The 144,179-nt window shown below is 40.6% G+C and overlaps 1 protein-coding gene and 1 long non-coding RNA gene across 2 annotated transcripts; one reads left to right on the top strand and one right to left on the bottom strand.

Annotated features, from left to right (window-relative positions):
- Window positions 1–30,108: 30,108 nt before the first annotated feature.
- On the bottom strand, window positions 30,109–93,128 carry klf7b (Kruppel-like factor 7b). Its single transcript, XM_040034826.1, has 4 exons — window positions 92,577–93,128; window positions 52,304–52,955; window positions 41,866–41,989; window positions 30,109–35,206 (listed from the first exon to the last, which is right to left on the bottom strand). The coding sequence occupies exons 1-4, from the start codon at window positions 92,676–92,678 to the stop codon at window positions 35,155–35,157; spliced, it is 930 nt and encodes a 309-aa protein (XP_039890760.1). The 5' UTR covers window positions 92,679–93,128; the 3' UTR covers window positions 30,109–35,154.
- Window positions 93,129–93,374: 246 nt separating this feature from the next.
- Window positions 93,375–93,988, top strand: LOC120735438. Its single transcript, XR_005696247.1, has 2 exons — window positions 93,375–93,453; window positions 93,563–93,988. It is a non-coding gene; the product is annotated as an uncharacterized LOC120735438 (long non-coding RNA).
- The last annotated feature ends 50,191 nt before the right edge of the window (window positions 93,989–144,179 follow it).

Below are 144,179 nucleotides of genomic sequence, written 5' to 3'. Positions count from 1 at the left end.
CTGTGCAGTTTTCTGTGGGCTAAACAGGTTAGTTTGCAGTACTGTGGCAAGTTTGCACTGATGCACTATGTTGTACTGGTGCAGAGTGGCTGTGGTGTTCATGGTCAATGTTAGCTTACATGAAGGGTATCAGACATCAGTCTGAATATAAAGTGATGATACTGATTAGACTTACTCAGTGAATTCCATGGTGATACTAGCATTACTGTTTAACACAGCGGTCCCCAACCCGTGGGCCACGGACTCGTTTGGTACCGGGCCACGAGAGTTGAGGCTTGGGTGTGAAATGTATGGTTTTCAGGGATTTTATCGTTAGCTCAGTTTCCCTGGGTCTTTTCCCGTGTTGTAGTTGTGTGTCTTATTTTGAAAGAAATATTTATGCGTTACCATAGCGACCAAGTTACACAGTTACACAGTGGAATCGCGTTTATTATTACATTTACAAAATACCATAGTTTTTGTCTTGATCGTATCATTTTATTTTGTTGTATTTATCCGCAACACCTTAATGGCGGGGGGGTTGATCACTGCCGTTACACAAGGAAACACTAGGGCACACAAGAGCAATAATTCTAAGCAATTCTTTTCCCAACACTGCACCAATAGAGTTTCCCCCACTATATTCCACTATAACCCCTATATTCCACTATACTCAGTTTTCTGTTTAGGTGTGAAGGCAACGTTACCCATCTACAATGCAGGGAACAGAAACGTATTGCTTGTTTTATTTGCCTTTGTTTTTGTCTTGTGTTCTACATCATTTTGGATTTCTCCGTTTCAAAAATTAATAGTATATTTTCTTCATTTAAACGATTGGATTCTCTTTGTCATTCACATATGTGTTTGTTGAAGGTATGTCCATAATAAAAACAGTCTTAAAGAGACATACATTTTGCCCAATCATCTCTGATCCTCCTTTTTATCCCCACTGCATTAAAGTATGTTCAACTTCACTCTAACCTGGTGCATATAAATTCACTGATTTACATAAACTTTATCAATCCCATTAAATTCCATCTGTATTCACACTTCCACAGTCCTTTAACCAAGTTTCATTATATTGTGCCAAAAACAGCATAAACAGCATTAATGGTTAATTAGTCCACTGCATAAATTAGAATAAGGCCACAGTCTGAGGATAACATGTAAGAAAATTTATTGCGTAGTGATAATGTTACGTAAAGCAAAGACACACACACACACACAATTATCCATAATCAGTACTGACAATTCCACAGCCCTCTGATTCTTGTTCAGTCCTGTGTGTGTGTGTGAGTCTGTGTATGTGTGACTGGAATAGCAGGTGACTTGTTTTGGTGCTGAGCCCCATATGTGCCACGTAGAAAGGACTACATATGCGTGTGTGTCTGCGTGTGTGTGTTTGTCTAGCTAATCATGTGTGGCTGAGTGCACTCAACAACAACAACACCCCATCACCAGACAGACAGGCTGGCCGGCAGGGACCCCTGTCCACCATCTGTGTGTGTATGTGTGTGTAAATGACACACACATACACACACAATCACACACAGACTGGTGGTAGAGATGGTCTGGTCTCCACCTGTCCCCCCTGTCATTACCCAGGAGGTGATAGAGGGGAACAGAGTGAGAGAGAGAGATATGAGGAGGGAGGAGGAAGAAGGGGGAGGGAAGGTGGAATGGGGGAAAAATGGAGGAGGTGGAAGAAGGAAGAAAGAGGAGAGATAAACAGAAAAAGAAAAGAGACAGAAAGAGCAGAGAACTCAATGTGACAGAGTCGCAGGTGAAAAAAAGCAGATAGAGATGTTGAGAGACTGCAGAGCTGAGCTGATGTGGCAGAGACAGAGAGACGTGATGAGGATGGACAGACTGAGATGTGGATTGTGAGGGAAAGGATAGATCAGAAAGGAATGGTGAGGAGAGAAGGACTCAAATATATAAAGAGGCCCAACAGTCTGTTTAAGTGAAAAATATAAACCAGAGCAATAAAATCACCAGTGTTCAAACAGACTGAGAACAAAGGATGTGAAATTAAGATACGCTGCAAATGAGTATGATAGGAAGAAAATGAACGGATATTCTGCATTTTGTTCCTCCTAATTCAAATATTGCTCAGGGTACTTCTATTAGTGATTAAGTCACTGATTAAGTGCGTTAATTGACGGTGGCCCTGAGAGGTCAAATGCAAATTGAAAAAAAAAAGCTGCAAAAGCACAGAAAACACAAAGGAGGTTGAATGAAACAGAGTGTAGGTAGAAAAACCAGAAACTCACAAGACACAGGAATCTTTGGCAGCATTCTGATGTTTTCTAGCTAAACAGAGAGCAAATGCTTTTGGGGACACAATAATGTGACGGAACATCAGCGAAACCAAAACATGCAGAACACTAAAAACACTGTTGCATCACATTATTGTCTCCCCCAAAACACTTGTGTTGTGTTTTCTGACTTGAATCTGCAGGATGATTCATTCAAACTGAAAGTATCCCTGAATGGAGCCTGATAACAAAGTTAGCGAATCTAATTTCACTGTTTACTTTTCATCTCTAAAATAAACATTTTAACATGATTTATGTAAAAATCACATTTTTACCTTCACTACAACGGTTCTGTGATTGACTTGGTTTGTTTGTCTGGCTGCAAGCAGGATTACCCAAAAAAGTTAAGACATGAAAAATGTGCCTGAGGTGGAGCTTAATCCCACACAGAAGTGATTAAACTGTGGAGTCATTTTGTATCCGGATCTGGATCCAAGAGATTTTGGAAGGATTCTTTACAATTGCAAAATCTAACATTTGCTCTTTAAACAGATTCAAAGCGAATGGAAATAAATAAATAATGAAAAACAAAAACTAGGGGCTGTTTTCTCACAAACTAGTCCAGATCCACACACCCATTTGCATCTTGGGACTTCATTTGTGCGGTATGTGGAGGGAATTTTCAACCTTGTGGTGCAGTATGATGCAGCCAGTGGCTTGTTACCCAAACATATACATTGTTTTTCTTTTTGTTTCTCCAGGTCTCTGCTATACAATAGCCCGATTAATGGGACCTAGACCAGATTAAAATAAACTAGAAATCTACTTTGTCTACGAGGCTGACCATGGTTGGTTAATGCGCTCTAATAAGATGACGTGACACTAATCTAGATTTAATAGTGTTTTCTCTGGATGTTACTGTCGTTAAACTCTAAAACATCTTTGGTAAAAGAAACACATTGCAGTAGTGAATATGGTTCCTGCATACTGGGGTGATGAAGCAGTTCATTGTCCATCTGTCTTCTGTTTAACTCGCTCCATCTGGTACAGCTAAGCAGCTACAGAGCAGCTGATTCATTGTTTCCTGTTATTCAGTGTTTCTTCACTGTTGGATATTTTTATTTTCATTTTTTATCAAAAAATGGAAAAAGACATTTTTAAACTGATGTAACACCAAAACTGTTTACCAATCACTGTTCAGACTTTGATCACGGAGCTTTGTGGGTAAGAACATGATCCTGGCCACTGCAGGTGTTACACTTTGTGCCTTTAGAAACAATCCCAACATGATCCATCACTTTGGGGAAGATAAAAGGCATCTCTGTGCGCTATCATCTTGGCACTTATTATAATCATCACTAAGGGCGTTAAGCAGGTGGATCAAAATCAGTGTTTGCACACAAATGAGCACTTTTGCTGCTTTTATGTGCTCTGCTTTGGGTAACCTTTAGGTTTACATAACAGCTTATGAAAGTGAGAATTAACCTTGAACTCATCCAGCAATAAGCCACACACGCAGTCACACACACACACACACACATATGCACACAAATTTCCAGGACTCCTCCCATCCCTCCAGCTCACCCCAGCTCAGATGTCATATGTGTGTTCTCCCTGGATCAAAGGGTGGTCATGTTAATTAGCGAATTTCACACTTCTTTGCCAGCACGCACGCACACACACACACACACACACACACACACACACACACACACACACACACACACACGCACACGCATGCTCCACTGTCACACAGACATATTAATTAAAGACTTTAGAGCACAGCAGTGAGAGCTAATCATTTCCCATAGTCCAGAGTAACACGTCTGTTGTATGATGAGTTGTATACGATGAAGTAGAGTCTGACTGCCAGGTGTGACTTAACCTGATGTTTCCCTCAGCTGATTCTTCTTTCCCTAGTTAGCAACAATCATCTGTGTCGGCATCCACAGATATTTTTTTCCTTGTTGTTTCTTATAGAACAATAGAGAAGTGGAGAAACAAAGATTACATATATGAAGTCTTGCAGCGCTGTAATAAAGCTTATTCCTAGTTATTAACAGGCAAATTATGGTTGCTGGTGTTATCCTTGCGCTGGATTGGGTGTGCCAAAAATGAGGCCCAAACTTTGGGCGCGTGTTGTTTCGCCTTGTTGGCAACGTCCTGATTTCTGTAACCTGGGGTTAAGGTCTCTGTAGGCACCCATGACCAATCAGTGAAGGAGGATAGAGATGGACAGCTGGAAACTGCTGCAAGAGGAAAAAACTTTCTGCAAATAAGCCCTTTACAAACCCCTCTGTGATCGCTTTGTTTCCAGTTTTAACTTCTTCTGTCCCACCTGTGAAGTTTTTTTTTCTTTTTTCTGGGCAGCAACATCTGTGGTTGGAAGACTGTAGAGAGGCAGAGCCCAGGTGTAAGTATAACTGGTTACTGGCACTGTGAAGACATGACTGTGCATGGAATGACCAATGTGACCATAACCTCAACATAAATGTTTTTTTTTTTTAAATGTTTGACTGAAAATTAAATTGAGGTATTTGTATAATACCCTGATAATCATGGGTGTTCAGTTTAAACCTGGTTATGTCTGTGGCCTGTCAGGTTCAGTGTATTGTAGAGGCATATATTGAAAACATCATCCTAATGGAAATATATTTTACTGATATTCACTGAATGCCAAAGAAGTTATTGATATATATAAAAAAATATGCAGAAATATATCTACATAGGGTTAACAACTGCTACAGAAAACTGCAACACCATGAAGTTAAAACCACCAGATCTGACAAATCTCAGTTTTCCAAATTCCCTCCCAAACAAAAGAGTTTGAAACCAATATGTGTTTTCAGAAACCGATTCAGATTAAAAACAAGAGTTTTGGAAACCTTCCCTCAGAACATTTAACTGTTGTTTTCACATAAACTTCTTTTGTCATCTAAAACTTTTTCAATTAAGGCAGAGTTTTTTAAAAAGTATGAAAAATAATAAAAAATATGGCAGACAGTTTGCATGCCTGCTGCATGATGCTGTTTACACATGTGCATATGAAAGACTCTGGAGACTCTGGCCATCTGTGCATTTGTTGTGTCTCTGCAGGATCCACACCTGGTAAACACTAAACCCCCCCCTCTCTCTCTTACACACATTCACCTGCATGCATAAGGAAACAAAGACATGTCGAACATAGATATGCGCGCTCACTAAAATCAGGATTTTCTCTGTTTTACGTTACATTTCCAATATTTCATGTGAGATTTTGCTCGCACACAAAATCTCACATCACCTACACGGTCCAGTTCTCTGAAAGCGTGAGTGGAATCAAGTCAAAATATTTGCCCTTTCACCATTACTAAAGTGTGGCCTCATTTCTACAATATACTGAATCGTGGTTTTATTTCTTTAGGTTTATCAAAACTCCAGAAAAGTATCTGGTTTTCCTTCTGAACACATTTCATAGTAGCTGTTTAAAATTTGAACATCTCAAGGCAGAGAGATATTTAAAGAACACTTGGCCACTGATGAGGTGTGTGACGTCGCCAATATAAACTAAGGCCTCAGGCGTATATACTTGAGAGAGGGGTTTCAAGTGTGGGCCTGTGTAGGACTGTGAGTTAAATCCAAACGGTTTGTGAATTGCATAAAAAAGCAGAGACAAAAGAAAAATGGTTCTGCACTCCAATTACTTTCTTTCTTAAAATATGTTTGCCTTCTGATTCATTTTATGATTAAATAAATTATTTAACCATTTGAAAAATGAAGAGTCATCTTTGGTTGGACTGCTTACAGCTTATAGATAAATGTGACCTACAATCAGGCGATATAAGTACACTTTACTATCTATGTATCGACACAACAAACCAGTGTCTTCTCCCATAATACTAACATTGCTATGAAGAAAAAAATTAAACCACACATAAGTAATGACTCTTAATGCTGCAGCTATACTCTGAGCTCTAAATCTGTAGCATGTTAGCTTGCTGACATTAGAATTTATCTGAAAGCATCACCTTGGCAAAATACAGGCAAACCTAGAGCTAGCAAATCTATAAAAAGACTTTAAATGAGTCTTATTACCTAACATATGGTGCTTTACATGCGGTGTGGATTTTGTGCTATGAGCACACTTGTTGGCAAATGCAGTGGTCTGACTGCTCAGATCTAATTATTCAAATGCGAAAAATCTGACAAAATGAGCCTGATTTGAAAAATAAATGCTGCAAATTTATCTTGTACAATTACTCGGTCGGTGTGAATGGATTCATTAAGAACAGGTCAGTCCCCAAAATATTTTTAATACACATAATATTTGTACGGATGTGTAAAGGCCTTTACAATTAAATGCTTCAGTTTTGCTCACATTTCTGCAAACTTTCTATTTTTTGTCTTGCATTAAAACTGCATCAGTAAGCTGGGCCTTCAGTCCTGATTATCTGTGGTACCACAAGAATCTACAGTCTGTGTGAGAAGCACAGTCAAAATGAATTTTTCACCAAAGCTAATATATTTTAACTCGTGCAAATGTGGATTCCCCTCTATTTGTGTTGTGTGGTGCAAATTCTTGTCAAATCACCTCAATGCATAGACTCTGTATGTAAGTGTGCCCTGCAAAACATCCCTTTGCATTATGTAAAAACACAGAAAACAAATTAAAGTTGAACCTTTTATGTCCTTTCATCTTCTGTTTGTCTGTGCAAAGTTTAGAACTTAGAAAATTTTCCCTCAATATTCATATAAATATTGGCTTAAGCTGTCTGTCAGACACATGGCTTTGTTTAACAATGAAATAAAGCACTAAACAATATTTATCAGTACTGAAAGCTTCATCACTAAATACAAAATTGTTCTGTGACTATAAAAGCTCACCATGCTTTCTGTATGAAGATGAAGCACTGCAGCTAAATTCCAGACATGTTCCCTCATTGATCCTGCCAGCTCTTCTCTGCGGTGTCTTCACTCATTTTGCCGTGTTAAATTGAGTGCTGTAACATAAAGGTCAGAGGTCAAACCCTCAGGATGCTAAACAGCCTCATGCAGCTGCTGCTCCCTTCGACCCGGGGACCCTGATGAAAAGGCCCAGAGGATGGAGACCAAAAAGGGGGACAACAAAGCACGGAGAGAGCAGAGAGGAGTGACTGCAATGCGTGTTCAAACACAAAAAAACATAAAACATTGTGATCATGTACACAATAACACAGATGCGCTTTAAAATGATCGTTTTCTCTCCAGTTAGGCCTCCAATCATCGCTCAGTGTGCAGAAGGTACCCCGAGCTTTTCAAAAAAGCTCCTCTTGAACAGATGTACCCTGCCTCTCAATGGAGACCAAAACAGTTTTTTAATGCATGTTCATATCACATGAGAGGAGTGGATTATAAAGTACAAAGCAAAAACTGAATAGGGTTTAATATGTTTTTAATATATATTTGCAGTACTGTGCCTACAGCCATCTGTAAAACACAATAGAGGTGCCATTTTTCAGCTTGACAATGACAAACACAGTGACAATGCAGGTAAGAGCTTTCCTTATTAGCAAAAAAACACACAATAGAACACTATCAGTCATGGATTGGCCTCCACAGAGCCTGAACCCCAACATTATTGAAGCAGTGTGGCATCATCTTGACAGAAAACTGAATATAAAGGAGCCAACATCCAAAGAAGAGCTTTGAATGTCCTTCAAGAAGTCAAACGAACTATTGCTCAAGACTACTCAAAGACATTACAAGTTTGTTAGAATTGTGACTCTGTTTTTGCCTCATATACTGCATCACCATGTATGTTTGCATTTTTCAATAAACTGCTTCACCTGTTTTCCATTTTCCAAGCAAAATATAAATAAAAGAGGGATAGTTCAAGGCGTTCACTCAGTACTGTGTCTATTCAAAGTGTCCTTGTGCCTCAATACAGTTACAAGTAACCATTGGTAACAGGATACTGAGAGGCAGGGATAAATCAATCGTACTCTGGAGCAGACCAACAGCTATATATGCAGCAGATGTGCGGGGAAACATAAGTCACAGAGAAAGGTGGAGACACACCGAGGACATCTGCTGGACAGGTGGAGAATGGTGTCTAGTTACACCATGATAACTTCTGGCAGCAGGTATTTCTCCAGTCATGAAAGGTATATACCAGCAGGTTATTGAAACAAAAGTCAGTCTTAGGAGAAGACTAATCCTAGACTGGAATCAAACTTGGAGCTGGGACAACAGACCTGTGTGGCTGTGCAGACCCATAAGTAAGTATTTGATCTGTTTGTTATCTGGACCATTTTCTACAAGGGCAAAACACGAGTAATAGGTCTGCTCCTCATTCAAAGATACAAGGATAAGCATTGATCTGATCATATCAAACTTGTCTCTAATAAACTCTTATTACTGGAAGTGAAGGAAATGCGGATTTGACATCATACGTTTGGAAGAAAGGCATAAAGTGTGGACGGGATGGAGAATTTCTCTTTCCAGCTGATTAAAATTAGTCTTTTCATAACAAAAGAACATCATGCTACGTTGCTTTTTCGACAGCTGCATGTCTGAAATGCTAACACCAACGCATCTGTGAGAGGAGCCCTCTCCAGACTGTCAGAGAAGGATTTTCTGCTAAAAGTCTCCTACGTTAGAGCAGCTCCACCACATGTAAGTGAGTGATGCCGGCATCAATCTGCATCATCCATGCCTTAAAACTTAACCGAGTACAGTGACTGGCATTAATCATGCTTTAGCTGCCAGAAACAAATATTCTATGGAATATAAATGGCACACTGTATATTGTCCGTCAGCATTTACGGATATGTTGCTATGAAGATTTTGAAACTTTGCACATTTTCTGATTATATTGATTATATAAAAAAACCCGTTCAGGCAGCATCATCACTTCTTGCAAACTAAGAGCATAGAGATGTAATTTCCATAAAACAGAGCTGACAACAGTGGAGCAGAGACATGAATGCACAGCTCAAATAAGGACACAATATAATAATGCAGTCTAAATGATATTAAAGTAATTGATTTTAGTGTCCAGATTTCCTGTTGTAGTGCTTTATATTCTTAAATAAGAAAAACACAAACACTTAGAAAAATCTGGGCTCAAGGCTTCAAGTCCCACTGTTGCCTTCTTTGTTGATTTTAGCCAAAAACAAAATGCATGAACATCCTAGAAGCTTTGGTTTAAAGCCCTTGTAGCTCTGACGATACAGCAAACGTTAATGGAGCAGTTTAAAGAGAGAAGTTTCTTCATCTCTTCTTAACCTCTCATCCAACACAGGGCTATACTGGAGCTGGAGCCTAGCTCAGCTGACTTGCTATGAAACGCTTTGCCAGCAGTGCTAACCACTGCACCTCTGTGTCTCCTCTGTCCCTATCAGATTACATAACATTTTTCTCTGCTACCATGGTTACTGCATCAGATTATTAGGGGTGCAACAATACTCGTATCGATATTGAACCGTTCGATACAGTGCTTTCGGTTCGGTACGCATATGTATCGAACAATACAAAATTTTAAATTTATTTTATCAATTTTTCTTCTGACGATGCTGTCTGTGTTGAGAGCTCAGTGGATCTGCGTTCGACTTCTCCGTCCGCCTAGGCTGCACTGTCGAGCGCAGATCCACTGAGCGCAGCACAAGCTAGCGAGACAGAAGTTAAGCTCGTTGCAACATGGCAAATTGAACCTCCCCCACCCTCATTCAGATCTGGCCTTTGGAACTATTTTGGTCTTCATGTGAAGTATGACCCTGAAGGTAAGCGTGTCATGGACAAAAGTAAAACAGTATGTCGGATGTGCCACGCAATGCTCAATTACATGGGTGGAAACTACTGCGTTAGCGCAGTTAGCTCGTTAACGTGTTGACGCCGTCCAGCCCCACGCACGGGGCGATCCGCGGTAGCTCGTTAACGGAGATTTGCCGTGTTGTGGCTTTAACGTCATTTCAGATTAACGCTGACAGCACTAGTGGGAACACAACAAATATGACTGCACATTTACTCCGACATCATCCTAAAGACAAGTGGAAGCAGACAAAAACAACAAGCACGCATGCTACAAACTTTACCCGAGTCATTTAGACAGCCGTTAGCACATGATTCTCCTTATGGGGACCTGATATGTTTAATATGCTGCTGAGAGTATAGCTCAGAAGAAGTGTATAGTATAGCTTTTATTTTGGAAAGAACCATTTCTCTGTAATAAACTCTCTTTTCCAAAGATGAGTGATTTCTCGATCAGATAGATTTATTTTTTTATTACTTTGTTGTTTCAGCAACATTAAGTTTAAAAACTGTACGTTTGAGTTAAAATATATATTTATAATTTTAATAAATGACAAATGAAAAAAGCATGAAAATTTTTTTGTATCAAAAAAATATCGAACCGTGACACCAAAGTATCGAACCGAACCAAACCTTGAATTTTGTATATCGTTGCACCTCTACAGATTATGTGATTTTAGGGACATTTAATGTTGCTTTTTTGACTGACAGGCATGACATATTCTTCATTGTTCTCCTATCAACCATATGGAGTGCTATAAGTCGTGGATTGGCCTCCCCACAGTCTGAACCTTAACATTATTGTGGGATCTTCTTGACAGAGAACAGTACAGAGTGTCGCCCAAGACGCCCAGATAACTATTTTGTGGAAACTACTTGAAGAAATATTGACTTTCAAGCTCGTTAGAATTGTATAAAGTGTATAAATTGTATAAATTGTCTTGTATACTTGATTATAACACATATTTTAATACATTTCTACACCTATTTCCCATTTTCCAAGCAAAATGTGGTGTAGCTCAAGACTTTTGCACATTTTAGTTTTGTATAGCAGTGAACTTGTGTGAGTGGCTTCAGCTGACCTGTATCTATTTCCCTTTAATTTACTCATATCTTTCAGCCCGACACTTGAGGCCAAGCAGCTTGTCAGGCCACCAGTCTGGGCCCCAATGACCAGTCTGCTTTTAAATCTAACAACAGTTGACATGGTGTTTGCACTTGTTGCTCTACTCTGAATTAATGTGCGTGCTCATCCGTGACTTCAGTACCCGATTAAAGCTATAGGAATGCTTCACAGCTTTATATGTACCTTTCAAACTGCAGTCCTCACCCAGCAGAGGAAGGCATGGAGTCAGAACAAGGTTACTGAGCTGCAGGAGCATCAGACTGGTAATTACTGAGGCAGCTACACAAATACACACACATTCAGACACACACATTCAGACACACACATTCAGACACACACACACACACACACACACACACATACACACACACACACACACACACACACACACACACACAGGCATCCGACATCTGCAGGCAACTGGTGCCATGGCAGCTAGGAGCTAATTGGATCATTGTCTGCAAAGGAGAGAGGAGGAGCGAGGATGAGGGAGGAAAAAAAAGGAAAAAAAAGAGTGGAAAGCAGGCAGGGGAGAGAAAACGAGATTAATGAGACCAACAGCTCTCAGAAGACTGCTGGGCAAGGTGAAACTCACCAGGGATAACAAGTGCTGTGGATTCATCTGTTTTCTACCAGTTATACGAATTTTTTTTTATATATGATAGCCACACACATCATCTGGTTTTCTGCTAAATATATGCGACATTTAATCATTCCGCTTGGTTTGATCCCCGAGCTAAAATACAACGAGATTACTGGCTGAGCGAAGAAATATGAGAATTTCACATGAAAAAATATGCAAATGCACCGTTACTTAAAAACTCCACTAATCAATATTTTTCAGTGAATCGAGCAAAAGTAGCGATCAGATAATCCCACAGCTCAGCGTAGCTGTTCGGGCCTCTTTTGGCGAGTGCTTTAGGTTTTATGACACATTTACTGCTTCAGTCTCATAACGCTCGTCAACATTGTTTACGGCAACAGCAGGCAACTCTTTTCAGCAAACAAGCTCTGTTAAGCCCACTACTTTCTGTCCAGCGCCAAACAAACAAACAAATAAAAGCCTATTGAATGGCCATCGCATTCGTGTACATACTGCCATATCATCCACCAACCAGCAGGCTCAGTGGGCAGTTATTACCTCATAAAATGGGTAGTGAGAAAAGCAAGAGGAGAAAAAAAGAGGACAGGGAGGGGAAAGCAAGATAGTGGAGAGTGGAGCAGATAATAACAAATAAATACAATACTAAATGCTTTTAGTCCAACCTTACCTGTGAGAGAGACACTTGGATAAAGTTAAATTTGAATAAATTAATTCCTTAGTTGACTTTGTTTAGCATTAGTTAACTCAGATAGTTTGTCCAGCTCTTCTGACCATGACTGATTTTAATGTTCACAGCTGAGAGTCAGAGTTGGGGCACCAACACTCAACCTGCTAGTTAGCTAGCTACAGTATTAACACTTCATCGCCAGCCAACTTGGTGTTGGGTGTTATAATTCAATTCAATTCAAGCGCCAAATTGCAACAACAGCTGCCTCAATGTGCTTCATATTCTAAGTTAAAGACTCTACAATAACACAGAGAAATCCCCAACAATCAGACAACAGCGTCAAGGAAAAACTCCCTTTTAAACAGGAAGAAACCTCCAGCAGAACCAGGCTCAAGGAGGGGCGGCCATAGACTAAACATGGCCTCTGCCATTTATAGAGTAACATTTTCATTGTTGTTATTTTTGTTGCTTGTCAGATTGTTTATAACATGATGGTGATTAGAGCACATCAGGGAGTGCCCCCTGGAGTTTTTGTACGGTACTGACACTGTATAAGTGCTATTGGGTTAGGGTTAGGGTATAAACCTTCATTTAAACGCTACACTGATTATAAATATTTCCCAGCCAGACTTCACTAACAAAACTTCAAATGAGTCATTTTATAATCTTTCTGCTAAAAAAAAATCAAATCTAATAAAATATGAATGACATATTGAAATACACTCACCAGACAATTTATTTAAATTGGATTGAGATGTGGTGACCTTGGAGGACATTTGAGCAAACTCATTGTCATGTCCTAGAACCCAGTTTGACATGATCTGAGAGCAGTGACATGCTGTGTTATCCTGCTGGAAGCACATGGATACACTGTGGTTGTAAAGGAACGGCCATATTGCTACCAACAATACTCAGGTAGGCTGTGAAAATTAAACAATACTCAGTTTGTACAGAGGGGCCCAAAGCTTGCCCCCACACAATCACCCTACCAGCATCAGCCTGAGCCACTGATACAAGGCATTATGGATTCATGCTTTCATGCTGTTTACACCCAATTCTGACCCTGTAATCCAAATGTTTGAGCCGAAATTGAGGCTTATCAGACCAGGCCACATTTTTCCAAACTTCTGTGGTCCAGTGTGAGTCAGTGCAAACTATAACATCAGTTTCCTGACAGTGGCGGTGCTGTACTCCTTCTGCTTCAGGGGTTGACTTGTTGTGCATTCAGAGATGCTCTTCAGCATATCTGGATTGTAATAAGTGGTTAAATTAGTTACTATTTCTTTTCTATTAGCTTAAAACGATCTGATCATCCTTTTCTGATTTCTGGCATCAGCCAGCAGAACTGCTGCTCATTGGATAGTTTCTCTTTTTTGTCCACTTCTATGTAAATCCTGGAGATGGGCAGGAAAATCTGAGTAGAACAGCAATTTCTGACATTCTCAGATCTTTCTTCCTCATTCTGATGCTCGGTTTGAACACCGGCAGGTTGTCTACACGCCTTATTGCACTGATGAGCAGTTGAATATTCCTACCGGACGAAATGACTGGTGAGTTTCTATTAAGGAGACAACTTTGGAGTTTCTGAAAGGTTTATACGAGCTACACTAGCATCTTCATATTGTGTCCCTGTGTGTGTTCTCTTTTTGAACTGTCTGACATCCACAGGAGTCACCTTTGAGCAAGTAGTGTTCATCATTAAAACCATTAAAATCGTAAAGCAATAAGCCACAAACACGATGGCTATCATATTTTCTAGTCTCATGATGCTGTTGTTTCTGACAGTAAGAGGAACCAGTTTCACAGAAACTGTGGAAAGGGAAGCAGACAAAAATCGAATTTTGACAAGTGAGGAGGAAATACCCAGTGCAAGAGGAAATCATGCCCTTGCATGCCGCCTGTAAAGAGCTTATTTTGACTACAAGTGTTGATCTTTATTGTTAGTGAAAATAAGGGAAAAATTAGTGTATGTGTTTTTTTCTGGGAGCTGTAGGGGCAGCGTGACTCATATGGATCGTCTAGTGAGACAATGAGGCCCGCTGGAAGCTCCATTTGTGTGTGTGTGTATGTACTTGTGTGTTGCAGTGCTGATTGAGGGAATGTCACAGAGCACTGAGAAGGAACCAGGCCAACTGCCACCAGAGTGCTGGCGGTCAGCTTTGGACGGACTGTCACAGAGGCCCGCTTCTCTTCCACATTGCCTCCTTCTCCCTGTTGCTCTCCAAGCGCTAACAGCAAACTGTCTGGATGATCGGTGTGTAAGTGTGTGCACGTGTGCGTGTGTGTGTATGTGTGTTCACTGGCCTATATTTGACATCGGTATAGCCTTATAGCCAGATGGTAATGATGCCCCACTGGCCTCCATGTGGAAAAGAAACGCTGACACGTTGTGAGCGCTGTGGATGTGAAGCAACTATGAGCAGTGACAGGTCCAAAGCTTCTGCTGTCACCGCTGGACACAGCAAGGACAGACGGACACATGCACCAACAGCACACACACTGACCGAACAATTAAACCGATATGTGTTTATTACTGTTGAAACTCCATTAAACTCATTTTGTTAAAAAAACAAAACAAAACAAAAACACAATATGTAAATCAAGTAAATGTCTAGAAACTAAAAGCCTTGCTGCAAAGCTGTGTCTCTGGTTCACAGGCCAGACATGAATCAAGATGATTCGCTTTCAGTTCCTGAAATGCTGGCCTTAAAAAGGAAATGATGTTTAAACGTTTTCCCTTTAAAGTTGTGTCGCTCTGTTCTTGTAGTTTCTCGTGAATTCTCTGCTCTGAGGTCGCACGAGGTCAGAAGCCTGACAGTCTTTGCTTTTAAATTCGGAGTCAACTTTAGAGAGTTAAAGGGCCACACTGACATTTGCTATGTTTTGGAAATATAAATGGAGGAAGTTCCATTACCTTACATCTGAATATGCATTTTGTATGTATTGCCCAGTGTATGGTTAGTAGTTCATAAATCATTTGCACTGAAGCAAAATTTATATTTGTGCACATTTTTGCATTTGGGGTTCTTTATTGTGTTGCTGTAAGTGATTGAAGCAGGAATTCAGAACTGTATACACGTTATTGGCATTATAAACTCTGATAATACTTCTCTTCTTTCTTGAAGTCTTGAAAATTACTTGTGTGCTCAACTTATATGTCATATCAGTAGGACTAATCTCTTCCTGTTGGTCTCTTGAGCAGACCGTGGGACAAGTGCACAGTATTTTGCTGAAATAACAGTCTAGCAAAATAAAAAAGAACTCATTTGTTGAGTTAGTCCAGCTAAAGAGGATTCTTTAAGATTTCACTTTTTTGAGTACCTTGCATCAACCTTGATTATTGTGATGGAAAACAGTTGTGTAGGGGAGATTTGTGTTGTTGTGCGCTTTGTTGCAGTTCTATCAGAGCAGATCCTCCATCGCTGACCTGAGACTCAGAAGCAGAGGATCATGTATGCAGGTGAACTGAATTGCTCTGTGCGTTTGTGTGGTGGAGCATGCTTCCTCTTCCTTTTCCTCTTCAGTGAGGGCCGACACACAGGAAGCACCAGGTGCAGAAAACAGACAAATGGACTCGCTCTTGTGCTCTCTCTCTCTCTCGCTCTCTCTTTCTCACACACACACACACACACACACACACACACACACACACACACACACACACACACACACACACACACACACGCACACACACACACAAAAGAAATCTGAACAAATATCAAACGGTTCGTCTTCCTTGAGTTTCCTTGTTAGACCAAAGAGCGGCTCCTTCTCCAGATTAACAGACCTGTCCCCCCGCCGAGCTGGTCCTCCCTCTGTTGAGTCCTTTATCTGAGATCTCGCCACATCGACTCACCTGCCTGCTCACCCTCCTACGACTCTGTTCACCAGACTCAATCAGAGCAGCGGTCCCCTTCTAAGAGTCCTCCTCCGATCGATCAATTAAGCAATCGCACATGCCTCAGACACGACACACAAAATCTGGAACATTCTTGTAGACCGCTTGTCTGTAGACTCACTTAGATTACCTTAACTTCTCTCTGTCAGTGACACCAGTCCCTGTAAACCAAACTGTCCTCTGGAATCCTGTTGTCCTGTTGCTGTTGTTAATAAATCATCTGAACCTTGACTTGGTCTGCTTTGCATTTTGCTTTTGAGTCCACTTTGCTAACTACCCTTTGACACATGACATCCTCTGCAGCTAGAAAATGTTGGCATGATGAGCTTCTAAAGCTCAAGCTTGTGAAGCCAACTTTGGCTAGAAAGAAATACCTGTTTCCCTTCAACCATTTTCCTGTGAGGAGAAACTGGTTCTTCAATAGCTCTTTGGTTTCCTCTTTTTTTTTTTTTACACTGTTTCAAGTTTGATGATTACAGACTGACAGAAGAGACACAAAGAGCTCGAGGCTTTTAACTGCACAGACAGGAGGAATTCACAGTGCTCTTTCAGGTCTTTTATCAAAGGCTAGAGTCTGATGAGAATCATTACCTTTTTGATTAAAGGAAAATTCCCGTGTTTCTTTAGAACCTACAGGCTCTAACCTCTGCAACAGCGCTAGCACCGAGTCCATTAGGGAAAGTAAAGCAAGCTGAGAATCGACAAGTCTTAAAGAAATCCTGGCCTTGGTGAAGAAGACTCTTCCCTTCAAAGCCCCACCATCATTAAAGTGATGTCCAGTGTTGTGTACACTGTGGCTACAGAGTGAGAGAGTTTCATTTCCATGATGGACCACAAGCTTCTGCTCAAATACAGTTATCGATTCAGCCGAAAGTACCACAGGGCACAGAACACTTTACAATATAGCTCGTAAGTTTCTCGAATACAGTTTGGTGCTTATAGCAGAACAGGCAGTACCTTGTAAGTTTAGCTTGTTTTTGCTTTTTCAAGCAAAAAATAGGCTTGTCTGTAGACAAATTTCAATGATCTGCTGTGCAATGACTTCTATGTTTACACCAAATGTTAGCTGAACACAGTGCTTGCTCCACATGAACGTACATGTTAAGTAAATTAGTGGCTATGAATTAGCAGCAGGAGTGAATGTAAGCCCGTTTGTCCACGTCAGCCCTGTGATGAAATCAGTGGTTGGACAGATTATAATAAAACTTGCTAAAGAACACTATATATTAGCAATTATAACTAATAATAATAATAATAATGTTACAGTTTTTACTTATTTATATCCAGTTAATCGTTAGATGGTTTACAACTCAGTTATAAACTAGCTACTACACATTATTAGTTATGATTGAATTGTTTTTTGACAATAAGCTGGGAATTAAGTAATAAGGCTCTCTTCCTCAGCATATCTCCAAAAGTTGAATCTGTTCATCTGGACGTAACGTTTTTTTGGGGTTTTTTTTTTGTGGGACAAAAAAACGCTACATCCAGATGAACAGATTCAACTTTCGGAGATTTACTTTCCTGGATGATTGAGAATGCATCAGGACGCTCCTCAGCATATCTTCGTATTGTCATCCTCTCCTCACTCCAACTGCTCCCAACAGATGGCTGCCCCTCCTTGAGCCTGGTTCTTGACATTTCTTCTTCTTAAAAGGGAGTCTTTCCTTCTCATTGTCACCAAAGTGCTTGCTTTAAGGGGGTCATATGACTGTTGTGGTTTTCTATGTTTTCTTTGTATTATTGTAGGGTCTTACCTTACAATGTAAAGTGCCTCGAGGCAATTTTATAAATAAAACTGAATTGAATTGAATGTTTAATGTGCTTTTAATTTCCGATGGTTGTTATGTGTTACTGCAGTTTATATCTCTGCAGTGGTCTAAATGTCGATGGTCTGGAACACTTGGAAAACAGGAATCAGAACACTTTATTAATCCCTGAAGAAAATAAGTTTTCTTGTCCATTGGTAGGTTTGCAATGACGCTTTGATCTCAATGCCAGTCCATAAGAAAGCATTATGGATTGCATTACAGTCATTAAAGTTCTGATAAGCGTGTATGGACTAGATAATCCACAGCTGTTGAGTAAAGTTACCACTTCTGCTGGCTACGGATTCATCTCCACAGAAAGACAAGGAATAAGAAACCACCCAGAAGACAGGAGAGAAGAGGAAGGAGGACAGGGCTTATTCTGGTAAACACTGTCTGAACTGATGTGCAGCGAGACGGAAGAGGAGAAAATAGAGGCTGTTGTTGAAGACAGCACCTCGCCCTCTTCCCCCTCTCTCTCTCTCTCTCTCTCTCTGGATCTTGGCATGCACTGAATAATTTAAAGCTTTACAGTACAGCCGGTGATAAAGTCAATCAAACAGCAGCAGCTCTGACTGAGACAGAGAAATGGAGGTAGAAACATCACTGCTCGATATTTGACTCTCTGTGATAAGCAGAACATGTCGCGCTCATCGTCTGCACAAAGAGGACAATTTCCAAGATTACTGTTCTCGATAAACCAGTAATGGCACCATATCAAATCTCAATTTTACCTTGTCATTTTTGGGAGCCTTATTTGAGCTGTGTGTCTGCTTCTGGGTGTTTGTCCTGTGCAAGGTGGAGTGAGAAGAGTATGACAATACTGTGCAAATACAAAAATGAAATCTTCATATTTGATATTGATATTATATTTAAATGTGGAAAGAATTTTTTTGCTGTCACTGATGATGACTATAATTTTTAACTAATGTGGTTAATATGTTTCCTGCACAGAAGACTGAGACCCTTTCAGACTGATGCTCTGGTGAGAGCAGACACTCTGCAGTGAAAGAGTCCACAGGTTATCCTTTTTTTTCTTATTAAAAATATTTTACTGTGGAAACCTTTAAGTTTCAGATAAAACTGAGGTCCCTTTGCCGTGCACATGAAAAATCCTCAGGTTGAAAGCTGCTTGCATTAACAGAAAACCTGTGAATTTAACTGAAAGAAATCAGAAATTATTATTATTATTTTTTTTTTTAAAGATTGTTTTGCAGGAAACCAAAGAAAAACTGGCTTTTTGAATGACATTCACGCACCACGTATGTGCGTGTGTTTAGGTGTGTGTCTCTGCAAGAGAGTGTGAGAGAGCTATTGAAGTGGAGTGAGGAGGAAGAAGAGACTGACAGGGAGACAGAGATTAGCAGTGATAGCAGGCTAATGTGTGTTTGACCTCCTGAGTGGCTGTAAGCAGCAGATAAGGTAAAGACTTGATTGCCTGTAGACCTCTGCAGACACTCACTGTAATTAGTTCATCTATCTGAACATGTAAAGACAGAATTTACACAGACCACTTCTCTCTGCTCCAGTGGCCCACGGGAGTACACACTCCTGACCTTTGACCTCTGCATAGTTAGCCGCTAAAGTCTCAGAGAAGTTGTTTGACCCTTCTTTCCTCCCACTGTTAGCATCCTTATTATGCAGGCACGCTTCCATATGTATAAAAAGAATAAATGGTGTTGGAAAAATCTAGAGAACACTTTTGTTTCAGAGTATAATGACTGGGCAAAACTCAAACCAAGAGACGAGCAGTTAGATGCTGTCAACCTTGACTTCTTCTCCAAGCTTGTGTTTAAAACTTAGGAAGACAGAGTCACAGCTAATCAGAGTTCCCACCTTCAGAAGCTGGCAGGTGCTGTATTGAGTCTGGCAGCAAGAGATGAACCAGAGCACCAGGAGCCCAATAGCAGAGAAACACACCTGTCCAAGGGCAACACAGTGGGAGCTCTGGGTTCATTTATTGACTGCAAACACTTTACAAGGGCAAGATACTCCTCTGCAGGCCAAAGGAGTATTTTATTAAACAAACTGTTAGTATAGCTTAGAAAAAATTGGGTGGACTCGACCTTTAAAGTTTAAAGGTCAAACTGACCTTCAAGCTACAGAGCATCTGGTCAAAAGATTTTACTAATGTTTCACATTATTTTTAACTATTAACTTTTAAAACTGTAAATGGACCGATATCACTCACTGCCCATTACTGCCCACAACCCAGCTGTTTGTTTTTGCAGTTGATTCCATCTGCTCGCCAGTTGTTAATCTGTGAAGAGTTAGTATCATCACATATTTCCAACGGTTTTGAAGAAAAAGCTAGAGCCCACAGAAACTTAAGCACTATTTAAAAAGTTGTGGTCAGTTCATCCTTTGCTTTTCGTGCCCCATAAAGACAACATTTGATGACCTCGCCTGTACTCGTACCTATACCAGTACATATCAACATAGATGTGGTTTAATAACCATTTGAATAGTTTCTGGTTTTTGCAGATGTAGCTGCTAGCAGAGTCCACCATCACTAACTTCTGATGCACACTCAGTTATTTTGTTCTATACGCAGGCTCGAAATGTGACAGAAAGCACTCAAGGGCTTCAAGGGTTTCTCCTTAAGTTAAGGTAAGTTAAGCTGTCTTTGGATTGGTTGCCCCTCCCAAAAAGAAGGTTTGAAGAGCAGGTGGGTGGGTCTGCTGTTCTCACAAGCAGAGCTGTGTTCCAGTGATTAGGGATGTCCACTTCCTTTTGACGTCATTCCGATGCTTTTAAGATTTTTAAGATGTCGATGACTTTCAAATTATAAACGAGAGTACCTGATAAATGGTACTCTGGTTTGCAGGGTTACACAGCTGACCCAACATGTTTGTGCTTTAGTTCTGGTGAATATAATTCTAGTATTTTATCTGTATTTTGTGTTGCTACCACCTGTTTCTGTGTGATGCACCTCAGTGTATGGATAAAAGTTACTAATCAACCTTTACCTGCTACAAGTGAGAGACATGAATAATTATGCTTAACTGACTGATTTCTGATTTCTGTGGCTTAGCAAAGAAAGCTGATAACCACAGTTCTGAGACCAAATATCTCGAAGTGGGTTTTTAGGTTTTATCAAGCTTAATGCAGGGAAACTCTGGCTATGTCAAACTTGCTTTGTAGTAGAGTCTCTTACTTGTGGCCTATTTGTGGTTCCTGGGATATTTAAAAGTATTTTACATTTTTCTTCTTCACTCAGTTGTTTTTGCTGTCTATATGTTTAATGCATTGAATCATTAGTTATTATTAATCTCTGGCTCTCTTCCACAGTGTGTCTTTTGTCCCGTCCATATTGTACAATATCTGTACAACACATGTACGATCCTCTTGCATCAGTCCTACTAATAGGGTTGTTGGTATTTGTTTACTGAATGCAGCTGGACACAGTGGCAGAATGCACTGATTCCTGATCCTAAACAACATCCACATGTTATAAAGATCAGATTTAGCCACTGTGACATCACCCACTGGTTTCATACACAGCCAGAAGTGATCACATTTCCACGAGAGGGTGGGCGATAAGTTACCAGCCAACAAGTTATACAAGTACAATACAAAAACACAAAGCTATTTTCGGCTGCTCCCTTATTTACAAGGAGTCGCTAACACATGCAGCTTTGCACATTTGATTTACACTAAAACCCCAAGACATTTGTGTCTCCTCCTCACACCAGAGATCTTTTGAACTGCAGCAGAAACTTCTTGGGCCGATGGTACCTTGAAATAAGCCCCAGTATTTGTCAGATAAGCCTATTAAAATGCTCCAAAGGCACCGACAGCACAAACAGCTTCAGAGACTCCAATTAGTGGAAGTGGGGCCTAGTAGACGCCAACAGGCTACAGCTGAATGTGCTGGGACACCTTCCAATCAAGTCAACCCCCCCCCAGGTTGTAAACATGCTTTATAATATGAAGTTCGATATGGACTGACTTGCAGACTTATGTCATTTGCGCTACAGTTTTTGGCATAGGCAGTTACTCTGACATGCCACGTGAAAAAAAGATGATCGGTTGAGGGTACATTCATTACAGCAGTCCCTTTGTGTGCTTTCTTTTTATGCTACAAGCTAGGCTAACAAGTCTCGGACCTGTGAGCCGAGCACACAGAAATTACATTTGTGCTGATATATTTTCATCAAATTCGTAGGAAAAGCTTACTTCAAAAATTTACAGCATGTTTCCTTTTTGTTGAGCAATCAGAATTCACTTTCTCGTGTCACCAAGGCCGGTTTCTGTATAAACAAATTATAACGAATGTCGTGCTTCTTACTGCAGCGCCCATAATATGCAGTAACACACTTACTCTGTCAAATTTCACAGCAGGCTGACTCCTTTCTATTAGACTCCAGCTCTGAGACAAAGAGCTGAGAAACGCTGCAAAGCTTCAGTGCTAACATATTATTTAAGAAGACAAGCATGCAGCGTGGTAGAGAACTGTAACTACTGTCTGTCACTAAAAGTCCATAATTAACTCAATTTGCAAACATTAACTGTATGAACATCTTTGAAATCACAGCCACAGTCTTCGAGACACAGTTTTGACCTTTGAACCAGTTAGATGCCCATCATGGCTACAAATTAAATTGAACTTTATTATATTAATATTATTGAAATAAATATTATAAATTCCCTGCATCTCAGTCATTGCTTAGTTGGAATGGAGCAGATATGAGGTGCAAGAAGACGGCACATTTTGAGTTTGACTAAAGGATTTGTGCAAGTTCAGTAGACTCGTATCTTTCCATTGCCTAACTTCACTAATCCGAACAACTGCAATCACTCTAAGTGGTGTCATGGCGGTCTTTATCAAGTCATTAAGAAAATGAAGGGTTTCTAAATCATGTAAAAAAAAAGCCATTGGGTCTATATGACCAATCATAAAGGCTGACAAGCGTACATGCTTCATCTCTCTTCATTCTTTACTATCATTGCACAGTCACACTGTACATCAGAAGCTGGGGTATTGTCCCACATCAGTGCAAGCAAATGACAATAATTAAATACCATATATACAGAGTGGTTCATAGTCATGTCAATATCTCTGCCCTAACATTATCATCATAATTACAAGTCTGTTTGACAGTGAGACAGTTCATACTTTCACTTGCAAGCCAGGCAACATTCATCGGTCTAAGAGTTATAAACAGTAAATCAAGTAAAAGTAGGTAAAAGTAAATAAAAAATAGTGATTCACATTCGTAAGTAAGGAAAAAAACGTATGTTCAAAGTTCAAAACATGCTTTGAGATGTTGCTAGATCTCCTACTGCCTACAGTTAGTTGTGAAGTAAAGCCAAAGGTGTGTGTATAGCTTTGTACACCACAATTACACCACAATCCTTGGATCTTTGTGAATTATGGTGCCTTTTTCCAAAAAAATCAAACAACCAAACAAACAGCAAAACCCTGGCAGGTCAGTAGGCAGTGCTTTCATACAACCTGGCGTAATGTCGCAGATTTAACATGTTTTGGAACAGGGTGGGACCTGGTCTAATTACACTGGCTCTTTATATAAAGAACAAAAAAACACATATACATCAGATATTTCTGCCTGTTATGATTTAAGTTCTGTGTCATTACAGGAAGTGATGACACACTGATTTTACTTGAAGTGGGAGCTAAAAAGAAGGGTGTGGCTATCTAAGGCTGCAGATGGTGTAGTGTTTCTTCCACATTCTCTAAAGTGTTTCAGTTGCCTCGTCCTCACAGTATAACAGTAATAACAGCTACTCCTTGTTGCTGAACCTCTCATTTTCAATCTAAATACTTACATAGCAGTGTTGCTTGCCAGATCTTCTTTCTGCTGCACTAAAGTGGCCAGAAGTTGGACAGCAATAGCTGGTCTGTCAGTACTAGACAGTGTATAAAGTTAGCATTTGAGCAGTGGTGAAACACAACATTGAAAGTAAACTAAAGGTTTTGGATAATTGTGCAATGCTGAGTGACGTTCTTAAGCATGTTGAGTTACTTAAACTCACCATGCTTTTTTTTTTTTTAAATAAAAAATGCACTAGCATTCATACTATTTCAGCTTGTTTTCCCACCATCATGAATAATTTTAAATCTGCTGCTGTTGTTCTGTGCAGAGCTGTTGTGATGATTTCCTCTTTTAGTACAGAGCAGCATTATACTGGGTGGCTGCTGGTGGGCAGTTGGGTCTAAGAGTCACTTAAATGAGCTGACACGGGCCTTCTGGGAGATAAGTATAGAGCGTGCTATGGGGCAATTCACCACATTTCTGTTTATTTCTGCTGTTAAGAAAGGCTGATGGTTGCTGTTTCTGTAAACACTACACCAACACTACACGGGCTAATGCTGCTGAATAAGATTATAAACAGCTCGCTCGCCTCCCTTCCCCACCTCTGACAAGAAGTGAATAAGCTTGCAAAACTTCAAAATGCCCACACTAATCAGCATTGTGAATTCCCATTTTCTAGCCAACACAGCCCACTGCTGAGAAATGATAATAATCCTCCGTGTTGGCTCCGCTGAGATGTCTTCATCGTCAGTGCTCTGTAAGCAAAGAAAACATGGGCAAATGTAGAAGTGCCAAGTCTGTATTTACAGTAAAAGACCTGTTAAGATGATTTAAATCCAAGGAATGAGCGTCAAGTCTGTCTTGCCAGGAAAATACAATCACACTTTGGTCCCTTTTAATTAGTTAACTGGCATTTTCTATGTAAGAGGACAAACTAACAGAGCAGATATGCTTTCTATGAGCACCGTATCTTCTGCTTAATTGATCCCCAGTTAGCCATTAATTATTTGATTACCTCATTCAGTCCGCATGACATGGGTTTGTGTCAGCTCAGTCACTGACAACTTAGCTCTAATTAAAAACCATGAAGCCATTTACCAGGAGGGGCGCAATAGATATTCATGAGATTGTTTTAATTTGTAATAAAGAGCGAAATTATCACCAGTGTTGAGACTATGAGCTGTTCTGTCGCAGCTACGTGCCATTGTCCCTCCATACGTCTGTGCTCTCGCCTGCGGCCTGACAGGATGTGTCCATCTGCCTTAAATGGCCATTACGCAGGAGTAATGTGCTACCATGTTACTCATAATTACATCTGGCTGGCCACACCGGGGTGATTTCAGTCATTCTGTAGAAGATTTTTTCTTTTTTGCCTGTCTTGTCAAAGTGCTCTGGAACCGAACCCTTTAACAGAAGAAGATTTCGCTGGTTTTTACAGCTGCATTGAGCTTTATGGGGTACATAATTTGGAAATCTCAAGAGTTATATTGGAGAGATGATGTTTATGTAGAAATTCAAAGCAAAAGGAAATCGTCCCACACCTGCACTGTAAATGTGAAAGCCAGATTCAGACTCTGAAAAAAGGTGACTGAAATCAAACAGACCCAGAGCGGCCCAAGGGCATCCTGTACCAGGGGGATTTTATATTTCCTGCAAGCTAAAATTAAATAAGAAACGTCTCTTTGATTCTCTTAAGGATGGATGGATGTCTGTTGTTTCCTCGGTCGGCTCGTTGTAATCTGCTGCTGAAACGTCACAGACTGAAAGTGTTTCCGGAGAGAAAAATTATTATTCATAAACGTTTCTGACATGATCAAGGAACAGCTTTTCTGCACTCTGGTACATTGTGTTGGATTTTCCTTCAACTGATCGGGAAAAACGAAGTTTAAACTGTGATGAAATATTTTTTTGTTTTCTCCCATTTCATGGATCCTAAAATGAAATCGGAAGATAAATCTGTAATGTAAACAAACAATAGTTTTTTCTTGTATCTCAACAGGAAAAATAAGTCCTGCTGTTTGTTGTTGAGACAAATCTTTTATTCGCTTTTTCTTCTTCTCTCAGCTACACTAGCCTAACATAAATCCCTTTTTGTGTGTGTGAATCACAAAGTGCACAGTAAAAATGTCATTTTGACACCCACAGCAAGCAAAATGTGTGCGTTATATGCAGGGACAGGGGCACAGTACAGAATTCGGGGCCCCATACATAAGCAGTCTCTGCGGGCCCCCTTACTTTCTCGATCTCTCAAACATCGTTAGACTGCTTTTGAACAAATAATTGAACCAACAACTCAATTATACCTTGTAATATAAAGCGTCTTAAGGTGACTGCTGTTGTGATTTGGTGCTATACAAATAAAACTGAACTGAACTGAGCCGGCTGGCACATCACCTGCTGCTACTAGCTCTCTCTGGCTGTTACTGAAATTAAGGCATTTCATGGTGCTAAGTTGTGTTGTTAACATTTGGCTTCCCTCAGTTTACTTCCCCTTGTTGCCCTTTCTTTCCTTTCATTTTTGATTGTATTCCATCAGCCCTCAGGCTGTTTTCACAGAGTGTGGGTTAACCTAAACCATTTAGCCTCTGTAAGGAGTAAAAAGGCCATCAGTAAAAAGGCCAATCACTACTTTTTTGTTTGGTCACCCAACCAATTTATTCAAGAAATTTAATCGTGGCATTAATTGCTTAGAAATAAAAAGTTGTAAAACAAACTTTTCATTCCAGGAGTTAGGACTGAATTATCAGCTCATAACACCATCTGTCCTTCAGCACATAAATGCATTCCTGTTTTCAGTACCATATCAGTATCAGATTGTGCAAAATAAATAACTAAATAAAAAACTGGAATTTTATGTTGATGTCATTGGTGATTCAGTTTGGGTCACAATGTTCAGCTTTTAATAGGAACAACCAAAAGAATATTAAAGAAAAGATTGTTCAGTATATTTGTCATTACAACAATAATAACCACTGTAATTAAACAGCAACATTAATGTGTATTCATGCTGAATCACTGTGTATCACTGTGTTTGTCTTTTAACCAGGTGTGTTGGGAGATGACCAAACATTTCCAGGCAGCGGTAACAGCATGCAAATAACGTGATAAATTTTAGTTACCATATTTTTCATTTTAATTTGAACTTCACCAGATGGGATCACTTTGTGCTTTGAATCGTCTTCATTAATGTTAAACGCTTATGTGAGGTTTGACTGAACAAAACCGAAAAGAGCCAAAAGCAGATTCTACCATTTATTACACATATTACATTCTTAAATAAAAATGCTCCACTTAACAGTTCTTGCATAGATATCTTACAATACCAATTTAGAAAAGAATTATGAAACAGACCAGTAACAAAAATAAATTTTCTTCTTCCTTAATAAAGAACATTACCGTACTAACATCATATAATACAAATAATATTTTAAACACTTTGTACAGCAAAAAATCGTAAGTAAAACAAGAGAACGGAAAAGAAACTCAACTCAACAGAGGTGACAGTGAGAGAAGAGAGGAGGGCGGGGTGGAGTGAAGGGTCATGGATCCAAGGTTGATATGAACGGAGTTACAGAGCCCTTGCAGGGCAGGTGAGAAGGATGTCGTGATGGTGAAAACACATCTGCTTGTCTTAATTCACTTTTCTACATGTCCATTCATCCCAGAAAATATATAAGTGGGATCCCTCAACAGCTGTGGTTTGAGTACACACAGTGGGCCATACAAAGGTACTGAAATACCACTCACAGTTAATACACATATTGGATTGGCCACACAATATGTGGCATAAGGATTGGAACCAAATAAACTTTCTGTTAGCGTGGACGGTAATACTTGAAAAGTGCATGTCATTTCTACCATGTTACTTACAACAAAAGGCATATAAATACACAGTCACTTTGAACAAGTAAGATCTTTTCTGAAAGCTAAGGTTAAACCTAAATTACATAAGTGTTCTGTCTGAAAGATTTTAGGTTGCCTGGCAGCATGATTGCATCATTTTAACAGTTACGTTATATTTCCTTCAAAATCATTTTGCTGTACTATTTCAGAAATGTAATCTCTAAGGAATACGGTTGATAGCCTGCTAAAGCTATAGACTTTTGTAGACTGAAATGTTGATGGGAAGTCTTCAAAAGTGACTGTAACTAAAATAAAGATTGTATAGATTGCATATGATTGCATAAAATTGTCATAAAATCACACATAAAAAAATGTTTAAACAGACAATAGCCATTCTGGACTGAACATTTTGATACCCTAAAAAAATAATGTGCCAAAAATCAAATATTTCAATGCAAACTTGTTAGTCAGTGAAACAAATATTACCTTGGCTGTGACAGGGCACTATTTCCCATAACAATATAGCACAGAGAAACCTAATTCTTTGGTACCAATCCTTTTGCCACATACATACTGACAGAACAGGATAGACTCCAAGAAGGAGTCTGTTAACTCAAAGCATCAGGCATCAGGCCAACTGAGCAGATTAACTGACAGAGTGTGTAAAGCACCTACAAGGATGGGTCATTTGAAAAAAAAAAAAAAACTGTACCCAGTGAGGACATTAAGCTGGTAAAGTTGAAAAGTTATTGCAGTCTCACCAAAGAACTGCTTGGGGATCCCAAGCTGCATAGCTCTCGAGAATACTTCTCAGAACAGCTGGATATCTATGAGCGTGTTGGGTCCCAGAGGGCTCTGATGGTCGTGGTTTTGGTAGAGAGGGTTTGGTGTAGGTGAAGTGAAACATACAGACACAAGGAGAAGGGTTAAGATCTGTGAATCTCTTATATACTGACACATCAAGCATGGACAAACACAGTAGTTACAGACAGTGTCACTCTGGGATGCCACTGATACCAAGAAAGTTCAACCAAGTCACAGCATGACTGAGTGTTTTCAGAGTACGACATATTCCTCCAGAGAAAGAGTGATGAAAAAGGCATTTAACTGGAGTTTTAAGCAGATATGTCAGTCTGATCTGCTGCAAGGTGACCTGTGGAAAATAGTTCTTGGTGGCCATGTGCATCCTGGTCATGTAACAAATGTTAAGTGGATATTTGACAGAGTGCTCCAACAGACTATGCTAGCAGTGCGCGCACATGAAGAGTGCAATAGCTAAGTATGATCATGTAGTGCAATGTTTGCAAGAACTAAAGCAGATCTATAGAAACGCTGAAATGTCTGAGCGATGCTGTTCGCCACATATGGTTAATTACAGACAGAGCGGTCTGCATGAAAGATCTCACGCTATTTACAAAAGCTGCCAGAAGTGACAATCCTTCATCAGGACGATATGGTGGAAAACTGTGAAAACTGAAGCCTTATCCATCAAAGGACTGTGTCTAAACAACTAACTGTGGCCACAGAGAATGTCTGAAGGTCGTTTTCACACTGGGTTTGATGCCTTTTTCTCTGGTCTGCTTTTATGCTTTTACACTTGTACATAATCAGTGCTCGCAAGCTAGTTCTCTAGCTACATATGTTTTTATATAGCTAGTGCTTTTTGGTGTAAAAGCACTATTATACATAGCTAGTGCTAGCTAGCTATTTAGCTAGCGAATACTAGCTATATACATAGCTATTGCTCTCTTACTGAAAAAGCTTACACTTAATTTAAACAGCATTAACAGGCTAATCATCTAAAACTGAATTTCAGGTCACTAAATTTAGAATTAGTAAGTTTTCTTTGTCAGAGAAAAGGTTTATTCCCATTAACATAACCAAGGCTTTTAGAGAGCTAACAAGATTCAGACTCTTCCTTCAGTGTGAAACCACCTTCAGCAAATTCTCCAGATTCTCCCTAAACTCTATCCATTTAATGAAAGGGAATGGAAAACCTGTCTGAAGTTGCTTATATAATGGTTAAACATTCCCAAAGACTCAAGCCCACCTTGACTTTGAAATGAGACTTGACAGTGCTATCTGCAGTGTGCTAAGAAGCTAACTTAAACTAAAGCTACTTCACTCCTGCTTAAGCTGCTAGCGCCACTATACCAGGCACCCTATAAGACCATGAAAACGTTATTTTACATTTGTGAACAATGAGTTCGGCTCCAGCTGACAGTAGACGAGAGGACCGAGAATGTTATGAAGCATGAAGCGTTGGAGCATACCAGTAATTACGCTTTAACAGGAACGGTTATGTAAGATCAACAGTCCCTCTCCTCCCACCGTCCATCCACCACTCCTTTTCTGCACCTCTGCATCTCAGCTCTTTCCACTACATCTACTACATTCACAGCAGTTAACTTGCAGATATGCAAATCTTTGGGCAAAACGTGTAAAGTGTGCATTCAGCATTCCCGCAGCTGATAGTGCATGGACAACTGCTGTGGACAGAAAGGGAGAGATGGGGTGAGGATGGAGGGAGAGAGGAAAATTAGAATGGCACTAACTGTGAACCACGGGGGAGGATCGGGGGACGTGGAGTGGATTAAATATCTGTTGGGACTTTGCAGATAAATGGTAATTTATTTTATCTGTAATCCATGAGATAAAATGCAATGGCTGATTTAATGATCTGGATATTCATGTAGGTAAATGATTTTTTTTTATTTGTTTTTTTTCCATGAAAGTTCAGCCTCTTCAGTGAGTATCTCACCGTCTCCTGATATTTCTCTGCGCTAACAGGACTTTCTGTTTGTTCTACATCAAATGTGTCCACTGGGTGTAAGTCGGGCTCAAGGTCCCTGTTGTTGTTTTTTTTTTTTTTCTCTTTCTCCAGACCACTAAATTTCCCTGTGACCCAGAGCTATCTCATTAGCTGAACTGCAACTTGAGAAGAGGACCGAGAGTTAATGCTAATCAGAGCTGTGGGACGGCAGCTAGCCGGGCCTGGAGGAGCCTGAGAGACGACAGGAGACCCGGGCAACACTGTGACAGAAAACCTGCTTTGACAGGCTCAGACGTGAAGGGAATGAAATGTGAATTTGTATCTGAAGTGACTTTGCGATCTGTCGAATGTCAAGAGGGGTTATCATTTACGAGGAGATGAACTGTGAGTTGCAATCGCTTCATGCTGGCAAGCACTACAATCTTTAATTTTGTTTTTGTAACAAACAATTTAGCTTTTTTGCCTGTGTGGCGAGTGGCACAACTGCTCAAAACCAACACAGAAATGTGCTCAAAGCGACAAATCTTCTTAGAGAATCCTTTAAGCACAATGTTTTTGCTTTTTAGCATTTTTTAATTCAAAGTTTGTGAAAGATTAATTTAAGTCAAGTTTAAATTAGTATGAATGCAAAATGCTGCTTCCTATTTTTTATAAATAGGCACAAAAACCACTAATTGATTTTTTTTTTTTAGTTTTTTTATAGTTACATATAAACATATAAACGACAGCCGTCTTCCAAATAATTTGAACCGAATGCCAACTAATCTGTCAGGCAGTCTGATTTTACATGGTTTAAGATAAACCTGTGTAGTGCAAGGCATGAATTAGCATCTCTTTATTGCAATGCAAGTCATCATGCTCAATGACTTGTATGCATGGATGAATGAATAATTGGAGGGTCAAAAGGAAAGAAAAAGAAAAAAACCCCTAATAAACACATTGTCAGCCATTGCTTTGACCAAAGACTAAAATCCAACAGCAAATGCATCGACCAGTTCTTCCCTCACACAGCCGCACACTTGTTTACCAGTTTAAAAAGTCAGTTATAAACCTCTTTGCTGAATGACTGCTTCCCATCACAGTATGCCTAACAGGGACACATACATGCACACATAAACACATTCATGCCATCAAAAGCCTCACAAAAGTGCTACAATCCTGATCCCTCTATGATTGTACGTTGTATGGGAGGGCCTCTTTGCATGCCTCGACGCCGACGGCATGACTTTGCATTATCCAATAACGACGAACACGACCATCGACACAGCTTCTGTAACGGAAACCAGCAAACGGGGCAAATGAAATCAAAAGTGAAACACTGGATTCGCCTCCCACACGGGCTGCTTTGTCATATTTAGAAAGAGAGAGAGTTAATAGTGAAAGCTGCCACTAGATACACTGAATTCATACGGAGGCGGTCTCCCACTGATCTCTCCTGAGTGGTGAGACTCTGCCCGTGGCTGAAGGGCAGTTCCACGCTGGAGGTTTTTGGTATCGATTGTTCGAAGCTGCACCATAACCCCCCCCCAACATTCCCCATCGGAGGGGAATGTTTTCGCTGTTTCACCTAATGAAGGCTGGCGAAGCCAACTGGCACGATGACTGGGTACACTGGGATGTGAAAACCTCCTGCGAGCTTCAGGAACCTGCACCCTCACCCCAACTGCACCCAGTCAGTAGCAGTGAATAATGGACTGTTTGCACGTGCTGCGGGGCATATGCAGTGGGTGGTGGTGGGCGGATGCAGCGGTAGCGTCTGTTGGTGCCGAGTGCCCCGATTGCAAGGCGAGTGCATTTTTTTTTTAATTTAATTTTTTTTCCCCATCAACTATTGAGCAAAGAAAGCAGGCAGTGTGGACACACGTTTACCTCAGTTTTCTCAGATCCATCTTTTTTTCTTTTCTGTTTTTTTACATTAAAATTGTTGCTGATTACTTTCAGGGCACAGATAAAAGTCAGTGTTTTCATTGCACATTATGAACCTCAGGTGATTCAACCTTACTGCGTGTGTTAAATCAGTCAAATAGCATGAAAAGGACGCATCTATATGGTTGTGGGTGCTGAGTATTTTGTCAAAAATAACATAGTTTTTACACAGCACCATCAAGTTGGAAAATAAATTTGATTTGCCAGATCAAAACCAGAGCTGGAATTTCTACACAGCAAGCTTTGACATCCCCCAACAGTCTAGCTAACAGCTTCAATTTTCAGGCTACATCAGGGGTTATCCTGAACGTTTCAGGCAATTTTGTCATCTTGAAGCACTTTTTCCCACGAGCATAAACCATCTTTAATAATAATACTACACGCCTGCTGCTGGTTTAATGTTTCAGATCTGCCGCAGCTGCTTTCTTATGATTATTTCCGATGAAAACATTGACCACTGACTCAACTGTAACCAACAACGTAACCAAAGTCTCTGAAGTAAAAAAAAACGACCAAAAACCAGAAAAAACGCTGATTAAATGAGAGGCACAAGCTGTAGTGAGGGATATGTGGGTGATTGTTGGAACTGAGAACAAGCTGATTTCTCACTTCAAAGGATTTGGAATCATTTGTTACCTCCAGCCGAGAGCTAAGATACTCTTCTGCTAAACAACAGTTGCTAAATTCCTACTGTGAAAAAAGATTTGGGAGCAGAACATATAATTCCAGGAAGAGTGTGCGTGCGTGCATGTGTGTTCATGAGCAAGTGTGTGCGTTTGCAACAAAGCCTGCCATGCAGTGTGTGTTGTTTCCCCCAACTCTGTTCATTAGTTTAATAATTATTTTCCTAAATCTTATTAGTCTTATCTCAAGAGGAGCCGTGAGCGTAAGAACTGCAGTGTAAGTGTGTGTGTGTGTTGACGGAGCATGTGTGCTTGTTCTGTATGCAGCGTGTAGAGTGAGACAGAATTGTTTTTGTGTTGTTTTTTTTCCAAGTCTTTTATGATTTTTTTTTCCTTTGTGTTCCTTTTATCCTTATTTTTTCGCCGTAGAAAAAGGAAAAAGCACAGATAACATTGGAAAGAATTAAAAAGAAAAGTCAGTGCAGTCAGTGGATATGAAACAAGCAAAATTGACGGGTCGATGTGACCGTGTCTATTCAGAGCCACCACACAAAGGTCGGCTGGCATCTTTAGTTCCACGTGAATAACCAAAAAGCAGCTCTTGAGCTTCCATTCTTGCCCCGCAGTGCTGCCAGGGAGATGAGATCTCAGAGTCCGTGAAAGCGCTCGAGGATGACTTTCAGAATCAGAATGAAAAAGAAAAAAAAAACAAAAACAAAAGAAAAACAAATAACCAAGAAACATATTCCCAGTTTTTAAGCAATCCTCTGCCCGGCTGCTGTAGAGTACGAGACCACAGAGGTCATAACAAGGTTTTGTTTTTCAGCTGCAGGGAGTCACAGGGCAGAAAGAGCAGCACACAAATGAAGACCTCTCTACTTTCTGTTTTTTATTTTAGTCCAAAAAAAAAGCACAGACACAAACCCCTTTTCTGAGAGTCTGTGTGATTCTGTTGTTTGTTCATCCACTGATTTCTTGCAGTCTGCAGATGCAGTCGGTGCACATGGGGATTATAAAGACCAACAACGCTCTCCTCCTCATCCCACACATTCTGTTAAAGTCTTCTTAGATTTTTTTTTTTTAGTTTTTTTTTTTGTAGTTTTTTTCTTCTCAAACACATTGCTGTGAGTTTTAAGACATCTTTTCCTCACAGAGAGAAAAAAAGTGTCATTCTTTTTTTTTTTTTAAATAACAATAAGAAGAAGAATTATCGTCCTCTAAGTAGAAAAAAGGGAAGAAAGTGTCGCTGCGCATTTCTGTCAGATGGCCTGCGGAGGCGGCAGGCATCTCGGTGAAGGTGAGAGATGCAAAACACCCACTGGAGGAGAGCCTGAGAGCTGCAGCGGCACCCGCTGACCGAGGCCCTGTGGGCGCACCAGCGGTGTCCCGGGCCGTGGGTTCGATTGTCACCCGTGCTGGGAGTCAATCCGTACAGTCTCTCTCCTGCAGATTTGGCATTGTTGTTTTCTTCACAATGAGTACTGGAGCTGACTGCGGCAGGTGACGGTTTGTGTGTTCCGTGTATGAGAAACGTCGATAAGAAAAGAGCAAGAAAGCTGAAAAAGAAAAAACAGTCGAATATCTGATTTCAAAAGCCGGTAAAGCACTAACAGCTGACTACATGGATATTTAAAAGTTTCTGCTCATCCAAAGTGACTCGATAAGTTTAACACACTGACTACGGAGAAAGTCTCAAAAAAAAAGAAAAAAAGAAAGAAGGCGAGAAAATGTTTTGTCAAGCAAGTTGAGTACATGTTGATCTGGCAGTGTCCAAGCCCCCAGAGCTGTCCGGGGTTCACCGGGGTGATGCATTCAAAGACAGGTGTGTGTGAAGTGTTTACTATTGCAAGCGTGATGTGTAATTTTAAAGAAAAACAACAATCTAGCTACTCCTCGCTTTTTCCTCCTGCCCAACTTCCCCCCCGATGGCTGTTTGAGCCTACTGGTGTTTGGATTGGGGGAGGGGCGGCGGGGGGGATATGACGCAGGCAGTCGATAGCATGGCTGCCCATCCTTCTGTCCTCCTATCTCTCCTCCTATTTCTCCTTCTGCTCCTCCTCTTCCTCCTCGTGCTCCTCCTGCTCCTTTTCTTTTCTTCTTGTCCTTCAGATGTGCCTCTTCATGTGCAAGGCCAGGTGATCCGACCTGGAGAAACACCTGTGGAGAAACATAGAAATGTTCCTTTTAATATCCAAAGAAAAGCATGAAATATGCATGTGAAATGAGAGCTTGGGCAAAGCAGGAGATGAATTTTTAAAAATGAATAAAAAAACCAGTTATATAAATGACAAATGTGCAGCTGTGCAAAGGCTCAATTAGCCCTCTTTCGTTGTATATTCGCACTAAAATAAGCACAATGCATCAGGTTGGCAAGTGTTGCTAATTGATGCCACCGGCTCTGTTTATTATCTGAGAATAAGCCACAGTCCCAGGGCCCTGAAATACCCACCAGCTCTGTGTAATTTTTGGAAAATCCCTATAATCACAGGCTCCTTGAACTTCCCACCGGCAATGTGTACTTGCTGGAAACTCTCCACACTTTTCGCACCCTGATGATAACCCCCACTATGCTAATGTCTCTGCTAGCTTCTCCTCCTTAGGTTACAGCTTCTCCCAAAAAGGATAAGGAGGGGAGAGAGAGAGGGGGGAGGAAGAACACACTTATTTCTGTTCTCTAAGACGCCTCTGTGCTGCTTGTCTCCATGACATGCATTTAAGAGTTTGGAAGTTTCTTCAATGATGGCAGAGGGGATGTGAGGACATCAAATGAAAAGCATCAAGTCTACAGACCTCAAAATCCACTAAAATACTTTTCTGTGTATTTACAAGGAATACTTGAAACCCAAACTGGCAGAACTGCCCAGCCTCTACTGTGTTATCCTGTGTTTTTCTACTGTGCAGTATTAGAACTTCAGTCCTACGTGACCAATGATGCAAAGTACCAAGTTACCTTTATTACTATGACTAGCCAGGCCTGCGGCACTTTTTCCAGATGTATGAATATACAATAGCAATGGAATTAGTTATCAGTGTTCCACCACTGAGGGAAATAATTTTATCAGTAGAACAACTATGATGATCACACATAATTTTTATTTCAAAATACGTGAATTTTCCGTTATTCTAAGTTGTAAAATTCTCGTCCTTTTCTTTTTTTTTTCAACAACAAATCAGCATCAGCTTTCTCCGACATTGAAGTAATCATTTCTTCTTTTCTTTTCTTTACCAACTGTTGTGCAAATGTTAGCATTTAACACTTACAATACTCTTGACCAGTGTTATTGCAGTTTATCCAAGTCTGTTTAAGGTGATGGAGAAACATGTACCCAAGAAGGAATTACCTCTGGAACAGGCCCCAGTCCCAATGACCCTGAACTGGATAAGAGGAATGAACGAATATTGGTTTCATGTACAGTTCTAAACACTGAATTTCAAACTATTCATTTTGCAGTCTATAGGATAAATTCAAGTAGATACTTTCTTAAAATATGGTTTTGACACCTCCAAAAGCTCTTTGTAGAGAGTCACATCTGAATTAGAGGTAAGAGTAAGATTCCAACATGCAACCAGAGAGAGACAGACTAAGAGAAGAAGAAAGAGAGCTAGATTATCTACAAGTAGAGAAGCACAGTACCTCATTTCAACACCACGGTGAATTTAAGTGCTCTCGCTTCACCGGGTCACACCAGTGAAACCGTGATGTAAAGATGAATAGAGGCCAGGCCAGCCTCGGTGATTTCCTAAATGCGACTCAAACACCGCCATAAATCACAGCCAGACCCCTGAAGCTGAAGTCAGTCCTCCAGCTCAGAGTAAAACAGTACTGTAGAAACTAATTAGATATGCACCGTGAACATGGACACTAATGCAGACAGGCTGGCAGTGCTTTCTGATGCCGGACCATTTAACTCAGTACTGGCTGCACCTGATGCAAGAGAGGGACACAAAACCAGGTGCTGGCGATACATAATATTAAACTGACAGCGTCACAAGTATTTTCATTTTATTGCCAGTACTTTATTAATTGCGAGGACATTAAAGTTGAACATCCAGTATAAAACAAATCACAAACGATATGACTAAAGGAAAGGCAAAACAAAATGTGGGCGAGACTTAAATGAGAAAATTAAAAATTCAATTTGCCAGAGGCTTTATTCATTATTAATTAGTCAAGCTTATTCTTTGTGCGAGCGTGTGCACGCGTGTGTTGTGTGTATAGGTAGGTTGTTGTTCGTTCCAGATAGAGACAACCAGACACAGCCAAACACCCAAATCGTTAAACTGCAGCACGACCTGCTTCTGCTGAGATTTATTCTCTGAATTTCAGCCTTTCGATTCTACAGAAAACCTCATTTGAAGGACGCTAAGTTGTGTGCTGCCTTGAGCTGGGTAAGCTGCTAGAAAACCAGATGAAAATAGCAAAAAAAAAAGAAGATCCCAATATGAAGTGAAAGCCAATCAGCTCAAAGCAAAATAAGTGATCAGACACTTTCACTAAGGGGCGAGTGATGGTTCTCTGATACATATATTACTGTTTGCTCATACAAACCTCTGCTCCCCAGCGCTAATAAAATAATAATCTCTACTTCAAGGTTTGACAGTAAAAACAACAAAAAAAATAAGAAAATAAGAGAAACACTGTTCCATGAAGCAACAGTGTTTGACGCAGAGAGACGCCAACAACAGGTTGACTAGGATAAGATGCCAGCCGCATTCGCTAGAATCGTAAACGTGCCGCTTCCTACTGGGTGTCATTAAATCCCTCTGACGATTGTTTTGAGTCACACCATCTGTCAGCCACTTTTGCTTTTTCATCTCTGCTCCTGTGTGAGATCCTTCTAAGCTGATTTTAATAAAAGTCATTTTCTCTCTCTCTCTAGTTTTGGCCCTTCAGTCCACAGGATTCAATTTTGCTTGCAGACTTTACCAACGCACCAGTGCGCATTTAGTCAAGGTTGCTGGGATGCTGTTGAAACAAAACATGTACGTCTAAAAAAAGAAAAGAAAAGTCAGCTTTTAAACTCATGCCAGAAGAAGACGACTTCTTGTATTTTTTTCTTTTCTTTGGTTTTTTGTCTTTGCTGTAGGTTTTGTGTATACGTGGACCAGCTGTTAATTCACCTAAAATCTAGCGTGGAGTGAGGGTGCAGCTGAACTTTGCTCCTTGTTGCTTTGTGGTCTAGTGTTTCCCCTCAGCTCTAAGCTCGCCGTGTGGTACCTACTGTACACCTGCACCAGTCTCTGTGTGTGTGGCTGGACAGATGGCCATGTAAGTTACTTTGTCAATGTTGGGGGGGCGGAGTCTCAGGACCAGCTGGTAACCCCCCACTCCCTTGTTTCCTCCTCTACACTCTGCTTTCTCCCTTTCTCTCCCCCACCCGCACCTCCTCTGTCCAGCTCCAAGGAACCATCGGGGGGTCCCCACTTGATTAGGCGGGATTAATAACAGACCGCCGTGTGTCTGTGTGTCTGTTTCCCCAGGAGAAATTGTGTCAGATTGAACATTCTAGCTAATGTTAACCTCTCCATGCCTGCCACTTCTTGCCATTCTCATGGTAATATTTGCCTGGCTCCACCCACCACAGATGTGTGTGTCTGTGTCTGTGTGTGCATTTGTCCACTACTGTACAAATCAGCGTGCGCCCTCGCTATGTTAACTTTGTAATTTGAACACTAAAAAGCCAAAACGGGAGATGTGAAAACATGATTAAGACGAGTTGTTCTGAAAGGCAGTGTTTAAGATTAACAAAAAGAAAAGAGGAAAGTGTTGGACAAATTCAAACTTTTACCTAAAGATGGAAAAAATGCGCCTGCTGCACAAAGAGTCGGAATCCATGTCTGTAGTTATATTTAAAGGCAAGGACTTTTAATCAAAGCAGCTGCTATTTTTTCGATGTCGCCGTTCATGCTTTGCATTGATGACTCACTTTGGAGAGCCTCAGCAAACATCTGCGTCTGTGCGGATGAACGGCGCCCTTACCTCACGCACTGAAAGCCCTGCTTCAGGTAGAGCCTCAGCTGTGCTTACGACTGAATCGGCTTACGTCTGCGCCATTGTGTGTCAAAAGTGTTGCGTTTATACGCCCGGACATTTAATTATTCATGCAACTCGATATGACTTTGCATCTAAACATCTTTGCGCTCAATATACATGCGAGTGTGAGGTGTCTGCATACTGTGTTTGTGCATTTATGCATGTGCCAGAAAAGAGCTAATACAGTCCCAGCTCTCAGTCTGGATTATGAAGCTTTCCAGCAGGTTTCTGGGGGGTTTATGTCTAAAATCCTAACTAGAGAGAACCCACAACAGCCAATTACACTGTCTCTAGGGCAAAAGTTTGCGTGTGTGCGTGTGTTTCTTTCATTCGAAAGGTATTACAGGCGCATACACATTCAGAGAGAGTGAATGTTAAAGTGGAGCTGGCATCTGGTGCCACTCAATTAGCTGTAGCCTGCTTGCCAATAGCCAGAATCCATTTAACTGCCAGCACAGAAGCATGAGTAAGCACACACACTTTCAAACACACACTCTCTCTCCTCTAAGAAGCAAACACAAAACAGTGACAAGATGACTCTCAACAGACTCACAAACACATCCCTGGTTGTTTTCTAGCAGGAGACTTAGACTTTAGTTTAAAGCGTACGCCCCTTCATCTGCTTCTCTTTTGTTTTCCTCTGTCCACATCAGACATGAGTTGGTAAAGCAGGAGCAACACACACACAAAAAATACAATTTAATACATAACATGATCTACACATTAGTACTAACATGTATTCCCCTGGGAACTGATTTAATTTAGCATTATAGCATATTTCACCATTAAATTGACGATGCTATAAAATAAAGTCGTGAATCTTCATCCTGACACTTCATCCTGTTGTCACCTGAACTCCTCTTGCACACAGCTGCTCACGTTCCTTTAAAATCTCTTCTCAGCATTTAATATTTGTGCTTATTACCCCCATGTTTGTAATAAAAGAAGGTAAAATTTGTTAAAGTTTAGATCTACAGTAAATGCAGGAAAAACATGTTATTTATTAACTTTTTAAAAAATGACCTGACTTCCTACTATTTTGGATGTAACAGCCAACAATGTTCAGAGGTCATTTTACTAAAGCACTGTGATACTGTAGCCAACTTTTCCTGCATTTGACAGCGAGCATGAAAAGTAAAAAACTCATTAGCAGCTCTTGTCTTACCAGATGCAACTTTGATCATTTTCAGTGATTCTGATAAGATATCTCTGTGATATATTTAGCCTACATTCAATGTGCCAAATGGTCTCAGTTATACTTTTCGAATACGTGAATCCACCGAGGTCCACTCATGTCCAAATGATGTAAATTTCATCATCAGACGTGAGGGTCTGTTTTCTATATATACAATGCACCAAGTACTCATCCGCCCTCTGTGGAGGATTTTAAGCGAACTTCACAGAAGCATAACAGGAATCTCCAGCTATCTGTGTCTGTGCCCAAAATGGACTTTACATACTGGAAACATCTTTTTTGGAAACTATAGCAATTAAAAAAACAAACAAACAACAACAACAACAAAAGCTGATAGGAAGAACTAATATAAATGGTTCCATCACAGGCTAATGCTCAGACCTTAAACATGCCCTTAGGTACCAGCAAATATGGTTGGCTAGCAAACTGTTGAGGCTGGGAAAAATGGATCTCAAGAGTCAAGGTCCAAGCCTAGCTTAGTAGAGTATTAGTACTAAACCTTTAACCTACTAGTGAAAGACTAATACATTATCTTAGTTTTCATACACTTACATCAGTGATCTCACCTCTTCTGCGAGAAGGTTTATAGTGCCATTTTCCCAATGTTGATGGATGTGTACTAGATGGCTCTGACTCAAACTGATAAAGCTGTGCTTCAACTTGAAGAGCTATTCATTTGCAACTCTGCAAATGAATAGCTCTTCATCTAAGTTTTGGACTGCTTGAATATGCAACGAGGCCTATGGCGAACTGAGAACTTCCTACCGGGATAACGAACGAAGAGGTCTTTCAAAGAGCAGGCACCCGCCCTTTAGCCGATGTTGTCGCAGAAACGCGCTTCCACTTTGCGTGCCATATTCTACATCTTCCCCCTTATCGCCCGGCCAAGATTGCCATTACATGGTTCCCAACACTGGCAAGCGAAAGCGAGGCTGACCAAAGATCACATGGCTTCGAACATTTATGGATGATCTGAAAACTGTCGACATCGCCTGGGATGAAGCCGAAGCAGTAGCCGCTGACTGACGATGGAGATCGTTAGCTGCCCAATGCGCCGCTCAGCATAGGTGGAAGTTCTAAGTAAGTGAAAGTACGACTAACAATCAATGGATTTAGAGGTTTTTGGTGGAACCTAATGAGGGAAATAGTCTTTTTTTTCACTAGGCATCTTGACTTGTCCTGGCAGAAGAAGCCTTCAAGAATGGCAGGAATTACACTGAAACACTGAAGCAGCTCGATGGAATCACCATCTCTGATTTGGCTTTATGGAGGCAGAAGAGACCATATTTGGATAAGACAGTAGTGTGCAGTCAACTAAGGAAGCTAATTTGTTTTGCAGGGTGCATCAATTGACTGTATGGGTGGTTCGCACAGGAAGAGATACCTGCTAATTATACATAGAAATGTGTCACAGTGACCAAAAACAAACTGGAAATAATTAGCTGCAAACAAAACCTTACAGATACACAACTCTTTGGCTTGTATATTAAAAACTATTTTTTATCCTGGCCAGATAAAGGACATCAAAGTCCTCCAAATGTAAACTGCACTGCGTGTTTGCTGTGTTTGTGCCGCCTATCCGTTTACCTGTCGCAGTGGTTGCACTTGAATGGCTTCGCTCCGGTGTGTTTGCGGTAGTGTCGTGTCAACTCGTCACTGCGGGCAAAGCGCCATTCGCAGCCCTCCCATGAGCACTTGTAGGGCTTTTCACCTGCAAAGGAGAGACAGGGAGGAAGAGAGAGGGGGAAGGTGTCACATTTTATAATCATTTTTACATCTAATTTCACACGTCTAAACTACAGCTGTTCGCTAATGTACAGGTTACCACCCCTGGCTTTTTCCAAACACACACACACACACACACCCAGACAGCCCAGAGACCAGCCAGGCAGACAAGTTTTAACACAACAGCCATTTCAATGAGCCAACACACTCAATTAGCTGTAAATGAAGTCTTTCAGCACAGCGGCGTGTTAATTCATAATCCCAAATTCACCCTGAAATGAATCTCGTTTTGTTCCCTCTATTACCCCACAAACTCACCACCTCCATCCCACCACACACACACACACACACACACACACACACACACACACACACACACACACACACACACACACACATGAACACATATGCACACCCTGAGGTGGGTTGGGGTGGGTCTGAAATGTAAATGAAGTTTCATCCCCCGGTTCACCAGATGGGAGAAGAGATGGTCTATTGTTCTCAGCCTGTAGTTATCTCTCCATGATAGAAAGCCTTCCAGCTGTGCATGTGTGTATTACGCTGAGAGGTGTGTGTGTGGTGTGCAGGAGCAGACTGCCTTCAGATGGGACCTGAAGATGTCCGACTGTGTACATGCTTGTATGAGATTTCTCTCTCTCTGTGCGTCTGTGCGGGATGAGCAGATAAAGCAGCGAATCTGGGCCTTCTAACAAAATCCCCCTGCGCACTGCCACAAAAATAAATAAATAAATACCACAACTAATAATAAAATGAGTATTTAGCTATGTTACAACAGAGTTTCAGAAGTGTACATGAACAGCTCCTTTATTTATCTCCTTTGGACATGAATTCATACTTAGGCTCCTAATAGCATCAGTGCTAACGACCGGTTCTGGATTGCAGTAAATGTTGTTTTAGTATCTTTGTGTCGCTGTTCTGTATCTTATGCAGGCTGAACTCAGAAGTTTTCTTCTGGCATTACCCAAACCGTGAGTTCAGTTTGCACGGATTGCTCTTTCATTTCATCAGTGCCTTGGACTTGTAGCGGTGCTGGTTTAAAAACTAAAGTAGTTTGATAGCTGCTTACTAGTTATCTAATGTCCATATGCTGTGTTTTGTTGGAGGATTTTGGCTTGTGATAAAAGCTCAGCGAGGCTCATTATTTTTGCAGATGACCTTGAACTTTTATTTTGTTTCAGCGCTCCTCCTGCTTCAGTCCAGTATTTAAAGAAATGCGGGACAATGCTTTTAAATATAAACCAAACCTGGGTTTTCTCTACTGCACCCTGTGCAGAAGAGGAAAAAAAGACTGTCTGAATGTAATTGCAGACCCCCGGTGTGTGTGCGTGTGAACTGTGGGGTGGTAACTATAATTGGGGTCTTAATGACTCTTAATGGGAAGTAATACAGCAGCTTACAGTCAGTTAGCCAGATGTCCCTGCAGCCCCTCTACTCTCATCACAGCACACACCAATCTTCTTAAGGAGACAAACACAAACACGCACCAATTCAGAGCTAAGTGGAACTAACGTGGAGCCCGAGCGGTACACAACATGGACCTGAAAGTCAGCCGTCACTGCCATCAAAATTTAGAATTTTCAACCTGGAAAATCAGACTAGAAATACACAAAGCCAAGATGGAGAAACTAGTCTCATGCATATATTTAAAAGAAAAAGAAAAAAACCTGGTGCCAGACCCACCCACAACTTGGCTTTGTCAGTGATTCAAACAAGTCTGGTGTTACAAAAAAAATAAAAAAATAAAACCAATCAGAATTTTGTTGGCGGGATTCACTTTAATCATCATCATCCTCTTGTGTCAGAGCCAGAAAAATGATGAAAAGCTTGAGCAAGGTTGAGACAAAGTAACTGCTGGAGGAACAACAGATTCTGCCTTAACTGAAATGATGTTGGTGAGACGCTAAGTTGCTCGCTTCTGACGGGCCGAGGGATGAAGAATGCGTGCAGCATGAAAGACGACTAAATGGCTGCCCACTAAGGTACCATTTTAGGTGCCTAGCACAGAACTGCGTGAGTTGAAATGGCAATCTGGTTTGAAAATTAAGTCTGAGTAGTTGAAAGAAACATGAACATTTCAGACATTTTTACATATACAGCTTCCTTCCTTTCTCTCAGGTTATTTATCTTTTTTTGCTTTTTATGTCCGCAGTCTTACTGCAGGCCATAACGTCTCTGTCTTATAATTTTTTTATGAAGTTTAATTGTCTCAATTCATCACCTTGAATCATTGCAGCAGTATAGTACAACTACAAGAAAGTACACCTTCATGCGGACCAGGATGTGAGGTGGCGAGCCGCTCTGACAGCAAGGTGATGCAACGAGAAGTAAAAGATGATGTGCTACAGGAACATCCGACTGTGAATGATGCCCTTCTTCCCCTTTATTTCCCCACAGTTAGTGCGTCTCTTTGATCGGCTGCGTGTTTTCTCCGTAGACACAACATCACTGCAGTTTCAGTTGGACTAAATTAATTCCAGATCACGAGCTCTGCTCTCCAGGATTTGCATATTCAAATTCTCCAGTCAAATCTCATGCAGCCTGACGCAGATTCCCACAACAGGGATCTGGGTTTCGTTCCCGTCTCTCTGCTGTAAATTTTTAGCGACAGCTCTTCTTAACCACCGTAGTTTCTGATGTGTTGTGGATCACTGTGGACAGAGTGTCTCGGGGGGCTCAGAGCAGGGTAATCTCATCTCTCCAAACTTCTGCAGCTGCCATCTGTATTTCATTGTGTTTTATCATTAAGAGTTCACTATAATGCTGAGGTTTGTTTCCATAAGTGACACCACATGTCTTGAGACAGTACAGCTTGTTGGCTGGACCTAGTAGGCTTCACATAGCACATCTACCAATGGTACTGCTATAACTGGTCTATATGAAGATTTAAAGTTTTTTATGAATGAATCAGTGAAGTTTCTGATTTAGAAACTATGCTGATGGCTTTGGTGTAAAATTCATTTGATCATTTAGTCTGAGAAGTGGCGATGACTGAAGGTAGCATAAATAGTAGAAGGAGGTAAGAGCAGCTCATTTAAAATACAAGCTACTGCATTTCACTCCATGTAAATTAAACTCTCACCAGGGCACTTGAATAAATGCACAAGCACATATATCACAGGAAAGCAGCCCGTGAGCTGTGATGAAACAAAACCACGCTGAACATTTCCAGACCAGTTATGTCAGATGCCAAAAGTAAAACCAGGACTGGATCATAGCTATGAATAGATTTAGCGCGTTTGACTATCTGATTCAAAATGCCACCTAAACTGGACAGGTACTTTAAAATATGTGAGTAACACATAAAAAAGACTTTGTACCAACAAGGTAAAAATCAAAGGGCTATTAGCTGAAAACATGGCATATCTTTCCATGGTGTGCAGTGTGTCCTTAAAAGATTTGAGGGAGCTGGACAAGTGTAGGACAAAAGAAGCAGTGGAGGAACTAAAAAAAAAGAAAGAAGAAAGAAATCTATGGCAGATGTGTCATGTTCTGAGTAAGTGTCTGCTGTTTTTAGATGTTTTTTCGTGCTGGCTTGTTTCCAGACCTGCATCACCCATCTGTGATTCCATCAGAGGCAATCAGCAGGCCACCGCAGCCTTCTACTCATCGCCAGTCCGTCAGCTACTCCTATCATGGTAACTCAGCTCTTCTCTCTCTTGTTATTTGCCTCTTCGTATTTTAACTGCTGTTTCCTTGTGTCTCTACTTTGCTTTTGCTGTTCCTGGAACAATACTCAACTCCTCTGCAGTTCGCTTCAGTGGTCATCTGCCACTACTCACCTGCTCAGGCTGCATAACCTTTGCTGGCTGTCCGTCACAACTCATCCATTCAGGCTACATGCTTCAGCCACGTTCACCTCACCTCCCTGCCCTTCTGCCCGCCGCTTCTCTCTGGATCTCTGGAAATAAATGAATGGATAAACCAACTCTCTCATTCTGCTCCTCAACCCAACACTGACTCTGTGCTTCAAGTCATTCCTCCATTTACAGGCCAACTCTTTAGTTTGGTGTCGATGAAAACATGATCATTGGCCCCGGTCTTGTCCCCCTGTCGTGGTTTGGGAACAAGGGTGCACTGGGCACGATTCAGCTCTGGCGGAGTCTGCAGCACTTGTTCCCCAAATATCTTTATTGGGACTTTAGAGAAAAAAGTTGAGGGTCGGGGTCCCTCGATGAACTCTGACAGGCCAATAATCCTGATGTTGTTCCAGTGAGTATGTCCATCTAAGTCAATATTGTTGTTCTTGAGTTTAGCACAAGCTTGAATGATGCTTCGAGGCCTGGATGCGTTCTTCTGTTGAGCTGGCTTTGGTCTTCAGGTCAGTCAGTGTAGCTTGTCCGTGTCCAGTTTAGCTTTAAGAGAGGCAAGCACTGCTTTAATGTCGGAGGACATGGTCATTGATATGGACTGTTGGTGCTCCTCCAGTAAGCTGGCCAAGGCGGGCATGCTCATCTGGCTAGCTGAGGAAGGCGAGTCATTTCTTTTGTTGTCTTTTTATTTCGTCAGCCTGGTTCCAGAGGCCATGTAGCTTTTCAAATAAATACTGTTCATTTAAATAAGAAGCCGATCAAGTTTGGGACGAAAAAAAAAACGATGGTTTTCAGGTCAGTGCGGAAAAGCACAATATATGCGCCTACTCCATTCTTCACTCCACCAGAAGTCGATTGATCTCAACAAGGAGTATGGGATCATCTTGACTGAGAACAGAACAAAAAAACCCAACATATTCCTGAAGACTACCTACAGAAATTACAAGAAAGCTGCCTAATGCTTTGTTGAAGAGTAACGGTGGTCTTAAACAATCATATTTAATGTTAGAAGTGTACAAACTCTGTTTTTGTGTTATATGCTTTATTTCTATAATATATGTGTAACAGGTTTAAATACATTTCAATAGTGTTTCCTAGCAAATAATAAAGAAATAATGGGTTTCTCAATGCTTTTGCATAGCACTGTGTCTATATATATATATATATATATATGTATATATATATATATATATATATACACACCATTTACCAGTAAATATTTCTATTTCCCTCAGGGGTTCATAAGTCTTTGTTACAGCTCTGGTACAGCTGTAAAATATGTGAGTACATGTGATTCTACAGCAGATCACTTCAAGCTCTGCAAAGAACCAAAATACCACCCATGTTCAGCAGCAGTATCTGAATGTGTGAATCCTTCTACTTCACTCCTCAGAGTCCTCTGTGGTCTGACTATGGGACCAATATTTTCTACATAGAATAGAAAAGCACTTGGCAGCTTATCCTGTAGGCCTGTTGAAGAAATGTTACAATCTCAACCTACATGTATGTGCTTGAGTGTGTGTGTGTGATACGGGGTATGAGTGCGGGCCGCAGGTGCCAGACAGGCTGCCGTTTCACACTCGTTTTCTGTAATTGGCCCAAGCCCCTCGTCTTCCTTCAATAGGACCCCCCTCAAATACACACACACACACACACACACACACACACACACACACACACACACACACACACACACACACACACACACCATATCACGCACACAGTGTTAGAGGAATGAAGCAAGGCCAGCTTGGGCCTGACGCCACAGCAACCATGACGCCAGCCAATTATAGCACGGCAAGGCAAGGATGCATGATAAAGTCACCTAGCAACTGAGAGAAAGAGAGAAGAGAGGAGGGGGGTAGTGGTGTGTGTGTGTGTGTGTGTGTGTGTGTGTGTGTGTGTGTGTGTGTGTGAAAGAAAGAGAGAGAGAGAGAAAAAGAGAGAGTGAGAGAGCGACTCGGAGAGAGATTAACAGGCATGGACAATCCACCAGCCACCAACCAATTATGGAAGAGTGTGATGCAGTTGCTTGGCAACCCAAACTGAATAAGCAAAAGGGAGAGAGTGAGAGAGAGGGACAGGTTGGAGTTTTGATTCTATGGGGATGTCGAGAGGTTACAGCAGGGCTTCCCCTGACTCCACATGAGGTTGTGGTGTCACCTATATTGGGGGGGGGGGGGGTGGAGGTGGTGGTGGTGGTGGTGGTGGTGGGGGGGGGGGGAGTGGAGGTCTCGACTTAAACCGGAGTGACCAGTGTTTTAACCTGCATGACAGAACACAGACAGAATACACCTCACATCACGTAATATTGAGTCACACAATACAAGCATCATCATTATGAGGTTATGCAGATTTCATTGAACATGCACCTCATGTCCATGGAAAGCTTTACAAATGTTAATGCGGTCCCACTGCTCTCGAATGCAGTGACTCAAGCAAGCTACAACAGTATGCTAAAGAAGTTTCTGAACCACACAGACCCGAGTGGAAAATAACGCCTCTCCTTCACTACATGAAACTGTAACCTACTGATTTGTTGTTGAGGAACTGCTGCATGTGACATAGGACTGTTGAGGAGTGTCTGACTCTGCATTTACACACTGTCACCTACACCCGCCTGTGATGAACTTGAAAATGTTGACAAGTTCAGGACCCAGTCTGGGTGAAACGTGGCCAGCCGAAGTGTCACCCTGGTTAATTTTGTTCTGTAAAAAAAAAACTGATGGAGGTGAATTTTTATTTTATTTAAACAATTCTATTGCTTAATGTTTCCAAGAAATAACTAATTCTACAAACAACAAACAATCACAGGTAACTACATGCTTACCGAATCTTACGACATGAACTATACTATTGTACTATTTCAAAATAAAAAATGTTATCTTTGTAAAAATGCATAAAATTCTAATACTGTAAACAGTTCAGGATCACCACTATTGATACAGCTCACTTATAAAGGTATTTGTTGCATATTGTGGCTGGTGGTTGGTTGGCAGTGACATTCTGTGCTCTGGTTACACAGGTATAATAGAAAAGGTAAAATGCAATTTATATAATTCCTAATTTATTTACCATTCTATAATAATTGGTTATATACTCCCCCCTTTTAAGGTTACATACCGACTTTACGTTTTTTTGTCGTTCTCCTCTCCTCTTCAGTAAAAATACTTCCAGGAGCTACTTTATTGCACACTGAGTTTATCTGTACACTTTATAGCTGTAACAAGGCTGCTATTCATTTGCTTCATTAACTATTTCTGTTGCTGCAGCTGCATCGCTCGGATAACGTGAAAGGTTCAGTTAGCGCAACATACCTGCTAACTTGCACTAAATCACTCACACTGAGTGAGGTGCTGCAGACTGCTGAGAAATTCATTTTCACTTTAACTACCATTTTCTTTTCTCTTCCTCTCTTGCTGAACTTATGTGGCCTGTGGCTGACAAACGGGCGTTTCTGCAGTTTGACTACATCACTGCTGTTTGCATCTCTATTTTATACAACAACAAAAAAAGACACCAGTGATATATGCTTACACTGGTTCAGCCAATGTATCTTTTATTACTTTGTTTAATCAAACAGTGCATTAATAATTGTAACTAAATTAAGTTAGGAAGGATTTTGACTGATTGCCTGCAGAAGCTAGGCATAAGATGATAATGACAATCAACATTCCAGCGAGCTGCAAAGTAATGCATGCAAATCCTCATATTTTATTGCTCTTATGTATTTATTCATTTACTTTTTTGGCTGTAGAACAAAACTCCTCCACACTGAGCTCGTGCTCATTCAAAAATGTGCAGCAAAGACTTTTGAAAGGCAAAGCCTCTTTCCAAAACTGGCCAACTATCCCGCTAACTTGGCTGCCAAATATGTAGTTAAGTATATCATGTTGAAGCGCAAAGTGATACAATTAGCTGTGTACTGCTTTTAAAGATCCACCCACATCCAAGAAACTGAAAAGTAAAACAGTGGAGAACTAGACAAACCCTGGCTGCGACTCAGAACAGCGCCGGCTGGGCACTTTAGAGATTAAGTGAATTCATTTGCGTCTATCCGTTGCATCTATTAATGTTTCTGTTCACCCCTAATTGAACATTTCCGTATAAGAAAGGAAAAAAAAGGAGAAATTGTTTTCAGTATGAACGCTTTAATACGTTTTCTACAAAAAAAGGAAATGAAGCACACGTGCAGCATAGCCGCTGACAGACCTCAATATAATGATGTTTCTAATGGCCTCTGGTGTGCACTATGTGACAGTAAGTGTATTGACACTGTGCAGGCTTTCTACTGCTGCTCCTCCCTGTAGTTTCTGCTATGCTAATCCCTCCCTACATGTATGTTCAATGATTTATGGTTATAATAACCCAAAAAGAGGATTAAGCTAATTAAACCACAGCACTGCGCTTGTAATGAACACATCGGGAGGGAATACACTACCCCCACATTTATGCCACACACACGCGCGCGCACACACACATAGAGAGTGTGGAAGCTACTGTGTCTTCAGGGTGTCCTCTTCGTCTTTTTTCCCCACAGTGAATGATTCTGCTTTTAAAAGCTCATCGTTGGTTAGCATGACTCGTCTGTGGAATAATCAGAAGATTAAAGATACCCGAGCTCGCGTCAGGGCACCAGAAAACTAGCGGCTCCACTCTGGATTAGCTACAATAAAGCTACAGTGGTGGGTTCCCCCAGCTATGCCAGGTGCTGCCCTGGAATGTAATGCTATACTTAAAGCCATGCAATGGTTGCTGGGGATCATATAAGCCTGTAACATGCTGGATTTATGATGCCAAAGTTGCCGGTATTAATACAGACGAGGTCTTCAGGCTACGTACTGTGATCCTGGTGAAACTGCTAACACTGTATGATGACAACTGGAGGACATAAACCGCTACAGTAAATGATGGTGTGGTTAAAGCTAAAGTTGAATAATGCTACCTTCAGGTGGTACAAATCTGCACATCCCCTATGCTGCAGATAAATGATGGGTTCAGCCCGAGTCACTCAGGCAGAAGTTTTTAAATCCAGGAGGCTTTTTTTTGTTACCTCGAAACTGATGAGTGGATTTGTCAGAATGTGAAAATCAACCGTGCACTGGTTCCTGTCACTAAAACTAGAGATACACTATGCTGCCAAAAGTATTCACTCACCCATCCAAATCATTGAATTCATGTGTTCCAATTACTTCCCTGACCGGAGGTGTATAAAATCAAGCAACTGGGCATGCAGACCGCTTTTGCAAACATTTCTGAAAGAATGGGGGGCTCTCAGGAGCGCCAGCAACTCCGCCATGAAGTGTTCGGCCATGTAAAATCACAGAGTGGGGTTAGTGGATGCTGAGGTGCGGAGAGTTTTGTTGAATGGGTTTCTACCCTGGAGCTTAATGATCCAGGTATGAGTCAGGTATTTATAAGCCATAAATACCATATTTCGGTTATTTATCTGTTATTTGTTATGACTAATGATAAATGTCTTGGTAAAATGCGAAATCTTTTAAATCTGAATAACCTTCAGAAACATGGATCTGCTTCTCTGTCATAATTTACTTTGTGACCTATACAGATGGATTATTACAGAGTAAAATACAAGGAATATAAAGTTTATTCATCTTAGGCTACATCAGTCAAATCCATCTTTGATTATGAGTCTACTTCAACAAGCCAAAGCCTGTCTCCTCATGCTTTCACTACAGAAAACTCGCAGCTCCCTGCCCCTTCCTGGTCGCATTAGCCAGCATGTGTTCTGTTTGAGGGTCACAGATGGGGCAGCTGCAGTAAGCAGCTAAAGCTGCACGTCAGACCCAGTTGGACACGGCTGAATTCGCAAAGTAATTTACTACCAGTCTATCAATCATCAGGCAATTACTGAGGCAGGGCCTTTCTGGCACTGAGGTGATATCAAGAAGCAAATGAATAATTCTGGAGGATCATCTGAGAAGCACAAGAAGAAGAAAAGAGCTTTTAATCTCTTTTAAAAATCCATCAGATGTTTTCTTTGCAGATTTCTGCGGAAACTCAACCAAATCATAGTGTGAAACATCATAAAACAGCACGCTAAGCCGTACTCAAAGCTTCCAGCTCCAGGCTAGAGTCTTTAATTCAAAATCAGAAGCTTCTAACCCGCAGACATCATCAGACAACACCTCTTCCCTCCTTGCCAGTCAGAGTTGTACTTTTCTTCCGCTTCACTAACTGAGGTCAGTTAAACAGTCAGGCACGTTTGTCCGAAACTTCTTAGTTGCCACGTCTGTGTACTGCACTTTACTAAAATCATGGGGAGCATTTCACAGTGACAACTTTGAGCCCACTCTGTGCACTGATCAAAATGTTTTCAGTGTTGTGTTTTACAAGTTCTTGCATGCTTTCAAACTGCAGGAAAAAACGCCACGTGGAAAACTTTAAGTTCATCAGAAACACTAGTGGCATCGTGAATTGAATTCCTGGGAATGCAATTAAGGTTTTACCTGTGTGGGTCCTCTGATGTGCCTTCAGGTGGGAGCTCTTGGTGTAAACCTTCCTGCAACCATTAAACTGGCACCGGTGGACTCTCTTCTTGTTCTCTGGTACGTCTCCTGCCAGACTTCCCACCCCTCCCTGCTCGCTGTCACTGAGGGCTCCTCCTCGGCCTGGTGGGGATGGTAACGCTCGCGCTGCTACCAGCTTAGCCGCCCCTAATCCCACCTTCTTTGCCACCAGTTTGAGCGTTAATGTGCCGTCTGCTGTTGCAGTGAGCGTCTGTGTGGGCTTAATAAGGTGTCGGCCAAGCTCCGGTGATGATGGCGGTGTTAGGGAAGTGACAGCGGCACTAAGCTGAGCTGCACTGACTCCTCCGAGGACTTGCTCCTTGCCTGTGAGGGTTTCAGGCCCAGCTGCTGTCTGGTTCTTGTTGGGATTGGGAACGTGTAGAATTTTGGCCTGCACCTTGGGGAGGGTCACAAGTAGCGAAGGTGGACTGGGCTGGTCAGGGAGGCTCGGAAGGAGGGGGTCCATCAGGTCTTCATCACTGTCACCCCCCTGCATAAACGCTGGCGTTAAGAGGCAGTCCAGCTCATCGTCAAAGAGCTCTGAGAGTCGCTTGGGCTCGGTCTGTAGATACCGCTCCAACTCTAGACACGTCTGCAAGAGAAGCACAAACCGAGGGTCAATATTTGTATACCTTTAAAAAGAACAGTTGGCTATCACATTTTATCCAGGATTATAACACAAGCTTCCTATTTTACAAACGCTCTTTAAACGACTGTAACTGTTACCGTTAGTGCTAAAACTCAAAGGGTTTTGGAAAGAAGAGAGGAGCTTTACGGAGGTTCACGGTGTACCAAAGCAACACAGGGACAAGCAGACAGAAAAATCAGCCCCTCCGAAGTGCGCTTCACATGACTGTGACTCCTCAATCACTCTGGGCAAGAAATTCAAATGCTTTCCTAAAGATGAAAAATCATAAATAAGTCCTGCTGACCTCTATGACACTTGTGTGATTAAGAGTTTAAAAAAGTAAATTTTCTCGTGTCCACAACTGACCACCTTGAGATTTTTGCCTATCCTGGTACTTTTACTGCTGACATAAAGTAAGGACAGTTATTGTTTTCATGCATGAAAAAGTTTGGCGTCAAATATTTGAACAAACAGCCAACGCACTGCCTGGTGTGATTTTTTTGTTTGTTTTTTTGTACATTGCTATACTCAGTACGTTTCTCCAAACTGCAGACATTTCAGAGACCTTGTTTACCAGTCTGTTTAAGTTCAGGTACCTGCTGTAGGCTTAATATTTCTCTGCAGCTGTTGACCATGTTACCTGGCACACGGCCGTCCTGAGAGAGGAGGGATTTAGCCTGTGATTGATTGCTGCTGCCCGGCCAAGCTCTCTGGAGCCCTGAACTGTGGAAGCCTTTCCTGTTCCCACCCCCGCTCACCCAAATCAACCAACCATGGACGTTATATCGCAAGACAGGGAAAAGAAGGGAAGTCAGATGACAAGAGGACAAGTCCAAGAATGACACAGAGGAAGTAATGGAGACAAGGAGGGGAAAAAATAAGGAAAAATAAGCGAGTGATCCTAAAATTCTTTATTTATCAAGCAACAACAGAGACATCTGCACTTTTTTTAAAACCACTGTTCACTTGCTGTTGGCAGCATCACCACAGTTGTTGGTCTGCCAGCCTTCAGTGCCTCGGTCAAGGGCACCTGCCACATTATCTCAAGGGATCTGAGCCAAAAACCTTCCAGTCACTAACCTACTTTTACTACTGCGAGGCTGCACTTCTCCTTTGAAAACTTTTATGCTTTCTGTGATTCTTGTTTTGTCTCTGCTAAAAAACTACCTACTGCACTTTTCAGGTCTCAGAGAAGCTGTTCGATTGATCTTGTTGTTGCTTTGAACGTTCCGACCCACAACACAGCTTACTGCCGAAACCCCGCCTGCATGTTCAGGCATGAAAAAAAAGACATGTGTACCACCTATAGAGGTGCATGATCTAAAGAGATACAAGTAAAGCTCACACACCTGCTAATATGGGGGTTAGCTAAAAAAACAGCCTTCATTAAAGAGTAAAAAGAGGGTAAGAGGAGAAACACTGAGAAGTACATATTACTGAATACAGAAACGGATACAAACCAGATGTTAGACCACAGGAGTTCAAAGCAGCAGCTACATTTTTATGATGTCTTATCACATTCTTTCATGTTTACAATAATAAGGCACTTCTGGTTTGGAAATGTAATCCTGAAAATACTTAAGGATGGAGTTCGTGACTGCTCAAAGTCAAATCTGATCCTGTTTTCATGAGCAAATGTTTTTGCTCTCTGTATTTTCCTTTTTCATATTGGTGACACATCTTTCAATACACAACTTTAAACAACAGAAGCAAATTTGGACTAAATTGTAGCTTCCCTTCAGCTCAGACTCAATCATACTGCGGTAACAAGCAGTAAATTAACTAAATTAAATTAATGTGCATAATTTTGGAGGCACTGAGGACTTTTACTCTCTATAAAGACCTTTGACGTGAGGGGTTTGCATTTGCATGTCATGAGTTTGCCTTTCTTTTAGTCTTTCCATCTTAGTCTCTATTCTTTAACTTCTATTGGAATGATTTTCCTCATAACGGTGAAAAGTTTACGAACACCATCCACAAAATGGGACGCTTATCTCGGAAACAGTAAACACTGGATGCCCGGACGCTGGTATATGTAGAAGACCAGACTGTGATATGATAAATGCAGCTAGTTTTGTATCTCATCAGAATGTGTTTCATAGAAAATACAGTTGGAAAACCTGGCTTCAAACCATGTAGTAGACAGAAATATGTTTTCAATGTCTGTGTTGCTGTTCGGTCTCACAGGAACTAAACAAAATGTTTTGATCTTTTTTCTTTATGTCAAAAGTCCCCCACTCTGTCCACTCAGCACTTTCTGAAAGCTACCTGGCTGTGGCACTGTCTGTCCTGCTGCATGATGCATTTAATGTCTCCTCTTGGAAAATGAATTTCCTGCGTTTGGCCAACGGCCTTTGGCAGCCTCAAAGTTCTCATCCTGATCCTCTGGCTCCTTCCACCTCTGTCATTGAAGCAAATTACAGCTACTAGATAAATGTGTGTGTGTGTGTGTGTGTGTGTGTGTGTGTGTGTGTGTGTGTGTGTGTGTGTGTGTGTGTGTGTGTGTGTGTTTTAGCTGCAGCTGGTTGACTCCGTCCATTCAGACGGGCCGGCTCTGGAGCTTTACTTCGCTCAGCCTGAGTGATGAGACAAACCAACACATTTAGTCACAACATCTGTTGAGTGGTGATAAGCTGAACTTCCTCTCCGTCTTTCTTTTCCCTTTTTTTCCTTCTGTTTAAAAGAATGCCCTTTTCCCCCCTAAGGATGCACATTTGCATCTGAATAAAAATCAAAGATATTTCTTAGGGGGTGGGGTTGGGGGGGCTTCCATAAAGAAACTTGAAAATGATAAGCATGTTTGTACCGACATCTTGCAACAATGACTTTTGTAAAGCTACCAGTGCTGCAAGGAAAAAACCTTCTTGTTAGCCTTTTGTCCCGACAGTTGCTTTGTTTTGTTAGCATTTGTGTTCAACTCATTCATTGCTGTGTGCAACACAACAGAGCAGGGCATGCTAAAGGGTCTGTTATATCTCCGTTTAAAGATTAGGTACCGCTAATGGATCAGGAAGCAAATCGAAACTCAGGCTGCCAACTGTTTTATGGTGAGATAAAAGAGCCTCATGCCTGGATATTGGAATAATGATTACAACGATAGGAAGCTCTACAAGAAAAAAATAATGAAATGACACATTAGTCACCTTCAATGATTTGAAACTTAATGGAAGAGGTTATTTGAGATGGCTTTGGATCTTTGAGAAAGGATTTAATTTTTCAATTTCTACATAAAGACCAAACCAATAAATGTGGTAATTTAAACTTAATTTACCATTCTTGTTTTTTGTTGTTCTGATTGGATTCTGATTGAATTTAGTTGCTGAGATTTTAAGTTTTGCAACAGAATCTGGCAGGTGCTGGAGAACTTGGTGCAATCCTGGTTTAATCCTAATCCTGGCATGAGCGACTGGAAGAAACAATGACTTATTTTCAACAGTATGAAATGAGTTTAGAAATGCTTAAAAAAACCTTTTCCCTCCATCTCCACATGGATTTAACAAATGTGACAACGCAACATGTGATAAAAGCTGAATGGAGAGAGAATATTTTCATATTTTCATGACAGGTCCTACTTTTTAACCTTTTTTTCTGTGCTTTTGCTTCTTTATTAAAAACAAGTCTGTCTGAGTTGATTTTAATAACATTTTATAACTCAACGGGCTTAAGATGATATCGAGTTGTAAAGGTCATCTAAATGAGGAGCTCTGAATTTATGGGCTTCTTTGTTTGTGTGTTTGTTAATATTATTGGAGATTATGCCTTCATCCTGAGGGATTAGGCTCTTAAAGCTTGCAGAGTACATGGAAAGTATTACTAGAGATAAAAAGAAAAGTTTTGCAAGATTTTCACTAAAACACTGTTATCCTCTCCGGGTCTCAGCAGAATAAAGTTTGGCTGCTGTACTGTATGTGTTACATACATAATTCATCATCCTGGAACACAGCCGCCGAGCCATTAATATTAGCTTGCTTTGATACTGTAAATACAGCCTCTGTCAGTGATTTCTGAGAGCATGCTGTACTATTGTTTTATCTTGGACTAGAAATCAAAAATAGAAAGGTCTGCTTGTCTCCTGGTGGGGGCTGGACCGATGCTGACGATAGTGGGAGGTGGGTGGGGAGGACAGAGGGTAGAGGGAGCCCGAGGCTGTGCAAGAAGAGCGAGCGGCAATCAAACCCACGGCCAGCATTGAACGCGCCGCCTCTGACATCACACACATGACCTTCTCCTTCATCTGTCTCTCCTACACACCATGAATATCAGGTAACAATGACATGTTGGGCCTGCAGCATATTAGTGTGTGTGTGTGTGTGTATGACTGTGGATGCTGGCTAACAGCTCAGACTGATAGCATGTGCAGGGCTCACCTCCTGTTTCCCCGCTTAGTCCCACACCATATGGAGAAAGGTCACATCGAATAACACATACAAACACACACACACACATAGAAACATACACACACTCAAGCACAGCGTGGATTTTACAACAAAACTCTCCTTGTTGAATCATCAGTGCAAACAATGCAACACGGAGCAGAAGAAAATCTCGTTTACTGAGAAAAAAGGTTAAAAACAAGCAAACCTTTGCAGGACAAAACCAAAAAAACTCACTGTAGGATGGAGTTTCGGATCAGCAGCTAACATCCAGAAAAAATGAGCAGATGAATGAGAAACAAAGGTATTTTGACTTGCGAGCAGTTATTCCATTAAGATGCACAATACACGTCAAATTGCTTTACTTAAGTACAGCTGCAAGCAGCAAGGGCTTTGCAAACAAGTACGACAGGTAATAAACGTCACTGTAAATGTGCTAATGTGACAGCAGAGCTACAGATTGGCTTCTTATCATTAGCAAAGGAGCCTCAATAATTTACAAACATTGTTGAATGATTCAGGATCGTCAGGTATTTCTGTGAATTTGGAAGAAATACTTCCAGAAGCAGCAGCTCTGCTGTTCATTTTGCTTTTTTTAGTGTTCCTTCATTGAAGTAAATGAAGAAAGATTCAAAGTAGTCAAGTCAAACGAGGTTAGGGGCAAATATGGGGGGCGCCGCTGCCGTGAGCACGGAACAATTTATTTGAAAGCCATTCCGAGATTCTACAATTTATTTATCTGTAAAATCAACTGCAGTGCATTGGAGTGAGATCAGCGAATGGATGTGCTCCATGTGATCGAATGAAACAAAAACAATCAGGAAAAAAATAAAAATTCAATCTTTGTCCCCCTTGAATCCTCTATTTTCCCTTTGTATCTGAGTGCCTGATTTAACATCTCTTCTAAAAAAGCTAGCACTAATATGCAGGTCCTGCCTCTGTGTGTGTCCTCAGCCTGCTGAGGTCCATTAATAATGAATGCAGAAAGCAGAGGGCTTTGGATGGAAGCGCTAAGAGCTTTTGACAGACAAAGGATCATCGAGGACGCAGCTCAACAAACAGACTAAAGTGGATTCAGCAGGAGATGCTCCGTCTGTGTTTACATGCGCACGGTTATCTGACTATTACCAACATTTCCATTAGGACAATGGCGAGATGCAGCCATTTATGTTATTCTGTAAAGTGATACTTCCAACAACGATCTGCCTCGCATGTGGTCAATGGCTGACTGAACGCCACGACAAATACGAAAGGCTCTTTGCCCTACGAGGCTTTAGATTTCACAAAGCACTGAAACTGATTAAGATACACAACATGTACCAACCAGTCATTAACTAGTTGGTGGGTGACACGACCACACAGTCTTTTAAATACTCTATCATCTATTAGTCGAGTCAAATGAAGCATCGTTTTGCAAATTCTCAAATCTGCCCGGTTTATTTTCCAAACAAATTTTTTGATGGAGCAGTAGAGAGCAAAGAGGGCATGATGTGACCATTATTATCACGGATGTCAGCAGGCGACACACACACACACGCACACGCACACGCTATACAAGGAATCTCAGTTAAAAGCTCTTAATAGAATGAACAAGCAAAGCAGGGGCACTAAAAACACAAAGGGTTTGACAGCAGTCTCCTTAAAGCTCAGACTTACAGCAATAACAACCGAACTCTTAAAAAACCCTTGTATTTTTTTATTTATTTTTTGGTCCCATTGTGAGGGTAAAGACATCTGTCTAATGACAGACAGAATGCAGAGCAGCAGCTCAGTCAGCAGGGGATCAACATGCTGCGAATCACATGACGCGAATGTGGAGGTTAGGTAAAAAAATTTAAAAAACAACAACAAAAAACAGCCTTTTTGTCAAAGAGAGGCATTACTGCTTGTGATAAGCTGAGTAGCCATATTAGTTGTCCACATTCCAGCTCCTGCACCGTGTCCATACCTGATGGATTCACCAGTGAAACGTGGATCTTGTATTTGCTTGTAGCTCTTACATCCTTACACACAAATTCCCAGTTAAACACAATGATATAAAACATGTTGAGTATAGCCAATATATCCACTCCAAATGTCTGCTTCAGGTACGTGAATGCAAAGCAACCACCTGGGTGATGTGATCATTTTAAAGTTTGCTGTGTTTTCTTTTTTTAATGCTTCTGGTTTAAAAGAACCCAGGGTTTGCATGATTGTTCTCGCCTCAGTCTCAGTAAAGCCCAGTGTTTTCTGTGCTTCCTCACATTAGTCACCATAAATATAGTGGTGCGACAGCTACTCTTGTGCAAACCTCCCCACAGACTGTTACTGCCGCTCCGGATTGTGGAATCAGTTTCCTCTCATGTTGCTGTAAAACACTTTCTCCGGTCTGATCCTTTCAGTTGGTTCCTGTCTCTCTTTATCTGCGCGTGTATTCCAATATGTTTATTCCCCTCCACATTATACAGCTTTTGGCTTCAATTTATGTTTTTCTCTTTACTTTCTCATACAAAGAGGTCCTAATTAAAGTGCTTTGGCTCCCATAAACTGCTCTTTGAAGCGCTACCTCTTGATGGATCTCGGTCTCTCCACGCAGCGGGCTCTGATGGCTAATTAGCCACTCAAAAGAAAAGGCAAAAAGAGGCTCTTTATTCAGTTAATTTGCTGATGTGACTGTGTACACAGAGGATGTGCATGTTTGTGAGAGTGAGAGGAGCATAATGACTTTTAACTGATGTGTGTGAATATGAGACGCCTCGTGCTTGAGAGTGCTTGTGCGCAATATCAAAGCTTCAGTGTCGGCAGAGTAGATGCGTGCTTGATGTTTCGTTGGAGACTGAAGCCGAGCTTGTGCGATGTGACGCTCGTTCAGCTGTGTCTGCACGGAGTTACGGTTTATAACTAGGCGATGGTGGTGATGTGGCCAAAAAAAGATCATCCAACAACCTTCCAGAATCATTTCTTTTAATTTAGTGTGGCAATTTAGTAAATCTTCAATCTTAAAAATGTGAAACTTGGACAAGGAGTCTAAGATTGTTGAACGAGGAGCATTACTACCCAGGTGAGGGGGAGAACGGTGAGGGATGGAACAGCTTGACTTTTCAAGCTATTTTCCTCACGCTACAGTTATGATGTGCATCTGAACACCTAAAACAGCTATTTTATTTTATTTATGTAGCGCCAAATCACAACAACAGTCAGCTCAAGGTCCTTTAGGTTGTAAAGAGCCTACGGCGAAACTCCCAACAAGCATGGCAAGCAAGCTCTTGGTGACAATGGGAATGAAAAACTCCCCTTTAACAGGATGAAACCTCAGGCAGAATCAGGCCCAGAGGTTAGCCATCTGCCGTGACTGGTTTTGGTTATTTTTATGCTAATCATGCAGCTAATACAAGTCTCTAAATAAATAAATAAATCAAATACGTGGACACCTGAACATCCCACATAAGTGGCCATAGATGTAATTACAATGCCATGCATATTCACGTGCTACTGTAACAGCCAAAACTCTTCTAGGTTCACTCCTGCCACATGATTTCTGAGCCTGGCTCTGCAAATTTGATCCCGTTCAGTTACAAGAGCATTAGCGAGGTCCAACACTGATGCTGGGAGATAAGGCCTGGCTCACAGTCAGTGTCACAGATGTAGCTGAGGTCAGGATAGCACAACATCTGCTGGCATGCCACTTTGTACTGCTTGATTTTATAATTTTATAATTTCCTAAAAAGAAAAACTGAAATAATAACCCCAGACTAAATCTATATGAGCAGAGGTGGTCAAAACCATTGCAAACCACTGCGCTACGAAGTGTAACACAGCAGCATAAATAATGCAGTCTGCACCTCAGCACGCACACAGACAGCTGCCATTTTGGAGACACCAGTTTCCTCATGCCTGCACTGCACTGGCCAGCTGCAGTAATGAGCCAAAACTGCTGGATGGTGACCATTCCCACACGCCTCTGCTTCCAATAACAACACTGCAACTGTTTCCAATAGCAGTGAAACCTCATTGACCAGGTCGCCGTTCTGACGTATCCCATGTGCGCCACAGAGGTAAAATATTAGAACACAAAAGCCATCTGACTTTTAAGAAGTCTTACAAAAACCTGAAGTCATTTCTTTATTTTAATACCAGTGGGTGGGATTTCATACACTTTTACTTAACTAAAGCAGCAGAAAGCCTTTACCTTTACTGGTAAAGGGAAAGCTGAAGGATAGACTTTCATTCTGGTAGCACAACTTGAATCTTTTTGTATATAACTTATTTATTTATTGCATATATTTATTAGAATCATAACACATAAATCAATTAATAACCAATCTCACAATTTGTAATACTAATGCAGCATAGTTGCCTAGGAACTGTGAATAAAAAGGATCGAGGCTCCTCCCACACAGCTCTCACATCTTAAGACACCATTAAATCCACAAACACCACTGATTACTGGCAGTAAGTCCAAAAGAGGGTTCAGGTTCATCCTACCAAGCACACACATACACACGCACACACGCACACACGCACACACACACACACACACGCACACACACACACACACACACACACACACACACACACACACACACTAATGAGCAAAGAAAAAAAAAAGACACCACTGAATACTGCTACAGTGACAGAGCCGACTGTGTTCGTGCGAACACCTGTGTGTGGTGTTAGTGAATTCAGCTATCCTCTCACTCCGCCTTGATTGAAAACGCAGCACGATAAACAGAGAGTCCTGTGGGGTCTGATTTGAAAAGCAGGAGGAGGCTTCAACAAAAGAGGTTAATAGAGACGAGACCCGACGGAAGAACAAGGCGACATGAGTGAAAATCGCTCGGATCAAAGTCTGGGCAAAGGTTAAGGTAGAAAAACACGGCTCAGTCAGTCAGGGGTTGCTATGAATGTATATTGTCTTTTTTGGTTTTAATCTTGTAGTTGTAAATTTACAACAGCCCCACTAGAGCAGAATTTCAAATATGCTTTAAAAAAATCATTTCTATATTGCCAGAGTTTAAATTATAGCTTTTAAACTGTTGTTGTTTGTGCAGATATATAGTCACTAGTGGCAAAAACAAGTAATGCAAACGGCCATGTTTAATCTAACATAAGACAGATCGAAAGAGATGACTCGAACAGCTGAGAGGAAATTAAAAAGCAGTGAGCTCCAAAGAACGAGACAAAGAAATGTAATTAGCCAATGAGAGCGAGAGAGAGCGCCGGAGTGAGCGAGTGCATGAAGGCGGGAGGCTCAAAGCTTTTAGCGCTCACACACAGATGCACACACGCACACACACACCGCATCACCTCTGACCTCCAGCCTCAGCCAATGAAATTTTAATCAACGGTCTCTGATGGAGGAGAGCACTCAGACTCTCCTGCTGTGTAACTGCTCTCTCTCCCTCTAATTCCATCTTCCCTCTATTCTCTCCATCTTTTCATGCCTTTGAGCAGCCCGTCCCTCCCCCCTCTCCTCCCTCTCCTCCCTCTCACCTCTATAAACTCCATCTTTCTCTCTCCCTCGCTCTCTCTTCATCGTGCACATTTCACTCCTTCCTTTCTCATTCACAAAGCAAAGGTCACCTGCTCCACTTGTCTTCCACTTCTCTTTAGTCGTCTCAGCCTCTCCGGTTTCTCGTTCTCGCCCCCGCTTTATGTCTCCCTCTGTCTATTTCTTAACATTTGAAGAATCTCATTATTCTTCTTCTACTTCTTTTTTTTTTTTAACTTACAAGCATTAAAGCAAATCCTGCCTTCAACTTTAACTGATAATTATTAAGTATGATTGCTTTTTTTTGAGTTTTTCCATATGCACTCTGGCTGCAGAGTCACAAATAAAAAAAAAACAAAACAGCCAAAAGCCTCTTATGGATTTTTGTATAGAACTTAAATAAAAATTATAGTGATTTATGGGCTTTACTGCAGTGAAGGTGTCAAAAAAAACAACCCCAAAACAGATCATATATCCAATCAACTCCAATTTAAAGACTGTAACTTTAGGCTGTGGTCTGCTCGCTGTTATCTCTGAGTTATTAAGTCTAGATCTGCACACTGCTCGACATCAAGACACTAAGAGTAACAAATATACCCCAACATCGATATCACTGCTACACAATTGCTCCACTTATTTACAAGAGAGGAAAAAAAACACATTATCCTTCAGTTTAGCTCACAACAGTCACCAGTATCACCTGAGTTGTGACGTAACTTAAAATGATGCCGTGGACACACAAGTTAAACAGTTAAAAAAAGCCCTCAGAATATAGTGTGTGTGTGTGTATGTGTATGTATGCATGTGTGGGATTTTTGCACTCCAAACTGTCATAACAGACGCTCACCAGAACACACTCATCAGCTCGTTGTCTTTCAAATAAATACACACACACTCACACACGCGCCATTTTCACTGCCCGTGGTAATTAAATACAAGGACATAAAATTAATTAACAGCTTAATCTCACACACACACACACACAGAAAGAGAGAGGAAAAAGGGAGAGAGGGAGCTCTAAAAGGACAAGGCAGGTACAGCCTTTTAATTTGAGGAATAATTTAATAATGCTTAACCAGGCTTATGGCCTTTGTCTCCCTTTGTCTCCCTCAGTCTGTATATGACAGTGTGTGTGTGTGTGTGTGTGTGTGTGTGTGTGTGTGTGTGTGTGTGTGTGTGTGTGTGTGCGTGCGTGTGTTCTAGCTATTTCATTAATTGGCTAAGATGGAGGGATTGAAATCTGTGGCAGAATCATCTGTTCCTCTGTCTGTTGTGCTTTCTGTTAATGAAGCTGCTCTCTCTCTCTCTCTCTCTCTCTGTCTGCAGGTCATTACTCATGTCGGGCGGCCTGTCCTCCACCATGAGGCATTTGTCCAGGCTGGAAAAATTATGGGGTAGCTGTCCACACGTTACATTCGCACACATGCATGCATATACACACAGACAAATGCACACTGAGACAGCCGTGTAGCCTTTAAGTGGCGTGGGTTCAGCTGAAAGAACCCACACGTTTCTTTCAGTGTTTTTGCATCTGAAGTTTAAAAACAAAAAACTCAAACAACCCCTAAACAAGTATTTTCTCTTTTCTGTTATGCACGTGTACTGAAAGATATTTATGCCTGAATCCCCCATTAACGACATTCTTATTTATATTCTATTGTCTTTGCTGCATCTCATTCCAGTATTCTGCTACAGTGACTCAATTTCCCCCACAGGGATCATTAAAGCCCGCTCCTATTTAATTTGAGAATAAAGCACTGAATAAAGCTTACCCATGTTTTTTCTCATGTAAATACCCTTTTTATTAGCCAAACAGTAACTGAGATACTTGAAGCACTGAGTGGTTTTTCTCTCTGAGGGCCTTCGTTCTCTTTGATTAACACTACAGTTTGAGAGCCACACCCTGAAAGTGATTGTGCAACACTTGACTTTAGGAAAGCCATTGACTCCAGAACTTTAAAAAGAGTAAATGTGATAGCTAAAGAGTCACTTATGCAAAGTGCTTTGATAGAAGCTTCACGCAGCTCCCAGTGGAGAACAAAAAATGATGTGAATATAAAGAACATAATGTTTAAGGTTAGATTAAATACTATATGGTTTGGACATCACAAATGTATTCATTTACATTTAAGCTGCTGACTTTTACCCCACTTCTTACACCAATTTACATCAATGTAAATTGGTGTAAATTTACATTGCAAATTAACAGCAACTGAGAAAATTATGGGCTTTGTCAGTGAAAGAGTTAGCTACTTTTCTCATCATGGCATTAAAATGTTTTCTGAACTCAACAAATTATTCTAGAAAAATTAGCTTGCAGCTGCTGAGATTTGATACAAAAACATCATGGCCTGAAGCAGCAACATCATGGGCCCAAAACTATGAGCCCATACAAGGAAATCTCTGAAGTTAACTGAAAGGTAATCACGCAGCAGCTTACTGTACATGCTAACTGTATGCTAACTGCCTAGCATGAAATGACGGATGATCCTGGATAGCTAATCGAAGGAAGGTCCGGCAACTGGTAATTAAGAAAATGAAGATATACAGACCTTAAGGGCAATGAATATTGGACAATAATTAATCATATGGATATAAACATGACCCTAAATCAATGGTAATGTGTTCAATGCTGGCTGTGCAGTAAAGCTTCATCATTAGCATGTTTGCTGTTAGCCTGAAAAAGTATTTCATCAGTCTTTCTGAAAAGCTAACAACAGCGTCATGTTTTTCTGTCCATATTCTACAATTAATTGGTGTTTGCTACAAGACAGGACATCTTGTTAACATCCAGAGTTGCATGTGACTGCAACTTACGATATAATATTATTTACGTTAATAATACGGACAATTTTTCCTCTTGTATTTGATGAAATTTTAAATTGAAATGGGCACATGAACAGCGATAACCCCCTGCCGAGGTCTATGTTGTGATTCACCCTGCAGGGTTCATTGAGTCATTAGGGCTTCCCATTAAGCTGCTGTTAAAACCAATGAACCGTTTCATTCAAACGTTTTTTCTGTGAATGTATTGTGAGAAGGCGAGAGAGGGTGGCGGGGGGAAACTGTACAACTCGATTCTTTTTCAGCAAACTAAAAATATCCTCCGCTGACTGCCTGCTGCAACAACTCTCTGAGGTAAAACTGCAGTAACACAACAGAGAGATGATGCATAGTTTGAGAGTTTCTTTGTGTGCGCGTGAAACAGAGAGCAGCATGTGCACGATTCAGAATATCGAAAGGTGTGTGCCCATGTACTCAGGTTTAATGAATTGGCCATTCCCATAATTTGTCAGGGCTGATGTTGATGATACATTTACATTTAGGGACGGAAGCTGTCACTACTACTAACAAAAAATATATACAATCATCAATTTTAAGATCTTGTAATTTTGGTTTTGCATATGCTAAATCTGTGATTCCAACTGTGTACACAGAAACTAAACTTAACACAAGAAGTAAGGAAATATATGTTTGGTCATTTACTTGTCAATAAATCTTATTCTGTTGGAAAGCCCTTAAATGGTGCCACATCTGTAAGGAAAATGCATTTGTGAGTTGAGCAGGAGAGTTGAGTATGTGGGTTGCGCTCACGAAAACTTGACAAAGATCTTACTCTTTTGTTGACGCTTGTTTTGAGCTTTGGTACCCCAGGTATTGACAATCAGGTATGTACGGTCCATTCAGACTTGAATCATTTGATCTAATAAACAACACCAAACAACAGTGCTTTCTAACTAAGAGTCACACTCTGACAAATGTATCAGGACCAACCTTGGCTTCAGCAACTTGCCCAATATCACCTTGGCATGTAGACTGGAGCAGCCATGATTGAACCACCAACCTTCCAATTAGTACCAGCTTTACCTCAAGTGCCACAGCCACCTTGGTTTTGCCTGCAGAATTCTGTAGAGCATTAACATGAGCTACTATTGTTTCCTAGTCTAATGGAAGCAATCGCAGTATTAAACCACACCCATTCTTAGTCTAGAACTACCCTATGCTGTAATGTGTTCTTTCAAAATCTGTTCAACTGTAGAGCTCCTGTGCTACAGGCAGATTTGTTTTGACATGAGCTGTGACAAGTTCGCTTTTGTGACCAGCCGCAAACTGTTGAGCTGTCTCACTATCACCAGTTTTAGGTAACCCCCGCAATGCCCTGCTCCAAAAAGCGTACTTCCAGTGAGTCAACCACATTAACCTAATGTCCCGTAAGCACCTGAGGGCACACACAGTCAGCATGTCACTGAGCTACCACCACCGTCTATTTGAGTACTTTCCTTTTTCAAGCTTCCTCTACTCTCTGTTTCTTTTTATACAAAAATTTAGGAGAATAGTAGTAAATGACTGAAGTCACTTGAGAACGTTATCTCAGTTCACTGTGCCTTGGGCAATCTAAGAGGAATAAGGGCCTACAGTACAACATATTTGTCAAAATTTATACTTTGCTTCTTCTAGGCAGTCGTGGCTCAAGAGTTGGGAGTTCGCTTTGTAATCGGAAGGTTGCCGGTTCGAGTCCCAGCTTGGACAGTCTCGGTTGTTGTGTCCTTGGGCAAGACACTTCACTCGTCACCCGTTGCCTATTGGTGGTGGTGAGAGGGCCCGGTGGCACCAGTGTCCGGCAGCCTCGCCTCTGTCAGTGTGCCCCAGTGTGGCTGTGGCTACAATGTAGCTTGCTATCACCTGTGTGTGAATGGGTGGATGATTGGTTGTGTAAAGCGCTTTGGGGTCCTTAGGGACTAATAAAGCGCTATACAAATACAGGCCATTTACCATTTCTAGTCCATGATTACCAAACTTCTCTGGCTAGCTGGTGGCAACTAATTTTGCTGCTCCGCATAATGTTAGCACCTGCCAACAGCAGCTGTTTAGGTTTAGTTGGGTCAGATTTAGGTCAGGTTTTCACCACAAATGAAGTGTCCCAAATTTTAGTTTTCTTTTTTTTTTTTCATTATGGCAGCTTCCTCTGAAAGACCTCACTGCTGTTTTCTTTTGCAAGCAACGGCCCTAAGAAAATTTATAAACCAGTTGTCATGGTTTCTGTTAAGTGCATTTTATAGGATCTGTTACTTATTCTCCTTGCACTGGATTACTTTTGAGCAAAGAACACATTTTCTTTTAGATCCATAATCACGTTTTTGTTTTTACTGGCGTTGAGATTTAATCGGCCAATTCATCTCTCCAGGTCAGATCTTTAAAATTTTATATACGACCCCCGAGGGCCGAATCATCCGGACATATTTGAAGATTAAAGGACATTTGGTCACACCTGCAGCCAGCTGTACAAGAAGTAATAAAGAAGGTGATAAGACGGTTCCACGGGGAGATCAGATTTCATAAAAATAATGTCAGGCTTTATTATCCAGTCCGACATACCGGGGTCTGCAGTATTCACCGGTGACTATTTTTACTGATATTAATCCTTAAAACTGCCCCGTCACATGACTACCTTTTATATGACAGGGATTATGACCTTTGATTGTCAGAAAATTTATTGTGCGGGTGTTCAGTCTATCTGCTGATCACATTTGTGAACAGCATGACCGCACTGGCACAAGTAGTGCAGCTCAGGAAAATATTGACAAAAACAGGCGTAACCCTGTCTAAAGCTAATAAGCTCATATCGCACACAAGAACACATGCACACACGCTCACACACTAACCTCCCCTATCAGGCCTTTCTCCTCTCTCTCCAATCCTAATTGACCATGAAAGTACCCCATAAATCGAGTTACTGCATTGTGCCTGTCTACTCATATAAAAGTGCTTTAATGGTTTTGCTAGAAGCTCTGTTGGGAACATTAGGCAGAACTCTCCACATTCATTAGCCCATTAGCCTGTTTCAATATTGACACTGTCTCATTTGTCCCCTCCCCTGTCTGTCAAGGCCGAGACACTCTGGGACCAGGTCGGAAATCTGCCCCCTGGCTCTTCCCTGGTCCGAATCAATTGGTGCTATGCCGCTGTTTGTGAAAGGATTTAACGGTATCGAGTTGGGAGATGTTACACAGATGAATACTGGTGAGAGAAATATTAAAAGAGACATTTTTTGTGTGACGTTGCCTGTTTTTTTAAGCTGAATTGATGATAATTAAAGAAAGAAAAGGATTTATGCCATTTTTAATCACTGATGTCATCTGGTTTCAAATGAATATTACATCTATGAAACTGTGTAAAAAAACATACTGGACTAATTTTCACACGAGTGCATTTTGTGCGTGCATAATGTCGGTGATGATGACTGAATAAGCCTATTCAGGTAGAACATTTTTCCTTTTGTTTTTATCAACCAAAAGGAAAAATGACCCGCAGTCAGACTTGATGTGTTCTAGTTCTTTTTTCTTAAATTCACAGCGCTTTAGAAGAAATTATGAACAATTATGTGGGCAACTGTACTGAATTATGTACAATTACGCTTTAATGTGTGATGTGTGCAGTACAGCCTTAAAATTTGAGCATGGCAACAGGTGGCCCATATCAACCGATGACTCATCTGAGAGCCTTCAATGCAGCTAATTGGCAAATCTTATATAAGCGCCACTGTTTAAGTCACTTTAGCCTGCCCGCAGTCACTGCGCATCTGCAAACATGCATCCTGCTTTGCATCCTGCCTCCACCCCAGCTCCAACTCAATCAGTGTCATAATTATTGTGATTGTGGCCTCCTCTGCTCTGTACCAGAGTCTCGATGCCACTTAACCACCACTGACTTTCCATAAATGCACATAGAAGAACAGGAATGTGTAATTTCCACGCCTCATGGTTTCCATGGACGTGTTAAAACCTGAGAAAAGACATATATGAATTACTGCACAATCTTCCCTTGACTGTAGCGCCACTGACTGAACTTTTATTCAAAGGTCACAGTGCATGTAATACAGTGCATACAGTTGGTGCACTGTAAATATAAATCACGTACACGTACACAATGCCTGCATCAAAGTGTATAAAATGTGGCTTAATAAATGGCGTCTAAGAGGTTCAAAATTCCATAAAAGCTTCAGTACAGAATGATATATGAACGCTCTTTATCAGAGACAATCTCTCCTTTGCATATATAAGCATATGATTATATATCTTTTCAAAAGAACTCCTCATTATTACAGCATATACTATAGATCCATCAAATAAAAGAAAATCTGAATCACAATCAATGAAAAAATGAGGCTGCGGCCCACAAAGATCGTTTGTGTATCCACCAGCTTTTCTGAACTACGCTGCAACGAACCCAATGAACCCTCCGGAGTGGAGCGGTAATGCTGACGTATGAGCCTGAATTCCTGCCAACTAGCTCGGGACGAGACTGCATGCATGTGACTTTAAAAAAGGAAAAAAAAACAACCCACACACACTCGCACTTTATATCTTCTCCACCCATCTACAGCAGGTTTATTAAGGCGTGTGAAAACCACACTGCAATATGTGAATGGCAGCTGGCCCAATCATGATAAGTATGCAAATTATATGTGAAACTTTTATACTTGTGCTTTGTAGATTGCGGTGAGTTTGAGTCCATTATCAGCTGCTGTCAGCAGGTAGCACTGCTTTGAGCCCTGCTTTGGAAAATGCTGATATTACTGCCGCATTTTCTACGGTGTGTGACAATATGACAACCCATCTATAACTGAGTATGTGTGTGTGTGTGTGAAATACACGCCTGTTTAAGGTCAGTCAAGCTGTGCTGAGCGTGCCCTTTACTTTCCTGTCCCACTGAGGAGGGTCCTGGAGGGCGATCTGCATTGCGTGACCGAGTTCACGGACATTTTTTATGCCGTGTCGGTGTCATGAAAAAGGAGCGAAAGCGTCGGGCTGAGCCACCTGAGTCCTGCAGATGCTGTCAAAGGGCAGGGCCAGTGTTACATGTAACAAAGCCTAAGACTACAAACCTATCCATGACCATACCACAGTGTTCCCTAAGCTGGGGGATTTGGAGAGGTGAGAGGTTGTAGCACTTGTTTTCCCAAGGACAAGTGACTTTACACAAGCAGCAGGAACAGCTTCAAAAAGAAGGAAATGAGCCACAACTGAGTATCTTCAAGTGCTGTTACCATAGAGTGACGACTTTAATCTTTGTATCTTTAATGAAGACACTGATGAACCATGAAATAACTGCCAGAAAAATTTAAACTGGTGTGTTTATTGAACCTTCTGACACTTTAAAAAGACACAAAATTAAGTGAAAGTGATTGCAAAGACAGGCAGCTAATATTATAAAAAAGACCCCTCACCTATATTTGGATAAGCAATCAAAAGCACTCACAGAAAGATTCATCCGCTCCAAGACAGTAAGTTTCAGTTCCTGATTATTATTTTTCTCCTGCTAATTCTTCAGTTTATTAACATGAACAAGCAGACGTGGCCCTGCGCTCGCACAAACCGAGCTATAAACTAATGCATAAATAAAACGGAAAATTATAAATCCATTCTTTTCCAGCTGCAGCTCCAACTTTCTTTTTAAAAACGCCACACTGGCAGAGAGCTCATTAGCTCATCCTGCAGTTATTTGGTGAGCTGTCGCTCATCACCCATTTCTCACTCAGTTAAATGAGGTTATTGTTGCTGATGCTCATTTAGTTCAAATGGCTGCTACTCTGAACAACAAGCCTGATTTTATCACCCACACATCACTCTCAGACACCACAAGCTGTTAAATGATGTTCTTCATGATGATGGTGTTTATATATGATGTCAGCATTGTGGTGCTGTGGGTGTGTGTGGGCGCGCACGTGTATTTGCGTGTCCTTACATACACATATATGCTAAGGCACACATGCTGACTTTTACCCCTGATGTATTCCTGGTATATTGCTGACAGCCTGCAGTCTGAGGAATACATTCCTTTAATGATTGCTGGGTGTATACTGTATGTGTATGTGTGTATCAGCAGGGCCAACAACAGCCTCCTAACTGCTGACAGAACAGCATGCGTGAAGGTCAGAGCACAGAAATCCGACTGAAAAAGATGGAGGAAACTGAACTGAATGAACTAACAGCAAGAACTCTGTAATTAACATTTTGCTTCTGGAGCCCTTTAAACAATTATATTTTCAAGTAATGGAAGTGAGACTGTGTGTCTGTTTGTCAGCCTTTATATTACATCACATGACATAAATTAGGAATTATTCATAAAAGCACTTCTAAACATCACAAAGTTATCTATTTCCAGGACCCTGTGCTTGCCAACAGTCATGTAATTCTAGCAAACCTTGTTAGTCCAGCCAGTGTGCCAACGCAATGAGAGGCTGCATTTGATCATCTTTCTTGGGGGGTGTCTTTTGTTGACCTGATTTCAGCCTAAATACACAGAGATGTTGGAAGTCTTCTAATGCATAAACACTGTTCTGTTTATACAAGAGTTTGCATACACTCACGAGTTCACACAGTTGATGACACAAGGTACCACAGTTGTGTATCTGGAGCATTGATTTGGGCACTCATGGCCCCTTGTGTAAAAGTGGAAACTATAATTTTGGCGTCATCCCGAGTTTGGAGAGATCGTGTAAACTGTGTCACAGTTTGCAGATGGTAATAATTCTAAAAATAAAGCTGAATCAATCAAATGCATAAAAGTCATCGATGCCCTCCGCATGACTGCTGACAGCAAAGACTTTGCACGCTTCTTGTCATTTCTGTACTGTTGGTTACCAAAACACAAAAGGCAAAAGTGCTATAAAAAGACATCAGTGCCGTTTGAAACTCTATGAACACCGTCACAACGACAAGCAGCCTGGAAGAAGAAAGAAACATCCCAAACTCTTAATAACCCGAAACACAGACAGAGACGAGCAAGGGGAAGAGTAAATAAAGTACAGAAGTGCGGGATGAAAAGGAGGTATCTCGTTGCAAACGTGCATGTGTGTGTGTGCGTGTGTGTGTGTGTGTGTACGTAATCTATTCAGGATATGGAGATTACCATTAAATCGTCCGGCAGGGATTACACTCCCTTTCACTGAGCTGATTTGCAGGCCACACTTATAAATGGGGGTTAACAACTTGTTATAAGACCCTCGATCGTGTGTGTGTGTGTGTGTGTGTGTGTGTGTGTGTGTGTGTGTGTGTGTGTGTGTGTGTGTGTGTGTGTGTCCGTGTCCCATGTGTCAAGCTAATCTTCATTGCTCAGAGCGATGTGAAGGCCAAAGAATAGCAGCCGGCAGGGTGAACATCAGCGAAACAAAGACGTGACGAGAGATGGGAGGAGAGGGAGCAGAACAAAAGAAAACACACACACAGAAAATTAGTTGGATGCACTCAGCCAGGTCACATCAACAGCTCTGCAATGTCTGAATTAGAACATATAACTTTGTTACTTTATGCCTGCACTACTGAACATGTCTGCATCTTATAAAAGAACAGTTTTAAACTCACTCCTCACAGCAAGTCTTTGATCCTAACAGGACTGCTTATTCCTCAGACACACACACACACACACACACACACACACACACACACACACACACACACACACACACACACACACACACACACACAAATAAACCATCTTACAAACAGATCAGCAGTATTCATATCAATTTCATGTAGCTATGGTTACATGGGTAAAACTTGTGCTTGTTCCACAGTTGCTGACGTGTGCGTTAGTGCTGTGCTCTCACCTCAGTGGGAGCTGCAGTCCAACAGTAGTTTGCATTGTAAACAAATCTACAGGAATCACAGCTGAAAGTCATCTGCCGGGAAGCATCTATTTGCAGGAAAGCTGTATAAGAGAAAATTGTTCTGTGTGGCCACCAATCGACTGGCCGAGCTGGACACCAAGAGCCAATCATCTCAAAGGACTGACTGACTATTGTTTGCCCTTTTATAACCTTTATAATTAATCTTCTGGGAAAAGGGAGGAGGGTTCTGTTTAGAAGTACTGCTACAAGTAGAGAAGACAGACCCGCTCCCCTGTTTACTTAGACACACATTTCCTTGCACTTATAAAAGCAAGGCTAACAGGGGGAGTGCGCAGAGGAATTGCTGATGTCTATCAGCGCCAGCGAGTCAACAACACCACTGACCTGCCGATGATGCTGTTTGAACTGTTTACAGATGAAAGAGAAGGAGAGCGAGAAGCTTTAAGTCAACACTCGAACCGACTGGAAAATCCGCAGCGCTCCATCTCGACATAAGTCGCTACCCTGATTTCAGCACACTCTGATCGAAAAACAAGAGCCAAACTCTGAGAATCGAAGTTATGGAAGCCTAAGCACACTTCCAAACGCTCCTCTAGTTTGCAAAAATGTTAAGTCTTTCATCCAAAACTGTCTTTCTGTCCTTTTCATAAAGCAAAGCACATCTGGGTTCACATCTGTGCTCTGACTCAGACATCACCTGGCAAACACATGCTGCCGCTTCACGCTCGATAACAGAGGAAAACAGAGTTTCCACTTAGCTTTCACATGCTGAACTGTTGATGGAAAAAGCAAACTTTAATAGTGGCACTGCTGCCAACAACTTAAAAAAAGAGCATAAAGTCAATCAAATATGATGCTACAGACAAGGCTCGCTGCAACATGAAAAAACAAAATGAAAGGATTATATAAACATGTATGGTCCATTCAAAGTGAACACATCCTTCAGGATGTAAAATAACTGAGAAACTAGTTCCACCATCTAGATTGTTCCAATTAGATTTGCATCACTCACAACATGAAAATATCAAAATCCCCAAATTATCAGATTCATCTCAGCTTGAAATGAGTTTATAGAAATGTAAACGGTGAACAGCTGATCAAAATCAATAAACACACACAACACTGGACACACAACACTGCAGTTTTGGGCTTTCTCACGTCTTTATTCACGCACAGAAGCTCAAGCAAAACTGAAAAAAGCTCAAGTTTTTCTTTCAGGCACGTAGATGTTATATTCACAATAAGCATCATAAGCGACGTGTGATCGTGACTTCCTTTGTTTAACAGCAAACAACAGAAATAGGTGATGCATCATATTATTGGACAAGGAATCATGCAGTATCTTCCTTGTGTTTTGCAGTTTTGTGAGAAGTGTCCTAAGCAACCATATCTGATTTGAGCAGAGTAAAATAAAAATGTGATAAAGTTGTGACCTCAGCGTCCAAAATCGCTGCGATAAGACTAGAAAATTCTCTTTGTTCTTTTTTTTCTTAGCCTTCAAAGTGGTAAACACACACACACCCTCACGCACACACACACCTAACACTGATCATAAATAAATGCATAACGAATGAAGTCATCATTTATACACACACACACTTTCAGACGCCTTTATTTCACACACACAAAGAGTCACGCATGCTCACACTACACTATGACCTCATCCCCCACATCAGCCCTCCTCCATCCCATCAAACCACACACACACCCTCATACACACACACACACCCTCATACACAGAAAGGGTCAATCCATTAAGACGCAACAGCAGCTGATCCCTTCCTTTATTTTCCGCTTGTTTCATTTCATTGTCTGCACTAAATGTAAATATATCAAAGAGAGTGCTTTAGGACATCAGGATTAGCAGCTGAGTTGGTCTGAACCTGAATATGTAATCACCAACATGATGTCAAACAATTTCATAAAGCGTGATGTTGTTTTTGCTTTATTACAGCACAAACTGTGAGCGGGGGGGTAACAGACTGGATAGATTAAAGGCACCACGAGCTTCAAAAACAATACATCTTATCACACTGAATCATTTATAAAACTGTTACGACTTCAAGAAGCTCCAAACAGATTTTTATCAGAATCTCATCCCAGAGCGCATAAATTAACCAAAATCACCAAAGTGCTGCAACAGCGGAGCAACCACCACCTACCACGCCGAGACATCCAGCGTGTTTCCATTCTGCTTTTACTGCGCTGACAGGCGGAGGAAACTTTTCATTTTCCTGTTTTTACTTTCGTTTTTTAAATGCACCAGTTGTAGCGAATGACTGTTTTCAGCTCTTTTCGGGTTGTTTTCAGTATCAGCCTTCTGCTCGTTGGCTGTAACTTGAATATTTCTGCTTTGGGATGGTTTTCGAATAAAACAAAGCACAGATGTTAAGTGTCATAAACACCAACTCCATATTAAGCGTTTTAATGATGGGTGTGGAGGGCACAGGTGGTGAGTTCCTTTGAGATCGTGACTCACATTATTTTCCCAAACGATTCAGGGAGCCCTGGTGCCCACGGGGGTTTGTTAGGGTTCTTCGCTCAGCTTTTAGTTTCCCCCGTTACTCCTCTGTGTTCAGGTACTGTGAACGAGAAGCCTTCTTTTCTGCACTGATACCAGCAGGATCTCAACACACAAGAAAAAGATATTTTAAACCTCATCCTGGGAGAATGAAGAGCCTTCTTAATGCTGCAGTACTTGCATCCCTGCTACAGATGTGTCCATGTAAATACATCCTTTCTTATTGCCAAAGTATATTAAATACATTTTATATGTAACTGGGAGTGCTGGAGCTCTGATAGATTGTTTTTTTTTGTTCATTCAGCACCTGTTAAGATTTTTTTATTTTGCATTTACATATGGGTGTTTGCCTTTTAACACAGATGAGATTAAGGCATTAAAAATATGCATTAATACTGTTTTGCTGAGCCTTTAATGGTAATAAAAACACCTGAACGTAGTTTATCCATACTGCACTGATTTCATGTTTCTCCCTTTTACATGGCAGCTACTTTAACAATAAACGTTATTGCTACAGGTTTAATAGTAGAGGAAAGTTTTTCACTAGAAAGCCATCAGGGAGGATACATGTATGAGATTGTGAGTGTGTGTGTGCATTTATGACTCCAGGGAAGCTGCTACTGTCATCACACTTTTTCTTTTCTTCGCTGGGGTCTCTGTTTTTTACCTCCAGAGGTTTTTGTATTTTGAGGTAGTCACTGATCTCATTGGCCTTGCTGGAAAAGCCAGGCGGGTGTACGCATGACTCATACATGCCTGTGTGTGTGTGTGTGTGTGCGTGTGGTTTACAGACCAGGCCGATAAAATCCTCTCTATATTACAAAGTCTTGGGGGTAAAAGAGAAACACTCCGTTTCTCCACTTTCCTGTGTCCTGCAGTTCATCCCTGAATAATTCAGATGTCTTCCCTCTTTCCCCCACTTCCACTCACACACATCATGTCTTCAGTTGGCATCAAAGTTAATTTTCCTTTGATCTGGATGGAAACAGAGGTCATGTATGAATCGGAAAATCCATCTTGGGTCATAATTTTGGCTCCAAGCTGTTTTCTCTGTAACTCCTTGTAGTACTGCCACACTGGTCTGCACTGGTGAGACTCAGTTTTTTAAAATAAGATTGATTGATTAATGAATATATTCACTGATCTATACAAAAAAGCAAAGAAAAAGTATGCTTTTACTTTTTAACTTTTAGTGTTTGATGATTAATCAGACCAACAGCCCCAAACTGAAAAGCTTATATTAACATAAAACAGCGAAAATAAGCTCATTTTCCAAAACCTTACCACTGGTACTCTCCCAGTATGTACGCACATCATTAAAACATCTGTAAACTTATTTGACACATTTTAAAAATGAAGAAATGAAGAGACTTTCCTCTAATTCCACACCTTTTCTCAGACATAAACTGCCTGTCTCTCCTCTGTCCTTGGCCCCCTACATGCACATGTATATATGGATTGGGTACACATGTACTCACACACACACACACTGCAGCACTTGTCTATTCCCCCAGGTATTCCTGGCAACATTGTGGATTAAAATAGCTGGCGACCCACATATCCCCTTATAGCAAGCATTGCAGTGTTTCACCAGACAACAGACAACAAAGTATTTGTCCACTTAAAGCAGCACAGCTGGCCCGATTCAACGGCTGCTATTTTTAACAAACACTGAAAATGGTGTTGCTCGAACACTATTATGAATAGATTTACTTTTGATATTTGCTGAATTGACATTGGTTGGTATGTGGAGATTTAGGCCTTAAAGACACAGACGTGGAGACTGGTCTGTAACACCTTGGTAACTTCAGTGTGGAGTGTGCTAGCAGTTACTAGCATGAAACTGGTTGGAGGTTTACAGTGGTGCATGAAAAAGCAACCCTCCTTTTGATTGCTTTGGTTGCTATCAAGCTGCTAATTTGAGTAATATGTGTAAATATTTAATTTTTTGCTCTTCTAGCATTATTTATACGTTAGCACAAATTAGCAGATCAGACAATGCATCCATTCAGTCTATGGATGTGCCTTGTTACTCAAGCATGCTTGCATTTGTTGATAATACACAAAGTTCACAAACAAATGGGCTGACATCACCGAGTCTTTGCCCATCATTTATATGCAATCTATGATAGTCTATGATTAAGCTTTGCTAAATGAACCAGTCAGTTATATTTTAGTCCCAAACTGAAACATTATCATTCAAAACATGATTACATGGTAACAATAAAACGTAGATCAACTTAATGACTCACACATTTTACATGGATTAGTCTGGATTTTTGTTCATGTTTAGTAGTTTTTGAGAAGATGCAAATGTGAAATAAAAAAAGCCAAAACGGCTGTTTTAAAATGAAATCGAAATCATGTACTCATAGTTTTCTTTATTTTGTTTTATTTAGCTGTAATTTAAAGTCAAAGCAGGTAGAGGGAGAACGAGACTGGGTTTAGATTTACTTCAGCACAACAAGACTGCTGGCAACATGAGAAACCCCATCTTCAGTTTGTGAAACGATGGTCTGCGTCTCTTCTTCGCTGTACTCAAAGTTAAAGGAAATCTCAATGCTACAACACACAGCTCTACACAGTCGACATGTTTCCAGCTTTGTGGAAACAGTTCAGTCAGCTTTGCGTGGCTCTGGTGCATCTATTGTTTCTGAGTTGTCTTACCTCCTACCACACCCCCAACCCTAACCCAAGACAAAGAGTACAGTCGTGAAGAAAAACAAGACAAATTCCCAAGGTCATCCCCCTCACTGCATCTGACCCATTTACTGTCCCGCTCTGCGCACTCACTCACACACCAATCATGCATGCATAAAGGCGCACTGAGACCCCGGCACGATCCGTCCCCACTTCAACTCTGTCTCAGCCTCAACACAGACATCTCAGTCATACCTACACACACACACACACACACAGACAGAGTTGTGCTGGTATGCTTTATTATGGCCTGAAATCCTTAATAAAAACCTCATACAGACACATTGTAACAGTGGGTTTAAGTGGGGTTCGCTAATTATTCAATATTTAGTTTAAAAAAAATCACAGTTCTATTCAGATTATGTTCAAATATATGTTGTTAATCTGGACTAAAGGTTGCCCTGCTATAAATGTGCTATGAACTCTAATGAACTCTAATGTGTTCTGGTGAAACCCAAACAAGAAGATGTCGGGAATAATCTGTCTTTAACGAACCGAGGTGGTTGTTGCAAAGGACTTTCCTTCAAATGTCAACAGCTGGATGAACCTGCACATGTACATTATTCTCAAACTTTTAGTTTTTTGCTAGTCTGTCTCAGAGCTTGACTGATGACACATATGACACATACAGTAACTGAGGATGGTGCCCTTTGACCTTGAACATAAGTGGTCAGCTGGGTACCTTAAAGACACGTGACTGACAAATGTGTAAATGGCCATGGATCGCAGCCGTCCACTTGTGAAAAGAAGCAAACAAGTGTTGATATGGTCCATAAGTTGACACTGATGTGTAGTCAGACCAACGCACCGGTGTAGGTGGGATTTGGGGTGTGCAGAGAAGTGAAGTAAAATCAATAGGAATAACAGCAATTCGTGGTCTCTGTGTAAAATAAAAAGACTGCACACTCTTCTTTCTTCTTCTTCTGCTGTTATTGCTCCTCCATTGTTCCAGCTGTTTCATGCCTCAGTGTCAGATAAAACAATTCAACTTCTCGAGTTCTTCGAGCTGCTTGGAAGGCAACAGCAACTCAAATAGCAACTTGTTACAAGCAACACTTAACATGTCAAACTTTGAAGAAGATGGACTATAGCAGCAAAAGACCACACCAGGTGCCACTCCTGTTAGCTAAGAACAAGAAACTGAGGTTACGATTCTTAAAAACTTAAAAACAAAAACTGGACAAAACCTGACGAGCCTTGAAATAATGGACCCATCCTGTCGTGTATCAATGGTTCAGACAAGTGTTGCTGGTCTCATCTAGAGCAGGGCGATGTGACCAAAAATATTTATCACGATATACATTTGAAAATTTGCGATAACGATATAACTGACAATATAGTTGACACTAGACAAAATACTTTACAACTCCACAACTTTATTAGTGAAATAAAAAAAAAACATCAATGTATTTTCACTTAAACAAGCAGCTGTTTTTTATGTGCATTAAAGTTATATAAAAATTTAACAGTGCAAATTCCTTGCTGACAGTTTAACCAAAAGTCATTTCCAGTGGAAACTGGCCGACATATCCTCAGCATAACCATGTATAATATCCACAAAACTTAAAAAGAGGTTATACACACACAATACGGTAATATTATGTTGAAGCACAGTACGTATCACTCCGCGAGGCTCCTGCCTACGATAGCCGTAATGCTCCGACAATCCATCAAGCGGTGCGGGTTCGTAGCTTAGCAAAGTCGTACTGAAACATCTGACAGATTTTCGAGCGCCGTGTACATAAAATCGTTTCAAGGTCAGTAAACACAACCAGAGTTCATACATAAGGCACACGGGATCATAAGGGGCTCTGTTGATTTTCAGAAAAAACAAAGGATTGATTTTAAGTGTGCCGTATTTTCCAAACAACACGGTAATAACGACGGCCCGCTAGCATGCTCTACCAAAAATAGTGCTTTGTTGTGTATCTGACAGACGAAAGCTAAACCAGTTCCACACCACTGAAGTTGCAGCATTTTTACAAACCAGTTCTGGTTCATCTGTTTCATTCAATGATCCGCTTTCGCCCTTCTCATTCTCCATCGCCGTCATGCTTTTTCCGCCATGTGCGTATAAAAACAAAGGCACCGCGCATGCGCGTTTTACCCATATTCTATTGCGATATTTCATTTTCTTATCGTTGCCCAACATTTGGAACATTTTGGGCCCAAAATGAGAATTCTTTTCTTACACAACTTCATGAATTGTTAGGTTTTTTTTAACTAACAGACTGAGTTACAATTTAATAAAAAATCTACTGGCACATTTAAAAGCCATAGTTTGGTCTTCACTCTATTATATGAAATCTTTGTGAAATCAATGGCGATGCATGCATGTGTAAGTCCTTCCTGGATGGTGTACTGCCAGCTGTTGGCCTTGGCAAGCTAGCACACACATACACTCATTTCCTCAGCCACTGTCAACATCCTCTGCACACTACGAATGATGTCATTGCCCAAACACAAACGCACACTCACTGCATGTGAGCACCCAGGTGGCTGATGGTTAAGTACAAACTAAAGGCTAGAAACTAAAAAGAAATGAAAAGCTTGCAAAGCTTAACAAATCTGGAAAATAGTGCCATGCAGTAAAAAGTAAAATTTTACATTTTGTGCATTTATTGGCTAAATTAAAAGGGAGACTCCCAGAAAATCACATTATAAAAGAGCTGCAGCAGCACTTCTGGAACATCATGACATTTCAGTGCTGCTGCTTTCAGTGCACGAAAGATGTTTCTGCCCAAACACGACATGTTTTTGTTAGCTGCCCTTTTTGGGAGTTCTACCAATGTTCCACTTTTGTAGTAATAAATGAGAAAAAAAAAAACAGAAGAACAAAGGGGGAAGAGGAAGCCGGCCCTACAGTGTCATTGTTTATTTGGAAAAATAGGTTTCTGTCTGCCTTTATATGACAACTTGATCAACTTTTCCACCTCGGTCCAGCGAGGCAAGTGAGGCATTTCCTCGAATTCCTAGCATCGCACTTCCATTTTAAATGTGCAAATTCAAAATGTGCATAAACAAAGAGGCGTCTGGAAGACAACGGGGGGAGCAGTAAAGGAGGGAGGTGGGCAGAGAGAGAGAAAGAGAGATGGCTGAGTAGAGAATAAGAGGCCTGGATGGATGCCAGGTCACAAGTCTTTATCCCTGAGCCAATTGGTCTGCAAACACTAGCTCAGCAGGATGTGGAGACACAAACACGTACACAATACAACACACCTGTGTGTGTATGTGTGTGTGTGTGTGTGTGTCTGTGTGTGTGTGTGTGTGTCTGTGTGTGTGTGTGCGTATGACAGTGTGTCTCACCCGAGCTCAGCCTGTGATCACCATGAGGACTTCTCTTAATAAAAGCGGATAAAATCAGACACGCCTGGGTTTTTTTATTTTCCAATAACGTCCCGAATGCAAGTGCATTTATCTACAAACTCCATTCTAAAAGCAGAAAGGAGAGAAGCTAAAAAAACCAGACCTGCTTACTGTAATTATTGCGATACACTGTATCCTGTAATCCATTTAAACATCTGACAGAAAGAGCTGCTTTGCAATTAAACTGACATATTTTTCTAATGTAAAAATCTGCTTATTGAAAGACAACAGCGCTGTCAGTTACTGAGGATGGAGTCATAAAATTTTCAGGTGTCAAATCAAGCTATAATTAAAAGAAGGCAATGGGAACCAGACACAACATCATCAGTCATTTCGATGGGGTCTATTTAAATAAACAGCTTCTGTTTTTTTTTTTTTTGTTTGTTTCTTTTTAGTTCTGATGTCCTACAGAACACAATTATATAGAATTTAAATGGTTATAAATTGCAGGCTGTTCCCAGGCTCAGCACCTTCAGTGCTGCAGAGCGTGTTGTTAACTTAGCATCTTAGCACCCAGTCTCCCACTGCTTCCAGTGCTCTCTCCACCAGAGCCACACGAAACCGATAGCTCTTCAGATCTGAAGGCAGGTAGTGCGGCAGACAAGAACCGATCCTAAAATACCACAAAAAAGCAAGTGGGAAATCAATATATATGCAACACATGACATATAATAGGATGATTCACTACACAATAGCACATTCCCACTGTGTGCTTGAAGCATGAAGATATGAATGGGTAAATCTCCTTGTAAACTGTAGTAATCGCGCTCCATGGTGAATACTGCTGGAGAGTTGCCCTCCATAGAAAACCACTCATCTTGAAAGATCAGGGCTATGGCTTTCACAGTATAAGCTCTCTCCATCACGAGTGCAGTTCATTTGTTCTGCTTTCCTGCCGCGGCAGTCTGACTGCTCACTTTCTTATCTAATCTCTGCCACCGTAGACTGAATGCCTTATTCACTTACTGAATTATGGGTTCCCGGGCAAGTGCCTATGTGTGTGTGTGTGTGTGCGTTTGACTCGAGTGATTTCAAATTATGAGGAAAAGACAATAACTGTGTGTGTTTGGAGCACGATAAAAAAGAAAGTGAATGAATGCAGTGATTAGAGCGGCTCATATTGAAGGCAGAATTGGCACCAGCTTCCACACTGTAAGAAGTGGAGCAGCGTGCTTGTGTCTCAATGCCTCTGTTTACTGTTACAGCCTTAAATGCTTCTCGGATTTGTGCCAGTCACTGGATTGTAATATCTGCAAGTACTTCCTAATTGTGAATATGTCAGAATTTCATAGTGGGGTTCATTTTAATCATTGAAAAGTGTCACTTTTTCACCCAATCAGCACTTCACCCAAACGCACAGCATCATCTATGCCGAGCTACGCACTGTAGGTTTTTTGGAGGACTGCAAACAACTCTTCTGCATAGGCAAATACCTACGCAAACAGACACAGCCGCTGTACCATAAAGTTCCCGAGTAGTCCAACCCAGCATGCAGAGGGCTAATAGTAGGTCAGCCTAGACTAGTCGCCAGGATGAAAAACGAAGACAAACAGGGCTTCTGCCAATCAGTCTAAGCATGGCAAGTTTCAGTTAGGAATGGAAACACTCGCATTAACACGATGAAGTCTGGTGCTTCTAAAAGTTGTAGCTGCAGATGTGAAATATTTCTGACAGCTACAATATCAGCAAAGGTGTCAAAAAAAAGAAGTGTAAGAGATGTATGAAAATTGACAGAAGCACTAACACAATTCAGCTGGAGCGATCGCGTTTTATATATCGTGGAAGACACAGCTGCTTTTGCTTTAATTTCCAGTAACACAATCTTCCATCACAGACGAATTCTGGTCGGGTCCACTGGAACTGGAAGAGTGTACACCTGGACCTACTGGTGACACAAGGCTCACTGGCGCACGTGAGGAGTGAAGGCTGTACCGACCGATTCAAAAGATGAGCTACTGTAGCTCAAGCTGTCGAAAAAGGTGATGCTGGTTCTGATAGAAAGGCGTCAGAATACACAGTGGATCACAGTTTGTTGCTTATGGGGCTGAATAGTCACAAACCAGTCATGATGCCCGAGCTGGCCCTGAAAACACCAACATTGGGCACTTGAGCATCAACACTGGACCACGGAGCAATGAAAGAAGGTGGCGTGATCTGATGAATCATGTTTTCTTTTGCATCATATGGAAAGCCGAGAGCAAGTGTGTTTCTTTCCTGGGACCAGGACACAGTATAGAAAGAAGGCAAGCAGGCAGAGGCAGTGTGATACTTTGGGCAATATTCTGCTGGGAATCCTTGGGTCCTGCCATCCATGTGGGTGTTACTTTGATATGTACCACCTACCTAAGCATTTCTGCAGACCATGTACCTAGGGCTGTTCGATATAACAATATATATCGGATGACGATATAAAAACATCTATCGTTTCATTTTACGCTATCGTTTGTTTCGTGGTGTCGCAAAATAAACTGTTTACGGCAATATTTTTTCATGGTTTTGATGGTCACTGTAGTGGCTTTATTAATTTCTTAAAGTTCTCTCTTTCTCTTATATTTAATATAACCACACTACTGACAGACAAGCGCCTGTTTTTATGCGTTGTGGTTAGCAACAACGACGGTAAAACCATCGCGTGTCCGCTTGTTTATGTTCCACATAAACCTTTCACAATAAAGCTCAAGATCCTGTTGAGACTTTTCAAAATAAACTGAATCACGTGAAAGAGCAGATTATTTACGGATGAGAAGTAAAAAAGCCGCCAGGTGCTAAAAAATAGACTTTAGACTCAAACGTTAGAACAGGATTTTCCCCGCAGCACGCCGTGTAATAAATACTCACAAAGAAAACGGCGGCCTTTACAACTTATGTCTAAAAGTAAGTATAGTTTGTAAAATGTATAGTTTCATGCAATGGTTAAAACACTCGACTCCAGCTACACGACGCGCAGCTGGAAACACTTCCGAACTGCCCAAGATTCACAGAATTTACAGAAAATGTTACATTTCTGTGATTTATATCGTTATCAGGACGATAGAATTCTTATATCAGGATATGAGATTTTGGTCATATCGCACAGCCCTACATGTACCCCTTTCATTCCATGAAGACTACTGTTGAAAGCTAATTATAATGTACCTGGATAATGCACCTTGCCACAAAGCAGAAATGTTTTAGGGATGACTTTGAGGTGTTGACTTGGCATTCAATTGGCAATTTCAAGATTTCAGTCCAATCGAGCATCTGTGGGATGTGCTGGACAAACTAGTCCGATTCACGAAGCCTCCACCTCACAAATTACAGGACTTAAAGAATCTGTTGCTAACATTTTGGTGTACCACAGCACCCCTTACAGAGTCTGAGGTGTTTTGTCAGCAAAAAGGAGGACTAACACAATGTTAGGCACGTGATCATAATGTCTGATCTGTTTCCCTCTAGACTAAAGGATGGATGCTGTATGAACAGCAAAACACTGTCCGGTTAAGATGTGTTAATAAGTAAGCATAGCCTAAAAAGAGAAAAAGAACTGAAAGGGATGAACTGTAAGGATAAAAGAACATTAACTAATATTATGCATTAAAAGCTGAAACCAAGACATCACAATTTTTATTCTTCATCTCTGGCTCTCTTCCACAGTGCGTCTCCCTCCTCTAACTCCCCCAGCCGGTTATTAGAGATGACTGTCTCTTCCTGAACCTGGGTCTGCTAGAGGCTTCCTCCTGTTAAACGGGAGTTCTTCCTTCCCACTGTCACCAAGTGCTTACTCATAGGGGCTCATCAATGTATCTGTATTATTCTAAAGTCTTTATCTTACAATATAAAGCATCTTGCGGTGACTGTTCTTGTCATTTGTCGCTATATACAGTGGGGCAAAAAAGTATTTAGTCAGCCACCGATTGTGCAAGTTCCCCCACCTAAAATGATGACAGAGGTCAGTAATTTGCACCAGAGGTACACTTCAACTGTGAGAGACAGAATGTGAAAAAAAAAAAATCCATGAATCCACATGGTAGGATTTGTAAAGAATTTATTCGTAAATCAGGGTGGAAAATAAGTATTTGGTCAATAACAAAAATACAACTCAATACTTTGTAACATAACCTTTGTTGGCAATAACAGAGGTCAAACGTTTACTATAGGTCTTTACCAGGTTTGCACACACAGTAGCTGGTATTTTGGCCCATTCCTCCATGCAGATCTTCTCGAGAGCAGTGATGTTTTGGGGCTGTCGCCGAGCAACACGGACTTTCAACTCCCGCCACAGATTTTCTATGGGGTTGAGGTCTGGAGACTGGCTAGGCCACTCCAGGACTTTCAAATGCTTCTTACGGAGCCACTCCTTTGTTGCCCGGGCGGTGTGTTTTGGATCATTGTCATGTTGGAAGACCCAGCCTCGTTTCATCTTCAAAGTTCTCACTGATGGAAGGAGGTTTTGGCTCAAAATCTCACGATACATGGCCCCATTCATTCTGTCCTTAACACGGATCAGTCGTCCTGTCCCCTTGGCAGAAAAACAGCCCCATAGCATGATGTTTCCACCCCCATGCTTCACAGTAGGTATGGTGTTCTTGGGATGCAACTCAGTATCCTTCTTCCTCCAAACACGACGAGTTGAGTTTATACCAAAAAGTTCTACTTTGGTTTCATCTGACCACATGACATTCTCCCAATCCTCTGCTGTATCATCCATGTGCTCTCTGGCAAACTTCAGACGGGCCTGGACATGCACTGGCTTCAGCAGCGGAACACGTCTGGCACTGCGGGATTTGATTCCCTGCCGTTGTAGTGTGTTACTGATGGTGACCTTTGTTACTTTGGTCCCAGCTCTCTGCAGGTCATTCACCAGGTCCCCCCGTGTGGTTCTGGGATCTTTGCTCACCGTTCTCATGATCATTTTGACCCCACGGGATGAGATCTTGCGTGGAGCCCCAGATCGAGGGAGATTATCAGTGGTCTTGTATGTCTTCCATTTTCTGATGATTGCTCCCACAGTTGATTTTTTCACACCAAGCTGCTTGCCTATTGTAGATTCACTCTTCCCAGTCTGGTGCAGGTCTACAATACTTTTCCTGGTGTCCTTCGAAAGCTCTTTGGTCTTGGCCATGGCGGAGTTTGGAGTCTGACTGTTTGAGGCTGTGGACAGGTGTCTTTTATACAGATGATGAGTTCAAACAGGTGCCATTCATACAGGTAACGAGTGGGGGACAGAAAAGCTTCTTACAGAAGACGTTACAGGTCTGTGAGAGCCAGAGATTTTCCTTGTTTGAGGTGACCAAATACTTATTTTCCACCCTGATTTACAAATAAATTCTTTACAAATCCTACCATGTGAATTCATGGATTTTTTTTTCACATTCTGTCTCTCACAGTTGAAGTGTACCTCTGGTGCAAATTACTGACCTCTGTCATCATTTTAAGTAGGGGAACTTGCACAATCGGTGGCTGACTAAATACTTTTTTGCCCCACTGTAAATAAAACTGAATTGAATAGAACTTATCAATTCAGTTTTAAGTGGCTTTGTTTAAAAAGTTGATTTTCCGACATTTGAATCAGGCATTACACAAGCCACGGCTACATTTCTCTGTTCTGCTGTCTCTTTCTTTTTCTCTTCATTCCTTTGTTTTTTTTCCTCACCCATCTTCTTTTTGCGACCATGAGGAAGCAGCTGTGTTCCACATACAATTACATAACTGTGTGTGTGTGTGTGTGAGTGTGTCTGCATTAACACATGCCGGGAAATGACACGGGCAAAAAGAAGATGAGAGCAGAAAGGCGATGGACAAACATCTTCTCTTCTCTCTGACTAACTTTCATCTGCCTTTATTCACTTTATCTGTCTTCTGGTGTCTCTCTCATCCTCTCCTCTCACTCCGTGTCTCGCTGCCCCTCCGTCCCCTCCATTCTTTCCTCCACCGCCACATACAGAGTTACTGGGCTGTGAAATGTGAAAAACTGCAGCATGCATGGCAATTCATTATCTTGTCAAACTTCCCCGGGCCTGCCCCAAGCCACGGGCAGACACAGAGAGACGAAAATGGGAGTGAGAAAGAGACATAGACAGAAAAAGGGGTTCATGTAATGGTCCATGCAGTAGGTTAACAGGTTACCAAGAAGATGAGGAGAAAGACAAGTTTTTGAGCCGAGTCGGTCAATTATTACTGGCGTGAGTTTTGATGTTCACGAGTAGTGCTAATACATTTTATGATTTGAATCTCTGCTTCTGAATTTTATTATTTCATATTAAGGCAAGCAATATGAAAGATTAGATTTCTGAGGATTCATTCTGAAAAGGCACCGACTGATTGGCCAGAGCTATGTTTCATGGTTAAATCTACACACACATAGGCACAACACTGGCAGACAGCATCCCTGAAAAGGATACAGGGTTGTAGGCTGGCCTAATGGAGACACTGTATCTCAGTGACACTGAGCTTGCTGGGCCAGCATAGTGCTGTAATGGTACCACAGCAAATAAATCAATCAACCTGAAAGGAATTATGGACACACAGAGCATGTAAACTAAGGGATGAGATGAGAAAGAGACCGTGCGAGTCGGCCAGTTAAAAGCACCGTTGGGCGTTGGAATAGGCTCGACACCTGCAAAGATTGTCGACATAGCGTATTGGACTGTAAACGCAGATTTACAGCAACCACATGAAACCTAAACGTCTGCTCCAGGGTTCAGTTTCGTCGTCCCTCTTTTCTCACTGTGTCCATTTTCCCCCTCATTCATCAGGTTTTGGTGTAGCCTTGCTTTGAAATAAATGGATTACATCTAATTGGGGAGCCTGCATTTGCTATTTGATCCTTGAGCCACTCGGCACACACTCACAAATCCCCAAAGCCCATCACATCATCCCAAACCTGCAAAGATGCAGCAATTACACACAGACCATGGGCTCAATACTGTCAGAGGCACTAAGGCGGATAGGCAGGAGAGAGAGAGCGAGAGTGTGTTTTCCACATGTTTAGCCATGATGCAAAGAGCCTGATAAAAGAGGCCTGTATGAGGAAACAAAGACCAGGAACAGGGACAGTCAGGAAAGATAAATGACATCCACAAATCTGCTTCCTTGTGTGTGTTGTTTGCCTGAGTGTGTGTCTGTGTGTGTGTGTTGTTCCGTCCATCTGACAGCAAACGGCCAATTACTGTCGAAAGTGGCGGGATGAGTCCTGCCAGACCACAGCTTTCCATTACTGCATGCCAGCCAAGCGTGTGTGTGTGTGTGTGTGTGATGGAGTGAATAAGGGGATAGAAGAAGACAGAAGGAACAAGAGTAGGAAAAAAAAAACGTGGGTGTGCCTGGTTTATGTGTGTGTATGTTTGTCTTTCTCCCCTCTGCGTCGCCACTTGTGCAGATAAATTCGACAAAAACACATTTACATTTTTTTTCCTCCCTCTTTCGAAGCTTTGGCCTTCCATCCATAATCACCCAGCGCTTTCCACAATGAAAACTGAGTTTTCAATCAAAAACGCTCCCTCTGATGAAAATGAACTCTCACATTCAGCTGTTTGTACGGCTAAACAGTCGCAGGGTAAGTAAATAAATTCTTAATATTTTGGATGCTGTTTGAATGTCTTACCTGGAGGCATAAAATAGTATTTGCAATTGTTTCTGTGTGTTCTGTGTAGAGAGAGGTCAGGGAGGTTGCTAGCATAGCTTAGCACCGACACTGTGAGCAGGTGAAAACTGCTAGCTTCCACCCAAAGAAAAGCTTGAAGTTAGCCTTCTTTTCATTTAAAATGTCCCTACTAAGAAAACAACAGCAAATGCTTTGTGCGTCAAAAAGTAGCTCTAAGCTATGTAGCTTGCTATTTGCTCATTAACTACAAGAGACTTCAGTATTTAAAGCTAATGAGACATGTACATGTTATAACTTTGATAACTTGGAAGGCAACTTTGCCTTAAGTATTGGTGATAGGCTAGGCTAAGCATGTTTGGAACAATCACTGCAAAAAAAAAGAAAGAAAACCTACTGATTAATTTACATGTTATTACTAACCAGTCCTGCTGATTGGCAGGAAGTTGCTCAAAGCTAACTAGCCATAATAGGAGCGAGTTAATTAGAAGAGCCTGCTTTAGACTGGCTCAGTAATACTGTAGATATGAAGTGGCTGACCTACGAAAGGCTTTGAGTCTTCTACATGTCTTGTAAGCTAAGTAATGAATGACTACATTTCTGTTGCATTTAGCATCAAGTTAGCGCTTCTGTCTTGGAAAAGCTTTAAAAAAATCTCTTGATTACCCTAATTAACCTGATTACTGTGTGCATTACTTTGCACGTACAGTTAAGGACTTTCCTATGCTCAGTTTGTAACACAAGAATGAACATGTAACTATGATTTTTGGTATGAAGACACCACATACACTTCAATGGCAAAGAACAACAACCAGTACAAATTTTACCCCAGTGTGAAGTACAGTGGGGGGGTAAAACTGCTCAGCAGAGGGCAGCGTCAGCTCTTTTTGTGTGGCAACTATTTTATTTACCTAGATGGTATTGCTTTTGTTGCTGTGTGTGTGTGTGTGTGTGTGTGTGTGTGTGTGTGTGTGTGTGTGTGTGTGTGTGTGTGTGTGTGTTTTATGTATGTATTATCCTTTATTTTTTATTTTTGCCCCAGATCTCCAAGCAAATATTTGCAAGAAAATCAATAACTCAGGTGTCCAAGACACGGTGTCCTGGACAGCAAACAGGAATAAAGACTGCTCCAACTCACCAGACTAGTCCTAATTAGTTTTCCTCCTCAACATTCTTAATCAATTAACATATAACAGACAGAAAAAATAGGTTACTGTGGCTGGAAGTGTGTGCTGTTTGCACTAAAAATAGGATGAGACATTGTGAATTTGTGTCAGTAAGACAGTCATAGAGGAGAACCGCAGTTTGGGCTTTATTCAGCACCGTGGGAATTATCATGGTTCTACTACTCAAATACATGAAACAGAGCAATCCAGCATTGTCGGAGTGGACTGTGCCATGCAGGGGTCCACTGGGGGATTTTTGATGGACTGATTTACTGAACATTAGATTTCATATAAAGGCACCCACACATTTACAAGAGGCTGTAAGGTGGATTCCAATTAACAGACATTTCCATTTCTCAAGTTCAAGCAGGGAAAACTTAAGTGAAAATATCACCTGTGATTGGTTAGCAAATCATAAAACATGACCCATACGATATACTGTGTTGCTTAGCCTTTTAAACATCGCCTCTGTGTGTGAAACAGAAAAAATGAAAGATGTGGTACATCTGGACCCACAGACCACAAAACTCGCGTGGCTGTACGTACTCCGCGCAGAGAAAATCGCGCTTTATCTGTTTCATGCCATTAAAATGAAGATTTTACATTTGAATAAAAATGTTATAAAATAGTCTGCGGGCTCGCATGAAGGGTCCACTGTATGTTCTATAGAGGGTGACGTGCTTAATGTATAATTCAACAGGATTATCTGCAAACAAACAGTGGCAGATGTGGATATATTATTTAAGATCAAGTCACTTGCTATTAAGCATGTGTCCATTTTCCACAGCTCCCCTCTCTCTCCTCCAGTGTGTGTGTGTGTGTGTGCGTGTTAGTCCAAACATATCTGATCTATCGATCACATCAGCATCGGCATCACGCTCTCGGATTCAGACACTTAAATGTTCCATCATGGGCTCAGACTGCAAAGACACAAATTTCACTTTCACCTTCACTTCGCGTCTGACCCTGTCAGTTACATCAGTGACAGCCTACAATTTTGCCCACAGTCTACAACAGCGCAGATCAATCAAGGTTTCCCAGTAAAGTTACCAAAAAAAAGGTTAATTTTAAAACTACATAAGAGCGCTCAGACTTTTCAGTCTAGCGTTAAAAACAACACTGGAGCAACTTTAAAAGAGTAAAGCATCCTCATCTGCTTCTCATCTGACAAACTGAACGCCGATCCCTTTCTCTCTGCCTCGTGGAAAAAAACTATCATCACCAAAACCACAAGCAAAATTAGACGGAAGCGGCATTTTTCACTTTCAGAGTTTCATCCACAGCATTCAAACGTTGGCACTATGCATACCCTGGATGTGGCCACATGTTTCTCACATTTAAGTTCAAAATCATAGCGGTGGATTTCACGGAGCGATAGCGTCATGCTTCTGCTTTTAAATGGTTAATAAGATGCTTTAATGAAGCCGAAAGTGTGGTTAAAGGGAATGAAAGGGATCATTGGTATGACTAGAGGGTTTTTACGCATTTTTGGGGGGATACTGTTTAGCTATTAGTGCGTAAAGCTCCGTGCTTATTCCCCCCACCCGCGCCTGTTTTCCATGCATGTGCGTGTTTTCTCCTGTCAGCGAACCTCGCCGTGCTCCATGTGAGCAGAGAAAAAAAAGACGCAACTACACGGGGCTCTCGCTGGCGCTCATGAGCGCTCCGCTGGTGCAAAACACTACAGGCACACGCGGAAAACAGCAACCCAGCGCACGCATCCCAGTTTCTAAGCCCGTCAGTTTCCCGGAAAAGACGAGAAAAACGCATCGTCTCTGACCTGCTGCCAGTTCTCCTCCAGGGAAGGCATCGCAGAGAAATAACCAGTGTCGTGGACGAGTTGGAGTTCCTGGAAAATACTGTAATTCGCCAACACATCCATGCTCGAAAAAAAAGAAAAAAAAGAAGAAGTCAGTAAAGAAGTCCAGAATCCAAACGATAGAAACGCACTTCTTCGTTCTTCTCCTCACACTTGACAGATTAAAGAAACAAATTTTAGAAAACAAAAACCCCCCAAAACAAAACAAAAATGTAAAAAAAAGCCCAAATCTGGTGCGGATGAGCGCACCTGAGCACTTTGATGAAAAAAAGAAAAACAAAAAGCTGAGAGGGAAAGAAGAGTTGATAATTTGATCTCTGTCAGTGCTATCCCGTCTCCTCTCCGCTCGCTCTGTCACGCCTCTCTCCTCAGTCCTGGCTTGGGGGGTGCCAGATCTATTTCCGCATTGCCAGATTGCCAATCGGTCTCAGTACAAGCTGCCAGGTTGCCAGGTTTGCTCCTCCAGCAGCAGACTGGACCCCGCTGCAATTCCAAGCGACCGGTGCGAGAGGGGAGGGGAGCAGAGGAGGAGCCACCTGTCAGTCAATTTCATGCGTGACCTTATAAGGTAAATAGGGTTGATGATGTCACTGGCGTCCAATTAAGGAGGCGAGGAGAAAGAGTGAGAGGGGCGGAGCGTTCAGGGGATTCAGAGTCGCTATTGGCTGGAGCGGGCTGTCAGTCGGGCTGTAGATGGAAGTGAGGGGTGAGTTATTTTTAGAGGCCTATATAAAAGCGCCAGCATTCCACTCTCAGTTATTACAGACTGCACAAGCAGCGAGGAGAGAAACCACGGAGAGAAGCCACCGCCGCTGCGAGGAAACAGTGACAAAATAATGTAAGCCGCCCTATGAAACTGCAGAAAGAAGTGGAAGTAGCATGAGCAATGGGATGAGGTGTGAAAATAAAAATGTGTATGTTTGTTTTTTTCTTTGGTGGTGTGACAGCTTCACCGCAGAGAAGCTTCCATGTGGTTTTCACGTGGCGACGTCTACACAGAGAGCACTGATGCAGAGGGGAGAGCTCAGCGCCATCCACCCACCTGATCAGTTTACATGTTGTTGTTTTTTTAGTTAAAATAAAGCTACATTTTACACTTTTTTTTCACACAATAAATATAACCTTCACAGTTTAACTCCCACTTCTTCAAAAATAAATTTGCCTGCTCTCTACAGTTCAGTTTCCCTTCCTAAGATATTTTTTGATTGAGTGATTACAGGAGAATATGCAGCTTTTGAAGCACGTGGTGCATCCATACCTCCTCTATAAGTCTCACCTGTGCAACATCAGGTCCTGAACATAAGACTGGATGAGACTCCATAAAACCATTATGCAAACCTCTTCACCCAGCTGCAGCCATTGCTTGCTTTAAATATTATTCAGTATGCAGTATTCTGATTGGCTTCAGGTGAACCTGAGGCCACTCCTCCACCAAATTGTTCTAGTTGGGTCTGAATAGTGCAAATTATATGTAAATAACTTCTGAAACAATATGCTGGAGCAAGCAGTACCCTGTGGAGAGATAGATTTAGAGAAATCAAACCAAATTTGATAAATAAAATAGAGACTTGTTTAAAATAAATGTAATATTCATAAAACTGAGCCGTGAAGGCTCTGAAAGCATCATTTTGTTAATATTAGGGCTTAGAGAGAAAAAAACATAATCAAATATAAATAGCTTTTTACTGTTTCTGTGTCTAATGTTCATTGTGATCTATTTGATATGACTAACTTTTTTTTTATTATTACTATTGAAAACTGAAGTAACTGTCTGTCTTCAGGCTTCAGGATCCGACAGACGGGATCCGCTTGACTTGTTATAGGCTTTTAAAGGATCAGATGGCAGAAATAATTTCCACGCTCTGAAAGTGTTTGATGGGGAGCACCGTTTTATAAAACCACTGTGGGCAGTTTTTCTCACAGGATGATTGGATCTTTTGTCACATCCTTCCTCTCTTCTCTGCTTAATTTCTTTCTTTGTTTTTCCATCACTTACCTCCCGTCAGTTCCTCTGCTTCTCTCCCACTTTCCTTCTTCTCTAGCTACTGTGACAAATGAGAGTAACTGCTGGCAGTGGCGGATCTAGAAAATTTGGTGCAAAGGAGGGCCAAGATGTCTAGGGAGGGTGGCACATACCACCTCAGAGAAGTATGTAAAAATCCCCCCATATGTAAATGGAGGCAATAAAATATCCACAAAAACACTTTTATAACAAATAAGCAATTCGTTTTCACAAGTATTTTAACTTGTAAAGAGGGGGCTTTACTGGAGGGGCAGTTGCCCCCCCCCCCCCCCTTGCCCCCCTGACTGCATGTAAATGTGACAGATTGATAATCAGCCTTAATAAATAACGCTGAGGTCACTAAAGTTCAGAAATTTAAAACATGGATGGAAAGATTGGCTATGATAGAGAAGGAGTCATGAATGATCTGAAACTGACAGGCAGTGTGCTGAAACAAGAACATCATGCAAAATTACTTGAACGTGTTCATCTAAGTCATGGTAGGACAGAATAGTGCAAAATCGAAATCCCAGTAGAGCAGGTTATTTTCCACTAAATCGATTTCATGTTCATCCCACAGCTAAATGAGTGAAGGGCCAGATCAAATGTTCCTGAAATAAGCTTAGATTGCTTCCACCTGTTCTCTTATGTAACAGCCACATAGTGAGGATTTACGTGGCGTCCAGTTAACACTTGCCTTGTGCGCTTGTGCGTCTTCTTGCTCTGTCCCCGCTTCTTCTCCGCGTGTCTCATCTCTGGAGACCTGCGGCTTGTCTCGGAGGAATATGAGGGCCAGATGGCTTCTAGATCAGCTGTTTCAGGACACTTTCCCCATTGATTTTCACAGCTCTGTCTGCCACTGAAGGAAGAGAGGAAAGAGGAAGGAGCAGGAGTCAGAGAGCAGGGGTCTGGGGGTGGAGGAGTATGGATCAATATTCTACTGACCCTCTATAAGATGCCCTCAGAAGATTTGCATACAATTAAACAACAGAATAAAAGAATCATTATCATGTTTACTTTGAATAACTTCCACTCAATGCTCCTTTCACCCCATCTGCTGCCTGTATTACCATTAAAGTTACGGCTGCACTTTGCTTTCTTCTTCTGTTGTTGTAAAAAAGATGGAGAACAACAGAAAACAGGAAAATAAAAGAAATGGAAAATGATAAGAATAAAAAATGAAAAGAAAAAAAAAAAGAGAATTTTTTTCATTTAGTGGTGAGATGAATCTAAGTGGTTACATTTTTTCAGTTTCTTGCTAAAATTACCAAGCTCCATAAGAGGAGAAAACAAAGGGAAAAACAGAGAGAAAGTGTGTGTGCGCGCGCGCGTGTGTGTGTGGGCTGCATTTTTGCCTACACACAGCTACACAGGATCTGGGCATTGCTTCCTAGATCCTCACACACTCAGTGTTGTAATCTTATTATTGTGTTGTGTTGTTTTGGCAAAAAATGTTGCAATGAGAGGGGAAGGAGAAAAAAAGGATTGTTTCACTGAACTGGAATTTCATGCTTTCAAGGATGACATTTATAATCCTTACCAGACTTAAATGATTAAAAAATACAGAACTACAAGACTATCAGAGGAAGTGAACCTTCTATTGCTAAGTAAGTGTAAAAAAATGAAACATTTTAAGGTTTTGCATTAGACATTTATGTTCACTCATATTCATTTTATACCTTTAGAAACTCAGAAAAGCCTCCATGCTGGCAGTTACTTGTGTTTTCACTGGTAAATGTCAGGAGAACCGTCATTGTCCAAAGTTTCTTGTTCTAAAATGTATCGCACAGGAAAGGACTTTTTCTGTCATTCAACTTCTCACTACTGGGAGGATTCTTTTTGGTTTAGGCTACAGTGCCATCTGGGTAGAGTGTGCTGGAGGCAGGACACGCGCTGAACACTTTGTAGTTGTAAATTCAGTAGACTGGTACCTGCACTAATGTCACAATGGTGCAAATCAACTTTTGTGCTCACACACACCACCGCTGTCAGGTAAGCTCTGAAAGCTCAGAGTGCATCTGTAAAAAAGAAGAAGCAGAAATAATCAAGATGTCGGTGAAGAAGGTAAAAATTTGATCCAGGGTTTTGATTGGTGCCTGCTGCACGATCTGCACTGAGGCAACAAGAACCTTTTAATTTTCTTTATTGACATTTCATCAGTCATCCAAGAGTCTACTGCTGGCTGGCATAAAGCCCCATGCTTTCAGAAGGTATATTTACATGTCTAACACTGTGGTGAGAGGGCCAAAGTGTAGTTTACTTTGCATAGTGAAATCTATAAGCTGCAAAAAAAAAAAAGAAAAAAGGAAAGTCTAAGAAAGATCTAAGAAAAAGAATTGTAGATTTACACAAGTTAGGAAGGCCTCTGGAAGCTGTTTCTAAACAACTCTATGATCATTAGTTCAACATACTTGACAGTTTGAGTCTGGAAGAACCCAAACTGTCACACTCAAATGACAGGAAATTGGTTAGGATGCTCAGGCACAATCCAGAAACCACCAAGCCTCAAGCCTGCCATCAATTGGAAACTGCTGGAACACCACCGTCACTCACCACTGTAAAAGTAAGTTTTATATTTGTATAGGGTGGCTGTAGCCCAGGTTGCTCTACATTAAAGTGTGGCCAGAGGGGACAGACGCAGTGCTCCAGGACAGATTTAAAAACACAGACTGGAATATGTTCACCCACACAGACCTGGACCAGTACGCCTCATCTGTACTGGATTACATCTCCAAAACCACAGACAGTGTCACCACCCAGAAACGGATCACCATGTACCCCAACCAGAAGCCTTGGATGAACCGGGATGTTCGTCTCCTCCTGAAGGCCCGCAACACTGCCTTTAGGTCAGGAGATGCACACGCCTACAGTACAGCCAGGGCTAATCTAAAGAAGGGCATCAAAAAAGCCAAACACCATTACAAAAAGAAGGTAGAAGAACACTTCTCCAACTCCAACCCCCGACGCATGTGGCAAGGACTCCAGACCATCACAGACTACAGGACCACCAAACCCTCCCCCGCATCCTCTGATGTCTCCTTCCTCAACGAGCTCAACAACTTTTATGCTCGTTTTGAGCGAGGGAACCCCACAACCACAACCAAAGCAGACATGACGCCAGACCACCAACCTCTGACTCTCTCCCCCACCGATGTAGGAGCGGTGCTGAGCAGGATCAATGTCCACAAGGCTGCAGGCCCTGATGGCATCCCCGGGCGTGTTCTCAGAGCGTGTTCTGGGGAGCTTGCAGGAGTGCTCACAGACATATTCAATCTGTCCTTGGCCCACGCTGTGGTACCGGCCTGCTTCAAATCCACCTCCATCGTCCCGATACCCAAAAACTCCAACCCATCTTGCCTCAATGATTACCGCCCAGTAGCACTCACCCCCATCATCACTAAGTGCTTAGAGCGACTGGTCCTAGCACACTTCAAATCCTGTCTCCCCCCCACCCTGGACCCCCACCAATTCGCATACCGCCAGAACAGGAGCACAGAGGATGCAGTCTCCATCGCAATGCACTCTGTCCTCTCACACCTGGACAACAACAACACCTACGCCAGAATGCTGTTTATAGACTTCAGTTCAGCATTCAATACAATCCACCCCTCACAACTCATCAGGAAACTGACAGACCTGGGCATCAGTTCCCTCATCTGCAAATGGTTACTGGACTTCCTGACCAACCGCCCCCAACATGTCCGGCTGGATAACCACTGCTCATCTACCATCACAATGAACACCGGTGTACCACAAGGCTGTGTGATGAGCCCTTTCCTCTACTCCCTCTTCACCCACGACTGCAGACCTGCTGATGGTTCCAACACCATCATTAAGTTTGCAGATGACACCACGGTGATTGGCCTCATCAGTGACAACGATGAGGCCGCCTACAGGGAGGAGGTGGATCGTCTGGCTGAGTGGTGCGACAGAAACAACCTGCTGCTTAACACCGAGAAGACCAAGGAGCTCATCGTGGACTACAGGAGGAATGCTGACCCACATCCACCCATCCACATTAAGGGGACGGCTGTGGAGCGTGTGAGCAGCTTCAAGTTCCTGGGAGTCCACATCTCCGAGGATCTCACCTGGACGACCAACTGCTCCAAGCTGGTCAAGAAGGCTCACCAGCGCCTCTTCTTCTTGAGGACTCTGAGGAAGAACCACCTGTCCTCAGACATCCTGGTGAACTTCTATCGCTGCACCATCGAGAGCATCCTGACCAACTGTATAACAGTCTGGTACGGGAACTGCTCTGCCTCGGACCGGAAGGCGTTGCAGAGGGTCGTGAAAACTGCCCAGCGCATCGCCGGAGCACCACTTCCTGCCATAAAAGACATCTACAGGAAGCGGTGTCTGAAAAGGGCTGGGAAAATCATCAAAGACCCCAGTCACCCATCACATGGACTCTTCACCCTCCTGCCCTCTGGGAGGCGCCACAGGAGCCTACGGACTAAGACCACCAGGTACCGGAACAGCTTCTTCCCCACAGCTGTCAGACTCCTGAACTCTGCCTCCTGACATCTGACCCACGTTAAACTCATGGACTGAACATACACACACCCACAATGGACAACTGTACCCTCAAACACACAATAATAACATGGACTGATCCACCACTCACAACCACTAGCACTTTATATAGCCTCTGTAGAAACCATCTACACCCTCACTTATCTTAACTGCACTACTGTATAGCTCTGTGTAAATAATCATTCTGTACATTCGATAATCTTTAATCCTACAACTGTTTACAACTTGCATAGTTCCCATTTCTGTATAGCTGTATATCTCAGATTCTGTAAAGTTATTTATTTCATATTCTGTATAGTTTTTCATATTTATATCCTGTTCATAGCCTGTTCATAGCTTGTACTCACTACAGCCTGTACATACTTATAGTTATAGAATATTCACAACATACTTCATACCGTGTACATTATAACATTCCATAATAGACCCATTTCTGTAATATACTCACATATCTATATTATTGCTAATATATATTGTAATATATCTATATCACTAAAGCACTTCTGGATGGATGCAAACTGCATTTCGTTGCCCTGTACCTGTGCATGTGCAATGACAATAAAGTTGAATTCTAATTCTAATTCTAATTCTAATTCTAATTCAATGCATTCATAGGAGTATAAATGTGTGAGAATGTTTGATAGAAAGCAGTTACACATTTAAAAACAGTGCCTGTATGAATAGGTGTGAATGGGTGAAGGGGCATGTTGTTCAAAGTGCTTTGGGTGCTCAGGTAGAGTAGAAAAATGCAAGAATCAGTCCATTTACCATTTATGTCACCATGAACGAAGAGAGTGCAGCCCAAGAAAGAAGACTCTGCTTCAAAATCAATACTTTCCAGAAAAGTTTTATTGTCAGACAAAGATTGGCCACATTGAGAAGAAGTATCTTTGGAAGGATAAAGGTAAGGGTGTCAAACGTAAGGACCCTGTCAAATCCTTGTCACTGTCGAGAACAGCTGCCAAGCATGGTGGTGGCAGCATCACGTTCTGGGGCTGTTCTGCTACCAGCAGAACTGGACCACTGCTCAAAGCAAATAGGATAATAAAGAAAGATGGCTCCCTCCAAATACTTCAACATCACCTCAAACTCGAACCAAATATTAGTGGAGGTGTTACATTAGAGCCTGCATGTATAATGTTGATCCTGTGTAAATGATAGAAAATCTAAAATAAATTCAAACTTGTTTGTTTTGTTTTATAAAGTCATTAAAGATGTATCCTGTACAATCGTTCCATCCTGGAAACAAACATTTCAAAGAAAACACTTAATGTCCAAAATTACACTGAGATTTATGCTCAGGATTAGTGAAAAGCATTTCTCTATTCTAAGCCCATTTAGGAAGGTACAGAAGAAAAATTGAGAGCTAACATATACTGTAGTTCAGCGGTCCCCAACCCCCGGGCCTTGGACCGGTACCGGTCCGTGAGTTGTTTGGTACCAGGCCGCGAGAGTTGAGGCTCAGGTGTGAAATGTATGGTTTTCATGGTTTTTATCGGTTTTCAGCGTTATTTTGTTATCGTTTTTATCGTTAACTCGGTTTTCCTGGGTCTTTTCACGTGTGTTATGAATAAATCTTATTTTTTTCGGTACCGGTACTACTTTTATTTTGTTGTATTTATCCGCGACACCTTAAAGGCCGGTCCGTGAAAATATTGTCGGGCATAAACCGGTCCGTGGCACAAAAAAGGTTGGGGACCGCTGCTGTAGTTGACCACATCAGCCACACTACGGTACAGTATCTTACCTTTTAAATGATACAATACCATCTGTCTGTATTTGTGATGTCATTTCAGTCACACTATAGTAAAAAGAGGATTGTTATTTCCACCAGCAGCTATTTATATTTAGCAGTATAGATCTGTTGTTGGTCCTCCCTATTCCAGAGGAAGAGACAGGGAATCCAATACTAAGACCTAAATATGTCAAAGAGCAGGCATGAATGACAGCAGATATCACACTGATTAAGTCAGGCTCAGCATGAAAAAAGGATCTAGGTGGGTTGCAAAGTATCTTTCAGACTTCCATCAACTACAGGCTAAAGTAGCTTAAATGGTGGTCCCTATGGGAGGTATGTAAATTTTCTGTAAGTGATGCCAGTCAAGAAACTGCCAACGAATAAATGAGAAGATCAACAATTATCTTCTTTCAACAAATCTTATTGTATAATTTTATCTTGGCAAAGTTGGGAAACGGCTAATAGAAATCTATCGACTGCTGTGAAAAATCAGAGCCTGCCTGAAAAAGTTAAGGATGAAAAACTAGAGCAACAGATTTTTGTATAACCCTGGGGTGGGCCTGAGGTCTCAGTGCTCTTCTCTCTCCTGGGATACAAACACAGTCCTCCTCCCTGCAGAGGGGAGTGCATCTCAAAAAACTCCCCGATTCAAGGTGGACTACACACCAAATAGATCACAAACACGCCTGTCTGTCTGGCTCTGGCAGAAGGAGGCGACACAGACACCATGTTCTGCTGTGAGAGTCACAGCTGGATCACTGAACCCAACATCACGAGAAGCAGAACATTTCTGTGCGCCAGAGAGAGCCTGGGGTGAAACCACAAGCTGTGAACCGTGAGCATCAAGGTGGTCTGAAGGCTAGTGAACAGCAAAAGAAACCAAAAATGACTCTTTACTTCAAAAACATATGACTCCATATGTTTGTATTCTTGTTATCTATCCACTCACTCATCTTTCTTAACTACTTACCAAACTTAGGGCAGTGGATGTGTGTGTGTATAATTATCTTTTTCATCAAATGCCGAGAGAATTTTCTCCAGAGTTTCCAGCAGATCTATCATCTATTAAAAATGCATCCTTTATTTTTTTTTCTTTCCACTGCTGTCAATATTATAAATTGGGCACACTAAGATAAACAGATTGTGGTGCTAAATTTCCTTTTGGGTGCCACTAAATTAAAGGCAAAAGAAGTATGCAGAATGTGACTGCAGAATTAAGAGAGTTCTTGACAAAGTTATGTAGTAAATGTGACAGAAACGTGGAATTTGTGTATTTTTCATGTATTAATCTAGGGAAGTAAAGTTTTGTCTCTATTTGAATTCAGTTTAACTCAGTTTTATTCACATAGTGCCAGATCACAACAGCTGACATGGTCCCAGGGTCTCTGTAGTTCTGTGGTTTTGTTTTTTTATTAGAATTTGTGAGGATTTTGAGCTGTTTTGTTAATTATTGCCATGTTTTTAGCTGGAGCTCCCAGTTCTCACCAGTGTTTCCTTTTGTGTATACTGGCATTGTGTTGTGTGTTCTTACTCCATATGTGTTACTTCCTGGTTTATTTTGACAGTGGTTGTTTTCTAAGTCTCGTGTCTATGTTTACTTCCCATCAGGCTCATTAGGTTAATTGTCTTGAGCCATGTTTTCACCTGTTCCCCATTTCCCTTGTTATCTGGTGTGTTTATATCTGTTCATTGTCACATCATCCGTCTGGGCTGTGTGGTCCTTTGTTCTGTGCTTCCCCTTCGTTTCCTAGTTTTGGATCCCTTACTCCAGCTGTGCTTTTGATTTGTATTGTTTGAAAGTACTCGTCATTAAAGCTGCTTTTTGAGTTTACCTACTGTTTTCCGAGTTCTGTGTCCATATCCTATCTGCCATGTAGCAGAACCTAGACAACAACAGCTGCTTCAAGGCATTTTATACTGCAGGATAAACCCAACAAGCAGACGACCCCCTATGGGTAAGCACATGGCAACAGTGGGAAGGAAAAACTCCCCTTTAACAGGTAGAAATTTGTCAGGGAGAGGCAGCCACCTGATGCGACTGGCTGTGGGTGAGGGGAGGGGGAGGGAGGGAGACAGGACAGAAACTCACTGTGGAAGAAGTGTTTTTATGCACTTTGCTGTATTTTGTTAACGAATAAACCAAATTTTTTATCTCTAATTTATAATAATTAATAAAACAAAATGCAGTTTCTCTGATTATGCAAAGGTGAACATGCACAATACAGTATCAGTGGGGAAAGCAGGCCAGTGGAAGCAGAAATGACACAATTTTAATGGCTGCAGTTTCAGGGATACGGCATCAGGTTGAAAAACTGCCATGAGACTGTCATACATACACATTTCCATGTCAGTCAGTGAGGCGCTGACACCATCGTAGCTCACGGACCTCAACGGTCGAGCAATAACTGTCGTCATTGTCATATTTCACATGTAATGCCTGCGTCTTATACTATATGGACACGTTCAGTCTTTCCACCACAACACATTTCCCAGCCTCCACTTGCTAAACATGAAACTGTGATATTTCCTGTCTGCTCCCCTCCTCCGCTCATCTGTTATTTTTTTAATAATGGAGAAGAAGAAGCAATATATCCTCGAGCTGAGGGAGCGATACAGGGTTAAGCATATTCTGCAGCTAATTGTGCTTTCTGGTTTTTAATAAAGAAAAACCACATGCCTGCAGGCTTGTGTGCATGTGCATGTTTGTGTGTGCACGCGCGTGCGTGTGCACATGTGTGTATTCAAGCGCCAGGGATGTGGAAACAGTTAAAAAGTGATATATTGTTTGGCTATGTGTGTGTGAGAGTATTATGCACAGCAGGAGCAATGACTATCATTTTCTAGCAATTGGGGAACAGTTGTCTGTTGCCTATTTTCAGCTTAGTTACTATTAAATAGGGCTGTTAAGGTTTTGAGCCAGAACTGCTAGACGTAAAAATGTTTTATTCACATTCGAAAGTAACTCGGAAACATGAGGCGACTCTAAAAGTCCACAACGATTAGGCAGAGAGTGGGTGGAAGAATAGTCCTGACATAGTGCAGGTAGATGATAGATGATGATGAGCAGTTGTGCCAACCAGGAATCCAGCAGGAAGTGGTGAGTAGCAACACCAGGAGGGAGGGGGAGAAAAAAAGAAAAGCAAGATGGCCCCGGGTGCACAAGGAGACCCTGACCATGCATTCATTACCAGTTAGAGGGTTTAAAACCAGTCAGGCAGTGATTTAGTCAATAAATCCCACCTCAAACACTTTTTGGTCTTCTTTCAATCCCCAGTGGATTAAACATATATTGCGGTGATGAACAAAAAACGTATAAAAAAAGGAAAGAAAATTCTCACATCTACAGAAGCAGCACAATTAGATTCACTCGGTGATTAACCCAAGTGATTAATTGATCAATTATATTAGACAATTAAAATTATAATCATTCCAGCATAACAAATAATGACACAGTGATTAAAGTTAAATGAGCGAGTTTAGTCCTTGTCTCTGCAGAATATTTACTCTCAGACCTGATTGGCTGCCTTGGTAAGAGATATTGGCCTTAACACTGCGATTATTAGTGACTTAATGCTTGCTGAAAAAAAGAGAGAAAAAAACAACTCATAGGTAAAGCAGCGAGACAACTGCCAGTAATGTAGCTGAGCATGTGGGAAAACAGGGAAAGACAGAAAGGCGAACAGAGAGTTTAACATTCTGGATTAGCCTTCAGCCTGAATTGGTTATAATCGAACATTTGGAGCATACAGGGAGTAAAAGTTCAAGGTCAGTTCTGTAGTCTGGTTGTAATATATTTAATAGTTCCACTGAGGCGTTTGCATGCATGCGCAGTATTCTGTCTGTAAACGCGATAGCTCAAAATGTTTAAAATGAATTCTGATCAAACTTTGTAGGGGTGTAGAGTGAGGTCATAGTTAAAGTTCATTAAAATTTGACTTATATCCACCAAGGTCTGCAAGGTCAACTTAATGTTTTATTGGTCAAAACTTGACAAGAAAGTCTTATAACTTGAAAACAACTTAGAAACTATGATTCTACTGGATAAAGATTGGATATATCATGTTAGATTTGACCTCTGACCTTTTCTTTGGGGTCAAATACGATCAAACTTTCATAAAATGTCTTTTATCTTCAAAATTATGCTTAAAATTCTTACTACCTTTGTTTGTACTGTCAACATTTGGGAAATGATCCTGGTATATGGGGATTCTACATATTTACTTATAGTTTACATCCGGGTATCATGTCACATTTGACCTCTGACTTCAGCTTTCTATTTCACGTGTGCCTTTTGCGTTGACAAGTTGACCCTGAAATGTGTTGCATTAATACGAGAGTAAGGTCAAAACAAAGACAATGAGCTGCTATATTTAGTTAGAAATATACTGTAGTAAAATATTATGTAATACGCTCAAGTTATTCATGTCCAGTTTTATAAATCAATGACTATCATCCATCACATTCTCCGACATAATGTTTGTGTAATCAAGGTAAACATCAGTCATGCTACACTTATCTGATTTTTACTGCACTACAAACTTCTCAAAGTGTCTTTAAAATAACAAAGAAAACAGAATGAAAATATACAAAATACAGTGTTACCAGAGATGGGCAGTAACGTGTTAAAAGTGACGTGTTACTGTAATCCGATTACTTTTTTTCAAATAATCAGTAAAGTAACAGGATTATTTTCTTGGAGAAGTAATCAGTAATTAGTAACTAATTACAATTTGCAAGTAACTGGCAAGTAACTGACCAACACTGAGTATTACACACAGTATAGTAAGTATAGTAGTAAGAAAATACTGCTCAGAAAGCTGCCTTAGCGGTGGTTTGGACTCTTGGGGTGCCTCTTGTTGAACACCTATAGAAAGCTCAATTAAGTATAATTTCCTGTCACTCAACATATATAAAATATTGAGGAAAGAGGCCAAGTTAAAAATTGTCTTTTGAGAAATACCACACAATATAATCCAAAACAGCATTTAGGTGGAGCAGAAAGCCTCCCAAATCTCACAAAACTTAACAATAAAGTGAATATGTAAGTTCCCTTCACCCTCTGTTATTATTCACTAGTTACTGCTTTAGGGCACAAAGACTTAAGACTTCATTTGCAGAAATAAAAATATGTGAGTGTTGAAGCTTATCTCTTTGTGGATTGTAGCTGCCGTTTTTATCTGAAGGGAATCTTAGGAAACAATAAGGAAGAAACACAAGTGTGGGAAAGGAAAAGCCATGAAACTGAATGGTGGGTGGATGTTGGATGGCTAAGGAGCCCATAGAGACATTATGTTCTTTATGAAGCCATAAAACAAAAGGCTGCTGCCTTTCCCTTCATCCCGTCACCACAATGACCTTCATTTGATGACCAGCCCACTTCACGGGCTCTTTAAAACCCCCGGTAATGGATGTTTATACATACTGGACATATACCACCACATATAACCATATCATCATCCTTGCAACAGCACATTGCACTGGGCAGTAATCTGCCTCAGGCCCCGGAGATTATGATTGACAGATCTGAATAAATCTTCTCATTTGGATATGCTGTGACAGAAATTAATTACCAGGCAATTGTGTCTAACATATTAATTTAGAGAAGATTATACAATGCATTAGTGCAGCGCTTATTAAACATGGTTATGTACGCCTGGGTTTGTGTATTGAAATCACACAGGCGGAAAATTCAGTCCAATTTGCCATGCTTGGCTCCCGTTAACACACTGCTGTGTCTGAAACCCTCCTTCCTTTTTCACATCCTCTCTTCTTTCTCTCCTACTCGCCTCCCCCCCCCTCCCCCCCTCTTCTGTCACTACCCCCCCCCCCCCTTTTTTTTTTAACTGTCTAGCATCCCACATCTCAGAGATAAAAGTGTACTGAAACCCTGAGGTCCTAACTAGTGTCAGATGGGCAGAAATAAATTTTGGCCAGGCTTGTGAAAAGAATAGAAAGAGCAACTTATTGTTTCTCACCTCAAAGAAAGCCCACATTTCCTCCCTGGAGCTGTAAGCATTAAAGAGGGAAGACATCATCCAAACTTTCCGTCTCCCTCATAGAATTAGTCTGTGTACATGGAAGTAACTGAAGCAAAGTTCCAGTTTTCCAGATGATGATAATTGCTATACGGTGATGTCCGCATATTAAAATGCAGAACCGTTTGACAACAGAGCCGTAAACATCCTGGTTTCTGTTTATAGTCCACTATCATATATTGACCAGTTATATTTGATTAGGTTTGACTGTCACAGAGGTAAACAGACACTTTATAGGACAAAAGCGAGAATGAATTGATGAGTCAGTCATTACTGTGGAAGTCAGATATTGAATTTGGCATTTCAAGTTAAAATTAGAAAATGACCTTTACTAAATAATTGATGATCTGAAGGTAAATGTTTGTCCTGGTATCCATGGAAACATACACATGACATGGCAAAACATAAAAATGAAAAAAAAGGTGTGAAATCAATTTTTAATACTTGCATTAAATGAGGATATATGTCTACGTGTGATGTGTGTTAAAGGATTGCAACAGTGTCTCAAAGCTTACATGTATATTTTCATGGCACACTGCTGCTACCAATACACATCATGAATTTCTTCAGCAGCATTTATAACAGCGCCCATCTTCCTGTGGTGTGAAGAACTTTGTTCCTCAGAATAAAACTGTGCTGTATGATGCTGCTTTTCGAACAACATAAACTATGAAACGTCTGTTCTGCTGGTTTCTCGTCACCTTCAGGAGGACTGACAAACAAATGAAGGTAGAATTGGGCGCACTGCTGCATCGCTGAATAGATTAACTCTTTGGAGGCTGTTGCCATGGTGGTGTACTCTGCTGGGATGCGTGTGAGGCTGTGTAGTCGGGTTTGTGTGCAGCTCTTGTAGAAGTAAATAGTTGCTGTCTGCATTTATATGTCCTCCGTATTTGGGGAATTTTTGTGCGATATCTTTTTTCTGTGCGTGCGTGTGTGTGTGTATGCCTTGAGTATTGTCAGTATAGCGTAGCGTGTTGCTCTAACAGGCTTGTCCTCCATTAGTGGCTCAGCACTGGCTTAAAACTGTGAGGGAGAAGAGAGGAGGGAAGATGGACACACACACACAAACGTGCACGCACACACATGAACGAAAGGCAGTTTTTAAATGTAATAGCAGCATGAGCATTCAAGCTGCACTACATGGACAAAGTACTGGGCCACCTACACATTGCACCTCCAGGAGCTGCTCGGCCATGGAAAGCCATGCCGTGAAGCTCCTGGGGGGCAGTGTTTGTGCTGATGTTAATGCCAGAGGTCTGAGTCAACAGAGCGTTGGCGACTTTTACGCACCTCAACACTCTGTAACTTTGTGGCTGAGTTATAGTTGCTATATGTTACCACTTTGCAATACTACCACTTACAGTCGATCGAGGAATCTCTCGAAGGGAACACATTTCTAGCTTGTCCCAACACTGGCATCCTATTACAGTAGAATTTTTAAATGGGCTCTTTAGAACAATTCATTCTTTCATAAATGTAAAATTCCAATTCTCTCATAAAGGCTTACTTTATGGCTGGCTACTTGATTTTATACACCTATGAGAACAGGACAGAAAACACATGAACTGAAACATTAGGATCTCGAACTTTGATACTTTCATCCATAAAATAAGCCTTTATTATTCTGCTATGATTGTCATGTGCATATTGCTTTGTTTAAAAGATGAAAGAAGGTATAAAAATTATCCATCCATTTTCTTTCACATATCCAATATGGGTGGTGGGTGGGGCCAATCCACCTCTGAAGTCTGACGTTTTTAGCCATTTCAAGGTCCAAACTCTTTTCGGTTCCCACGCTCAAGCAAACACAGTGGTATCACAGTTCAAAATAGCCCAGATTCCTTCATCTCTAATCAAATGTTCAGTGTGGCTGCACTCCTGTTGCAATAAAGTTTTACACCCAGGCAACCATAAAAAAAGAGGATTTGTGAAGTTTAATGGTGCTTGTAGTTAGCAAGAAGTTATCCTGCTAGTTTCCATCTAAAGGTGACATTCAGGTCTGCTATCACTTTAGACTGTCAGCATTAATTTCGTTAAAATAACGTTAATGCCATAACCGCATTAATGTGGCAAATCTCCGTTAGTGAGTATGTGTGGATCGCCCCGTGCATGGGGCTGCACCGCATCAATGCGTTAGCGCGGTTAGCTCGTTAATGCTAGCGCCGTACAGCCCCACGCACGCCGCCGCAAAAACTCACTAACAGAGATTTGCCACTTTAATGCGGTTATGGCATTAACGTCATTTTAACGAGATTATCGCTGACAGCACCACTTTAGACATAAACGAAGATAGAAAAACAACATTTGTAGGGGTATTGAATTTGGGCTGGCTGGTGGCTAGCTACAGAGGTATGATTAGAATAATACAAACACATTAGCAGAGTGACGATGTTAAAGTCAGCATGAGGGTCCCTGATGGGCGGAGACAAATGTGGTCATAGGGAAGGGTAAAGATGCTTCAACGAATACTGTAAATACTGTGCATCTCTAAGTGTATTGCAGTTTTAAGAGTAAGTCAAAATTATATGAGCAATTTTTCAAATACTTACACAGTGAAATCCACAAGAAAAAAAATATACAAAAAAAATTATATGACTCCACATCGCATGCCATGTTGGATAAACTGATGCGACTGTGATTACTGCTACTGACTGATGAGATTTTCCAAAGTTACACCATGTTCAGCTGTTGCAGTGTGAAGTTCATGTTCAATCTTTTTTTTCCCGTAAATCAAACTATCAACCTTAAACCGATTTCCACAAAAATAGGAACATTTTATTGATTGAGTTAAAGCCAGAGGGCAAAAATAATTTTACACGTTGCCTTTTTTTGTCAGTTGCAGCCATATAAATGTGTGATGGATTAATATAGTCTAATGTGGCACCCGAGGCCAGTTACTGTACTCCATAAATCCCATATTTACTGACAGTGAGGTAGCTGTCAGTCAGACACACAAGGGCAGTTCACTGCACCAGAAACATACTGGCATCCCCCTCTGTGTGTGTGTGTGTGTGCGCGTGTGCAGGTGTGCGTGTGTGAAACTAGGGTGTGACTTTGAGTCTCAGTTTGACAGAGAGAGATGGAGGTGTAATCACTCCCTAGATGTTTCATGGAGAGAAAAGTGAGACCAAGGAAGAAATGGCAGCAAAGATATATTTAGAATCAAGCTTTTCAGTTTTTTGTACAAAACAAAGAGAAAAAAAAAACAGATTTGGGTTTAAAGGTGCTTTTCAAATTTTCACACACAGGGGTTTGATATTGCAATACATTTTTGACTATTGCTTTCTATAGAGAAACAGCTTCTTACATTATACGCAGTATTTACACATCAAAACATGTTGCTTCTGCGGTGCCTACCAACAACATCTAGCCATCTGAATGCCAGCCTTCCTAAAGAAGTGTACAATATTCTACTTTTAATTAATATTCAATTTTACACACAGCTATTACAGTTTCTAGGTGTTGTTCTCAGGTTGTTCAGTAGCATTTCTTTTTTATTCATCAGGCTGTTCTAAAAGCTCCCTGAAATGCCTCCAGTTGATCCAAAACACTGAAGTGAGAGCACTAACAGAGCCTAGAACAAGAGATCATATTTCCCCCATGATAGCTTTTTCTTCCCCCACTGGCTTCCTGTTAGATTCACAATTGAATTAAAAATGCTTCTTCTCACTTATAAAGGATCATATTATCCCAATGGGATTTGGATATAAGGATACTTGTAGTTCCTAGAGTTTTCAACAGTAGAGTGGGAGGATCCACTGGAATCGGCTCTCAATTTGGGTCCAGGAGATTTTAAGATGAGGCTTAAACTTTCCTCTCCACCAAGTCAGGCTTTGCTTGTGGATCAAATCCTTATTTCACTCATATAAATCATATAAATCAATTTAGAACTTTTATGTCATGTGCTTGTTTTGGATTTTTAGTTGATATTCGGTTTCTCTCCATTAACATGAAACTACCATGAAAATTAGAGCTAGTTTAATGTTACAGTGCATGACTGGGTCATTGAGAGAAATAACCATTATTTCAGTATAAGCAATAATCATCATAGTCGTAATAAATGGCTGTGAGAGAGTGCAAAAACATGAGGGACAAATGTTTGAAAAAACAAACAAACAAAAAAACTAAACAACCTTTTTTCCTTCTGGGTCAGGAGGAGGAAAAAAGTTTATTTGGATCATGGATGGCATCACATGTAAAACAGCAGGAACCAAAAGTTTATTATCACCACCAAAAAGCATGACTGCTGAAAACTTCATCATCCACTTTACGTAGCTTCCTCTCTACAAAGCTCCACAATGACTGATCACAGAAGCCTAAGTCAGCCATTACTGTGGGCTTAACTCAGTCAACCTATATATAAAAGAGGAATATTAGGGGAGAGAAATAAATTAGAAAAGAGGAAAGGAACAAAGGTATGTGTGTAGAAGAAGACGTAAAGAGAGGAGGAGGAGAAAAATATTTGACCCCTTTCTCCTCAAACTCTCTTTCTGAACACACACACACACACACACACACACACACACACACACACACACACACACACACACACACACACACACACACACACACACTTCCCAAAGGTTAATGTGATGCTAATTTGGCCTATATTGAGAGGGTGATCATTATTTTCAGACCTTTGGTGCAATCCTCACCTGTGTGCGAAATTTATTTGCAGAGGTAGAAGTACCACCTTCACTTCACTTAAGGCTTAAAATAGCGACGCCCAGATGTGCATTGCAAGGAATACTTTTAGCATTCAAGTGCTATCAGGGTGTTATTTTAACTCATTTTGAAATCTACCACTTTTAATCGAGAAATCTCTTTATAAGAGTTAAACAATGATCTTGTTATCGAGTGTTTCCTGCATAGCCAAAGTCTGACACAGAGTTCAGCCTGTGACTGAACAACAGAGAAGTAAAGAGGCTTCAAGGTAATTATTGTATATTAATTATTTATTCTAGGTCTGTTTTTAAAGAAAGTGTACCCATTAGAGTTTTTGTCTTGATATTTGTTGCTGTGTATTTTGTTGCCCAATGCAGGATGATTTTCTCCTACCAAAGACCATAAAGTAATCTTCTCTTATCTCATATAGCTTATTCCCAACTCTGCCACAGAGCTCAACTACTGCCCAAACATATTACAAGCTAATGAATAAGTCCCACGTCAGTGGATAAGAACACTTTCACCACTTTTGACACAGCCCTAATGTCTGATATAGGCTGTTTTTTAATAAACTGTTATTGCAATATTAAAATCTATAGGGTTTTTAGCATTCATGTAATAATGTAACATTAGCATTATATTTGAATGAAAGGAGCTCCTGTTAAAAGCAAGAAAATGCAGAAAAATTATACCGGCTTTATCCTTTATGATTACTGCCTATTTTATAAGCAAGTAGGGAGAAATATCAGCCTGCTGCCGATATGTGCTGAAATTTGACTGTGGTAGGTACAGCGGGGAAACGTTTCTTCATTAAATAAATCAAGTGCTTGGAAAAGGTTAACATTTGCATTGCACCAATAAAAAGAAAAAAAATCTCAATTTTGTCAGCGGTAACATTTCTCTGTCTGTGCTGTCAGACTAATTAAACTGAAAGAAACAGTGCAGTCGGTTAAAAACAACCAACTATAAGGATTACCCGAGTGTATGAGCTTGATTTATTTCAGTGCAAACAATGAAAGAGACATTGTATATTGTAAGTTCTCAAAATAATATTGATGTATAAGGATGTGTGTGTGTGCGTGTGTGTGTCATGCGCAACATAATTACCATTTGGCTGGGAATAGCTAGAATGGAGTTCATATGTCACAGCAGGTGTTGGTTTAATTGAATCAATCAGCTCCCGCTGTGGCCAATCACCAACTTAACAAAATGCCACAGAACTCCCCCCATTTCCCAGCACCGACATGCTGCACTGTGAAGGCTGCAGGGTCACATTATCATTTTCTTCTCATACTGAGTCCAAGAAATAAGTGGGAAAAAGGAAAACTCTGTCTGCAGACTTACTTTTTGTTTGAAAATGGGAAGTCTTATTTTTCCATCTACTATTTTATTTTTAAATCATACCACTGTGTTTTCTGCTGATGTACAGTTAGGGACCATAATTTATCGAACAAAGACACAATTTATGTAGTTTTGCTTGATTTAATTAAACAATTAAGGTGTAATCTAAAGGGTTTACAAAATATTTATTTTTTTTTAGGTTGGTGGGTGTAACCACTTGCCACACAAGACATCATGAGCACCACTGCATGCAGTCCCAGTGGTCACAAGACTAGGTATTTCCCATGATTCAATAGCTTGTGTAACCAGCCTTAGCAGCAATAACTGGAAGTAATGGTTTTCTATATGACTGTATGTTTTTTGCACTGTGCAATAATTGTAAAAAAATCTCCACTTTGGTTTAATTTGTTGTCTTGTTGTTATATCCAGATGCAACTTTGCAAACCCAAGCTGTGCTGCCATCCTCTCAGTAGAGAGAAGAAACAAACCACACTTTAAATTTCTTCTAACTGTACTGCCATGAACTTTAACACTTAACATGCTACCTGTGGCCTGTAGAGTCTGAGCTGTTGAGATTTTTCATTTGGTTTTGCAGTTTTTCTGATTGTTGCACGGTCTGACCTTGGAGTGTATTTGCTGGGATGTCCGCTCGTGGGAAGATGGTGGCCTTGTGTTCACACACACCTGAATGCGCCAGATCAGCAAACTGCTAAAACCAGAGCTGCTCACACTTATTAACTGATCACGCTGATGATCAGTTAATCAAATGCGTTTGATTATAAGCACGTGGCCTGACACAGGATCAGAACTCTGCATTAAACGTGTTACTGGCACATATTTGTATTCCTGCTATATAAACAGTTCTGACAGGGATTATTGATTGTGAGCTCCTTGCAGTGTAATTACCAACCTACAGTTCACATCTCTCATCACTAAATATTTTTCTTAACCTAGCGTAATACTTCATGGCTTGTGTGAAAGGAAACCTTTTCACTGTGTCGTATTCTGCGAGGTATTGATTTATTCTCGCTCTAATTGCTCTATAACTGCCAACCGCTTCAGTGTTTGCATTTTGCACTGGAAGATAAAAAGACAGTAGCTCTTGATCTGGGTTTTCTGCCCCGAGGCTGCGAATATGTTGATATTTTCTTCTGTGAAAGTCTGAAAGCACCGTTATTACCCATAACTTTAACTTTTACACTAAATCTGTGTCTCTTATCAGTTTCATGTGTTTCTGGCAGGTTATTTATTTGCCCTTATTTATTTGTCTTTTCTCACATTTCTTCTACACAGTGAATCCTTCAACCTGCGAGCAGGAGCGGGAGATAAATCATTATTAATCGGGTCTGTGGGTAATGAGTGCAGCTCTCATAACAGCAGCACCGTCTGAAGGCGGCATTGCGTGTGGCCTGTTTAAGTTTTGTAAATGGAGGAATTTTTCTTTGATTTCCATCTGAGTACGGAAGCATGTGAAATTTCACATGACAGACATAACATTTCACAAAACTGAAACTCAAAATCATTTGGAAAGAGCTTCATGTGGACACCTGGTGTAGACCTTACAGCTGCACAATCACTTTAGGGTCGTGGTTGGAGAGTTCATGCAACCTGCTTCACACTGTGGAAAAGACTCAATCACAATAAAACTTTGAGCCTTTGACAACAGCTTATTTTACATTATTGAATATGCTCCTGAAAATAAATAAGGGATGACTTAAATCACACATTGGATTTTAATATTTAAACTGTATTATTTCATTTAATTTATTATTTTTTAGAACAACATGGCAGGACAGCAGCAAGTCGGCAACACTTTGAGGGCTGGATTCAAAATCCATTCAAAAATATTCCTAATTACCCAGCCTGTGATGAACCTGCCTATTTACTGAAGCCTTATTTGCTTAAATTTATAATCTCTCTTTTGTGTTTCGTGGGCATCTAATTGAATTGCTTTGATGTATTTATGTATTTTTTCAGACGGGAGAGAGGGAAGAGACCAACAGTTATTACCAGAGCGTTTTACTGTGGGAGAGGACGCTAATTCCTAACTAACAGCCAGTTAGTGTTGAACACTAATTGTGAAGAACAGTAGAGCTAACATGGGAGTAGAAAACTAGGTTAAATCGTGGCATAAATTGACTGTAGATAAATATAAGGCAGAAATACACACAGTGAATCCAGAAACCTGAAATAACTAGATAGCAGCTTCGCAGCAGCAGCCTGTAGGAAGACGTCTCTGAAGACCGAAGGAAGCAGCTGAAAAGGGTGAATTCCTTCGAAAGACAAAGAACCTGAACTAAGCAGTAAGAGGAGTAGGGCTGAATACAGGATATGTCAAAAGTTTGAGCATCACTTTTTAGCTACAAAAAAAAATCAAAGAAGCAGCAATAAAAATCTAACATCTCACTGAGATGCTCTCTGAACATAGTCAAGTTTACTTCATGGTTCATCTGCTGTTTTGTTTTTTCCAATGCAAATAAGTTCACCTCACCACTGCGCTCAGTGTTCAGTGATCTTCACCCCTGACCTGAGTCTGAGAGAGCTTTAATGCACAGTCAATGAGACGCTGGGTTCATGTCATCGGGGACGAACAAAACAGGTTTTTCTTTGTTTCATAACATGATCTTTGAAGGATGACTACGCTGCATCAGTGCCGCACACTGGTGACCTAAAATGACTCCACCCTGTGGTGAGCACTGCTCATTTTACCGATTGTGTGCAGAGGGCCCAAGGCATGAACTGACAATAACAGTGAATCCCCTATAGACTGTAAAAATTGGGACGTGCAGGTTCACACCCCCTGACCTTCAGCCCTTAAGGGCGAGCTGCTACCCTCACAGGGGCAGGAGCCGGAGACGGGACACAGCTGCATGCAAAAAAATCCCCCCAAAACACAGCTCTCATTATAATCTCCTTTCTCTCTTTATTTCAATCCTCGGGATTTGAGTTGGAAAAAGGGAGCTTCCCGTGGTTTCTGTCCCTGGGGTTACACTCTCTCGTCACTTCTGCAACAACTCAAAAGCATCGCAACTTTGGGCTGTTTGTCTGATTCATCTTTGTTTTCCCATGAATACATTTATGATTCTGAAAGCACTACCCCCTTCTTTCATTGCAATCTTCAAACATTCACCCCACCTAACTTCTCCGAAATTAGAATTCAGTAGCGCCGCCACCTTGGCCTCAGTGAGCTGGCAGCGCCGAAGTGTTTTGACTGTTTACCAGGTTGAAGTATCATTAGCACTGACATTATCAGCTGCCACCTCACAGCCTCTGAACTATAAAGACTGCTGGGGTTCAAAGACTCTGCCTTCATAAACAGATCTTTGGGAAGGGGGCGGTGGGTGAGTTGCAGGGAATATCTGAAAGTGATTTGGTGAAGGTGAAACAGGGCAAAGTTGCAGAACTTAAAAAATAAAATAGTCAAAAATCCCAGTGGTAGCACAAGAACTGTCTCACAGTAGGGAAATAAGCAAATATATATATATTAAGAAGCTCATAATTACAAGCTGTTCTTCCTGCTCCTGATGACATGTCATAATGGCTACATATCTGGCTAATTGCATGGTTGACTTTCAAGCACGCTTTTGAACATGGCACTGGAAAAGTGTGGCGTGTGAGTGCATGTTCTGGTGAGTGCTGGTGATGGCGTCCATTTAGTCCATGTAACACTTGCAATGCCAAAAAAAGTTTCTTTCCTCCAAAGTCTTAACACTTTTAACAGACTCTAAATTAAAAACACGCCACAAACATAGAAACAGTGTTTCTCTGTCTGTTAAAACACGGCTGCTCTTCTCTTTCTTACGCTTTGTCTTTATGGCAAGAGCTCTAAAAAGTTGGAGTCTGACATGTGATCACATCTTATAGATACAGTACATCAAGAATAGGATATCGCTGCAGTGGCAAATAAGCTTACTAAGAATAATTTTAGATAACAAATTAAAATTTATTTCAAAATGCACTAGGAAGTGCAGAGCAGGACCAAAATTACTGTGACCGTATACAATGAACTTGCGATTTGCCTTTGATATGATTGCTTCGTAGACTAGGTCTGCAACCACCCAGTTTTTAAAAAGTAACTTTGGAGCATCAAGATGTTGATAAAAGGGCAATAAGCCAGAATTAGTCTGCAATCAGTCTGCAACTGATTGGGTTAAGTTGTCAATAACGTGCACTGTTTACAATACTAGGGCAATTCACTGTGATAAATTTGTGAAAATTAATTCATTTTTATGTAAACATCAACAGATTTGTAAAGTTTGGAACAGAAATCCAGAAATGCTTCCACAAACAACCTTGATTCTATCTATCTATCTATCTATCTATCTATCTATCTATCTATCTATCTATCTATCTATCTATCTATCTATCTATCTATCTATCTATCTATCTATCTATCTATCTTTTATTGGCAGTCTCTCTGCATTTGTATATTAGATTAGGCAGTTATTTGGAAACCTTTTGCCAGTCTGTCCAAAAGTGATCGTAATCACTCGTGATTGGTAATCTGATCTGTGGAGTCACCTTGGAATTAAAAGATACTTACAATTGGTTGCCGAACCCAAAAGGATCAGTTCAGTCGGTGGGCACAGGGAGGCTGCCATCTTAATTTTTTACTCCAGTGTGACTGACTCATAATTGAGTGTTAATATTAACTAGCGGTCATTAACAATCAGTATATTGTTTCTGAACCTACATTAATTAGCAATGTTTGTAAAAGTTAATCATAAAGGTATGAATGGTTTTTACAAAATTATGATTGTTTACCATTATTCGATACCACCCTTTAAAAACAGCACAGATCAGCTTTGGTGCGTCTTTGCTCAGTCTTTCAAGACTTTGGCAGGTAGGGAGTTTAAGCGTTTAGGAACACTTAGGATTTAGGTTGTCTCATCTGCTCTCTCCTCTTGTCCACGACAGTTAGATAATATCTGCTGACAGAACTCTTATTTTATGTAGCTGAAGACAGACTTTAACAGCACTTCTGGGATTGTCATGCTTCAAAATGAAATGAAAAAAGATTTTTTTAAAATCCTTCTCTTTGTGTTGGTATTGTGTGATATGTTAGAATCCTCCTCAGGTAAACTACCTAAAACCTTTGTTCAGTGTTATAACTGACTGATCAGTGCTTTAGAATAACATAAAACCTTTTTTTGTAAATAATACAATGTTCTGCTGGAAAACCTTTGGTGCTTGAACATATGTGCAAGTTTTCATCAAGTACTTTTCATGTATATTATATAAAAAGTGGGAACTCTCTGTTTTTAAACTAACAAATGTATTTTGTTAAATCTAAAAAGGTCGTTTTGAAACGTGAAGAAAACACAGCTCGCATACACAGTAGTGAGAACTCTTGTATGTGCCTGCATGAAGTCACGGGCGCAGTGAGAAGAAAGTGGGATTAACAAAGCTGATTTAAAAGGATTAGAGGGTCCAGCAGAAAACAGAGGACCACAGGACAACTTCTGATCCACACATGTGCACATGCGCACACACACATGCGCTTGTCATGTGTCCTATAATCTTTTTCAAGTGCATTGTCACAAATTGTTTGGCTGTATAGTCATTTCAGTGTAATCCATAAAGGCTAATGCAGTTGACGGATATGAAAGCAGAGGAGGAAGAGGACAACATGGAGGACATCATGGGAAGATTGTAGGAGATTACTGTGGGGAAGAAGAATGACAGTCACTGTGACTTGAAATGGTGCAAGATTATCACAGACGGAACAAGAGCTGCTAATGTGACTCAGAATGGAGACGCTCTCTTGAGAACATGTTGAAGTGTCTTCGGTCAGTGTGGGCACCATTGTCCACCTTTGGTGTGGGAAGGCTTTTTCTTGGCAGTGGTTTTAAGAGGCTTGGAGAAGCTCAGTTTCTCTAAAATGATCATAGAAGCAACGACATATAACAATCTTTTGGAGGCAGTAACACAACAAGTGTAGACAGTAGATGAGTAGTTTAAATACATCTTGCAATGTTTCAGAAACAGGATCTCTCTCTACATACACACACACACACACACACACACACATATATATATATATATATATTACATATATATATATATATATATTACATATATATATATATATATGTGTGCATATATATATATATGCACGGGGCGATCCGCGGTAGCTCGTTAACGGAGATTTGCCGTGTTGTGGCGTTAAGGTCATTTCAACGAGATTAACGCTGACAGCACTAGTGGGAACACAACGAATATGACTGCACATTTACGCCGACATCATCCGAGTGCAAAGACAAGTGGAAGCAGACAAAAACAACAAGCAGCATGCTACAAACTTTACCCGAGTCATTTAGACAGCCGTTAGCACATGATTCTCCTTATGGGGACCTGATATGTTTAATATGCTGCTGAGAATATACCCCAGAAGAAGCGGATAGTATAGCTTTTATTTTGGAAAGAGCCATTTCTCTTTTTTTTATTACTTTGTTGTTTCAGTAACATTAAATTTAAAAACTGTACTTTTGAGTTAAAATATATATTTATAATTTTAATAAATGACAAATTAAAAAGGCATGAACATTGTTTTTTGTATCGAAAAAAATATCGAACCGTGACACCAAAGTATTGAACCGAACCGTGAATTTTGTGTATCGTTGCACCCCTAATATATATACACACACACATATATATATATGTATGTATGTAACAGACGGTGGGGTGATCTTGATGTAGCGTGCAGAAGCCTGTAAAATGCATGACACAATGAGACAAGAATGCAATTAACATGTAGCTATATATAACTGCACCTCCTTTTACTGTAGCTTCCCTATGCCTGATGCTCTGGCACCATTGTCACAGCTTAACAAGGTACACAGAAGGCTAGAATAGTCATGCAAACAAGGTTTTATTTCCAACAAATAAAGGAGTATAAAGGAGTCGTTTTGCTTACAGGGTAAGCCTGTAATGAAGAGGAGGCGCTGGGGCTCAGGAGGTTAACAGAGAGTCACCAATGGAGAAACTGAGACAGCTGAACTGAGAAGGTGCAATGAAGAGAAATAATAAAAGGTGAAGCAAAATATATAAATCTATCTATATGTGGATGTGAGCATTGTTTGTCTGGGAAGCTGTCCAGGGTCTACCCTGCCTCCTGTTCCATGATAGCTGGGAAAGGCTCCCCACCCTCCACCCTTCTCTCTACAACCCCAAAATGGATAAACAGAAGAAAATTAATGGGTAGATCCTGTAAGACAGCTGAAGTTAGGTTTACCTAACTATTGTTCCTACTCCTGAAGGTTTCTCTTTCTGATGCCTTAATTTGCAATAGCGAAGGAACAAGATTCTGTAAACTTTAGCAGAAACTTCACTGGATGAAACTTTTCTTTGTGTTCAGCTATAATAATGCAGCTTGTTAATGTCCACAGACAAATCTTTTCGTCTGGCACTGGCAAAGAATCCAAGTAACCTTGCAATAATATTCACAGTGGTGAAGTTTTGAACTGAAAGCTCAAAAGTTTTCATTTGAGGTCCTTTAAAAACTATCAATCAGCAAAGGCGAACAAAGCTGGTCAAAAGCCAGGTGAGATCGAGGTTTCAAGGTTCAAGGTTCTTTATTTGTCACATGCATAGTTATACAAGTATAAGACACAGTGAAATGTAGCCTGACACGCTCCTCGACATGTGCAAAAATGGGGGGGGTAGAGGAAGAACATTACATATATATATACATATACATTGGGTGAATGTGCAGTAGTAGCAGCAAGCAGGTGAATTCTGTACATTAATAAAAATAGACATCTGACTATCTTACAGAATAGACAATATAAACATATTTAAAATTAAAGGAATTTGAAATGTACATTGTGCCTGGGTTTAGAGTGTCTGGAAGAGAGTCCTGTCTCAGTCAATTAGAGATGATGTGAGAGGGCGGGTGTGTGTGTGTGTGTTTAGGGCACGGATGCTTGGGGATAGAAGCTCCTCTTGAGTCTAGTTTTCACAGTTACACTGTTTGGCCTGAAAGCTGTCTTTTATCACTGTAAGTACAATGGAAGCATTATAAAAGTAAAACACAGGCGTAAAATTCAAAGTATCCAATGCTTACATGGACTATTTCACTTCAGGACTGTTACAGACTGTTGAAAGCAGTTTTCAATCAGATTTCGGCTGAGTGTTGGAAACTCAGTGAGTTGAGTCGAAAGATGTTTTGCTTTGAGTCCCATTTTACCTCCCAAGATGATTCTTTGCTAATAAGATGCAGCAGATTGTTTCAAATTTTCAAATTACCTTCTAAAAGACAAAGAACCTGACTTCACTGAAGCCAGCTGGTACCTGCAGCTTTAAGCCATTCCTCAAATCACTCAGAACAATCACTGCTGAACGGTATATTCACTCAGACACTCACTGACTCTCCTCATTGACTAACTGCTGCTTGACAACCGGGAGGGCTCCTGGGGGAAAATCTTCTCATTGCCATGGCTACAGGGACCGGGTATGACGGCGACAGCATTAATTATTTTAGCATCGGGAGCGACAGAGGCTGACGCCCGGTGGGACAGCAATGGAGGACCAATAGTAATTAACCACTGCCTGCTCTCACGTGTCACTTCCTGTGCTCGGGGTGTGCACGCAGGAGGTCGTGATGTTCTCCTGTAATTACTGCATGTTCAGTTTCTCTTCTTTGCTCTCATTAGTTTGATTAAAATGATCAGCGATGAAAATGACTGAGAAGGTGTAGATGCCAACTTTCCAAGCATAAATGACTTTATTTCAGAACCTTTAAATGATTTTCTTCACCCTTTTTTAAAATTTGTTATGATGTGGTGCTGTAAACATTCAGTCTGTTTGCACCTGCAGTTTTGGGCTTGAGGATGATTTCAAATCACTCATGGATAATTTTATGATGCCGTTGTTGCAGAAAGAATGAGCGAGCTGGCTGCACATTATGCTTCCATGGTCATTACTGGTTTTGTGTGTGTGTGTGTGTATGTGTGTGTGTGTGTGTGTGTGTGTGTGGTACTACAAAGAGGGACTGGTGTGCAATTCCCCTCTTCTTTCAAATATTCTCCCAACCAAAGCCATGCAAATTGTTCTTTATTAGTTGCAGTTCACATGTCACCCTTTCTAAATAAATATGAACAACAAATACATTGAAAGGAAATGCATGAGGTTTTTTTTAATATAATGAATGAAACACTTCCAGTACTCAGAAGGTGAGTCACAAACACTTTCACACTAAGCATATCGACAATATATCCACCCCCACATGCACTCATTTTCCTATGATTAGGGTCAGGGCAACCGTGGGCTGGAGGATATCCCTGCTGTCAGAGGTTTTAAAGGCAGGGTAAGACCTGAAAAGACTGCCATTCTATTGCAGGGCTAACATGGGCAACTAATCACACCTATAGCCAATTTCAAATCATCAGCTAACCTAACATACTTGTCTTTGGACTATGGGAGAAAGCTGGAGATCCCATGCAGGCACAAGGAAACAATACAAACTCCAGCAGAAAGGCACCAGTCAGCCTGTGGATTCAAACCTATGAGGCGACAGTGCTAACCGTCACACTGCAATACATCAAGCGACCATGTATTTTTTACATTTTATAATATGTGCACCACATTATCCACTTGTAGTGACTTCAATTTACAGTATTTTCCGCACTATAAGGCGTCCTTAAAATCCCTTAATTTTCTCAAAAATCAACAGTGCACCTTATAATCCGGTGCGCCTTATGTATGAATTCTGGTTGTGCTTACTGACCTCAAACCGATTTTATGTGGTACACGGTGCTCAGAAATCTGTCAAAAAATGTTTTAGTTTGACTTTGGTATGTCTCATAGTAATTTGGGTCCAAAACTCCGTCAGCTTCAGGTCCCAAAGTCAAATGAACACTGCAACATCACTGAGACTTAAATACCATCTAAATTCTTTCATCTGTAATAAAATGATCAGTGTTGCTGCTTTATCAGGTGTAACAATTAAGTTTAACATCCAGGCATCCATGAAAACAGAATTTATCAAATTGAAAAGAGTTAGAAGTTAGCAGGAAGTTAGCTGGCTAGCTTCCACCTAAGCATGATATAGCATGTTCTGAGAGATTTGTGAAAAAATGAAAACATACAGCTCTGCTATCACTTCCAACATAAATGAAGACAGAAAACTAAACAGCAGTGATGTTTGTAGGGTTAGTGAAATTGGGCTAGCTGGTATATAATAATGTGCTACGTGATTGCTAGCGACACAGCTATGTTAGCGTAACATAAACACAGTGAAGCTGGAGGATGAACGTTAACTTTTTTTCCACTCGATAAAAGTTAACGTGAGGGTTCCTGATGGTTAGGGACAAATGCAATCGCATGGCAGGAGTCATTAATATACTGCAACAACATGGGAACAGAGCAGCTGCGAGAGAATTCAACATTAATGAATCAATGGTACGGAAGTGGAGGAAGCAAGACGAATGAGTTGAGTAAAGTTTGACTTATCTGACTGTTTTGTTTTGCTTAATGCGCCTTATAATCCGGTGCACCTTAGGGTCTGAAAAATATGGTATTTAACTGCTCACAGAAATGTATCGAAGGAAAGATTTTGGTGTGGTTTAATACATAGATGAGGCACAGAATGGGTTATTTAACACTGACCCACTGGAGGGACTCACCTGCAGTCCAGTCTCTTCAGCCCACCATCAACTCCGACTACCATCTGTGCCTGTTACACTGAAATAAAAAGTTGCCTTCGAACAAAATTCAGCCAGTGAAAACAACTAATACTGTAAGTATAGGATAGGAAGGTGGACAAGATTTAAACATCATGTCTCCAATAATACCAGCAGATGTTTCTCGTGTGTCTGATTGATATACAGGACAAAAGTCTGGCTTAGCATAAAGACTAGAAACAACATTTTTAGATTTTTAACTTCACCCATGGGCAGGATTCAAAGATCTGGTGCAGCTGTTGAACCCTTTAAAAATGTCTGACACAGTCAGCGAGTGCACCATTAAGTTTTGATGATGGGTTATGAGTCATTCTGCAATCACAATGTGTGTGCATAATGGGTCCAAGTGTGTGCGAGTTGCTATTGCATTTTAAATGCATTTTAAATGAAGTCACAGTATATTTGAAGATGTGATACGGTGTGATGACGGCGGTGTTAAAACCTTTTTGTGCCAAGCAGAAGATTTTTTTTTTTTGCTTTAAAACGATGAGATCATTCTTCCAATGGAGAACTCTTGCTCTGCTTTGGCATGTTTTATTCAGAGATGACATCATGTTACCGGAAGACTTTGCTTCCCTCTTCACTGAAGGTCATGTCAAGCAGAAACCAGCCTGAAATCAAAGCATGTGTGGTTGTATTTAAAAAACACACACACGCACAAACACACACAATTTTGTTTCAAATGCTCTAAAATAATTTTTTCTACTTTTGTGTTTCTGCTGCTTTTCTCCAAACTTCTGTGAACCACAAACCTTATCGCACATACTGTATCCACCCACTCACATACTGTACAGACACACGCACCTACACACACACACAGTTGAGCTTCCCACATGGATAGACTTGAACACACATGCCTATTTGCCCCTCTGAAACTCTTCGCTGTGCAGTCTGAAAGCTCCCAAACTGCTTCCCGCCTCCTCACCTCCTGTCTGTACTCCATCTCCATCTATCCTTCCATCCTCTCATCCGTCTTTCGGTTCATATCTCATGTATCGTCCTCCTCTCTTACTAATTCCTCTGCTGTTTGAGGTCCTGGCACGGACGTCTCTCTTGGGAATAGAAAATATAGAAAGCACTGATTGCAGCCCACGGTGTATCAGTATCGAGGTAAAGGAAGACAGATGATTGATGATCTCCCCTTAAATTTTAGACCGTAGTAGACCCAGTCAGCATTAATGAGTGGTCTTCTTAAATGTAATAAAGTTTGGTGGCTCCTCTGTACCTGCTTCGAAACAACAGATGCATCCAACCATTTGCCGCATATTACTCATACTGTGTCAGATAACTAAATCTCATTTATCCAGCAATTGTAAAAAACAACAAAAACCCACTTGCACTGAAGCACTTTGTTGGCGCATTGTTGTAGAGGTGGTAAAAAGCAGCATAATGGACCAAAAAGGGGGGGCTATTTAAAAGTAATGAGCCTTGTGGGTGGTTTTTATACCAGGCATTTAAACTGCTGATTTTATTACATATATTTATTTCTATGTTTTCAGCTTAACGCTATATTGGCTCTTGCATTTTCTGCAAAACAAGAAAACAATATATTATTGATATTGTAATTTCAAGAAAAGCAAGAAGAAAAATCTAACATATGGAATCTTTATTGATTTGTACTGACAGTTACGATACCTGCACCATCCTTTGTAGCAGTACTCAAAGCCAACAGTTCATCTCCTCTGAACTGTTCGCCAACACTGCCGTGTTTAGATGAGGACACCAGACAGACTCTACAGATTTCTTATCTCCTCTGTGCCATCTGTAATTCATTTGAATAAATGCCACAGGTAGTTAGCTTTTATTTTGGTATCTTTGCCTGAATATCTGCTACAGCTCTAAGAAAGACACTATCAGGATATAAAACCATCTGCTTCTCAGATGCATATGGACACATTGTATTTTCTCAATGCAGGCTTGGCAACATTAGTTGCTTTTCTTGTATAATGACTAATATTTAGGAATTGAATAAATCAGCAAAAATAATTAAAACAAGAAAAAAAAAAGAAAAACAACTAATATGTCTTTGTCTTGTAGAAACGATTACATAGCAGGTTTTAAAATTAGGTACATAAAATCGCACAAGAACAACAAAATATGACATATTGCAATACTTCTCATGTATTAATCAATAATTTCTTGTGTATTAAAAATAATAAATATTCAATATTTATTATTTAAGTATTAATTAAATCATGTTCTCACTCATTTAAGGTTGTATTTACTTGATTTTAAAATTATTTTATCTTGTCCTAAAACATAACTGCTGCCACCATGACTGTACTAATGAGGTACAGCAGAAAACTCCACATAAATGAAGTAATGCCACGCAAATAAAGGAAAGAAAATCTGAAGCTGGAGAAAAAGAAATCTCAAGCTTGAAATTTTTATTTACCCATTTGGCTCGTTGCTCTCTCCTTCAAACCCTCAGAACCCTGCTTATGTCAGAGCTCTGAAGGTATAAGAGCCTGACGTGAAACACAACTATTGTTGTAGCTTGAAGCTGTTCTGTGTTAAGAATTAAAAACATTTGCTCCTATATTCTACAGTAAATGTAATTATATTTGAGCCATAAGCTGGCAGAACGTTCATCAGCCCAGGGGTGAAGTGCAGCTTTTCATAGCAAAACATAAATCTAATAGGTATCTGTGTGTGTGTGTGTGTGTGTGTGTGTGTGTGTGTGTGTGTGTGTGCCTGTTAAGATGGACCACAGGCTATAAAATCTGTCTTGTTAGAAGGATAGCTGGAGGTTAAAGAAGAATCTGAAACAGAAGACGGAAAGCTCTTTAATTCCATATGAGCGAGGCTGCAGTGGTATTATTTTTTTATATTTTTTTCTTTTGCTGTTGTCCCTTAGGACATCACCATTGAAATCTGTGTGTGTGTGTGTGTGTGTGTGTGTGTGTGTGTGTGTGTGTGTGTGTGTGTGTGTGTGTGTGTGTGTGTGTGTGTGCAGCCACCTGCTGAGCAGTGCATAGAAACTAGACTGGGATTTTGGCGTCAATACTTCAGGGTCTGTCTGATAAGCCTGGCCTAGGGGAAGAAACTAAACCAAAATAACAACCCAGAGACAGAGAGAGAGAAAAAAACATGTCAAGGGACAAAGATGACAAGACAGCACAACAGCACGAGTATAGCTAATTCCCAAAGTGCTTGGAGAATGTTCCTTTTTTTCCAAATTAAGACAAAATTTCACTTTGCCTTTAAATAAAAATTATCCACTAATATGGATTACCATGAATAACCACGCTAACAGCCTGTTCTCTGGTTTGTTTGGGTCCGCTGTTGTTTCAAAGTATGGGGATTTAAAGTAGTGTGATCTTTATTGGACGTCTGTTAACCACACGAACAGCTAAATAACAGACTCTGGATGACAGGAATCTTCTTATGTGACTGTTGATATTGTTGCTGTTTGTTTCCGAGGGTATCTTTCTGGGGGTCTACCAAACGACCAACAGACCACAGTGTGATACACGCTGATAAACTAGATCTATAATCATAAAACTGATGATGTGTTTAAGAACAAATTTTATGATTCTTCAGTAAGCATTCAGAATTTAACCGAAATGATTAAAGAAATAGCAGCCCTGCATTTATGTTGAAGACCTCAGTGTATTGTGAAGTTAGCGCACTAACCAGCTAGCTCCATTATATTTGTCTCTGATGAATCCACTGATGTAACAAATGGAAAAGTGAATTTAATTCAATTCTATTCTATTCATATAGAGATAAATCACACCAACACCTGCCTCAACCAATGATTTGCAAATTTGCAAACAGGCTCAATGCTACACCCCTTCCCCACACGCTGCTCACAGCATCCCCTCCCAAACCCAACCAACACCAGGGAAAACCAAGTTGTTGTAACTTACCCAGCGCACCATCATGCAGGTTGATTGTTTAAGGATTTTTTTCTTTGTTGTAGCAATGTCAGTTCAAAACAACAGGACAGGCATCAAGGAGGAACAACAGTGATCTCCTTTAGAGAAAGATATCAAAGATCTAAAGGGAAACGGTCAAAAGAAATCAAAGAGCTTTTTTCATTTAAATCTAGCACTTTTCACAGGATAAAAACCACAAAGTGCTTCACAGTAATATAAAACAGAAATACATAAAATACATTAATAATCAAACATACAGCACAAATCTAATTAAAAGCCAACCTAAATAAATGAGTCTTAAGCTGCTTTTTAAAAGAATAAATACAATCAAGGCAACGTAATGCTGGAGGGAGAGCATTCCTCAACCTGGGGGCCACCGCTCTAAAAGATCTATCACCTCTGGTCTTAAAACGAGTTTGTGGGACTACCAACAGCCTTTGAAGGCTGCGAAGGGAGTGTGGGGTTCTAAAAGATCAGAAATGTAGGCAGGGGCATCACAATTCAAAGCTTTAAAAGTCAGTACCAAGATTTTAAAATGGTGTAATGTGCTCTCTTTTTCGTGTCTTAAGCCTTGCAGCAGCATTCTGGACTAACTGGAGACGGTCAAGATTCCTGTTGCTCAAACAAAGAAAAAGGCTGTTACAATAATCTAAGCAAGATGAAGTTACACTAAATTATTAGCCTCTTTCTCCATACCCACACAATACTAAACCTGAACTGAATTTTCTGCCTTTTCTTTTTCCTTTTTAATAAGGAAAAAGAAAAGGCAGAATAACCATTTCTAACTCAGATTTAGACAGCAAAGTTCACAGTTTGGAGATGTTTCTTAGCTGAAAAAGGCAATTCCTAATCAACTGGTGAGAGTGTTGTTCTATGGACATGGCAGAATCAAAGATCACACCAAGGTACCTGAGGCTCCGGTGAACAGATGAGCCAAGAGAACCAAGATGCTGTTTGATTAGAGATATCTGGTTGTCGCGGGCAATAATTAATGTTTCTGACTTCTCAGAGTTCAACTGTAAGTAGTTGTCACCAAGCCACTGTTCAATGGAAGCTAAACATTTAATTAAAGATTATTATTATTTTAGGCTTACAAAATAAGTGTCACCATTACGCATGTAATGAGCATCTTTATTGTGTCGAATTATGTATTCATTCATTTTTGTGTCTCTACAAGCTGTGAAGCAGGTCATGGAAGGCATTTTAATGCTATACATACATATATTTCTAATTTAGCATATATAATGCAGCGAAATAACATTCTCTAAAATTTAGTTCAAAAATCTCTAGTGCGTGTACTCTGTCATTTAACGGAGAGAGAAAGAGGACGAGTAAAAAGATTTTTAAAAATGTAAGTGAACAGACAAAAACACTTTAATCCGTGGAGTTATTCATATTTTCTACCCTGAGTTTAATTTACTTCAGAACTATGGAAGACCTGAAGATGGAGCGGCGTTGTGTGTGTGTGTGTGTGTGTGAAGGAGGGGTGATACTGAATAATTCAAGTGTTCTGTCCAAATTCTTTGGTGAAGCCAGGCAGAACGAGGACAACATGCAGTGCCTGTCCCCCCCTCTCTCTCTCTGTGTGTGTGTGTGTGTGTGTGTGTGTGTGTGTGTGTGTGTGTGGGTAGGGGCAATAGAGAAGGTCAGTGATGTTGGGGGGCTGGGGTTGGAGGGGATTTAAATGGGATTTCAGCTTTAAAAAAGGTTCAGCAGAGACACAGCGCTGAAACTGGGTCAAGGAAATGGGTGAAGGTGAGTGTATCCACCAACAAAACACACACCTACACACACAGGATGTCTGCAGGAAGCCCCCAGTGATGGAGAGATCACTTCAAAAGTGATTGCTCTTCATTTATTTAAAAATGTATTTTGGGGTCTTGGTTGTTTTTTCTTTGGGGGGGCTGAAAAAAAGAACATTAAATAAACTACCAGAATTTACATTAATAGGACTAAACACCCCTCAGTGCTATTTTTAAAGCGTTTCTGTGCCTCTCCTCTGTAAGGAACAAACCAGTGATCAAGCTTTTTCCCTGTTACCCAGTCGACAGTATCCATGGATGCAGTTATAAATGTCTGTGAGGGTTTTTTTTTTTGTGTGTGTGTGCTTGTGTTTGCTTTGTGGTTTCAAAATAAAGAGGACAAGCTTGTGTTAAGATCTGCACGAAACAAATTCTGTTTACCTGTGTCCTGTACAAAATGTACCACGCAGATATGAAGACAGAGATCAGGGCTGAGAGAACACAGAAGACCAGAGGAAAATGCAATGGTTTGACATTATTGGAGCCAAAAGAGACCACCAGCGTGAAGTCTCTTTTACTGCAAGTTCAAATTGTCACATGATTTCTGATGATAGCAGCAATTTGACTGATTCATCAGTGCAGCAGAACGTGGCTTACTGTTTGACTGGTTAACACATACAATTTATGAGTTGTGTTTAATCACAGTTTTTTCGCTCATCAAGTTGTCTGATAATGCAGACATAAAAATGTGTAAATGAGAACCACTGAATAACGAGCTGCTTTAAAACACAGTGACAGGCAGCAGGAATGTGAAGTGGAGAAGGAGCTGACATCAACAGAGGAACTTGACTGCGAGTCCCGCTTCTTAACCGGACGGATCAAATACGATTCAAAGGAAGAGATTTATCTGCTTTTGTTCCAGTTTTTCAGTTTGGGTGAAGATTTTTCTGAACAACAACCTGAAAATTGGTTTAGTAGCAGCTGGGGGTTGAAATATTTCTACCTGTGCACTTCAGAAAAACAGTTAAAGCTAGGGGAGGATGGTCCTTACCTGCAAGGGACATTAAAAAAGCTTGTTTGATGAGTTTGTTGGGGGGTTTTGTATTCTTTGGTTCCTTCAATAAGCATATATGGTCTGGTAAGAACAACTCTCACTCTTTTCTATTTCCTGTTCACATAAAAGCCTAATTTTACACTGGTTGCTAAAATAGAGGATGTTCTTGCCTTACAAAAAACTCCCCCAAAACAAGACTGTCTCTTAATGGTATTTAAATAAAAGGAGGACTAGCAAAGTCAAGTTCTCTGTATTCATTTTGCACATTTAAAAAAAGAATCAAGACAGATGCTCTAATTGCAAATTCATTTGGAGTGGGCTTAAAAGCAACCATGAGGGAACTATATTACGTTAAGAAAAAGAAAGGAACACGGGCTTAATTAAAAGGACTAAATTGATCAAATACTATGACTTTGCTTTTAATTATCACTCCCAAGTGGACATTTACACCCATATGTGCTCCAGTCTTGATTAAAATGACTGACCAGGGCAGCTAACATTAAAATCACCCCTGCTACCCCTGGAGAAATAAAGCCTATACAAATGGGACACTTATCCAGATGTTTCCTCTTTGTAAACCCAAACACTCAATTAATTAAATAAATGAATTAATGTAAACTTAATCATTTAAAAACAGTCCAACTAACTTAAATAGCACATTAAGTCCTTCTAAGAAAATATAATTTAATTTTACTTATTTATTTCGATTACATGGCAGTCAACTTAAAGGATATTCATCTTTAGTCTGACATAATGCCTGATTTAGAATCTAAGAAAAGACGATGAAAAAAAGTAATCTTTGTCTTTTATCAGTTGCTGACAGGTTCTTCTTGCACTTACATTGTGCACAAAATTTAACAAATTGTGATTTTTATTTGTTTGCTTTCTGATGCTTTTATTTATTTTTGAAACATTACATAAACATTTTAAATATTTAAAAGCCAATATATGACTTCAAAATAATAAACTTAATATAGTAAATTTATTGGGGCATACCTTAAAAAGAGTCAACTAAACTTTTTATGTATGTATGTAGTTTATGTAATATTCAATACTCAACTGTAAATTCATTCTTTTTCAAATACATTTTTATTCAGTGTTTTCATGAAAGCCTCATTTTCATGCATTGGCTAGTACTGAGGAGTACACACACCAGGTTTAAGGCCTCGTTTGAAACCTTTTGTTACAGTCATGATTAGAAGAATCACTAAAAATAAAAACGGGTATCCTTTTAACCAGCTTCAAATTTTTATAAAATCTGCACTCAGCTTTTTCGCTCTGACTCCCTGTTTAGCTGTGTGCCTAGCCTTTATCACTACACTTGCTATCTTGTATCGTCTGCCCCCTTCCTCCTTTCACATAATGGTATGATCCAAGTCTGTGGTAGAATGTGATTGGCTGCATGGTGAATAAAGCAGATGGAAACAGTGTTATTCTTTTTTGATACAATGCTCTCTATTGCAAACAGACATTATAACAAAGTAAAATCCTTTCAAATTTAAAGGGGTGGAGTTAATGAAAAATTCAGAAATGATGGAAAAGGCCAGGAGTAGTTGTTAGGTAAGTGGCGTGAGCTGGTTAAAGCAAAGAATGTGTACTTGATGTGTACTTCTTATATAATCACTCACTCATTCTTCGAAATGGATCTACTTTTGTCAGACTCAGGCCAATGAACTCCGATATGATGTGAGAATGTAATCAACTGTTTGTCAGTGGGAACCATTAGCTAGCATAATGTTAGCTTATGAGCAGCGGTTGTTGTTGTTTAGCCGGCCTGGCTCGCAACAATATCAGGAATAAATAGAAATGTTTTAAATGCAGATTTACATGTATGTGGTCGTCAGCCAAACTGCTGTGTGCATAAAAATGTTGACTTCTGTTGTCTATAAATACTGTGTAGTTCATTATTGACCAGAACAACAGTTCTACCATTCTTTGTTTTCACCAGCCTAAAAATAATTTAACCAAACTTTCCCAAAATTTCATCACCTGCAAAACCAGGATTGTTGTGTTGCTGGCCTTCAGAGTAAATGGGCCTGCCACACAAAACACTAAATTAGGTTTTGTGTATTACACTATACATCCTTTTAGCTGTGAGTACATGCCTATTGGTGTCTGTTTGCGTGTGTGTGCGTGTGTGTATGTTTTTCTTTGTGTGTGTGTGTGTGACAGTGACAAATGGAAGTAGCCTCCAGTCCATCTGTAAAGTGGCTGCTGCTTTGTGTGGTTGATAATAGCTAACAATAATTGTCATGAGATTTAAAATGACTCGTAATTATATTGCGCATTTCATAACTAGGTCCTGAGCTTGTTACATGCCGAGTTTTGTTTTTTAAGTCACGTTAACGTCATCACTTCTGTGGCACTGACGAACGACCGAGCCTGTGCAACGCTCAGCTCGGGCCGCATCAGCACAAGGCCTAATTCAATTTAGTTCAAATTTGTTCTAGCGAGCTGCTCATTAAGTTGGAGGTTTGTTTGTCTTCAGAAAACATTAGCTGAAAGTAGCTCTATGCGCTGTAATTGAACTCCTGTGTAAACCAGGCGAACACAAACTCATCATTCAGAGTAATGACTTTCATCTTTTTCTCTGATAGCCATACATAAGACAAGCAGGGTGCACTGGCATATGAAGATAATTAATGTGCTCCCGGAAAACTGTTTGGTGGTCAAAATCTCCTGCTGAACTGTACGTGTCACTGCTGCTCAAAGCCTCAGTCCTCCTACGGGCCTCTGTCTCCTCAACAAACAAATTAAATTAAGGGGTTTGCAGGCTATTAAAAAGCTAATCTGGGAGTTTCTCTCCCCCCCCACTGATGAATTGGATGTTGAGAACAAGTTTCAGGCCTCTAAGAGACTAACAGTACTGAACTTTACTTGCAAAAAGCTAAATGACAAGAGGAAGCACTGATGCACAGTAGGTTAAGTATTAAATTAAGGCATATGAATAATTTTTTTTTAAAAAGAAGAAATCTACAGGAGTCAAAAAGTAGTCTTGGCTAACAACTGAAATGAGATTGTTTTTATACCTTGATTACTAATGATACAGGTTAAGAATTAGAAAGTTTTAGTTATGTTCAATTCACTCTAATGGATGGATGTGGTGTTTGTTTGTTAACTTTTGTAAACTACACGGAGTTTGGATTTTTGCCTGTGGCCATTGTATTTGTTTTTCTTTAACGGCATCCTAAGCTAGCTAGCACACTTGGCTAGCACACTTGGCTAGCAAGCTTGGTTAGTAAGATGCATCTGTTGACTTGAAAAGGTCATGTTTTATGATGGTTCACTGGGCAGTGAAGCTTCTTCCCTTCTTAATAATACATAACAGTAAGTAATTCAGACTTACATGGATGAGGAATGGGACAGGATATGTAGGTGCATTAAAATGTGTGAATGTCAAGAGATGCAAGGACACAAATTATTCAGTTTAAGATCCTACATTCATTCAAATACCAAACAGGTTATTTAATCCTACGTGAGATACAGCTAGCAATGTAGTTGATCATTTTCACATTCACAAACCTTCATTCAGATGGGTACAGATTAGAGTCTTGCCTTAAAAACAAGCTCATTCGTTGGATGACCTGTTGCAGTTTCTAAGAATAGAATCACACTATATTAGATAAAATCAAAATGGTGTTTTCAAAAATGATAATAGTGATAATAGTTTTAATCTTTATGAAGACAAAAATGATGGCTCTTAATTATTTTAGTTTTGTAAGAGATTGGGCAGCGTGGACACCACAGTTTGTGAATGCTATAACTCAAGAATGAGGCGATGTAGAATTTTCAAATCAATATCTTGGTATTTTCTTATTAGCATAATGTTTTTTTAGCTGCAGAAGTTGCTGCTTGGAGACAACATACAATACTAACTAAAGCCACCACCAGAACTCATTAATCTGCTCCTGTTAGACCACTTCCTCTTCCTCTCTCTCCGACAGTAGCGCGTCTGGCTGTATTGATCTCTGCTGCTCTCTGTGTCCATTAGCGACCCAAGAGGCAGACGCTCTGTCTGTCTGAAGTGTGCGTGGCTCTGTGTGAGGGTTCATCAGATCCTCATCAAACACTCCAGAAGTCTCCATAGCAGAGGCCTCAAATATCACAAGTCTTATAGAGTTAGAGATGGGAATTATAGAGATTAGTTAAAGTAAACTGAGTTTGAGTTGATCAGTCTTAACTGCATCACGTACACTCTGATAATCAGAGAAATTGGGTTAAGATGCCACAATTCAATGGCTGGGCAATCAGATATTTGAGGGAAAAAGCTGAAAGTAAAACATGCTTAGTATTTGTTATTTTCAGCAAATCTGCAATGCTAGTCATTTTTCATAAATGATGAGGTATTTACTTTTCCCTTTAGGTTAAAAGGCAGAATAAAGGAAAATACTAATGTCCTGGTACTGAAATGATCACCAGAATCTGAATCATTTATCAGGGACTGTAAACCCTCCAAGGGATCTCTGAATCTCTGACTTGGAAATCCAAGGACTTCTCTATTTTGTATCATTGTGCACGTATGGCCTTTGTGTTTTGGTCTGTTTTAGATAGTCTGACAAAACATGACATTTGTAGCTGTCGCCTCGGGCTCTTTTTTTCTTTTTTTAAAAAAAGGATTCAGCTTCCTGGATTCTTGCACTCTGTCAAACAGCAGAACCTTTTTTTTTCCATGCTAGATTTAACCACTAAAGCCTCTTGATTCTCTGCCTGCCTTATATCGCACAGTACAATTTCTCTCATTGGTGAATTTTATTAAATATATTTTGCTCATGACAATTACAAGAAAACAATCTATGGCACTCTGTTTACTTAATGCAACAAGAAGCCGGGTAGGAGGAGCAAGGAGTATTTTCTGAGCTGCATTTTATTTATGTCTCAGTTTAGATAGACTTAAACACAGAAACAACTTGGATAAAATTAGCAGTGGGTTAAAACTGAAGTCCTTTGTTGTAATTGTTACAGTCAAATAAAACAACATAGGTTAAAATAAAAGCTGACTGTGGCTTGAAACAGGAAACACATTGTTATGGCTCAGACAGCGTCTTTACTCAAACACAGGACACCAAAGGTATAAGTTTAACAGCTTTATTGCAGGTTAGCAGATCAAACAGTCAGCAAAGCAAGACTGGTGAGTTTTCTTTGGGTTAAAATGAGAACTTGAGGTGAGAGAAGACAAAGATATTACATCAGTAGTTTTTAGGTCTCCCAATGACTCATCAACACACAGACTAGTGGACAGTCATGGTTAGAAGTGAATATTGACTCATTCTTCAATGCTGGGAAAAAAAGAACTCTACTGGTTTTTGTCAACCCATCTATCCACCCTGAACTCCTCTCCACTCTGACCTAAAGGCCCCATGACTCTTTCATAGGGAGCTACATGTTGTGGCAAACTCCTTGCACAGTTGAACTATGGTATTGTTTTTGGGTTTTTTTAAGCAAGAGAGAGAAGTTATTGGTGCATGTGCACTAGCACCAGAAATCACCCTGATATTAATAGACCGAAACAGAGCTTTGTTAACTGATGCTTATATTATTCTGTGTTTCAACAAGGCATGAAATAGAAAGAAAGGCAATATCAATCCATCACGCTAAGGAAAAGTTAGAAGGACAAGAATTTATTGTTTTTGACTTCCCTTGTCAGAAATGTCCCCCACCTGACAGCATGAAAGATTACACTGAGTAAAGAAAAAGCAAGAATTCTGCACTTAATCTGTATCATAGAGGAAGAGCGGTAAGATCCAAAATCAGGAAAATTAAAAAAGCGTGACTGTTCCAGTGAACTTTTCGGGCTCATCAGCCTGATACAACACTTAGTGATGTCCAGTTCTCCTCGCCAGTAGATAATAGATTAAACTTCTAGGTGCTTTTATATGTTTCCAAAACTTTCTTCAGCTTTAACAGTTGGATTTATGCTTTTCTACACTTGTTACATGGGTGAGCCAAAGACATCCAAAAATGGATTGGCTCGGTGAGAATAATTTCTGTTTATTTTTTTTACTCCAATCCAGTTCCTCATTTAGTGGATTATACTATGAAAAGCACCCAGAGAGCAAGCACGCTTGTTTCAAACTCAACCAGTGCTTTTATAAGTGTATCTGACAAGTGGCTTAGAGCCAGAAACAAACAGGCCTACTTAAGTGGACATCATGTTTTCCCTTGACCTAATATCACTTGTATCGACTGACTTGCTTATTTATCTGAAAGCAGCAGCAGCAGTGTGTGAGTGAGAGAGCGAGAAAGAGACGGGGGGAGAGAGAGAGAGAGAGTTACAGTAGATGCTGCACTTAAAACACAGCAAATATTCAGTGCAGTTACAAGAGGCTCATTAAAATTTGATGCTCTCCTCTCTGTGCAGCTCTTATCCAAGGTAATGGAGGCTAATTAGTGCTCATACATACACAGCATTGCTAATGGGGAGTAACAGGTTCTGTCCTATTGATTCAGATGACTCTCAGTGCTTCCTGGACCAGAGGGAAAAACATTAGTGCTGAATGCCTAAACTGTATCCACCAAGGAAATGTTGAATCAGGACGTATGGATGTTTTCTGCAAGTAAACAGCATAAGGTTGTGCCTGTATATTCTTTTAAGGCCTTCTCACACCATAAAAACTTTTCCAAGTGACTGTTTTAGGCACTGAGCAGTTTTACCTAGATTTTAACAGCAGGAAAACAGCTCTAATGTTCATTCCCGTGATCCAAATTACCATTTCTCCTGAGATACTGCTCTCCGAGGGCCCAGGAAGTAATTGGAAGGGGTTAACAGTGTTGAATTTCACTAATTGATCCAGACTGCCATGAACAGCATTCATTCAGGCTTTGATCAAGCTGCATGTCAACATTAGGAATTCCTTTTAATGTTATTGATGTTTAAACAGAGGGTTGCTGCTGAGAAAGAATAAGAGACAACAATTTAAGACACGATGAGATGAAGTACTGAAGAAAAACAAACAAACAAAAAACAGTTGAATTCACAAAGTGGTCCATACAGTAACTGATACAGCAGCAAAGGTAATGTTGATGTAAAGTAAATCAATGTCAGTGCCACTGTTTTTCAAATTTACTATGAGAACCATCAACTTAAATCTATATTTCTTTTTTAAACCATGTAAATATACTCACGTTTACAGGGCTCCTTTCCAGCCTTACGGACTTTAGACCAGCGGTCCCCAACCCACGTTGTTGTTTGATGCCAGGCCGTGAGAGTTCAGGCTCGGGTGTGGAATTCATGGTTTTATCGGTTTTTAGCGTTATTTTTTTAATCGTTTTTATTGGTAACTCTGATTCCCTGGGTCTTTTCCTGTGTGTTATTAATAAATCTTCTTTCTTTTTTTGGTACCGCTACTGGTTTTATTTGGTTGTATTTATCCGCGACACCTTAAAGGCCAGTCTGTAAAAATATTGTTGGACATAAACCAGTCCGGAGGACCGCTGCTTTAGACTACAAGTCACATTTGAGCAGTCCATTCATACAGCACTTTATTCTATACACTTTAAGTAAGCAAGTTTTTCAGCTCTGTTAGGAAGTGGGAGGAAACCCACACAGACACATGGGCTACATGCAAACTCCACACAGAAGCTTTTTTTGCTGAAAGGCGAGATTGTTGACCACTCCACCATCATGCTGCCTGGTGTAAACCTGATCTGGGAAAGCACAAGATGTGCATCAAATGTTTAGGAGTTACAGCCATTAAAAAAAGAAGAATTTAGTCTCCCATTTTAAGAGGCTTAAGATGTGTCATGTCTGAAATAAACAAGGAATAAAAAACATGAACTAAATGTGTGAGAACAGCTAATGTCATACAGTTAGGTCCATGTATATTTGGACAGCGATACCTGCATCTAAAGTTTTTTTTTTTTTTTTGTACTTGTTTCCTAAAACATATATTACAGCTATAGTTATATAATGCACATGGACATAATGCATAGACTCACAGTTTTCATTTGAGGGTGTCCACATTTAAGTTGAATGAAGGGTTTGAGAGTTTGAGACCACAACATGTGCAACCCTAAAGGGACCAAAGGTAATTGGACATTTGAATCAAAGGCTATTTAATGCGCAGGTTTGGGCAATTCCTTTATGTAATTATCAATTAAGCAGATTAAAGGCCTGGAGTTGGATTAAGGTGCTGTGCTCAAGTCAGTCAAACTTTGCTAAAAAAAACATCTAAAGAAGTCAGGACAGTTCTGGAAAAACATTCTTTGGACAGATGAAACCAAGATCCACCTCTACCAGACTGGCAGGGAAATAGTATGGTGAAGGTGTGGAACTGCTCATGATCCAAAGCATACCACGTCATCTGTAAAACATGGCGAGGGCAGTGGGATGGTTGGGCGTGCATGGCCAGTAGCACTGGGACACTAGTGTTTATTGCTGATGTGACACAGCACAGTGTTCAGAGACATACTGTCTGCTCAAATCATGATAAATGCTGTCAAATTGGGCAGCGTTTCATAATACAGATGGACAATGATCCAAAACATACAGCCAAAACAACCCAGGAGTTTATTAAAGCAAAGAAGTGGAATATTCTTGAATGGCCAAGTCAGTCACCGGATTTTAACCCACCTGAGCATTACACTTGTTGAAGCCACATTTTCGGACAGCAAGGCCCACAAACAAACAGCAGCTGAATGCCGCTGCAGTAAAGGCCTGGCATAGCATTAAAAAGAGGAAATCAAGCACTGGTGATTTTCATGAGTTCAAGACTTCAGGCTGTCATTGCCAGCAAAGAGTTTTCAACCAAGTATTAGAATTGAACATTTTATTTTGAGTTATTTAATTTCTCTAATTACTTTCCTTCTTTCTAACCCCCCAAAAAGCTGTGATGCTGTGTAAAATTTCAGAATACTGTTTCTCTACATAAAATTGCAAAGACTTTAACGATCTCATAATTCTTATAATTCTCATAACGGTCTTATAATTTACACTACATAATATCATCGAAAGAATTTGAGAATCTGGAGAAATTTCTGTCTGCAAGAGACAAGGCCAGAAATCAAGATTGGACACCTGTGATGTTTGGGCCCTCAGGAGGCACTGCATTAAAAATGATTCTGTCCTGGAAATCACTGTATGGGCTCAGGAACACTTTCACAAATCACTGTTGTGAAAACAGACGACCGCACCATCCACAAACGCAGGTTAAAGCTCTATCATGCAAAAAAGAAGCCATATATGAATGAATATACCCAGACATGCTACTGTCCTTTCTGGCCTAAAGCTCGTTTACATTGACTGAAGCAAAGTGGCAAACTGCTCTGTGTTCAGACAAATTGAAATCTGAATTTTTTTGAAAAACATGGATGCCAAATCTTTGAATTAAGGAGCTTGGCTCAAACGACCGTCTGATGATATAGAGATGCCTTAGTGCCTGTGGAATTGCCAGCTTGCACATCTGGAAAGGCACCATCAATGATTAAAGGTTTAAAGTTTTATAGCAACATATGCTTCTATCCATATGCAAGGCCTTTTCAGAGAAGACCTTGAGTATTTCACCGAGACTATGCTAAACCGCATACTGGCTTCATGTGTTGGTGCTGACCTGACTGACCTGCAGTCCAGACTTTTCACCAATTAAAAGCATTTTATTATGACAAAGACTATCAGACAAGAATGGGAACACTTCTCTTCCAAAGGTCCAGCAGCTCCTCCCCAGTTCCCCGACGTTTACAGACTGATGTTAAAAGCAGAGGGGATGTTGGGCCGTAGTAAACATCGCCCTGTCCCAACTTCTCTGGGGAGTGATGCTGTCATCAGTTCAAAATGATTTTCTTATAATGGTTCTCAGTTTAAACATTTGATATTTCTTCTACTTTTTACTGTGAAATATGTTTACGATATTCACAAACCATTTCATTCTGTTTTTATTTACATCCAAGTCCAAACTTTTTGGGAAATTGAGAAGTTTTATATTGTTTTGCAGTGTGTTTCATAAAAATGTTTCACATTTTTCTTGCCACGACACAGTGATTACAACACTGTGCTTCCCCAGATAAAGTATTATTTTCTATTGTTTATTTTATGTTCTGCTTTCATCTCGTTTGCCATCTCTGATTAAATGTACTAAAAACCTGGCATCTGACATTTTATGAATTGTTGTCTTATATTTCATTTATTATATTCCACTGGTTTATCTGTTTTATCATGCCCTGTCTTTATCTTGACATTCCTGCAAAACATGCTACACAAATCTTATGATGTGTGTTATAGTTCTGCTTTTATAAGCAAGTGAAAGATGTTGATGAAGAGACAAGGATCAGACAGTTTCATTATAGGATGTCATCACTGCTCAGAGCTGAAAATCAATGAGAAGTGACATCCTTTGCCTGAACTGACCTTTTATGTAACCAGCTTCTATAATTAATGTGTCTGTTTACCATTATTGGGTGGATTTTTTTGTTTTGTTTAACTGAATTTCATTTTGGTTTAATAATTTTGTGTTAGGATAAATTATCCAATGTATTAATCAACACATTGTTAATGTCACACAGTTGCAAATTTGAACTGTTTTTGGCAGCATTGTGAATTTGTAAAATGCATAACCATAAAACAGATTCAAAATCTTCATACCAGGAGTGTAGGAGTGTAGGTCAACCAGGAAACTGAGAGCCTCTCCTTCATCTTCACCTCCCTCTTTGCCATGTACACCGGTACAGCATCCACATCACTCCAGATGCTCCTTAAACTCATTGTCTTTTCACCCCAACTCGGAGAGATGCATGTCAGGCATGAACCTCTTATTGTTTTGTAGTCATGACGCTGATTAGCTGAGCTGCATCGGACTCTCTATGGAGTTTTATCTGAAAACATAATTCTCTATTTCTTCCTTCCCATCTATTTGCTCTTTTATCATTTTTCTCCACTCTCTTTTGCTCTTTTACCAAATTTGACTTGATCGTTTTTTGTGCATGAGCAAGTCGGATGGGTTTAGCTCTCTCTCCTTATTAGCCTCAATAATCCAGGATTTAGTCCAGAGCTTCAACATACACTGCAAATTTTTAAACCCAGCAGAGAGAGGCTTTCTCCTCTGGTCTCCATGTGCAAAGTACTTTTACGCAGCAATGCCTTACATGCCTGATGGCTTCTATGTAAATGAGTACATCATAGTCTAAATCTAATCACTATGGTAACAGAAAGCCATAACTGTGATTGGTTTTTGTGCTCAAGAATACTTCTGTGAACAGAAAGTGGTGTTTACTGAAACCTGTGATTAATGAACAATATACAGACGACCCTTAATCTAAATATTTATTGCTTATTCTACTAGTTTGGTTAAAAACTCTCAGTGTTTATACAACATTTTGCATTGAATCATTAGTTAAACTCTGGCTCTTGTCCACGGTGTCTCTTTGTCCTGTCTCCTTCCACTCACCTACAACCGGCTGTAGCCGATGGCTGTCCCTCTCTGAGCCTGGTTCTGTCAAAGGTTTCTTCTTCCTGTTAAAAGGAAGTTTTTCCTTCCCACTGTTATTCTTTACACTACAGTATAAAGTGCCTTGAGGTCAATGTTGTTGTGGTTTGGCACTATAACAATGAATTGAATTGAAACCCATCTCCTTTTTCTTTCTTTTTTATTTTAATAAAGATTAGTTTAACTTTGTTGCTGATAGTCTAAAGTTAACTGTTGTAGATCAGGATTCAGCTGCAGAGTTTGCATAATTACAACAAAGTTCATTCAGAGGCTTGAGCATTTTCAGTTTCTCAAGCTTCTGCACGTTCATGTATTCATGTAGTGAAAAAAAGGCAAATTAATAAATTATGTAAACAAGGACACCAAAAGCTCATAGATGGACAAAACAGTTTTGTTAGCAAAGTGTATCTACAGGTTATTCAAGCAACTGTTTATCTGTGTGCGCGTTTATAGTTGAGTTTTTTTGGCCTTCTTCAGCTTTTTATTTGATAAACACAGTGACGAGAGGACAGGAAAGCAGGGGCAGAGAGATAGAGAGGGGGGAAAACATGCAGCAAAGGGCCGCGGGTCTGACTCGAACCTGGGCCAGCCACACTCGCCCGCTCAATGCATTGAGCTAAACTGCCAGCCCTACTTTTAAAGTTTTAAGGGAAAACATTACACCTTTTGAGATTTATTATTTATTAGTGTATAATTTACTGCAAAGAAATAATGCAATTAAACTGTGGTCGTTAGTAACATATGAATAAGCCACAATTCTTTGCAGTCCTTTTACACAGTCAGGACAGTTTGCAAATAGCACAGGAAGATTTTTTTGTAGTCTTTCTGTTCTTAACAGAAAGAAAAAGCTAACCATGTGACATTAACTTGTCCTCCATGTTGAATATATGACAATGAAGGACAACGTGAATAAGGCCCCAGGTCAACAGGAAGAACTGAAGAAGCTTCTCGGATGAGAGGTGAAACATCTTCAAGAAACTGAAGGAAGTCCTGTCGCTTTTCTTTCCAAGCTCCTTATATCTCTTACTAGGATAAAAAAAAAATCACAAACAATAGAAGTAAGAAGGTCACATCATCAGCACATCAGCTTCAGCTTGCATCTAAAGTTATCTATCAAGATTAGTGCCACACACTTATATTTTGAAATGGAAGCATTGAGAGCTCATAAAGATTCGGGTGCTTTTCTCCAAACCTGTTCAGCTGCTCTGAGCTCACTTGCAGGATGTCCATTGCCTAGTGACCTTTACTTTAATGGATTTGCCATGTTCATAGCCTGATGACAAAACCAAGTCAGCTATGCACAGGGACTCTCGTTACACAGTATGAACATGCAACATTCACTCACTGAAAAGTTCAAACATTTCCTCAGTGTGCTTATGTGGGGCATGCGATGAGCATGTCCCCCTGGTCATCTTGCCGATTCTATTTTCTTTTCTTGATCTGTATCCACTTTCTGCACGTCTGTACTTTCAAAGATCTCACGTTACTTCCTAATTTTCCAGTATTTGCAGCACCACCATCAATATTATCTCCTCTTTATTTCTTGTAATAATTTTCCGCCCAAATATATAAATGCATCAGACACACAGCAATCACATACTATCCGATGCAATCAGTGTTAATATGTTATTATACTATAATATGGTGAGTATTTTTCTTTGTGTTCCCATTAAAATGGTTCAACAATCACATCATTTTGTATTTTGTTTAAACTTTGCTAAAACTACAAGACTAAACCTGTTAATGGAGTTAGATTTTGATGTTGAGTGTTTGTTTGTTGTCCATTAGTTGTCTGAGCTGACGACTAATGATCCATGTTTGGCTGCATGCAGGTAAATATTCCCAGTGATGAACAAATGAGGAACACACTGATTGAAATGCAGCCTCAGAACTATCAGCTTATCTGAAGATGACTCAGAGTTTATAATGTATCTGCATTCAGAGTAAATTATTCTCTAAGTGCACTATTAATGCAAGGCTTAAAATGCAGAACAGGATATTGTGGTCTGGATTTCTGAAGGCTAAATCCCTGAAACATTCATCTAAAAGGTAATCAGTACGGTGCCGAGAGTTCAAATGCACTGCAACACCAGCAAATAGAAAAATCACACAATGGAAGTTGAATAAATCTCCATGGAAGCCAGAAAACAACAGAATCTCGCAAACCCCAACAAAAATGTTCTTGGGTAGACGACGATGGACGAAGGAACAGGTGCTTAAGTGAAAGAAAGCAAAACATACAAAGGATTCCTTAAGATGTGTTTAAAAGAAGCACAGAAGCTGTTTTTGTATTAGCAGGGAGAAAAAAGATGCAGGCAATCTGCGTTCTAATCGCATACATGCTTGCTATTAGCCATTTACTGTTAGCTTGTCTCTTCTTCAGCGATTCTGTCGCAGTCTTGTCTCCCCAAAACAGTTTGTTGTTGGTTTTTGTGGCATTTATTTCATTCCTGTTGTGTATAATCCAACTTCCG

Source organism: Simochromis diagramma, unplaced genomic scaffold (assembly GCF_900408965.1).
Source record: "Simochromis diagramma unplaced genomic scaffold, fSimDia1.1 OVJJ01000091.1, whole genome shotgun sequence".
Classification (NCBI taxonomy): domain Eukaryota; kingdom Metazoa; phylum Chordata; class Actinopteri; order Cichliformes; family Cichlidae; genus Simochromis; species Simochromis diagramma.
Note: the sequence above shows the minus strand (reverse complement) of the source record. Positions and strands in the feature narration are given on the sequence as shown.

Coding starts and splice junctions, on each gene's coding strand:
- klf7b (XM_040034826.1), bottom strand. CDS start 92,678: ATGGATGTGTTGGCGAATTACAGTATTTTCCAGGAACTCCAACTCGTC. Junction 41,990..52,303: donor ACATCAGAGGACCCACACAG/GTAAAACCTTAA, acceptor TCTCCTTTGCAG/GTGAAAAGCCCTACAAGTGC. Junction 35,207..41,865: donor AAGTGCAACCACTGCGACAG/GTAAACGGATAG, acceptor GTTTCTCCACAG/GTGTTTCTCCAGGTCGGATC.